General features: G+C 33.5%; 5 protein-coding genes across 6 annotated transcripts in view; 4 read left to right on the forward strand and 1 right to left on the reverse strand.

Annotated features, from left to right (window-relative positions):
• The window catches only part of LOC133191595 (glycogenin-1-like), a 29,178-nt gene extending 7,139 nt beyond the window's left edge, over positions 1–22,039 (forward strand). Inside the window, exons 3-8 of the mRNA XM_061327343.1 lie at positions 1–137; positions 3,064–3,226; positions 3,480–3,606; positions 5,065–5,245; positions 13,910–14,434; positions 17,794–22,039. The exon at positions 1–137 is cut by the window's left edge and continues 38 nt beyond it. Coding sequence (XP_061183327.1) covers positions 1–137; positions 3,064–3,226; positions 3,480–3,606; positions 5,065–5,245; positions 13,910–14,434; positions 17,794–18,066 — 1,406 coding nt within the window. The 3' untranslated portion in view covers positions 18,067–22,039. The remainder of the gene's footprint in view (positions 138–3,063; positions 3,227–3,479; positions 3,607–5,064; positions 5,246–13,909; positions 14,435–17,793) is intronic.
• A 7,620-nt stretch (positions 22,040–29,659) lies between these two features.
• Positions 29,660–32,384, forward strand: LOC133179423 (uncharacterized). The gene has a single exon (XM_061314186.1). It carries the CDS (start codon positions 29,666–29,668, stop codon positions 32,162–32,164), a length of 2,499 nt encoding a protein of 832 aa, XP_061170170.1. The 5' UTR covers positions 29,660–29,665; the 3' UTR covers positions 32,165–32,384.
• A 3,149-nt stretch (positions 32,385–35,533) lies between these two features.
• Positions 35,534–61,028, forward strand: LOC133191605 (transferrin 2-like). The gene is made up of 23 exons (XM_061327355.1): positions 35,534–35,642; positions 38,874–38,988; positions 39,172–39,246; positions 40,841–40,963; positions 41,728–41,812; positions 42,040–42,129; positions 42,318–42,462; positions 43,939–44,049; positions 44,214–44,346; positions 44,501–44,545; positions 48,873–49,003; positions 49,234–49,367; positions 49,477–49,575; positions 51,031–51,201; positions 51,449–51,633; positions 53,025–53,334; positions 53,882–54,128; positions 54,806–54,921; positions 55,065–55,181; positions 58,040–58,213; positions 58,519–58,713; positions 58,959–59,034; positions 59,733–61,028. Exons 1-23 carry the CDS (start codon positions 35,581–35,583, stop codon positions 59,983–59,985), a joined length of 3,192 nt encoding a protein of 1,063 aa, XP_061183339.1. The 5' UTR covers positions 35,534–35,580; the 3' UTR covers positions 59,986–61,028.
• A 2,340-nt stretch (positions 61,029–63,368) lies between these two features.
• LOC133191616 (uncharacterized protein C5orf34 homolog) lies at positions 63,369–72,138 on the reverse strand. The gene is made up of 12 exons (XM_061327366.1): positions 71,988–72,138; positions 70,347–70,486; positions 68,797–69,847; positions 68,271–68,499; positions 67,742–67,859; positions 67,481–67,578; positions 67,192–67,255; positions 66,785–66,988; positions 65,626–65,759; positions 65,158–65,259; positions 64,289–64,329; positions 63,369–64,097 (listed from the first exon to the last, which is right to left on the reverse strand). The coding sequence occupies exons 1-12, from the start codon at positions 72,130–72,132 to the stop codon at positions 63,724–63,726; spliced, it is 2,700 nt and encodes an 899-aa protein (XP_061183350.1). The 5' UTR covers positions 72,133–72,138; the 3' UTR covers positions 63,369–63,723.
• A 2,370-nt stretch (positions 72,139–74,508) lies between these two features.
• LOC133191627 (protein neuralized-like) lies at positions 74,509–105,360 on the forward strand. Of its 2 annotated transcripts, none has more exons than XM_061327381.1 (5): positions 74,509–74,593; positions 92,670–93,179; positions 98,409–98,957; positions 101,773–101,892; positions 102,254–105,360. In XM_061327381.1, exons 1-5 carry the CDS (start codon positions 74,563–74,565, stop codon positions 102,742–102,744), a joined length of 1,701 nt encoding a protein of 566 aa, XP_061183365.1. In that variant the 5' UTR covers positions 74,509–74,562; the 3' UTR covers positions 102,745–105,360. The 2 variants fall into 2 exon arrangements, with proteins under 2 accessions (XP_061183365.1, XP_061183359.1); XM_061327375.1 differs by lacking the exon at positions 74,509–74,593 and adding an exon at positions 85,279–85,677.
• Positions 105,361–108,386: the final 3,026 nt, after the last annotated feature.

Here is a 108,386-nt window from a genome sequence, read left to right on the forward strand (position 1 = left end):
TAAACCTCCTGGATAGTAGAGACTCTGCGAACCTTCAGTTACTAGGCCGACCTGACCTTAGCGTGACCTTCACAAAGCTTCACTGCTGGCGACTTACAATGTTTGAGAAAGCTGTATTTTTAGATGCAGACACACTGGTAATTATATGTCCCTGTCTATTATTTTTATTACACTATTTCTCATTTATAATGGTACACATCAAACAGTAACATGAATATACAGTCGTGCACACATTATCTTGAACATTGCTGTTAATTATCAGGGCCCCTCACAAGAACATAGCAGTTGGATATTTTAATTATACATATAATGTTATTATATTAAGAGAGTGGGGTAGCAATGTTTTGTAAGAGAAAGAGGAGAAAATAATTTGAGGCTCTGATAAATTATATTTTCCTGTAGTTATAGAAATAGTGTGGGATATTAGTTCCTCAGTCAAAACTTCTCATGCCCATGTGACTATGCATTTTCAAGAATTGTTATGGCATTTAAGATTTTAGAAGCAATCTCAGATTGATTTGAATTTTAAAGTTTGACTGTTTTGTAGGAATGTATATTTTAGAAAATTAATGTCTCCTATAGATATTAACTTTTGTAGTTAATGGAGGTGGGTACTTTTCACAAAATCACTTTTTCTTGCTTTCTTTGATATAAAAGATATTTTCTTGTGTTACCCAATACTTCCATCGGAAGGACAACTGGTACATGTTTTATAAAGTGAACTACCTTAAAATATATTCCCACCTCTCTTTCAGGAGGGAAGTATATAATATGATGATTTCTTGTTGCCAGTTTTGTGTCTCCTGCTCCATTGTTGTAACTGGTCATTTAATGACTTTCACACTAGCATTTGAAAATATTGTATATATACTAGTATTTGAAACATTTTGACAAGACATTGGTAATTGGCAAATTTACAGGTCACCTGAACTGTCTATTTTAAGTACCTGTTTGCTTTAAATTGAAGAAAAAAACTGTTGTGTTTGTATCAAACCAGTACATTCTTAACATGTAGACAAGTTTGAAGTTATTATTCTGTCTGATCAAATCATTCTTATTGGGAGACCTATTTTGCTTACATATGCCTAAGGTAGTGTAAGAGTGCAGGACAATGCACTCCTATGTCAGACATTTCTTGCATAGATGTGCTTAAGACAGTTTCAGAATGTAGGATAATGCCCCCTTTGTCATTCTATGTGATAAGTTGAGGTGTGGTGTACGTGTATGACATATCTGGTACAGTACAGTCAATGAAACATGTACTACACGAATAACTTGGTACCCTCTGTTTTACCAGTCATTTATTTGGCGCGCATAGCAAACCATGGATTTAGGGAGCAGAGATGTGTTCTATCATTTTGCTTATAGTTCCATTTCTCCTTTCTTATCTCCAAAACTCCAAAGTGTCAAGTTAAAAAATAAATTGCTCCAGCAGTTTGATATCAGGATTCTGTCTTTAATAGAGCTGTAGTTGTTATTGATTGTTCAGCTCTCAAGAGAGTCTGATTTACAACTCTTCAGCTGATTTAAAGTGCAGTACAGTAATGCATTTCATTATTCTTATTTCTAAGGCTTTTTTAACTGTCTGTCCTTGTGACAGAATTATTTTTGTCAAGAATCACAATATCGTTCTGGTGAGGTGCTTTATAATTACATCATTCTGTTATCTGGGGGAGTGCTGGATTGAATGGAATGAATTGCTTTAGTCTTGTGACATTGTCTTTTCTTTTCTTTTTTCATAATGCTATTCTTATATCATTAAAACAAGAGTTCACTACAAGTGCATCCATGTTATATAATTATTTAACTACTACTGGAATCATACATCATGTTTTGTTCAAGTTTGACACATTTCCGTCCTTGCTTCAGAAAATGTCTCTCTCATTGCTGGTTTATACTTTATCATTCACAAATAAGAGATTCCCTATAGAGCATTTTATTGGTCTGTGACCTTGACTTCTGTCTTCACTTATCCATTATTTTGCTCATAGTTCATCTTCAATAAGGACATAATAAAAAAAAAATTCTAGATTCTCATCCAAATTTTTTGAAGAATTGTAGTGGGTGTGCAGATTTTATTTTTATTTGTTTCATCATGCAGATATTTTTGTAGACCTCGTGAATCGATGTAGGTTTATCTATTATGCCTAAATAAAAGTCATTACAGAGTTCCATTTAAATATACATATTTCATCTCATACCATGTACTGTAGATTCCTAAATATACGCTAGGAATAAATTATCGCGTAATTACGCGAAAGCACAACTCGCGAAATAAAATTACTTGCTGTTATTTTTAAGGTGCTTTAATGTATGTAAAATCTCTAGATAAATCACCCATTCGCAAATTATTTTTCTCGCGATTTGACGCACATTAGCCATTTCGCGATATAAAGTACTCGGGTAAAATAAGGAATCTACAGTACCCTTAACAATTTTTCACAACTGGTGGTCTTGTATAAACGATATTATTATGCAAACTGTGAGTGAAACACCATCTTGTCAGCAGACAAAATCAAAGACATTCAGGGGTTTGAAACAAAAGTTGAATGGTAAGTTAAATGCTGATCCATCCTGATCAGAATTGAGACTAAGAGCTGTTAAAATTCCAGATATAACAGAAATTTGAAAAGAAAAAAAAATATAGGTGGGGGTGAAAATGCGGTGGGTTGGGATGAGAATCTAGGATTTTTTTTATTATGGCCTAAGTGATAACGGATTACTTCACACAACTCATTACACAGGTAATCTCTGCAAGGTCTTTCAGTCATTTTGAAATTTTGTGAATTCTGCAAAAAAAGAGGATAAATTTGAAACATTTAGACATTATCAGTTAGCTCCTCCACATAGATAAGATGAATGGCACTGACTACATACCGTGTTACAAAAGGCAAATATTTTACTAAAGGAATCACTTCTATTAATGAAAATTTGAAAATTATGTCATTTAAAAATCATTTGGGTTGAGACTCAGTCCCATTGATATACATTATATTCATCAAGGTTAACATTGTAATCTTTGCTTACTGATATGCATAACCAAATTATTGCACCATTTTTCAGATCTTGCAGAATGTGGATGAACTTTTTGACAGAGAGGAACTGTCCGCTGCTCCGGACGCTGGCTGGCCTGACTGCTTCAACTCCGGAGTTTTTGTCTTTCGTCCATCAGAAGAAACTTACAATTCACTCATTAAGTTTGCCATGTCCCAAGGAAGTTTTGATGGTATGGCTAATGAAATAATTGAGTTATGGTAATATTTCAAAGAAATGAAGTAAGGATATGTGCATGTAAAGTTTATTTTGAGAATTAATATCTCCTAATATTATTCCTTGAAGAATATATAGCTGATACAAGTTTTACAAGCTTGAGTTGAAAAAATTAAATTTTTTGAGAAGATAAAATTTAATTTCATTAAATATAATAAAATTGTTTTTCTGAGTACATATCAGTGTTAAATGTACTTTGTGTATTGTAGGTGGAGATCAAGGACTGCTGAACATGTACTTTAGAGATTGGGCAACAAAAGATATAGCTAGACATCTTCCATTTATCTACAATGTTGTATCTCAGGCATTTTACAGCTATCTTCCAGCTTTCACACAGTGAGTTATTTTCTGATGCATATGAATCTTTTTCCATTGTTTTATTAACTCACCTGAGCCAAAGGCTCAAATGAGCTTTTTTGATCAAAATTTGTTCGTTGTCTGTCTTAGGTGCTGTAATGGTAAACTTATCACATTTTGCTCTTCTACCCCAGAACCACTGGGCCATTTTCAACCAAACTAGCTACAAAGCATCCTTGGGGAAAGGGGATTTAATTTTGTTCAAATGAAAGGCCATGTTTTCTTTCAAGGGGAGATATTTAGAATTAGTGAAAATTTAATGGGTGTTTCAGAAATCTTCACAAAAACCTTGGAGCCAGAAAAAAATGAAACTTATTTAAAAGCTTCATTACATGCTGTGGAATCATCATTGTTTGTGGGGGACCAATGTACATTGATCATGTGGGTCACCCTTACCCAAGAATTTCCCCATTAATGTTTATTTTGTAAACATATTGATTCATTGAATCTACTGTATAAACGAGTTACCCAAGAAACTACATCCCCAGAAACAAGTAAAATTTTGTTTGCCCACGAACATTGACCCTCATTAATTAAAATGATTTTGCAGTAGTACAGATGCAAGTTTGCTCAAATCATGACCCCCAGGGGGGAATCTTGTCCAAATGACCCCAGGGTGTAAAGTGGGACAACAATGGATAATCAAAGTTTTGCATAGGAATACATAGGATTTAACAATATTTTAATCATAAATCTTCCTCTCAAGAACAGAAGGCATAAATAGTCATATTGATATAGAAGCATCCTAACGTAGTATAGATTCAAGTTTGTTCAAATCATGACCTCCAGAGGTAGGGTGGGGCCACAATGAATGATCAAAGTTTTACATAGGAATATATAGGAAAGAATCTTTAAAAATATTCTTCTCAAGAACAGCAAAGGCTGATAAGTCATAGTGATATGGAAACATCTTCAGGTAGTGTAGATTCAAGTTTTTTATTCAAACCATGATCCCTGGATGTAGAGTGGGGCCACAATAGGTGATCAAAGATTTATAGACGAAAATATAGGGAATAAATCTGCTGCTGAAGAACAGCAGGTCCATAATGACTCAGGTGAGCATTGTGGCCCATGGACCTCTTCTTCAGTCACAGATTTGTGGATTCTTTGTTAAGGTTCTGTGTAGAAGATGACTGTTTGATCTTATCTGAAGATTAGAAGTAGCTTTACATACCATGAGACATCTCAGAAGAATATTATTTTACTGTACGCCAAACAGGATTTATCAATATTGAGACATTATGTCATGAGGAATTCATAGTTTCTTATGATAAAATCTATACAAGATATTGTAGAATTCCTATTTGTTTACACAGAAGAAATATTATGTTAAGCACTTAAAAGAAAGTGCATATAAATATCTCTAAATTATTCTGATATGAATAAAAATCAACTGGTATTTGACCTATTGTTCAAAGTGACCTTGATCATTTTTAGGTTCAAGGACTCTGTAAAAATAGTTCATTTTATTGGTGCCACAAAGCCTTGGCATCACCCCTACAATACTGCCACAAAGGAGGTCACGCCCCTTCCAGAAACTGGACACAACAAAGACTATCTACAAATATGGTGGGATATCTTCATGACCTTTGTTCAGCCCACTTTAGACCCATCACTTGTAAGTAAATCTGCACCAGCTGAGTATCTTATCACATGACAAGGTTAACAGCCTATCATTTTTTGAGAATGATTTTTTTTTTTTTTTTGCTGTGTTCTGTCATTTGAGCATTATGTTTAAGTTTGCCTCAGTGTGCATGATTGTGAAGTATCATCTATTTAAAATAACACCAGGATTTTGTGATACATATATTTAGCTATCTTAGTACGCTGCATTTCTGTGCAAACTGTGCTTTTTAGAATAATGTATGCAGTTTGAAAAATGGCCATTTAAGTTCAGGTGCACAAGTCCTTGTAAATTTTAAAATTAACGAATTTCTTTATTAATAAGTATTCTTTGTTTTGATTTTTGCCTTTTCTTTTTAAAATTTGGTTACTATAAAATGAATTTATTAACCATCAAGAGTAATGAACTGAATGCTGTTTTACTTTTATCTGTAAAGAAGTATTCTTTGTTGATTCATTTCTAATAAATCTATCAACATGTATTCTAGGCATGCCTGTAAACTAACAATTATTTCTTTCTATTCCATGCCTTCTTTTTCTAAGGATGATAAAAATTCAGCGAGCTCTAATACAGAAAACAATTGTGTTTACATATCAACATATACCTTTAAATCTTTCAAAAGACGACACCGCTTGCTCAAATATTGGCCATTTGCTTGTTTTCCATGGCTCTTGAATTTTTTTCTGAAGGTATACAACTAAACAAGCTGTCATGGTTTATAGATCAACAAAACAAAGTTAACATAGTAAAGTTTAATTGAAGATATTTCACATCATGCACACTTATCTATTGTCTTTTTTTAGATTAAATATTGTCTTTTTCCGTATGTCGATCTATGAATAATTTGTAAAATGTAAAAGCTAAAACAATTTAAATTGAAATCTTATATTTTGATAGGTATACTAAAACATAACAATTGTGTATTTGTGCAGATTAGTTATACATGTATTGTGCATTTTGTATGATCATGGTTTAATTTTTTTTGCATTGCATGTCTTACAGAGAGATCAGATGGTAAGATTTTACAGACATTTTATTTCTGCTTCTTATTGCACTATGATATATCCAACAAGTAGTGGTTGTATTCATTATGAAGGTGTAGGTCTTGCATTTGACATAGATATTAATTGGATTATGAAGAACGTCGTTAAGTTTTGAATAAACCTGTTCAGGTAATTAAGTGACCAATTTTACATGATTATTGCGAAACAGTGGATTTTTTAATTGACACAACATCTTAAAATCATTTATAGATAAATGTCCATATCTTAAATTTTTTTTGTTAACAACATCTTGCAAACATTTGTAGATAACTGTCCATATCTTTTGACAATTGTTGAAAAGTTTTTCATTAACAAAGGGGATTTTGAATTGGTCCATTTCTGTTATTAAGCATGGCATTGTGACCTGTACTGTTTCAGAATTACTGCAATAATTGTTACATAGCAGTTGTGTGGGTTTTCTTCTTCGGTGTCTGCCAGATCTCCAGAACTTGAGGACAAAGGATATGTAAAAGGAAATTGAATGGGACTTGCTAGCAATCAAAACTGAAGATATTTGCTGCAATAAAATAAGTCCTTGCCAATTGACCATTGACATACCCTTTTGACCTCTAGGTTGAGTACATCAAAGAGTGAAACCCACCAGATTGTAGTGTCACAAATATAGCTGCATTCTGTGAAACGGAAAAGCATTCCATGCACCATGCTATTGAATTCTGAAGGAATAAAAACTTGAAAATATTAATGTCAGTCAAAAGTTACAAGAACTGCTTAGCTCATATGGTCTATGACTTAGATATTACAGTTTTATTAAGAGAGCTCTTTGCAGATGAACTGTGAAGTTAATTATCAGTGATAACTTGCTCACATATAAATAACATTCATAAAACATAATTTTCTATATGAATGTAAATGTAGTGTAAATGCTTCAAACACATTGCTTTTCTATTGGCCCTTGAAGTATATACGGGCAAAATGTGTAGGGATGTGAAGATGTGTCTACAGGTAAATGCTTCAAGCACAGGGCTTGCATATTAGCCCTACAAGTACACAAAAGCACGAGCACAGTACATGGCTCATTTCTGTAAGGAACTTATAAACGTAAAATGCTTTAATACCTGCCTACCTGGTATAAACTTATTAAATATAGAAACTCATACTGTCTCTTTAGCTTGCTGGAGCAGGCATGGCAATTAGAAATGCCCATTTTGTACACTAAATCCAGTGTTTTACATACCAGTCATTAAATTAAATAAGAGAGGATAGAGTGATAGACTTACAACAAGACTCGAGATCACTGAAAATGGACAGCTCGATTGTTATTTAAACCTTTAGCTAATTGTGCATGTATTAGTGCCCATTTGTTAGGAAATACAGCAATGAAGGTCATTTAGCTGTAAAATCACCCCACCCCTTCTAAAAAAAAAATAAATCTATATTCAAATTATCTTTACCTGAATATGGACATTCTACCCACATTTTCTGAAATATGAAAAAAAGAGAAAGATTTAAAATAAAATTGAATTATGAAACTAGTATAGATGACAGATTTTGTTTCCTTTTATTGATGGTAACTGGAAGAAAGAATCAATCTTTTGAATATTGTGTAATCTTGTCTGTTTCCTTTACTCATTCTTGAACATAATTCTGTTTTCCTATTCTACTTATGGCATGACTGGTTGGAGCTCTTCTTTAATGTGGTACCTATATGTCCTAACACTTACTAAAGTCTGTCCTATGGTAGCAAAAATGTTTAAAAGTTGAAAAATCATGTCACTGATTTGTCTCAATTGCATGTATCATGCAGTTTAATTAAAATGGTTAGGAAATGTTCTTTTGAGACAAGTCAAAATTTAGCTATCATCAAAAAGAGATGGAAGCATTCATATGGGATTGAATGACGTTTTCTCTTGAAAAGAAGATTGATATACTCTTAATTAGATCAATAACAATGTCAGAGGGGGTATTTTGTGTAGGATTTTGCTTGTAATTGGATGAAATGTAAACATCAAGTGACAAGATTCATTCTGTAGAATTCTGTGTAACACAGTGGAGAGTAACATGCAAGTGCATTTAAACATTTAGCTGTTCTTCACATCAAAGTAAATCTGCTTAACTCATGTATGAAAATTTAGTTGACTCATGTTGTATCCATATTAAGTGGGTTTCTTTAAGCCACAATCAGGTTAATATCACACTGAATCATCATGGCTTATGCAATAACAATATTTCAGTGTGGACATGACCTGAACTAAGTATCATAGGTAATAAAAATCTGTGTTAAATTGATACTGGGTAACTGAATCTAGTCATGGACCTGCCTTATTGAGAGTCACAGTGCTTTGTAAAGGATTTTTTTTTTTTGAAAAGTTTAAACATGATAACAAATTAAGTTACTAAAGAAAATTTTAGAACACTGTTTGGCTGTGTGACTTAAGTTATTGTTTGGCTAAATATGTATGCTGTTCTGCGGTCAATATTTTGATACCTGAATCAGCAGCTTCTAAGTTCTGGACTGGCCTATAAATATAACAAGCATGGGAGGCTTCTGTGGCAGCTTGTAGAACTACATATAACTGCATTATTATTACAAAAAAAACAATAAACAGAAAAGTGATTTTCTTGTCTTTATTAAATGTTTTTCTACACTGCAGAACATCTCTAATTTTCACAAAAGTTTTAGCTCAAGTCAGGCTTTTTTGATCAAAATTTGTGCCTGTCTCTTTGTTTGGCACATTTCTACTTTTTCAGTACAGCTGAACTTGATACGTGATTGTGGAATTGCAATATCAAAAGTATAAAAGTATTTTATTAGTCTATTATTAGTCTATTTATTAGTCTAAGAGTAGTTTTAATCTTTGCTCCCTCTTTTTATGAAGTGTACAATGTGAAACAACAAAAGTATATTAATATATTTAACAACTAAAATGTGACTGATATGGGATATTTAAGCAGCTAGGTTTTTATCTTGTGACATGAGCACCTCCCTCCAATTATGGGTTAAAAATTCCTTCATGGCAGTAGTGATTTTACCCTTTAAGTAATGTTAAAATAAATTCTCTTATTCAGGTGAGCATTGTGGCAAAATGGCCTTTTCTTTGTTGCAAAGGTTATTTTATTTAACTTGAAAACTGCCAGACTAACAATTTGAGCTAAATATGGATATGAGTAGCAGACATTTTGTGACTAACTCTCAGACTTCCAACCCTTTCTCTTCTTTTTTTCACTTGGTCATTTGAGTATGCTGGTTTAAAATTTGTTTATTTGATACTATTATTTGAATACTAATTTGTTTCATTCATGTTCCATGAAGCTATATGCATGTGTTAGTGTTGAGATGATCAAAGTGATGATTCTAACATATTTGTATGTTAAATGGAGTACATATACTACCAGAGAATATAAGATAAGTTGACAGGACTATACCATTGGTGGAAGGGATATCAAGTTTTGTTGCAGAATGTCTAGTTTTAAGTTGACAAAGTGTGAACTTAAGGTTTCTTAAATACAGTATGAACCAGTAATTGATGAAGTATTCCAGACTGGACAATTAGATTGTCATCTGTCTTCAATATTATAAAGGCAGAATTTTTTCCCTGTGAAGAACAGATTGTGATGGTTTGAGACTTACCAGTATGTGTTTGTCTGAAAATTCCTTGAATTAATCATGATCTTTTTATTCCAAGGTAAAGGATTTTAATTTTCATGTAAATACTCTTAGTAACAAATAATTTCTAATTACTTAGGTCTTTGATATCTGCTCAGTCAATTCGGTTTCCGTTACTAAATTAACTAGTCTATATACGTGTATACTGAACAATAGTAACCATTGATAACTATTAGTGTACCGGTGAACATAATACAGGTGACTCGATGGCTTGAACTCAGATCTCTCGAAGTTCTTGATCTCTCTAAATGAACCGCCTGTCCCGATTTTTTCTCTATATAACTAAGCAAATTTACTCCTGATCTCTCGGAAGTTCTCTATCTCTCGAACCAAGACCTGGGTCCCGTTACATACATTTCATTGTTTTTTACTCTCTATCTCTCGAAGTTTTGATTGCACATGTATACACGCCAATCAAGGGTAAAATTAATGCAGCTTGGACATACCTGGATAACGGTGAAGACCTGGGGCTGGTATGGACGCGTTAATTGGGTGTTTATACATAAATGATACTTCACCTGTGAGTCGTGTGAGTGTTGATACATTGTATAATTAATTGGTTAATTGGCAAATTAGAAAAAAATCGCTTCACAGCTTATTTTGACTAGACGAGCTAATATTTTGAGAAAATAATTGAAGGACGTGTCAATAATTTTCCATAGATTATGAACTTTAATGTTATTAGTCTACACAATCCCAGTTTGGCAAATCCTATCTCAAGAATTGAATACCGATTACGAGCAATCTGGTGAAGGACCGATCAAGTCCGGGGGATAACCAATCGACATTTGCTATTCAGGTTTCATGTAATCATTAAATGAGAACAAATAAATATTGAGCCTTAAAAAGTCATTTAATTTATTTAAAATATGATCATTGTTGTTGTAATCAAGTGAATTACCTGTAACATACGAATGAAACGTGTAATGACATGATCAACATATACTTCCGGTATTTATAATAGTAGAACAATGATGATCCAAACTGAAAATCCGGATTTTATTCACTTTCTATATCTCGAACCCCCCAATCTCTCGAACTTTTCTGACGGTCCCTTGAACTTTGAGAGATCGAGAGTCACCTGTATATAGAGTCCAGCAAGAATTACCAGCAACCCTCTAGTAATCTTTTAATCTTTTGAATGATAATTGTATAATTTTATTTCAGTAGGTTGTTGGACATATTTTGATATCAAGTTTGATTCTGTCTTGTGGATATAGGCAGGGTTGGTATATATTGAAAGAATGGACCAAGGGAGATAACTTGTAAAATATTTCCTTGATGCTTTAATGACCCTCCCTACTGAAAAGTTATTTTGTAACATTAAGATCGATTAACATCCCAATCAGTAAGTAATGTCTGTTTTGAGGTTGAAAAAGCTTAGTAGTTGTTTGCTTTCACTGAACCTGGCATCGTTATAATGCAAGCTTCAATTTGGCTGAGAAACACATTTAAATGAGATATAATTATGAAAAAAATTAGAAATTAGTTTTGATTAAATGTACAGAGTTCTTATTATGTGCTATGTATGTATAAAAACAATGAGCATTTTGATTCATTCTTAGAGAATGATTAATATAATATTTCAGGAAGATAAACAATTCTTTAATTTTATTGTCTGATTATCACTGGCACATCGCTCAACCCCACCCTTTTGCAATCAATTTGTAAACTCTAAACAGTAGAACTGTAGAGGCCCCTTCCATAGAACTCTGCCAAATTAAAGGCCACTTAAGCCATAGATTGGTCAAAACATTTTTAATTTCAAAGGATTATGTTGGTGGTGATGTGCTTATTTAACATTTTCGAAAGTTGTATGCATAATTTCCAAACGTGTTGGATTACTCTTTTGTTAATCTATGGTGTGTCTTGTTTTTGGTGTTTGCTTCGCAGTCCTGAGGTAGTGAAACATCTCTAGATGAAGATGGTCATTGTGGTTACTGTGAAATCACTAATTTTCATGGGGATTTAATTTTCGTTGTTTTTGTGATATGAATATTTACATCCACTGAATATTATTTCCTTTATTTCTTATAAAAATCATTGCCGTTAATCAGTCCATAAACAACACTAAGCAAGCCACCTGCATAGATTTATTAAGCAACGGCTGTTCCATCAATTATGCATACAATGACATACACATCTATAATACATTATTTAACATTTCTAATTTACTTTGAATATTTTATTTTAAAGATATAAATATAAATGATAAAATGTCTTTCTTTGTTTGTTAGTACGGAAATTAACGTCGTAGCTATTGCAGAAAAAAAATATACAGGTAAACTTCGGTATCTCGACATCGGATATGTCGACAACCTGGGATATGTCGACATCCTTCCGCGGTCCCGGCAGTATTTACTATATAAATGATTTGCAAAAACTCTGATATGTCGACCTCGGTAATGTCGACAACCTGGGTTATCTCGACGTATATTTACAGTCCCAGGAGCAAAATTTACCTGGTATATGTCGACATCGGCAATTTTCTGCTCTACTGAACCTAACTGTTTGTCAGATAGGGTCGCTCGTCACGCACGGACGACTCCGGGTATCTCGACGTCGTCAAAGTTTCACACCTTTCACACCCATGTTTTGACTGCACGCTGCTTAATTAATTTTATAGACTGTGTTTGTAGGTGAATCCCAAGTCCCTTCGGCGTCTTTGAGAAGTTGATTGAGCTTGGGTAATATCATTACTAAATCTACACGATTCTGCGTAAATGTACAGAATGTTATTTATATCGAAACGTAACATAACTTTTAAATTTGAAAAAGATAACTAAATAACAATGAATAAAAAAACACACTGAAAAATTCAAACTAAGGAATTAAAAAAATGTTTTAATGATATTTTGTAGTTAAAATGTATTCAACAGGAAACAATCCAATTAACGACACGATTGACCGAATCAGCCGTAATTCGTGCATCTGTAACATCACTACGTTAGTTTAGATACACAAATCTCTTTAAAAAAAATTAATTTTAATGTATATTCTTCCAGAATAAAATAAGAAAAAAATAATCCGCATTTATATTTTTCTTTTACCGTATATCGGATGTCGACTTTATACGGTTCGAAGTTTATAGAGCTCATTTCGTATCCTGTTCTGACGAAAAGGCAAGTTACACGCGAATGCAGCTCAATGCTGTAACTTTGTGCTGAAACTTTGTGAATTTAGAAATATTTCGATAAAGAACACGTTTCATAAACAAGATTTTTAAAATAACTTCTTAGATTTTTAATAAAAATAGAGAGATTCTGAAATATGTTGAGCTACAGTCTATATTAAAGTCATGTACATATAATAAGCTTGTCTGTTTTGCTGTGCAATGAAATCTTGGACGTCAAGTCTCAACTCTGATATCTCGACACCTCGGATATCTCGACATTTTACGATGGTCCCGTCGATGTCGAGATAACGAAGTTTACCTGTACATAACCCGCTTACACGGGTTATGTATTTTTTTCTGCAAAAGCTGCGACATTAATTCCCGTACTAACAACCAAAGAAAGCATTTTATTGTTTAAAGAGACCCACAAATTCATATCCCCCATGAAATTTGAAAACTGCACGTTGCAGTACCATGTTTCTTCTTGACCATGAAATCAAAACCCCCTGAACCAGTAATATTTCAAACCATGAAAATTTGACCCCACAAAAATAAGTGATTTTACAGTAATGAATTGGACTTCTTGTAGATCTGCATATTGCTAGGGAGAAAGTTTTCAAATATTTTAGAAAGGTTTTCTAGTTGCTGAATTTCCACATCACCAAAAGTAACACAGTGATGTCACAGTCAGGATGGTTTTCTGTTTTGTACTTGCATGAAATTTAAACCAGCATAACTTTTTTGATACAAATTCCCAATGATTCACCCTGTTTACCCAGAAACCTACACGTTCTGAAAGTCTGAGAGTTAGAGCAATCAGATAACCTTTGTAATCTGCATTTGAGATCCCACTTGCCAATGTGTTCTGATTCCAGACCTCTACCTTAATGTCAAGTCATATAGAAGCAAATCCACTGCAAGGCATTGAACCACCCAAAGCTACAGTCCCCATTATATATCCATATAAACCTCCAGATATTGAGGATGTTTCTTACCATTCCAAAGCACAAGACTCTTCCGCACCCTCTGAAAATCCCTCTGAAGTGAAAGAAATCCCCGTGATAACCCGAATTTACTCTAGTCTGGAGTCCCATTATGCAGAGGAACCAATTTCTGTGTACAATCAAGAAAATAGGGCAGCTGCTAAAGTTCTGGAGGTTCCTCAAGTTGTGAAAACATGGGCAGCAGTCAATGAAATAAAAAAGGAAATAAATAATCCTACAGTTAAATCTGAACCAGGTTGTGTTCATGAACAAGGAGTTCAAAATAGTGAACTGAACATTGGTGAAGTAAGCCCAGATATAACATCTGAAGAATCCAATTCTTCAGAAAAAGAAATCAACAAAGATAGTGGTGCTAGTGGTTATACTAAAAATATAGAGTCCACAGAGGAAGGTGAGGTGAGTTTACCTCTAGTGAGTGTATTCATCACAAATTGACAGGTGCTTCTTTTGGGCATCAATTCTATCTGAATCCCAGGCAATTTTGGTTCACCTTTTCAATTAGACAGTGTTCAATTAAAACCGAAGAACGTTTGGTTACAGGGGGTATTAAATTTCCCAAAACATTGTCATTGACACTGTATTTCCAAAACTACATTTTTTCTCACTTTTTTTTTTTATTTTTCAAAATCAGAAAGATTTTGACAATATTAAAATATAATACTGTAGATTCCTAAATATACCTGAGGAATTAATTACTGTACTGTGTAATTTTGCGAATAGCATTACGAACAAAATTACTCACTTTTATTTTTATGATGCTGAAATCCCTGTAAGATCTATTGATCAACTGCCCACTTTCAATTTAATGTTCTCACTATTTGACATTTAAGAATCATTTTCCAATATAAAGTAGTCGTGTTAAATTAGGAATCTACAGTTTGTCTTTTATGAGTATCAATAATTTTTGTAGAATATTTACTCTTTCTTTGATTTCAACAAAGAAAATGGCCAAAATTAAAAAAAAAAAAAAAAAAAAAACTTCTAGTAATACAAAAGTTCACAATCAATGACAGTATGCAAATTTGCTATTCGCTTTTGATCATCATAATCAACACCCCCCCCCCCTTTGTTTGTTTTTTTTTTTATTTGTAAGCTCCTTTTCTCAACTTATTACAGCAAAGCAGACATACCTTTTTCTGTGAGAAATGTAGCAAAGGTTGTTAAATAAGTACTGTATACAGCTCTGATTTCACTCACATATTTCTGGGGTTTCCAAACAAAATGCTTCAATTCTGATTAAATTTAATTAAATTCAATTAAATTTTTTATTTAATATTTTTCTTATCATGTGAAATTGGTTAAAATTTATCTGCAATAAATTAAAGCTGTGTACAGTAAAAAGTTTGAACATTGAGAGCTAAGATTTTTATTTAATAATGAATTTCTGAATGGTCTCTAAAATTATTCAAATTTACTGTGATTTCTAACTGCAGAACTGTAGCTCTCTTGTTGAGAAAATTCAGACAGAGAAATTAGAGAGCTACTGATCCAAGCAATGTAAAAAAAAAAACTTCAATTTACGGTGCCACTTTTTTGTCACATGCTTCGGGTATTGTTTCTTGTATTATATGTGTTATCCTACTAAAGAATGGTATATGTTAATTAACCATATATTTTACCCCTATATTGTTACTCTATTTACCTTTCAACAGTCCCAAAGAGCCCTAGCTATGTCAGTTTCAAAAAATCACAGCTGACATCTGTGTTGGGGTCATGCTACCAAGGATCATTGAAAGGTAGATAAAGTATCTACAGCTAATGAGTAAAATATAGGATGTACCATGTTTTTGGCTGGGGAATGCATTTTTAAATACAAGAAATAATACCTGAAGTGTTCCACGAAAAAGCAGTGATGTAAATCGAAGGTTTTTACAATGCTTGGATCTGTAACTCCCTGGTTTTTCATGAATTTTCTCAACCAGATAGCTATAGTTCTGAAGTTACTGTAATTACATAAGAATGGTAATCAATTTGATAAAATTTGTTAAAATGAACCTTTTGCTGTGAATAATTTTGTCAGGAATGATTCAATAAGTATGTTTGTCGGACAGCAAATTCAGCACTTGTTATAGGAATTAATGACCTTGTCATTTAAATTGCAGATAGATTATACACAGTAAGAAAAATGTCTATATTGTACACTTGTACTGGTATGGCCTTGCATACTATCATTCTGTTTAAAAAAAAGAACAAAATGCTACTGGACTGTGAGATTTAGGGAATTCAGTCAAGGTTAGAGTAACTGTTGAATGCAATTCATCATCTGTGGTTTGTATGAATGAGGTGACACTGTATGAATGAGGTGAAACTATTTAAATGGCTTGGGTCTGGGGTCAAATTAGGTTTATATTAAGGTATGTTTTTGTGCCTTAAACAACAACAGGTTATGTGTCAGGTTCATGTATTTGTTAAGTACATGATAAAATGATAAATGCATATGGTAAGCATTTTATACTGAATGGGGCACAAATGTGTTGTGCACCTTATATGTTATAGATCTTTGGAAGCAGTAATACAAATATTCACATAGAGTCTGAATTAGTATATTATTAAACTGAAGTAGGATGCAAACTTGTACTTAATTACAGTTGGCTTCTATAGTAATGGACTTTTCTTTGTAAGCAACAAAATGCTCTCTTTGTTTTATTATATGGAGTATATAGAAGGGCTGCAAGATTGAAAATGAGTGGGTGTTGGAAATTCCAACACTTGTTTTGGATCCATTGGTATATTGAAATTACTACTATTTAGGTTTTCCAGATATATAGAGGATATTCAATGTTTTGTAGATGAATATGGAATTTATTTCATGAGTGGGACAGGATTTTTTTATATTTTCACGAGTGCATAGCACGAGTGAAAATATAAAAAATCCTGTCTCAAGAGTGAAATAAATTCCATATTCATCTACAAAACATTGAATTTTCTGTTTATTACATTTTCTTTGATTTTCCCTTTGCCTCTGTCTTTTATTGTCATAGGCTTGACGTCATAGTTGAGCGGTTGAGACGTCATAGCTTAGCAGTTGTGTGATTGAAAACATTACATAGCATGGATTTTAACAATATACTTGGGAATAAATTTGCAGTTTTAGCTCTATCAAGATGCTTAGTTACTATCTCTATCTTATGACAGGCCAGAAATTATGTTTTACTTACTTTGATATCCTTTCACACTGTGAGAGAATATCATTTTGGTATCCTTTCACACTGTGAGAGAATATCACTTTTATTCAATAAATAAATCACAGTATTTCACTGTTGAAAATGTAATAAACATGTATATCTAAATTATTGAAGTATAGGAGATTCAGTATTTGTATCATATAAGGCTTATTGGGTTACTTGGTAAGTGCTTTATTATGTGAATTCAGGGGGATAAGAGAATACCCCTCCTGTGGGAGTGAAGGGGAGGGGCTACAACCTTTTGATATAAAAGATTTGGATGGGATGCTTCAGAAAGATGCTTTTATTGTTTGTTATTTGAAGCATGAACTTAATTTTGATTCATCAGAGAAGTAATTTAATATCAGTTGTTGCATGGGTCTGTCTTTTTCCTTGGAATAATATTCTGTTCTTGATCTGTTAATACTAACCTGGAGTCATTGTATCACAGTTTAATTTTATATAGATATACGTGTGCTTGAAACCTGCATCAACATATTATAATTTTTTTAATTCTTTACAAAGCAGAAATGAGAATTAAAGATTCCAAATTCGAAGAAAGGAGAAATAATTGTATGTCCTATTTTGTAGGGTGGGTTGATAGGTGAACTTGCCTCTCTGTCCATAGAGTCAAAAGGAACCTGTGGGGGCTCCCAGGCCCATCTGAGTGAACAGGAGCGAAAACTGAACTGGGAACGTGGCCAGGTGGATTATCTAGGTGCTGACAAGTTTGACAACATTGAAAAGAAGCTGAACCAGTCCATGGAAGGCCCTGCGGATGACAGCAAAGCCTTCACTAGTCCATTTAGCAGTATCTCAGTCACCAGCAAAGCTGTCAAGCCAAAAGAAGAACCTAAAGAATAGTTTTGTTCAAATGGAAGTGCTCTACAAGAAATTACAATTATAAATTGTTAAGTGAAGGCACATTTACATGTTATGTATGCTGATGAATGTGGAATGTATTTACATTGACAGTATTACAACATACAGTTAATTTCAACAAATTCAGTTAATAAAAGATGTAAAGTGGGAAAAAATATACTTCCCACCTTTCTATTCAAAAGAAATATAGTCCAGTCTTTAAATTAACTTCCACACCTTTTTCCCCCAAAAGCAATACAGTCAAATCTTGATATCTCAGATATTGGAGGGAGTGACAAATTTGAACTATATAAGAATTCAAACTGAAGAGGCTTTGTCATCAGTTCACTTTGACATATCCCTGGTATTCATCATATCAAAGTTTGAGGAACCAGAATTGAACTGTATGTTGAAATATTCACAAATGTAATTCATTTTATAATGAACAAAGAAATTTTAGATATTCCTGGAGGTACCATTTAAGCTTTACTTTAATTAATTGAAACATCTACCTCCATATATTGTCAGAGTTAATAGTACAGTAAAACTTGTCCAATCTGGACATTACTGCTTCTATAGAAATTTGCCAGATTAGACAATGTATTTTTTAAAAATTGAGTTAACTGAAAGGGACTTAAGTTTTAATCTTAATAGGCAAGATTTGGAATACACAATATCTGGATCAGACAAGTTTTACTGTATTCCTGGACAGTTATCTCTGTTCAAGTACTGACTCTGCTCAGAAATACCCTTTCAATAGTATATTTACATGAACATTACAGTTAGAATATTGTAATTCTGACATATATACATAGTAGATTATTAACTTCTAGATTTCTGGGATAAGGAAGAATACATGAGAATTACAAGTCAGATGATGCCTGAGTGGTCATATGATCTTTAGATGTTAGAGTGATCTTGTGACCTTCATTTCTTTAGTGGTCATGTGACATATGATGTGGGGTGTGTAGATGACCTCGAATGGCTTTGTTATTAAGATTTGTTATTACTGGAGTTGTTATTATTTAACAAATTATTGATGCATTGTTATTGAATGTCCTAAAGGCTTTAATGAATATCAGCATGATCTTTTTCTGTTACATGTATTTATGGGTGCTTGTTTGAATTGTTAAGATGAAAGCTGTTCCTTTATTGCTGATCAGAATGCAGCTCAGTTTGCCTTGTTTTTGAACTACAAAAGGGGATTTTATGGATTTTTGTAAAATTTATTTTAAGTCCAATATCAGGTTTTAAATTGTAGTTTGTACGATATTGCAAGAAATGCATGCAAGGGCTTATTTAGCAGTGGCAGTCAAGTTACAAACAGTTTACCAGTATTTAATAGCATTTCAAAAAATAATAGTAGTAATAACATGAATTTAACAGTATTCTTATTGCCACGTAAGGTTTAAATGTGTGATCCTCACAGCAGTTTCTGAAGTAAAGTACAAATTGCCAGCCATTTCAGTATAGATCACATTCCATCCAGAATTTGTGATAATTTTGTGCAATATGTTAAGGGGAAGTAATCCTACTTATCGTGGCTGTGCCACTGTCTGCTTGTTTCGCTGAACCTGTTATATAGTAGAAAAGACTAAAAACAGATAGGATTATCAAATAAACAACATAAATTTGGCAGCTTCAACTTTTCATATAGTGACTTTTTTTCCTGCCTCTGCTGCTTGTTGGTTGATTACTATTTTATTTAAGTATTGATGTATTTACTCTTTAAGTATATCTTAAAGTTTGTGAAAAAAAGCCAAAATTCTTGGAAGTTTCTCTCATTTTAAAATAAATCCATTCTAAATGGTGTTTAAATATTAATGGAATAAGTAAATAAGAAAATCTTATTATTAAAGTATATTTGCTTTATTACTTCCAGTAATTAGTAGTGGATGCTTTACAACACTTAATTAATCCTTTTATTATGATTTTTTGGGTTGATTACATTGTTAAGTATACTAGCTTCACATATCTGATAAAAAATATTTGTCCATGCTGATGCAATTCTATCACTGAAACTTCTTTCATTATGGAGGATAAAATGACAGTATAGGTTGATTACAAAAAAAAAACAAATATGGTAAACAAATAAAATGCATAAATTCCTCCTCATTTCGTCCTGAATGGTGATCAGTGTTTTTGGTTGTATCTATAATCCGTAAGAGGTTGATCAGTGTTGGACTCGATATCTCAGTTACGCCTATTTTCTATGCAAGTAGGACTTGATTATATTTTATAATGCCCTTCAGTTGTCTTCCTATCATTCAATAATTTTACCATGTAATAAAGCATCAGCATATTTCTTTTGAGACTGATGCAGAAAAATTAGTATTTTGACTAGTCAAATTCCACCTCAAAAATGTTGGCATTATAATTAAGTGTTCAGCATAAAATATACTATCTCGTGTGCTTCACTTTACCTCAGATTTATAAGCATATTGCAGCCCTGTACTCTTCAGTAAACAGTTTGCTTTAAGTGACATTATTTGTCGCCAGTCATTTCATAAAGAATTTTCATTTAGTGTTTTTTCTTTTGCAACATTAGTCTATTATTGCCACACATATCTACACCTTTTGTTTATAATAAGGAACATACACGGAACAGATCTCTGTGTGTCCTATCACCAATAGAAAGTTCCATTATGTTGATCTAAGAGTCATTTTGCTTGATATGCTGACCCCAAGTTATTTTGCCTAAAAATATATCAAGTGCTGGATTTTGTTGCCTTTCGTATATTGGTAGCTTGGTAGTGTGATATTGTTCAAAGCTTTCAGATTTTCATAGTTCTACAGGATTGAGATGTCGTATTTATTTAGTGATTGATGAAGTCAAGTTTTGTGCAGTAAAGAGGTTTTTTTCTTCAAGATAATGAAAAGAAAATTCACAAAGGTTGCAAGAAATGACTGTTGGAATAGTATTGTGTGTAATATGTATTTATGCACTGCAGTACTAAGTGGCTTTGAAATACTGGTATCAGTAGTGTTTATTGATTTGTTAATACTTAACTACATGTATGTTTAAGTTCTCTGAATATTTCCTCCTTTATTTCTTAGGAAATCTGATCACTGGGTTACATATTTTTTTTCTACAATGATGCACCATTAATACACTTACATGTATAAACAAATCAAGAAACAATTTTATAATTCTGTGTATTGGGCAGTGCAAGAAAACAAAATTAACACATCTACAGGTACAAATTTAGTAAGATTAATTTGATAAAGGGTGAAAGATCTCTTCCTGTCTTTGGAGCTTACATTTGTTTTGATTTTGCCACTTTGGGAATTAAATCGTACATTTGTGGATTTTGATTTTGATTTCCTAGCCCTATTCATGATACCTGTTTGAAGAGTTTAATGACAAGCATCAATTTAATCACATTAATATTAGCTGTTACAAGAATATAACTATTTATCCCAATATTATACACTATGAACATGTAGATTTTCTGATGTATAGCCATAATATATTTACCCTGTTTAATTATCTTGTGGAATGGCTTTGATAAAAGCACTCTGGGTTACTTTATAACAAAACACAAGGATTTTTTTTTTAATTTTCAAGTCCCTAATCCTTAGACTAGATAATCTTGATGTGCCATTTCAAATGTTTTATGTAACAAAGTAAGTGTAAGCTTTTGGTGCTATGGATCCCATTACCAAGATTACTGTATAAATCATGCAGGTTGATTGTGTACTTGTATTATTTTTAGAAGCATAATAAATACTGATATTAGTATATGCTGCTTGAAGATATTTTTTTCTCTCTCAGTTTTGGACAGAAAGTTAAACTTCAATTGTCTTGAAATCCTAAATATTTTATGATCATGTTGTTGTTTGTTTATTAACAAGTTATGTTAATTACTGAAAAAATCTACATTTACTTGTATATCAATTCAAAACAGTTGTTACCATGGGAATGTTTTGTTGAACAATTCAAAAAATAAAGAATCCACATGCTGAAAGCTTGAAATCTTTTGTCTTGTTGTGCTTTCATTCTCTGCATATGATAAATCACCGAGTTATTTGGTTATAGGAGCTAAGAAGAAGACGAGGAACTGGAGAAAATGACCAGAGGACGTATTAAGGTCAATCCCACAAAATGTACAAGTAGTTTGTTTATTATTATACGCTGTACAGGAGTTATTGTTCTTTTTGTGATTTTGAGGATTGTACACTCATTCATACGGGTTAAAAGCACTCAAAATTATTTTGGACATTCCTGCGTCACGGTAGCCAGTACATGCTGTAAAAGATTTCTTATTTAGAGTTGCTAAAAGAAAAAAAAAAAAAAACGAGAGGCCCAAGGGCCTTAGCGGTCACCTGAGTATAATACAACAATTTAGAGGATCCATAGAGTATAAAATGAAACTGATAGGTGAAGCTTTGTTGCCCAAAAGCAAGGGAAATAGGATGGTCAGAATCAATGAAATAATTAGTCTAGTATTCAGTAACAACTCGTACATTAAATTCTAATTTATCCCCCATTTAGAACTATCACCATGCAGACTATTAACAAACTATTACTTCCTCTGTACTACTGTTAACACCACATTGTGACCAGCTCTCACATTGGCCTCTCTTGGTCTTTGAAGAACATTTAATAAGTTATTTTTGTCTCATTTTTATTTATTTATTATTTACAAGTCTACCTGATCATTAAAACTATAAAAGTACTTTTTGTATTATTCAATAAAAATTTTTGCATAATTCTCTTATTCTATTGACTTTCAAATACTTTATTTACAGTGATTAATTATCAAAAGTGAATGGCAAAGGGGAATAACTTCTCTCAGTTGAATACAGAGCCCTGACTAGGACCAGAACACTTGACCAAATGGTCCTGATGTTCAAAAATCTGGTAAAAATATCCTTGCTTATTAAAACTTTAATTCTGTTTGCCTTCGATATGCCCATGAGCAGAGAAGATTTTCAAAGAAATAATGCATTTTCACGACAGATTCAACACACCCCTACCCTAACACTAAAACCCATGTCCCAGCGTCATGAAATTCATAAATTTGATAGAGGTACCCTCATCATCATAACTATGCACCTAGTTGAAGATTTTCAGAGAATTAACACATTTTCACTTTATTAATAAATATAGCCCCCCCCCCCCCTCCATTTGATAAACACCAAAACCTGGAGACCACAAGTTTTAAAACTTTTGTAAGAAGCACAATTGTTCATCATAATTATGCACTTTGTTTATCCTCAACAATAAGGGACAGACAGGATTATTTAACAGAAATAATGTATTTTCACTATACATGTATTATCAATTGAGTCCCACCTTTACACCAGAACATCTGACTTGGAGGCCATGATTCACGAAGAAGCACTCTTGTTCATCATAACTACACACTTAGTTTACTTTATAACCAGGAGCAGAAAAGAAGATTTTCAAAGAATTAATGCTTTTTCACTATATAATCAATAGAGCCTGGGGCCATGAATTTCACAATTTTGGAAAAAGCATCCTTGTGCATCATAACCATGCACTTAGTTTGTTTAAATAATACCCAGGAGCAGAGAAGAAGATTTTCAAAGAATTAATGCATTTTCACTATATAATCATTAGAGCCCCGCCCTAACACCAGAACCCCTGACCCTGGGGCCATGAATTTCACAATTTTGGAAAAAGCATCCTTGTGTACCATTACCATGCACTTAGTTTGTTTAAATAATACCCAGAAGCAGAGAAGAAGGTTTTCAAAGAATTAATGCATTTTCACCATATAATCAATAGAGCCCCGCCCTAACACCAGAACCCCTGACCCAGGGGCCATGAAATTCACAATTTCAGAAAAGGCATCAATGCTTATCATAACCATGCACTTAGTTTGTTTATATAATATCCAGGAGCAGAGAAGAAGATTTTCAAAGAATTAGTGCATTTTCACTATATAATCAATAGAGCCGCGCCCTAACACCAGTACCCCTGACCCAGGGGCCATGAATTTCACAATTTTGGAAAAGGCATCATTGCTTGTCATAATCAAGCACATAGTTTGTTTAAATACAATGTAATAGTTTAAATAATTGTTTAAATATAGAAGAGAAGAAGATTTTCAAAGAAATAATGCACTTTCACTGTATGATCTATATAGCCTCGCCCTAGCACCAGAAACCCTGACCCTGGGGCATGAATTCCACAATTTAGGTAGAGGGCCCAATGCTTATTACAATCATGCCAACAGTTTGACTGCTGGATGTCCAGGAGTAAAGAAGATCAATTTTGGTGGTTTTAGCCCCACCTCTGGGGCCCAAGGGGGGGGGGGGGGCAGGGACCATGAAATTCACAATTTTTGTTCTCCTTCACCAAAAATGCTGTATGCCAAAATTGGTTGAAATTGGTTGAGCGGTTCTAGAGAAGAAGTTGAAAACGCACGACGACAGACGAAAACGGATAGCAATAGGTCACCTGAGTCACTCAGGTGACCTAAAAAGGAAAAAAATAAACAGAATACATATGTTAACTCTGGGGTGGAGGGCAACTTTGATTATGTAAACCCCCCGAGGGACGAGATTTTGCCCGACGCAGAGCAAAAGCATGCGTGCATCTAGAGGGGGATCGGGGGGTCCGCCTCCCCCCCCCCCGGAATTTGCAGAGTTATCAAATGTACATACTGAAGCAAATAAAAAAAATGCCCCCCCCCCCAAAGAAAAGGTGAACCCCACCAACATCGCCACAAAATAGATTTTTTTCACGTTTAGGAATGGACATAACTTTTCTTTTCTTTTTTTTGCTTGTCGGGAATTTTTTTCTGGGTTTTTATACATTTGGAAAAGGAGTTTAGGGGGGGGGGGGGTTCTCGTTTTCGCTTGTTTGTTAGTTAGTTAGTTAGTTTTGTTTTGTTTTTATTTGTTTGTTTTGTTTTGTTTTGCTTGTCAAGAAATTTCTGGGTTGGAAATTTTTAATGGGGGTAGACCCCCCCTGGAAAAAATTCCTGGATCCGCGCCTGAAAAGGCAATATTTTCTTCTGAGGGGGCTAACATAATAGATGTTTTTTCCCTCAGTTCCATTCAGTACTTGCTTTGTTATGTGAAAATAAAACTAATCAAAAAATATTGTTTCTTCTTCAGCTTCGCGTAGAATTTCCTTAAAACAGCATTCATGCAATCTTTCAGCCCCCCCCCCCCCCATTCCATAATGCTGAGCGATCTGTCTTCTAGGTAATTCCGAATTTTTATCATTGTCATAATTTATTTCAGTTCTCTAACAATTATTGTTCGATAATGAAATGCAAGCGAATCGTCCCATTACGTTATTTTGACCGTGCAAGAATTACTTACACAGTTTCTAATGGAAAAAAAAAACACCACTTCGATATTCAAACAACTTAAGATCTTTTTTAAATGGAATTTTTGGAATTTTCTTTTTAAAGAAATGAAAAAAAAAAATATTGTTAAAAAATTCCCTCCAATGAGGTTTGTTTACCTACCATACCCCCCCTCTCTCTCTCTTTCAAAAACACATCTGTATACTTATTCATATTTACATGCGTATACTAGTATTTATTTTGTTATGCAATAATAAGTTTTGTTTGTAACTGAAAAGGGAGAATAATGCGACGGGTCAGACCAGGATCCGAACTCGGGCCCCAACTGAGCCAGATACATGTATCTGCACGCCCGGGCCACCGGCGTTCGAACCTGCCTGATTGCCACATTAATTCCTCCTTAAAAGTCTCCCCTACCCCCTTCTAAAAACGTTACTACCAAGAGAACACTGAAAGAGGCGAAGATAAATTGTAAACTGCTATAAAGCACGTTTATTATTATTTTTTTATGAAAAACTTTGCCTGTAACTCAGCTAAACAAACCCTCATGGTATGTGTGCATATCATATATCCTGTACTTTCTTTACAATTTTTTACATAAATTTGTTAAGTTGATTTTTTAATTCAATTTTCAATTTAATTTATTTATTGATTCACCAAACATGTTGGCATACAACCATGTTACATACAAAATGAAAAATACAGTGTGTTTTCAGATTACTAAAACACATACTAGAGTACATACATACATGCAAGTGTACAAATCAGTGAAGTCAACTACGTTTACAACTTGAAGTTATACATAATCATTATGCAAATAGTATAAACAGTATAATAGGGACAGAGATGAACTAATTAATGCATTAAATATATATTATTGCGCTCTATTTTTAGAACGCAATTCAAAACATTCATGTAAAAATTCGCATAGCCTTCTAGAATGAACTGCATTGTCAGGATTACAAAGTACTTTACAATGATTCTCCTTCAACATGTTATCATTTAAATTATAGATGTTCAAAGGATAATACTTTTTTCGCAAATCTTTATATATAGAACAGTCATATATGAAATGTATTTCATTTTCTACAACAGTTTTACAATAGTGACAAAACGAGATTCTTTTGGGATACAAGGCTTTGAATATCTGCCTATTTCAATTTCTAAAGGGTGTGCAGAAATTCTCAGTTTTGTTAATTTAGAACGTACAGATTTATTAATTGGAAATTTCAAGTAGTCTTGTAATTCATGGTTCTTTCTAATTTGACTGTAAAATAGTAATTTACCACATTTGGCGAATTCAATGTTTTGAAGTTGCAAATTAACATTTTTTATGTAGAAATTCTTCAAGCAGCTGCTAAATGTCTTATCAGTAATATCTAATGATGGAAGTTTAAGTTTCTTTTTTAATTTATCAATATGACTCTGCCAATTATCCTTTACACCATTATTATATAGATTGTCATCTTCTAAGAAAGTAGCAATAAGAATTTGATTTCTAATTCCATTTTTATTTTTATGGTTTTTTAGTCTCTTGTAATATTTAAGCTTTGCAACAAATAGGAAGTGTTCCTAGCTCATATTTAATGGCTAAATTTGAAGTTTTTCTCTGTACACCCAAGATGTCTTTAAATATTAAACGCTGTATCTTTTCAAAAGGTAGTTGATCACAATTGTTTATATTGATATTAAAGTCTGAAATCCATATCTCAGAACCATACAAATTAGTGCGTGTAATAACTTTTAACCCACTTTGGAATAGGTTTGTCGAATTTACAGAAGAAAAGGTGATTTTTGCTTGCATAGTTACTGGTATGGAGGCCCGTTATGACAAATGAAAATAAAGCTCAGCATAAGTTCACTTTAATGGAACCGATTTGTGTCGTCTAAACCGTAAGCAATATATGTCACTTTTACATGTAATCTTAGGTACATGTAAAATGTTTCCTTTCTTGATGATGAAACCATGAAATAAAATAGTCTTAGCAAGAAAAGGGGAAAAGTTGTGAAAATTACCTGTAGATGTGACGTCTTTTAAATTCTGCACAATTTATTGATTGTGTAAATTGCATAAAATTTTATATTTAACTACATGTACGTTATGCAACAAAAAAGAGACAATGAAATCCTAATTACCAGAAGTAGATTATTCTGGTATAAATGAACGAAATACAAGAAGAAACAGAAATATGAAGATAACGAAAAAGGCCATTTGAACAATAAAATTTTTCGAAAAGGTAGGATCAGGTGCTATGGAGGAGTCGGCATCCCCTGTCGATCATGGATTCTGCGAAATTCATTTGTTAATGGTTATCATGAATTAGTACATCGTTGTCTGCGCCACAGCCGCTAAAATATCAAGCCTGCTTTTTTAAGTACGCATAAGCCATTATTTACACATTGAATTGTCTACGGTTTTTTCACGATCATGACAAGGAGCACACGGCGGATTTGACCGGTTGGTAGGGGGTGCTCACTCCTCCATGGCACCTGATCCCACCTCTGATGTTTTTAGAGGTCCGTGTTTGCTCTGTTTAATTTTTTTGTTTCAATGGGCTTTTGAGATTGATTACTGTTTGTTATCTTCATATTTCATACAGTAGTTTAAGCAAATTGAAAAAGAAATTGAATCGATTTACTTTATTTTCTGTCTTAAATTGAACGTATTCAAGGAGTAAAAAATTGAGTGAATTACATCATATTTTTTCTTAAAATCTATTTATTTATTTTCTGTACAAAATTAAGTGAAATATATCATTGCATTTTCATCGATTTATTAAATGTATTTTCTGTCTTAAAGTGTATTGAATTGTAAAAAAAAAAAACATGTAAGTTGAGATGTAATTAACATAATTGTTATAAACACAAATGAACTTTCAACACAAAGCAAGAGCAGTGAGGATAGATTCTGCGATGTTTACGATACGCATCAAATTGAAGACGAATTTAATTTCATTCTTCAGTGCCATAGATATCTAAATTTAAGGAAAAAATACATAAATGAATATTATTACAAATCTCCAAGTACATTTAAATTACTTCATTTATTCGGTTCACATCGCATATGTACCCTAGTTGGCTTAGGGAAATTTATCCATCATGCTCTTACATTACGTTACGATGATCTGTCAGGTTGACCCAATGTCTATTTGTTCAAGGTTAATTTTCAAATCTTTATATATAATACAACAGCATTGCTACATATATTGTAAAACAATTTAATTGTTTTAAAGTATTCTTTCTTCTGCTTTATATTATAGCATATATTATAGTCTTCTATACAAGTGAATGGAACTGTGGGACTGAGGAACACTTGATCAGGGATCTCACCCCCCCCCCCCTTTTAGACTCTGTGAGAGTCTTACTTATTGTAAAATATGTATAGATTATAAATTATTTTTGTAACTGATGGGCTGTCTGCCCAAAATTATATTCTGAATAAACTATATCATTTTTGCAAGCGGAAATATGTGGACTTCTGATTTTTTTAAGTGGGAATAGATGGAAGACACCCTTAAAACCGAGGCCCTTTAAATTTGTTGTTCGTATTGTTAATTTTGTTTAACATTCTCAAAAAGAATGTCTAACAATGTGTTTGTAATTACCTGCAGAAATGACATCTTACATAATTGTTCACGATTTATTGCAATTAAACAATACAAATCGGTTTCATCAGAATAAAGTGAACATGTAATGAGCTTTTTTCGTTTGTCACAACGGGCCTCCATACCCGTTACCATGCAGGCAAAAATCATCTTTTCTTCTGTAAATTCGACAAACGTATTTCAACGTGGGTTCAAAGTTATTACAAGCACTAATTTGTACACACGTGTAAGAGATATGAAGAGTCAGTCTTTGTTCAATACACCGCAATCACTGGTTGCTATGTTAAAAATGTAACTTCCGCTTTAAAAAGTGTGTTCGTATTATTAAACGCATCGGCAGAAAATTAAATAAAATTCATAACATGCAAGGATTCAAATTATTGTCCATTTTTATACCCATCATAACTTGCGCTTTAATCAGCAAATATGTTATTTGATGAAATCGAGGGTAACTACGGCTGAAAATATAGCGGAATCTCACTATAATAGTGATATACCACTATTATAGCGGAATTTACGTTTCCCCCCAACCTGCTTATAATTACTTACTCTATCTGCCGAAGTCAAATCATGGCGAGATCGCCGATGAGGTTTGTCGATCGTACAAGACGTCATGTTTTTGGCAACAATGAATGACGTCACAATAGTCACTCAGGGAACCATGTAGAGAGTTTGTTTGAATCAAACGTCTAAAACGTTAAACTTAAGATGGCAGCGATGTCAGCAGAAAAGGTATATTGGCGCAAAAAATTGCCACGGGGATTTCAACTTTTCATGGAAAATTTAGCGAGAAGCATTATTCGCCAACAACCTGAAGATATATTGGAATATGCAGCAGTGTATTTCGAAAGAAAGATGGTTGAAAGAAATGCAGCATTGCGGCGTTTACCAGATGTATCTTATCTTGAGAAATTGAAATATAAGTTTAACAACAAACCTACAGCAGAAAGCGTGCTATCAACATCAAAAGAAAGGGCAGCAGTTGAGTCCATCCCAACAGAGGAAGAGAATAAAAAGGCAGAAAGTGCACATACTGTTCCAGGAAGAAAATCTTTGAAAGAACAAGGTGGTGTAAGGTCTGATGGTGCAGTCGCTCTGCGAGATGTTTCGAGTCCTGTACATCTTCAGAAAACCGCTGGTGATGACGGCGGCGGCAGAGATACTCCTACAGGAGTCTCAGAAGCCGTGGAAAGAACTCTGCAGGAAACTCGGGAAGACCTAGCATATGAAGCATCAAGACTATCAGCCACAGAACATTTAGATGAACAAGATGATGCTCATGCATCTCATGAAAAAACAATGTTGGTCGAATCAGAGGAACGCATAGAACTGAAACAGGATTTACTGAAAGAAATAAGAGAATCAAGTAGAAGTTTACACAAGACACAGACAACACAAGAAACACCAGAAAATATATCGGAATCCAAGGGGAAAATATCGGCAGAATCCGTAGATTCTACAGAGCACCGAGAATCAGAAAGAGAACTGGCTGAAAGTGTCGAACAAGTGGTTCACGCTAAGGAGCTTTCCAGGACCAGTATTGAAACAAAACGATATTCAGTCGCTGCTGTTCATAAAACAGAACCTGAACTTCCAAAGGATGTCCAACAGGTCGTAGAAACTTTTGATTCTACAACAGATAAAACAAATGAAAGTATGGGTAAATCAGGAAATGTTGAAAATATAGTTGAAGCTGGTCCCGTTGTACCAGTAGAAGCTGGTCCCGTTGTACCAGTGGTTGAAGCTGGTCCTTTTGTGCCAGTTGTTGAACCTGGTCCTGTTGTGCCAGTCGCCGAACCCGAACCTTTGCAATTAACTGATACAACTGGTACCGATTCCCTTTTTAACAAGACAGAAAGTACTAACATTGAGTCTCAGCAACAGACTGAAGAATCATCATCAAAGTACCAAAATTTGGCTGAAGAGCACGCACCCGATGTAGAAATGGAAACGGTGGAAGTCGGGGATGAAAACCAAGATGAGCATCTGGTGGAAACATGTGCCGTCACCTGTAGTGCCGAAGCTGTTGTAGATGAGAGGGATGAGGAAAACAGAGATAGTGAGTCGGAACCAACAAAGATAGAACACGACCGAGAAACAACAGAAGGACAATCTAAAGAAGTAATATCAAGTCAAGACGGAGAAGACCAGAAACAACATACTAAGGGTGCAGCTTCAGAAATTATGAAGGATATTGTAGATAATTCCCATGAGCAACACAAAGAAGAAGATTTAGGGAAAATTGAAAAATCAGAAGAGGGAACAGAGGTTCAAGTTGAGGAAACAAATGAACAAACAGATGGACTAACACAACATGCAGAGGGTACAGATGAACACACCGAAGAATCAGCAAAGCAAACAGAGGAAGATACACAGCAGGCAGAGGGTATCGATCAGCACTCCGGGGAACCAGCACAAACAGAGGAAGAAACACAGCAGGCAGAGGGTATCGACCAGCACTCCGGAGAACCAGCACAAACAGAGGAAGAAACACAGCAGGCAGAGGGTATCGACCAGCACTCCGGGAAACCAGCAAAAACAGAGGAAGAAACACAGCAGGCAGAGGGTACTGATCAACACCCAGAGGAATCAGCACAACAAACAGAGGAAGTAATGCAACAGGAAGAGGTTACAGAGGAACCAACACAAACGGAGAAAGTAATGCAACAGGAAGAGGTTACCGAGGAGCCAACACAAACGGAGGAAGTAACAGAGCAGGCAGAGGATAGAGATGAACGCACCGAGGAAACAGCACAACAAATAGAGGAAGTCACTCAACAGGAAGAGAACACCAACCAACACACCGTGGAACCAGGAGAGCAAGATGATACTGAGGAAAAGGACGCAATAAATCACAGTGACGCGTCAGAAGAAAACCCCTCAGAGTCACATGGAACTTCCGAATCCACGCAAAGAAAAGATTCAGAAATTGTGGAAGGGACAGAAGAAAAAGTTGAGCAGTCAGAGGAAGCTTCGGGAAATACTGGTTCCGCAGACGAGGTAGCTCAAGAAACAGTACCAGCAAATGAAGAAGAAAACACGGAGTCGGGGGAAACAGTCGATAGCCATAAAGAGAGGCCTCTTGATGCTGTGGGCGCGGATGAAAACGTGACACCGGGAAGTCCAGCAGAGGATAAGCAAGACGAATCGAAGCAGGAGGACATTCCAACAGGGGAAAACACTGCTGATGTTTCGGTCGCTGACTAAAATTCAGCGTTGCTACTCCCTTGAACTTTATTATTTTGTTTTCCGTTATATTTATTTTGCAACGTTTTGTGAATCTTTATAAAATCAGTCTTTAGGCAATCCACTAGAGGTCAATTGCTCTCTGAAAGAGACAGTTTTGGGTCTCTGGAAATCTGAATGACACTACTCAAATAATTCTTGGCGATTTTTAAAGAAAAAAATAATAAAAAGATATACTTACTGAAGACTCATCTTTAATCTGTATTACTTAAGGAATGTTTTTCAGTTTTGTGTGAGTTATTGGTGTGTAAATCACACAGACTTGTCACGTAGGCATATTTCATGAAGCGCGCTAGCGCTTCATGAAAAATATGCCTACGTGCAAGTCTGTGTGATTTACACACCAATAACTCACACAAAACTTAAAAACATTCCTTATATTTACATTTTACAAGTTCAAAAGCAGCAATATTATGCTCAATATTTGAATTTCTTGCTGCCCTATATCGTTACATTTTTATTAACGTCTCTGTAGCCTCATTGTGACGTCACTTTACCGCGAGTTTCACCGTGTATATTTCTACGCGTGAGTATACACAAAAATGAACTTCAAATCAATTGCACAGTTGGCTTAGTAGAAAAACATAGCAAATGTAAATATATGTATATGTTTCTCATTTAAAAGGACATACGCAAATGTACTCTACAATGTACCTTTTCCATTAATTTAAAAGTCATCGTATTTTCAGGTGTTCTTAGACAAAAAATCAGTATACATTACCAGGAATTGTTAACAAATATTAAATGATGAAAATCTTTGTGTTTTTTAACGAAAATTAAGAAAAATATAGTTTTAGTTGGTAAATCCTATAAATTTGATTCAGAGGTGTACAAAGCGTAAGCAGACATAAAATCGCACAAAAATCCTTCTATTATTGGAACTCTTAAATTATACGGTGAATAAGAAATTAAGGATCTTCTATACATGTACCAATGAAAAATATTTTTTGAGCTCTGAGAAAATTATATCTTAAGAAGATATAAATATGGAGTTTATTTATTTAATTTTCAACTTTGGGTACCCGCCATTTACCCTCAGGAAAATATTCAAAGACAATGAAGTGTTGGTGAACTGAAATCACTGTTGCTTATTTAAATGGGGAAAATGCATGCATAGAAACTATTAGAAAGTGTTCAATTACTTTGAACAACTAAGCCAAATGAAATGTTTAGACTGCTTGAATTGATTACAGTTTGAATAATAAATTTAATTTGCATGTATTTCATTTTAGATCTAAGTTTACTCTCACTGCATAAATTAAAAATGCCATGGAATTGGAACTCTTTAGTGTACAGTGTATAGAGGGTTCTACGTCGCGTATGTCCTTAATTCAGCCTCTATTTTCCAACTGGCGATCGTCCATTGTACAATTTTTTTAAAAATACATTTTTAGAAGTATGTTTTCAAAATATTGCATTTGGCAGATTTGTGCACCTCAAAAGAAAAAAGAATTTGAATCTTAAAAGAAATTCATAGTAAAAATTTCCGTCAGCAATTATAGTAGTGAGAAATAACCCCCATTGTTTGCGTAAATTGAAGAAAGGAGAAAATTACAAAATTAAGATTTTTTAATGAGGAGAAAGACCCCCCCCCCCGTATGAAACATACAGAAGGGACGGTACACATAGGCCTTTCCCGCCTAAATAAGTTGAATAATGATTTTAAAAAATGCATGTACATCTTTCCTAAAAATTCAGCTACACTTAAGATTTAAATTAGATATATCACAAATCTAAAAAAAAAAATACATTTATTAAAAATTCATTAATTTGAAGATAATGTTCTAATAACATTTGTTAAAGTATTAAAACACACACACACAATCACGTGAATAAACATATTAGAAACGATTTTAGATTGTTTTTCTTTTATAGACATTTTTTTCAACAATGTATTTTTGCTGGCTGGGTAAATCAACCAATTTTATGCAGTTTTGGACGAACTGGAAGCAGGTGAGTAGCAAAGTGCCTAAAAAACTTTGACAAGAAAAAAAAGAAGAGCAAAAACAAACACCAAAATTCAAAAACAAATTAAAGAGGGGGGGGGGGGTGGACAACAAGGAATACAAAACAAAAACACTCACACATACACACGAAATAAACTACACAAATCTATTTCGTGGAGCAGGGGGAGAGGGGTCCTCATGTACTCTTCGTCAAAAATGGGGATGCTTAAAAATTTCAACGCTTTTGGGACACAGGCTACAACAAAAAATAAACAGATGCCTGGATTGGTATATTTTGGTTGTAAATGGTGCATGCACTTACAGTGTATATAAAATCTCTTAAAATTAGAAATGATAGAGACTTTCTATGATATTGAAATTTCTTCCTTTTTGCCATCACATTTTTTATCACTTAATGGGACTATGAGAAATTTCAAAGAAAATGGAAACTTTATGGGGCTAAACATTCATTTTATGTAATTCTAGTTGAATAAATATATATATTTAGTTGCGTTCGCACATCTGTTCTTAACAGTAAGATTTTTCTTTGAGGGGAAAGTTAGGGGAGAGGAGTGTCCTTCCACATCAGACACATATTATCGTTTTTGAAAGTTGGACGGAAGCAAATTTACACCTGAAAAAACTTTGACAAGCAAAAAGAAAAAATAAATAAATAAAAAATAATAAGGGTGGGAGGAAATCATAAAAATCAAACTTAAGGAAGCTCTAAACACTGCATACTAAAGAGTTTGACTTGCAGGGTAATTTTATGCAGTAAGAGTGATCTGCCCTTATAATTAAGAAGGTTAGAAAAAATGGTTATTTACAGTTAATTAAACAATTTGTAATATGTTAAAATATTCTTAGCATTATATTAGATCACGGATAAGTAATTGATATTTCTATTTATTTTCCCAATGTAAGTAAACAACAGTGATTTCTGTTCAGAATAGTCCATTGTCTTTAAACATTTTACCAGTGGAAATAAGGCAGGCACTCTATGTTGAAAATGAACTAAATATTCTCAATATGCACATTTTTATATGATATATTTTTCTCCAAGTCCAAAAAGCACTGTTCGTTAGTGTTAAGAACTTCCTTTTAATATTACCATGATTAACTACCGCAAGAAAAAGAAGGGGTCAACCTGCCTTTCATTGAACATTTTCAAGACAACAGTGAAGTTATTATGTTTGGGGAAAAAAAGGGAGAGGGAACCCCCTCTCTCTATATTACATACCGGACATTCCACTGAACAAAATGTCAACGTTTTTCAACCGAGAAAGGTATTTCGGATTTTATTTCACCGTACTGATTTTTTTTTACTTTAGTGAGCGACTTCTATTTCTTATATTAATATCATCATCCACACAAGGCGACTAGCCTGACTGTTCTGACTTAAGACATCTTTCACGCTATTTAGCAAAGAACATGGGGGTTTTGAAAGTTGTTGATGAGTCCTCGCTTCAAAATGTGTTATCTTCATCAGTAAAGTAAGTGAAATCATCTTGAAAAGTACCCTCTGAATTCGAAAAAAGACATTGCAGATAGTTTTGCCAAAATTACAAGTTCTAAATATTCATCCCCCTGCCATAGACAAGGCCTTTGCTAATCTCAGCGAGATTCGTCGATACTAAAAATCTTGTACTGACGTCTCTCGCAGAGACATGCCTTTGCCATGGGCGGATACAGGATTTGTGATTGGGGGGGGGGGGGCGTGGATAACTTTGTTCAGGCAAGGGGTCTGGGGGCCGCCTTAAGGCCCCCAGTGGGTCCAGGGCGAAGCCCTGGTGGGGACCCAGGGGGCGAAGCCCCTGGAACCTCCTGGGTTTTCGTGAATTTTAAGAGTAAAACCAGGCACAAAAATAGTGGTATTGATTAGTTATGTACACTATGATATTTCACTTTTTAAAAAAAACACACACACATACAAACCCCAAAATACAACGAACAAACAAGATCAGATTTTAAAAATAGCATTTTCCTAGATGTACAAGAATTAGGCACAAAAATCAGAATGTTTTTCAAAGTGCATTGTCACTTAAGAGGGCTGGTGGTGAATACCTTTTATTGTTCAGATTACATTGTATTATATGTATTATTGGTCATGATATAAAATAAATGTGTTCGATTTACAAGATATGTGTGTTGGGTAACTTCTACCGCGCACACAGGGTATTTTTGATCGATGTGCAAATATAAACGAAATTATTCATGTCATCTCTAATTTAAAAATATATATATATTGATTTAAATTATTCTGTTGTAAAACATAAAAGATTGTGAAAAAATGCTGACAAAAAACAGTAATTTTCAAAATGTACCTAATTTGAAGACAATAAGTACACCAGGTGCCTAGAACTGATTTACCGATTTGTCAAGGCATGCCACAAATGAATACATATGCGCAGGCATCTAAACTGCATGTAAATAGAACAGATGATTTTTTCACTGTTAAAGAACTAGTTTCTACGAAGTATTCTTGTACATAATACTTATCCTAATAATTCTTTCATACGGACGGTGGTCATGATTTTTTTCTGGTAACAAATAGCAATGCGTCATTTTCATTGGTCGAACTGAGTTACCCGTTGACACCGTATTCATGCATGGGTTACTTCAGCCGATTTCTGTTCAACTGATTTGCATTTTATTTGTAAAAACTAAATACTATAAATTAAAAAGGTATGAATTTAAGTTGTAAAATTAAACATAGTTGATAAATTTCACGCCAGGAATATCCACTGTGTCTTTCTATATATACAAGATATTTTCAGAGGTGATAAACTGATAATTTCCCGCAATGGTTTAAAAATACTCATCTTTAATTTTTCGGGCGATAAGGTTTCTTCTTGGATGTAATTTTCTAGTGAAGAAATACATTTCGCCTATTATTATCGACATTGATTTGTATATGAAAAATGCATTTTCTTTCTGCATAAAATAGATGAGTGTACACTATAATGGGTTATAAACAAATTATTTTAAGGTGTTTATGAACGGTCGAAATTAACCAGGTGGTCGAAGTTACACCATCCTAACCTATATCCTGACGTTAAATTCCATTTATATGGAAAGAATATGAGACGTGTGTAATGAAAAAAAGTTTTGTATCTATGTAAGTAAATTACTGCATAGTTACACCATTTGATAAATAAATACATCAATCAGTGGACGGGTTTGTAACGTAGACCGTCTGATTTTAAATTCATTTATTTACCTTCGACCAGCCTTTATATATTCCAGTATTTTTCCTTGCATCATGATAGGAAATTGACAAGTGCAGTCTACCCTTCAATCGAAATCGGCTCGACGTTTTCCGGTTTGAATAATTATGAGATATCATAGCCTAGGGAATGCAAGGTTTTCAGACCGATACTTGGTCATGAAATAAAATTACCATTTTTTAATTGACCATTAATTATAAAACCAAAGTATGGCATTATTAATATTAGTCATGTCATACTTTGAAAATTTTAGGGGGGGCGTGCGCCCCCCACGCCCCCCCTTAAATCTGCCAGTGTTTGCATAAAGAGTTTTTTTTCTCAAATCTTTTCTTAAAAAAATTACACAATGTGTACACAAAATTTCACTTGGCTTAATAAAAAGTTTAAGGCTATGCTTCAATAAATTAACATACATGTAACAGAACTGAACACTCACAACCATCCTTAAAAAGTCATGGGTTCTGAGTCCACTCCTGGCTGTTTGACCCTTGACAAATTTCATTCAATATTTTATGGGCTGACTGAATGCAGCTGCGTCATTTGGAGAAATTACAAATCTTGATTCTTTTTCTTATCTCTCGACCAATCACATTCAATCAACCTGTAACACATGCATTGAAGTGTAAACTGCTTACTCTCTGTTTACGTTTTATGTAAACTTATAAAAGCCCAATCTGATTGGTGCTTCTCAGTGAGGGAAGCTTTAGCCGAAAAATATCAAATAAAATATATAAGGGATCCAATGGCCACAAGTGGACTCAGGAAACTTGATGTTGTCAGGATGACTCACAACTGAAGATTCTGATTATTTTTTAGCTTGAAATTGGAGATTTTTTTTATCGACTTATTTTTCAAAAATTCAAAGACCACTGTGCATCTTTTCTTAATATTTGCATATAATGAATTAAAATAGTAATGTACAGTATACACTAAATTGGATAACTAAATTGGATTTTTGGTACCCCCCCCTCCCCAAAAGTGAAATTATCCGCAGGTAAAGACTTTTGCATTTAAAGCATTTGAAAGTGCACATACTGTACATTTTCATGTTATAATTCCTAATTTAAAAGAAAAGTGATGTACCGGTACTTGTATTTCTAACTTGTAGTGCACATGTACATGTAGGTCAGGTAAACCTCTTTATCAATAAAATAAGACAGTACAGTGTACAATATGCTGATATAATATCTCTCTTAAGAGCACTGGAGGCTCAAGTGAGCTTTTTGGTCACATTTTGTCCAGTGTCCATCTGTCTGTACAACTGTAAACTTTTCACATGTTCAACTTCTCAAGAACCAATGGGACAGTTTCAAGCAAAATTCTTGGGTGTAGGTTGGTTGGGAGGGGGGATTTTCAATGATACCCTCAACTACAATATTTATATATAAATATGAAATATAATTAAACAATAAATGTCTGGTATATCATAAGAACTATATACATTGTACCTCAATTTATGTTTTATGAGACATATAATACAGATTTATCTGTTTGTAGCCAACTGGTAGTTTTACATTTCTCAGCAGCATGGGCCCCACAGTGTAAACAAATGAATGATGTTATGGAGGAACTGTCAAAGGATGCACAGTACACTAATGTTCACTTTGCACAGGTAAAAAATGAAGATTCAGGATTAGATGCAAATCAGATTTAAAAAGGCCTTAAAGTAAAAGTTTATCATTAGGTTATTTTTTTTATTGAAGTTAATGCTTTGAAAAATAGAACAGAACTTCATTTCAGGATTGGAAAGAAAAAAATTTTATTTTTTAATTTAAAGCAAATTTTGCATTTCTAGTTAGAAGCAGAAGACCTGCCAGACATCTCAGAAAAATATGAAATAACAGCAGTACCTACATTTATATTCATTAAGGTGAGAGGGTATTAATTTGATTTAAACAGTCAATATCTTAATCACAAAATGAATGGAGTTGAGCAGCAGGCAGTCTATTTTAGCCCTCTACCCACATCAAGGTCATGGTGAATAAACACATTAAGGTTTAATATGAAATAAACAAGGCAAGATGTAGAAAAAGAATACATGTACAAGAAAGATATAAAACATGTAGAAAAATACAGAGAGGTAACAGTCTGGGAAATACTAAGAATGAGGATGTATTTTTTGAGCTCTTATTAAAGTTGACATTTTTCTTTCAAATACAAAATTGTTCATCTAATTTACTGTTGTATCTACAATACAGCTAATACACGTATGCTTATTGACAAAATGAAGTCTTAATTTTAATTTTTATGAATGTTTTGAATGGTTAGTTATTACTTAATTAAGACAGAGACTTGCAAAAATAATCACCATAAGTAATTTGTTAATTAACTTAACATAAAATCTTTAACCTATCGACAAAACCAGGATCAACAGTGATCATTGTCACAATATTGTATGCAGAGGACAAAGTATCCCCCTTCAAAGACATTTTACTACTACATGTATTATAAGTATATATTGTATCCCCCAAAATGAGACCTTTTTAGGCCCCCACCATGAAATGGCAAGGGCATGTAGTGCTACTCCTTTCCATCTTTCATTTAGTTACTGTCATCTGTCATACTTAGTTTTCCAGACTTTTTTTTGGTATGCTTGTAGGTAATGAGCTGTTTTTTAGCTCTACTGGTCAGAGACCAAAAGAGCTTATGCGATAGTAAAGTGTCCGTCGTCCATCTGTCTAGCTGTCTATCTGTTTAGCTGTCCGTCTGTCTGCTGTAAACAATTTTTCAAAATGCTACTCCTCCTAGAGTTTTGGTCTGGTTTCAGTATAACTTGGGACACAAGTAGACTACACTTAGATACATAATTCAGTATATTGACACTTAGACTTCGAAAATTTCTGAAAATTCACAGTTTTCCTTACTTATTTTGTTGTGCTTGGTTTGTCTCTTTATATTGATAATTTACAGATCAAATTTTCAAGAAAGTTATAGTCCTTTCTCGTTATTTACTGTTTTCAGACTTTTTATTGATTTGTTTGTGAATAGTGATTACCATTTCACGCAGCTTAAGTATGCTTCAGTATAGATAACTGACTCCAGAAAAAAAAGCAGCAATACGACATTTTTTTTGGTGCCATTTCCACTCTTTTTTATTTCCACACTCTTGGACTTGCACATATATAAAACTTGCATGTCAGCTGGGGCATGTGTATCGCTGTCATATCTAGTTTTAGCAAGGATTTTTGAAGAAAGTGTCAGATTTTCAATTTTTGAAAAGATTTGGTAGGTTTAGGTATTGGTGACAATTTGTATGACATCTGTATGGTAACCTCTGTTCTGATGTTACTAATTGGTAATGTCAAGGCCAAATGCAGTTATTCTTCTTAAATATTGGCTATTGTTTTTGTTTTAAAGTACATTTCCATTTTCCAATGTAGAGAGTACATACAAATTTTAACTTTTCACATAATAGCATGTCATTGAATAAAACTGTGCTGAGTAATGTTATTTGTGTTTTGAAGAACAAGTCCCAGGTTGACAGAATTGATGGTGCTAAAGCTGCAGATCTTACAAAGAAAGTCAAACTTCTCTGTTCTGGACAAACAGGTGTGCCATTACCTGGAGATGACAAAAAACCCAGACAGGTAAGGATAATTACTTGTAGATAAGTGTATAGAGGAATAGAAAGTCAAGATTCTCTGGACAAACAAGTGTACCATTACCTGGAAATGACAAAAACATGCAAGGGTAAGAATAATAAAGTAAGCATGATAAGAGTTCAAGTAATTAAAGGAGTTTTGTTCTCTGGATAATGTTTTAAGTATGTTACAAGAGAAACAAAAATTCAAGAGAGAGGAGAAAATTGGGGGGGGGGGGGGGTAGATAAAATATTTTGCCTATGGCTTCCATTTATTAGATAAAGATTGGATTTTCACTTTTTTAAAATTCTATACCTGAGGAGTTCAAAGTCCTTCAAAAATGAATTAATGAATTCTGTGATGACCAAGATGGTCATATAAATTATGATATCCCAGAGTACATTGTGAAATTAATGATAATTTATTTGAGAAAGTCATTTCCTAAAGTAGTTGGACCATACTCTTAACTTACAGAACATAATAAAAAAAAAACAAACAAACAAACAAAAAAACCCAGCAAAATTGTACACTGTTTTACTTTTAAAACAAAAACATTTTATGTAAATTATGATGGAAGCAGTTTAAAGGTGGTTGGTACCATAATAATAGACCAGTATTTAAAACAGAAATCAAAATTGTTATATGTACTGTTGCAATGAAGTACTAAAATCTATGCACAATGGTAGTACTATGTCACATTTAGAATTAATAGTGCAAGTTCATTATGTAAAAGATATTTTGAATCATTGCATTGTTCTTTTTTTTTCTAGGACTTAAACACCAGATTAAAAAATTTGATCAATTCTGCTCCAGTCATGCTCTTTATGAAAGGAGACCCTGATACTCCAAGATGCGGTCAGTAATATTCAGATTTTATACCTGTTGTTCTGTTGACTGTTATCACCCCCCCCCACACACACACACACACAAACATTATATGTCAAATTAAGGTGATAACTTGATATACCAAGTAATGATGGTCATAGGTCTATCACAGCATTTCTTGAGATACTCCTCTAGCAATATATGTGTATGTGTAATTTAAAATTGCTTATGTAATGTTGTGTATTGTCTTACTAAAGGCTTCAGTCGACAAATAACACAACTTCTAAAGGAGAGGGGAATCAGGTTCAGCTCCTTTGACATTCTACAAGATGAAGAGGTCAGACAAGGTACAGATTCCAACTTTACCACACTTAATACCTATATACCCGGTATATCTCTTTATCAGGGAGTCTATAAAATTTCTAGAATTTTTCTAATGTATTTTTAACTATAAGCAATTGGTTTAATCCATATTGTCTGGGTAATTTTTTATTTCAATATATAAAAGGATAATTTTTTGTTGTGTAACTTTCAGGTTTGAAGACATATTCTAACTGGCCAACATATCCACAGCTCTATGCAAATGGTGAACTAGTCGGAGGTCTGGACATAGTGAAAGAACTGATAGAATCTGGAGAACTTGAGTCACAGCTTCCTAAACAGACAAGTCTAGAAGACAGGTGACATTATTTATATTACATTACACTGGGTATTTTAAGCAGAATTTTGGCATATAGCATCTATGGGTGAAGGGGAACAAAAATTTTGAATTTTATGGTCCCTGCCCCCCTGGGGCCTGTGGGGTGGTGCTAAAATTACCAAAGAAAGTAAAGGTCAACTCTTACATCAATCTTCATACAATGTCTTAGAATCAACTCATATATTAATCTTTGTACAATGTATTAGTACATGTATATGTATCAACTCCGAGCTATATGTATATTGATCTTTGTACAATGTCTTAGTCATACCGTATAACGGGTATTTTCTGCCGTTGTCCAATTTTTGCGGATAGGACAAATCCGCAAAAATTACAATCGCAAAATATTTTTCAATATTTATTCAGATATTTTATACATGCAATTATGATAAGTGGTGCGTTTGTCTGACAGGATTCTCATTAACGCAAGAACCTGTGTTCCGGACGCAGAAAAAAATATCTGGAACGCAAGGTTTTTAAAAAATTCGGGTGTCATCGAAATTAGATTTTAGATGTCGGGATTTCTTCAAAATATATTGAGTCGAAATCTTCCTGTAAATAATATCAACTAAATAAGTATCTTTTCTTGTACCTACACTGTATTTCGCAATTATTAATCCAAACTCCGATAGCTGTAAACAACACATGGTAGCTTTTTTAAAACACTTTTTTCAATCTTGTGTTTGATCTTGAGACAATAATAACCGCTTGTATACACAATGCGGCTTGATTGTCTCGTAAACTTCACCCAATGCAGACGACTGACAGGATTAGTTACGCCTCGATGCACATGGTACCTGTGATTGTTAACCGTCAACTTTAGGATACTAAATTATGCAACTGTTTGTTTTAGCTTAAAATACAAACACCAAATAAATTTTGATGGTAATTAACTAGAAGTGTTTTTTAGAATATGGCTTGGATGCATTTATTATCATTATCTATATATTTAGATATTTTAATAGATCGCATAAGACGTCTGTTAGAATAAAGATTTTTATTGTTGTTTGGGGGGGGGGGGACTGATACTGCATTTATTTATTTCAGTTGGGACTCGACATAGTTTTACAAAGACTAATTAAAAGATAGTAGTCTAATTAAGCTTAATACCAGTTCTCATGCTCCTTTGATCAATATGTCTTACAGGGTTCTGATAATTCATAAAGTTTACTGATCATACCCCGTAAATAAATTTTTGCGGTATAATGCAACCGCAGAAATTGAAAACGCAGAAATTAATTTGCTACCTTTTAGGGGTTAAATCGCACAAATTTCCAACCGCAGAAAATTCCCGTTATACGTTATGTCAAAACAGAAAAAAACTCGATGTGCAAGAATATCAATTTCCTTATAGGTTAAAAAACTTGTATTGATGTAGAACAACACTGCATGTCACTTTTCAATAAATAAATACACATTTCCTTGTTTTTATGCATGCTGTTTTCTCCCTCTTCAGATTGAAAGCACTCATCAACAAATCTGATGTGATGTTATTCATGAAGGGAGATCCTGATACCCCTCGTTGTGGTTTCAGTAAACAGATTACGAGTGTTTTATCTGAAACAGGGTAAGAATAAAGCATGGGTGAAAAAAAGAAAAATGCTATTGGGTAAAATTATCTAGCTCTCTTTGAAAAAAATTAATCCATGCATCAAAATAAAATAAATCATTTAATTTTGTAAAATGTTTATAGTTACAAGTATTCCTTGAATTATCCATAATAATTTTCAGACTGAAGTACGACACATTTGATATTCTGACTGATGAAGAAGTTAGACAAGGATTAAAGACCTATTCAAATTGGCCAACTTACCCACAGCTTTATGTTAAAGGGGAGCTGATTGGTGGATTAGATATTGTCAAGGTGAATATCGATCAGTTAGACATGTGTTCAAATGTTCATCAGAAGACATTGGACTGTTTTATGACTTTCAATGATTGGACACTATTTTTATTTGACTGTACATTACTAGTCTTTTTTATCCTAATTTAATTAGAGAATTCTTTTTTAAAACAAGGAACTAAAAGATTCTGGAGAGTTGGAATCAGTGCTTAAAGGAGAGTAGAGAAGAAACATCAGCTGATAGAAGTGATTTGCAAAGGGAGATAAATGTGACTGACCCATGTTCATTAGGACCTCTTTCAGCATTTCAAGATGATTTCTATGTTTCTGTTCTGTTGTGGATGTAGAATTTCAAGAATTATTTTGAAAAAATGACACAAAATGTACTTTTGAAGTTTGATAGTTAATGATTTAATTACACAATGTTCAGTTATGTCAAAAACACAGTAAAAAAAATTAAAAAACAATACAAACTGTATTACAATATTCAGCACATTTTGCCTATTATACTATAGGCATTAAATTTCATTTTCCCTCTTGTCATTTGAAATAAAAAGGCTATAGCTCATGAACAGAATCTGTTCTTTAAATTGGATATTTTTTTTCTTCAATGTTTAGGTATAGTATTTTGAAGTGAAATATGCTTTTACATTTATTTTAATTTTGGTCAAAAATTATTTCCATTCCTAACTATCTGTACATAGGTTAAAAAATTGAATTAGGTCTGGGAAACATAACTTTGATTTACCAGATCTTGACACATACTTTTTTCCGCATGGAATTTACGCTATGTATGGGGTCACAAATTCCGCTGAAATTTGTCGCAGCTTATTTAAAGTACATTTAAGAAATAGGTGGGCAGTCCAAGATACTGGTGCAATTTTTACCCAACAAGTGAACAAATATTGTAATTCTGCAGAATTAAGACTTTATATATAGTTTACAGTGTATGTCAAACATGTTTTAAGATTCAATGAATATTATAACCTTTTTGTTTTGTATTACTTGTGTATAAAAATTATCTTTTACACAGAAAGGATGGAATACATGATAGATTCATAAACAAAAATTTGCTTTGGGCATAATAATGTCCTTTTTTTTAATACCTAATAAACCTTTGAGTTGGTTTGATTTTGACTTCCTGAGATATGGAGGAAAACAAGGAGTTAATTCATGGGGGTCAATGTTCAAACGCAACAAATCTTTTCCCATTTCTTGGAAATGTAATTTCATAGTAAACTTATACATGTTATAATACAACAAATTTATTGAACCAATATACTTATGAAGTTAATTTTCATGGGGACGTAAATTTGTGGGTAAGGGGGAGACATGAAATACATGAATATTGGTCCCCATGAATAAGATTTACTGTAAATACTCATGCTGGTCAGTTTGGGCATAGGAGGCACCAGAGAAGAATGTGTTGTCCTGTCCTATATTCACTCATTTCCAATTCTATATTATTTCAGAGGTAAGAGTATTTTATTTTGATAACTATTTGAAAGTTAAATTTGAATCTTTTTATCGGTTCAGTTGCAAATTCTGCCCAGTTCCTTCATAAGCACATTGTTAAATTGTATGTTTAATGTACTCAAAGTATTCAAGTACATGTAGTTATAACGAAGCATTAGCATTGTGGTAAGTAAGTTTTTGTATGGTAGTAAGATAGAATATTTGTTAAATGAATTCTATGTATATGTAAATGGCCATGTCTAAAGTATGGATAGTAATTATGAAGTATAAGTAAAGTATGTATTGCAAAATATGCAAATTAAGTATATGAAACAAATTTGCATGTGCATAATTAACATGTGTATTTGAGAACATTCAGTACATGTAGATCCTAGAAGTGTGTAGACAAGTAGGGAGGACCAGAAGGGTCACTGGGAAAGCACTTGCACCATGCAACTATTCCCCATAATGCACCACAAGTGAACAGTCTATGACAGAGGGTTTAGAACCATTCTGAGCAAGAGTGCCATTCTGAACCAGAGAACCATTCTGAGTTAGATTGACATTCCAAGCAATAGTGATACTATGCAGAATTTAATTTATAAATTTTTGTTTTATCGAACAAGATTAATGAAAAAAAATTATTATCATCGAATGTAAAATCTTAATAAATTTAGTAAATATAACTATAGATAATCTTATTTCTGACAAGCACATCCAAACTGTGACGTAACTTTTCCACTAATAGTTGGATGGAAAGCCCCAAAATTTAACCCTACCTTTGGTGTTGTTTAATTGTCTTTTATAGTAAAATATTAATTCACACAGATTTTCAAATATTATTGAAATTTTAAAAAAAAATCTTCATTAAAATTGACTACAAATATAAATGTTGATTATATTTTCAAAATATAAATATAAATGTTGATTATATTTTAATTATTTTTCTTTCAGCTTATGAAATTTAAAAATTGGAATACCAATTAATGATTAATGTTTTAAGTTCTGAGGGGATGGAGGTCACTCCTCTCCCCCTTTTTATTTCCAAAATAAGGCCTTATTATTTTACAAAACAAAATAAATAAAAAAGTTTAAAACAGTAAAGTACAGGGTGTTTCATAATATATGTCACACATCTAGGAGAATATTGGATACTTTTGACTTAAAATTATAATTTTGAATATCTGCTGATTAAAAGGATATATTAAATGTATATGTAGCTTTTGTTGTAATTTTTCTTTCTGCCTTTAGATGTCTGACATATATTGTGAAACACCCTGTATAAACCCTTTGATTATTTTGTCAGTTTGGTGATTTTTTTTTTTAAACGAGGCACCTTTGAATCTGGTCAAACTTCAAATCTGGGCATGCTCTTTTATACAGTTTTGAGGTTAAAACAGGTTCTTGGGTTCATCATGTGCAAATATATTGGAATTAAGGGATATAATGTGTCAGAGGAATGCAAACCTCTAAGCGAGAATCTGTGATATACTAGACCTACTGAGCCTTTAACACCCTAGAGGTGAACATATTAATTACTAGTTCTTCTTATGTACAGTAACCTAGCTGATATTTATTAAGGTATTATAAATTTAAAGAATACTGTGCTTTTTTAAACTATTTATCAATTTTTATTATTTTGATATGTTCATTTAGTGTGAAATGAAGTTTTAATTTTTCGCGCTACTAGATTTAACTGTATATGACTCATCGAATGACAAATTCCTTGTATTCATACGTCATTGTTTTCGTTTAAAGAATTGTATTCCTTTTTTAATTATATTCATTAAACATACTGCGTGAATCTCATTTCAAATTAAATGAAAATAATTAAATAATAATAGGCATATTGCTGAGTATCATATTTAATTGACTAATACTTAATGAAATCGGGCACTATGTTTGTCGCAGAACAGGTGCGCGTACAGGTAACCGGAAGTGGACAAGTTTGGAATGGCGTAAGAAAAAGAAGAAGAATTCGAGAGATCAAAAACATGATGGACATTTCCATCTATTTATTTTTATTATATTTTCTAAGTTTTTTAACATTCAACGACGCCCAAACACAATGTAAGTTAATTTCGTTTATACTTTCCTATCGTAATACTAAATAATTACAGGTGTAAACTACGAATCCGGAAATGAATCATTTTAAATTAGAGTGGAGTTTGTGTTGGTCATCTTGATATATATATTATCAGATTGTCTTAATTATAGCGCTTTGCATATTTTTCTTTTTTTCTACATATATTAATCTTGAAATTCTCTTTTAACTACCTGCGGATTAGCGACAGGTGAGATTGTAGATTCTTGGTGTTCTTTCTTTTCTCTCCACAACCTTTCACCTGAGATTCAAATCCCATCTGTTGATGTTGTTGACTCATTTGAACATCGAAACGAGAAATATATACACATTGCCTGATTGAATAATGACATAATTCACCCTTATGAGGTTGTCTTCCATAATTTACAGCGTGTGCTGATATTGCAAATTTTAACATCTTGCAATTATTTTTCCCTTATGCCATTGAAAAGTTTTCCCCCTTAATTTTTTTTTTTTTTTTTTTGGAAAGGATTTTATTTTCACCATATATGAATCTGTATTGTGTTATTTTCCATGGGGATTTTTAAAAATACATTTTATATTTTGTTGTAGTAGATGATTGTTATTGGAATGTACAGTGAACAGGTGAAGCCTGGTTAATCTTCTGGATTGGGAACACAAGCACCTTGATTAATGAGGCTAAACTGTACTATGAATGCATGACTTTAATACTTCCCAAGTGTTTTGATAATTAAATGGATAGGAACATTTTTTAGCAATGTTTCCTAAAAATTCATGTTATCAGTAACAGGGTCCTATTAATAAAAAAAGAAATAAGCAATTAGCTTAAGTAATAAATAGAGTTTGAAGTAGTTTTATTCTATGAATTCAGATTCTAGCTTTGATCTAATGCATACAGCTATATGTATCCATAATTATATAATTTTGTTTGCACTTTTTTTTTGGGAAAAGGGCTGAGGGTATTATTATAGTTCTTTTATTATAATTTTTTTTAATATTGATAATATTCAATTAAATAGACTTGCGCTGGTGTACAATATCAAGGGGAGAACAAGAAAAATGTCAGAAACTGCAGAGAGTGGCTGCTGATTTGGTCAGAAGACAAGTGGAAAAGTTTAGAGTTATTCCCCTTGTAGAGTGCATCCAGGGAACAGATATGTAAATGTCATTTGAATTTGTGAATTATTGGTTTAAAAATTTATCAAGTATTGAAGTAAAATTGTCTTGATTCACTAAATAATTACTGTAAATGTTGAAAGTTCTAATCTGACCGTTACTGGTTCTCATTAATTTAAAAATAAAGTATTTTATGTTGCTTTGCCGACATATTCTTGAGTCCTCTAATTTTTTTTGTACTCTTAACTGAGATCTGTGTGGTATAATTGAAGGTATGATTGTATGAAGAACATTCAGGATGATAACGCAGACATCATGGCTTTAGACACAGGTCAGGCTTACTTTGGAGGTCGATACTACAACATGATGCCCATCTTAGCTGAAAAATATGACATCAGTGGGACAGGTAAAAACTGATGCAACTTAGATTTTAAAAGGACAAAAAGATTTGTATTTATGAAACTTCTTCTGTGTTTGCAGCTTTTTATTTTATTTATGATGTATGGTTTTTTCAGATGCTGATGGTGGAATGTATTACTACTCTGTGGCAGTCGCCAAGCGAGGATCACAGTTTAATGTGTTTCAACTTCGAGATAAAAGAGCCTGCTTTCCAGGTGTGTATCCTACATATATATCAGGGATAAATATGTGTAGGTTAATTATAACTTGTACATTCTTTCTAGCACAAAACAGTCATCAATTCAATATTCATCACGCAGTACAGTTAAGGTGCTAAATGGAAATATCGGCAAATTTTTTACTTAGAAAATACATTCTTAACAAGAATGGGCGATTCTTTTTAGGACTTTACTATTATTGGACAAATGTGATGTGGTTGAAAACTACATGTTGAGGACAATTAGATTTCTTATTTAGACTTGTGACGTAATGTGGCAGTCACATGATTTTAGGAAATATACCTGCAGTATTGAGGTCATCTATAAATTCCAATATTGCAAGGGCATAACCAAGTTAAAAATCTAAGTTTAATTTATAATTATTTTCAACACTCTGTAGTTTGTGAAAAGTGATGTGAACCTATATAAATTCTACTATCTTATTGCTAAAATTACATTTGTTAGACCGTATGTCGAATATTTTGCTGGTCAAGTACATTAAATAAAGATATAATTAATTCATTTGCAAGATTTCATCAGGTTCGCAGCACTTTTCAAATATCTTCATACCTCTTGAGTCCATGTGTGAAAGCTTGTCATAATTCATTGAGGGTATGCCCTTGCAATATATCGATTTATTACGACCCTTCTATTACCCTTCAATGAATCTACATACAAATATACGTCAGTATTGCTTGTCTAGGGAATGTACAGGAAGTATATATGAATACAGTCATAAAATAGATATCGCATCCAAGTAAATGGCCTCTTATATATCTGCAAATAATATTTTATTTAATTACAAAATACATTTTTCATTGTATAAAATAGAACTTGATCCTCCTCTCACTGCACACAAACTGCGTCAAATTTTACGATATGACGTCACATTGATAAGTGAATTGCGATCAGTGAATTGTTTTTATATTGCTGTGTGGGATTTAACCAACGACAAAAATACATGCAATAGTTAGTGTTGATGTAGTTTTAAAAGCTACCCAACAGTTTAAAATAGCAGATCATTTCATTTTGTGGTAATTTGAAGAACATATATTTTTGTGTGATGTCATAGTAAGCATTTCCCGTAAAAATTAGGCCCTGCCTCCTTATTGTAGCCTTAACTGTGCTGCGCAATATATCTGTGGAAAAAAAATGATATAGTATAGCTTAGTAATTTCTAATTCTAAAAGAGAATTTTGCATACTGTAAACAAAGTTTTATTCATGTACGAGAAATATCTGTGAGTTTTACCACCCTCTTCTGCTCATAAATATATCTGTCTGCAAACCATTACTTAATGTGTAATTATGTTATAGAATGTTTCCCTCATCCTTCAAAGTTAATAGTCGTGGATGGACTAAGATAGATGAATCACAAATAAAAGATGTCACAAATAAAAGTTGGTTTACAGTATTATAATATTGAAGTGTAAATTTTTGTTGAATTTTGTAGGAGTTGGAACAGCTGCAGGATGGCTCTATCCAATCGGAACATTTGTGAAGAAAAATGGAAACACTAACATAATGCAGGTTACTGAATGTAATGCCATCGTCAAAACTGCAACTGACTTTTTCATGTCCATGTGTTTGCCAGGAGCTTTAACATCATTCTACAATCCATTCGGTGAGTATAGTTAAGAGGAGACAGGAGGCACCTGCTGAATTTTAAAGAAAGTTGTGTTTTTTTTAAAAAGGTATTTGAAAATCCAAAGTTTCATAATTTATGACAATGTATTACATTAACGTTATTATTTATAGTTATATAAGAATTTTAAAATGATTTAATTACAAAAAGTTTTGAAGATGTAATTTTAGGACAAAAAGGGATATCGATAAATTGATAAAATTATTATATTTAATTTTTGAAAAAGGAAATAACCCAGCCCGCATTTGTGAGTTATGTCGAGGGAATTTGGAGAAGAAATGTACGACAGATGATCCTTACGCTGGATATGATGGAGCCTTTAATTGTATGTCATCTGATGCTGGGGACGTAGCCTTCCTACGCCATGACACAGTCCAACAGATGTCCCTTAACTCCACCAACAGACCAGAGGTGAGCATTTTGATGTGCAAGGACCAACCTAGGGGGCGACTGAGGCGAAATAGTCGCTTTTGAGCTCCAAACTTCGCCGTAATTTATCACGAAAGAGAAGTTTAAGTCGCCTTAACATTTGCAACCCCTTTATTGAAAATCATAAAAAATCTATTAAGAAACGTGGTAGTATCATTACTAATTTAATTAATCTGGTTTATTACTGCTGAAATAAGGGAAACAGCAGGACACTTCCACCTGCTTTGCTACTAATGACCAATGCATCGAATACTCTGTCGGAACTCCTCTAGATTTTATGCTTCCGTGTATGAAAAAGTCCATTGTTACAAGATATACACAACAAGACGCAAAACAGCTGGACAGCTATCAATGTCATGCCAAAGATGTTTGAGATGATTTTAGATCTTTTATTGTCAAATAATTAATACATGCTGTGAATACAGACATATTTTTACTGTTAAATTGTGGAGTTATTAAGTGTCTAAGAAATTACACGTCTGATAAACAGAAGTAGTTCAATCGGCATGCAGTTGTGCATAAAAACTGTTTTTTTTTGGAAAAAGAATTTAATATTGAAAACGAATTTTCAAGAGAAAATAACAAAATTATGACTATGCCAAGAGCCTGAAAATCTAACCCTGAGTGGAGAGAAAAACGTATGAATCACTTAAAAGTTTTGTGCATACTATGCAAGAAATGAAAAAAAAGTTTGATAAACAAGTTTATCAATTAGAAACTTTTACATTGTCATTGTTTTATATATTTTGCTAGATATTTATATTCCTTGTAATTGGAAAAATATAAAAGTTTTTTTTTTAAGAATCTTTTTTCTCTTTTTTAATTATTTTTATTAGGATGTTTAAATAATACAGAAAAAAATTATTGACATGTATTTAAGTAACAAACAATGAAATTTTTTCTTTAAAAAAAAAGTTTAATAATGATCAATGTGCGCCACGCGCGCCAAGAAGTCTCCCTAGAATTCAAAACTTCTCCCTACATTTCTCTGAGGGAGAAGTGGAGTCTCCCTAAATTTTGGATCTAGGTTGGTCCCTGGATGTGCTAATTAGAAATCATTCAACGATTTTAAACTTATGTATTTTTCTTGAAACTCCCACTTTCTACATATACTCTCTTGACTCTTTGTGCCAATATTCCTACCAATGAGAGATATTTACAAAGATTGGAAAACTTGCTTATAAATCATCATGACATTGAAGAAAAAAAATCAAGAAGGTGAAATAACTTGTTTAAAGACACATGCTCATCATCTGTAATGCTGTGTGCATATATGTCACTTTGATAATGTGCTTTTGATGTTGAACATCATGCTATGTTCTTTGACATAAATTTCTTCAATGATATAGATTTTATACTTGTTAATATTTCAGAATTATGAATTGCTATGTCCGAATGGTATGAGAATGCCTGTGACAGAGTATTTGAACTGTAACTATGGAAAAATTGTTTCCAACACTCTGATGACATCATCCCTGAAATCAAAAAAAGAGGTGGAGGTTTATAAAACCTTCCTGGTTCAGGCTGCTAAGTGGTTTGGCCCAACCGGAATTTACAGTGGCGAATTTAAAATGTTTGATTCCCAGGACTGGGCGTATTTACAGAGGAGAAATCTCCTCTTCACAGACAGTACTCAGGCTTTGGTTGATGTAGAAGATAAAAACACTTACTATAGCTGGGTTGGTGAGTACAGCAGCAAAGCTGATTAAACTTTATTGTTTGAATATATTTAAAGTACTCTTTGTATACTTATTTCATAAGAAGGGATTCATGCTATAGTAACTAAGCACAACCATATGTGTACCTATGAATATAGCTTAACTATAATTTCATGTAAAAATATAACATCAAAATAGTCAGAACTCTAATTTATTATGCCTCAGATAGTTTCTGACCTGGGTTTATGTTAAGTATTGTGTGCACTAATATTATGCACATGTAAAATTACTATAAATATCTGTTACATTTATGTCAGAAAAATGCTTATATACGTAAATGATAAGAGCTGGTCTTTTTTAAAAACATACTGACTTTAGATACAGCTTATCTAATCTTTATATAAAGGGTGGGGAGTATAAATATCTTAACAATTTATACTGCATGAATATAAACGTTTTTAGTGGATCTAAGATCTATTGTATATCTATTAGATGCTTTTTATTGTATGCTTTAATCTTATAAGAATGAGAAATCTTAATTTCTTATCCTGCGTCTTTTCATTTTTGCGTAGATACTGGGTTTTATGACATTATGGAGAACCTGAACACCTGCCCTCTACTGGCTGCCAGACTGTGTGTAATCTCTAAACAAGAGAAGGCTAAGTGTGAGACCATGATGATGGCCTTTAATGCTAAGGATTTACGACCCAGCTTGGACTGTATCAAGGGTTCGGGGACTGACCATTGTATGAGGCTTATTTCCAGAGGTGATGCCGACATGATGGTGCTGGATCCTGGGGATGTGTACTTGGCTGGAAAGTAAGTTCAAAATGGACTCTCTCAAGGCTTGATATAATTCATATTCAAAATTATGTGCAAAAAAAAGTCAATTGCTAAATCTTTGTGACACTTGAAGAAACAAATTAGTAGACAAAGATTTAAAAATTAGAAGCAACACAAAGCTATTGCTTTATTAAAAAGCCAGTGGTCAGATTATGTTCTTGTTCAGTTTATCTAACTGTCTTTCTGTAATGAGAATAACTTGAAAGAGATAACAAAAAATTAATTTTTGATATCTGACTGGTAACATAGGATAGGTCCGGGGGCCCCTTTTACAAAAGAACTTAAGACTAAGACCAAAAAATGTAGCTGATTGTAAAATCTTGTAAAATGAATGATTCTGTTGAAAAATTGCTTTATAAAATTATCTTTCAAAATTCTTTTTAAAAAGATAAAAACTATTTCCAATTAAATGTAAATTATAAGTTATTTGCAATATTACATTTTGGACTTAGTCGTAAGTTCTTTTGTAAAACAGGACCCAGATCTGGATTTGAATCCTTTTAAATAGAGGGCGGAGTTGGGGGGGGGGGTGAGGGGGGGTGGATTGGTTAATCTTAAAGGAAGTAGAGTGCCTTTGTTTGAAAACAATGTTAGAAAATCAAAGGATTTTTTAATAAACATTGATTATCACAGTTCAATCTTGGTTTGTATAGGAAATATGGTTTGGAACCATTTATTGTGGAAGATTACGGTAACATGAATGCCTCTGTCCATGTGGTTGCTGTTGCCAGAAAGAGAGACCATTATATGACATTGTTTAATCTCAAAAGTAAGTTAATGGCTGCTTCTCAAAGAATCTTAATGGTAAAATTGGTATCAGTGTAGCACTCATTTTCTTAATTTTGAATTCTTCTTACTTTAACTTATTAAAAGTTTGAGCTAATTGTGAATGTGATAAACTTTTTTTTTCAGAAAAGAGAGCTTGTCTGCCAGGGATTGGACGAGGAGATGGCTGGATCATCCCAATGAATATATTTATAGAAACAGAACAGTTCATCCCCCAACATTGCACACTTTTTGAAAATATGGGTAATTGTGAAATTTTGATCTTACATTTTATGATTAAAAGTTCTTAGAAGTCTTACAATATTTTGAAATGATTCTTTATGAAAAATAATGAGGAGAAAGGGTGGGTCATTGAAAGGATTTTCCTCAGGATCTTTTGACCCTGAAATGTGAATCTTCCATAAAAGTCTAATATGGGTTCCATTATATTTTTAGGTCACCTGAGTCACTCAGGTGACCTATTGCTATCTGTTTTTGTCCGGCGTCGTCCGTCGTGTGTTAACATTTGAACATTTTCAGCTTCTTCTCTGAAACCGCTGAACCAATTTCAGCCAATTTTTGGATATGGCATCTATGTATGAAGGGGAACAAAATTTGTGAATTTCATGGTCCCTGCCCCCCTGGGGCCTGAGGGGTGGGGCTAAAACCATCAAAATTAATGCAATCTTTAAAAATCTTCTTCTTTACTCCTGGACATCAAGCAGTCAAACTGTTGACATGATTGTAATAAGCATTGAGCCCTCTACCAAAATTGCGAAATTCATGGCCCCAGGGTCAGGGGTTCTGGTGCTAGGGCGGGGCTATATAGATCATATAGTGAAAGTGCATTATTTCTTTGAAAATCTTCTTCTCTACTCCTGGGTATTATTGAAACAAATTGAATACATAGTTATGATAAGCAAGGGTGACTCTACCAAAATTGTGAAATTCATGGCCCCAGGGTCAGGGGTTCTGCTGCTAGGGTGGGGCTATATAGATCGTATAGTGAAAGTGCATTATTTCTTTGAAAATCTTCTTCTCTACTCCTGGGTATTATTTAAACAAACTAGATACAGAGTTATGATCAGCAAGGGTGACTCTACCAAAATTGTGAAATTCATGGCCCCAGGGTCAGAGGTTCTGGTGCTGGGGGGGGGGGGGTATATAGATCATATAGTGAAAGTGCATTATTTCTTTAGAAATCTTCTTCTCTACTCCTTGGTATTATTGAAACAAATGAAATACATAGTTATGATAAGCAAGAGTGACTCTACCAAAATTGTGAAATTCATAGCCCCAGGGTAAGGGGTTCTGGTGCTGAAGGGGGGGGGGGGCTATATAGATCATATAGTGAAAGTGCATTATTTCTTTGAAAATCTTCTTCTCTACTCCTGGGTATTATTTAAACAAATGAAATACATAGTTATGATAAGCAAGAGTGACTCTACCAAAATTGTGAATTTCATGGCCCCTGGGTCAGGGGTTCTGATGTAAGGGCGGGGCTCTATTTATTATATAGTGAAAATGCATTAATGCTTTAAAAATCTTCTTCTCTGCTTCTGGGTATTATTTAAACAAACTAAGTACATTGTTATGATAAGCAAGGACACCTCTTCCAAAATTGTGAAATTCATGGCCCCAGGGACAGGGGTTCTGGTGCTAGGGTGGGGCTATATAGCTCCTACAGTGAAGGTGAATTATTTCTTTGAAAATCTTCTTCTCTGCCCCTGGGTACTATTTAAACAAACTAAGTACATTGTTATGATACGCAAGGATGCCTCTTCTAAAATTGTGAATTTCATGGCCCCAGGGTCAAGGGTTCTGGTCAAAAGGTGGGGGGGGGGGGGGGGCTCTATTGATTATATAGTGAAAAATCAAAATTTCTTTGAAAATATTCTTTTCTGCTTCTGGTTAAAAAGCAAAGAAGCTAAGTATATAGTTATGATGAGCAAGAGTGCTTCTTCCAGAGTAATGAATTGCATGACCCCTGGGTCAGATGTGCTGGTATAAGGGTGGGGCTGTTGATAATGTAGTGAAAATGCATTAATTCTATTAAATAATCCTGTCTGCTCCTTAATGTTAAGCAGTTAAACAAAGTGATTACTTATGGTGAGCAAACTTGAAACTTCTGGTCCCAGGGTGAGAGGCTCTGGTGTTTCTCGGTGGTGAAGGGGAGGGGGGGGGAGGGAAGGGCTCTATTGATAATATAGTGAATCTGTAGTGAAAATGCATTATTTCTTTAAAAATCTTCTCTGCACTTGGGCATATCAGAGGCAAAAAGTGTAAAAGTTGTAATAAGGAAGGGTATTTTTACCAGATTTTTGAACATCTTGATCATTTGGTCAAGTGTTCTGGTCCTAGCCAGGGCTCAATTAATTTGCATTCTACTGAGAGGAGTTATTCCCCTTTGCCGTTTACTTTTGATAATTAATCACTGTAAATAATGTACTTGAAAAATTAATAGAATAAGAGAATTATGCAAGAATTTTTATTGTATAATACAAAAAGTATTTTCTTAGTTTTAATGATCATGTGGACTTGTAAGTAATAGATAAATAAAAATGAGACAAAAATAACTTAAATGTTCATCAAAGACCAAGAGAGGCCAATGTAAGAGATAACAACAAGGAATTAAAATAGTACAAAAGTACTGATATTTTGTTAATATGCTGTATGGTGATAGTGATAAATGGGGAACAGATTAGAACCTAATTTATGAACTGTTAATGAATAGTAGACTAATTATTTTGTTGATCCTGATCACCCTATTTTTCTTGCTTTTGGGCAACAAAGCTTCACCTTTCATTTCATATTAATACTCTATGGATCCTCTAAATTGTTGTATTGTACTCAGGTGACCGTTAAGGCCCTTGGGCCTCTTGTGTAAAATTCTTATGGCTTAGATGTTGCAGAGAGAACCAGTAAGGACATAAATAAAAGGCACTAAAATTTGTATTAGGTGCATTAAATTGAATGGTAGATATGCAGTGAAATCCAAAGTACTACTTATATCTTTATGTACCTTTTTTTCAAACTTGAACAATAATTAGTGTATATTTACAGGTCACTAATTATTGTACACAGCTTTTAACTACTGTAACGATTACTGTTACTACTTCCAGGCCAGCTATTTATTCGGTCCTGTATTCCTGGATCGATGGACAAAGACTACAATCCTAACCAGAAGCCAGTCAGTCTGTGTGAGGGGTGCGCTGCGGGAGGTTTCAGGAAGTGTCAGAGAACCAGCGAGGACCAGTACTACGGAGCCAGTGGGTCATTCCGATGTCTGGTAGAAAGTGAGTTATTGAGGGTCATTGTGTTGCTCATTTTAAATTAACTTGAACCACCAACATAGAGTAACACATAATAATTTTTTTGATGAGTTGACATTTTTATAAATTTACCATTGAATCACACATGACCTAACATCAGATTAATTTATCCAAGAATTGACAAATGGTTTTTATTTATTTACTGAATCAATCTAATGTATAAACTAAATTTTACTCCTAAAAGTCTTTTTCAAAAATGTGTTTATGATATATCTCTGTGATATATATATTAAATCAATTCATTAACTCATTGAGACTGATTTTGATAGAGGGTGGAGACATTGCGTTTGTGAGGCATCTGACAGTTCGAGACAACACTGATGGTAGGAGACAGGCGATTTGGGCGAGGAATAGAAGATCAGATGACTACGAATTAATGTGTAAAGATGGCCGCAGAACCAACATTGATGATTGGGAAAATTGTCATCTAGGCCAGATCCCTGCTAATGCTATCGTCACAGCCAGTAAGCTTTACCAATGACTGACAATTTCATGAAATGAATTTAGTAGATCTTGCATGTAGTCAATTTTAATAAAAATATTTATCATCTTTCTTGTTTTCCATGGAGAGATGATTATATATTTCATAAGATGTTGTTCATTGCAACATTCTATAGCAAATAGATACATGCACATCATATTTGTTTGAAATTTAATCTTTTTCAGATCTATGAAGATAATATTAATCAAGAATTTGTTTGATTTTCAGAGTACAAGAGTGAACAGGACAGAACCATATTTTGGAATCTACTGAATTATGGTCAACAGTTCTTCTCCTCAGACATGTAAGTTAATATACTATACAATCGATATTATTGTGATGGCTCTTCAAATTGACATTAATTTTTGTTCTTTTAACTCAAACATACCATACATTGTTTGATTTTAACTATTAATTTGTTTTACAGTGAGGGAGATTTCCACTTGTTTGATTCTGGTACCTGGTACAATGATTTAATATTTAATACATGATGCCATCTTTGTTTTACAGTGAGGGAGATTTCTACTTGTTTGATTCTGGTACCTGATACAATAATTTAATATTTACTGATGATGCCATCTTTGTTTTACAGTGAGGGAGATTTCCACTTGTTTGATTCTGGTACCTGGTACAATGATTTAATATTTACTGATGATGCCATCTTTGTTTTACAGTGAGGGAGATTTCCACTTGTTTGATTCTGGTACCTGGTACAATGATTTAATATTTACTGATGATGCCATCTTTGTTTTACAGTGAGGGAGATTTCCACTTGTTTGATTCTGGTACCTGGTACAGAGATTTAATATTTACTGATGATGCCATCTTTGATTTACAATGAGGGAGATTTCCACTTGTTTGATTCTGGTACCTGGTACAATGATTTAATATTTACTGATGATGCCATCTTTGTTTTACAGTGAGGGAGATTTCCACTTGTTTGATTCTGGTACCTGGTACAATAATTTGATATTTACTGATGATGCCATCTTTGTTTTACAGTGAGGGAGATTTCCACTTGTTTGATTCTGGTACCTGGTACAATGATTTAATATTTACTGATGATGCCGTCCGGTTAATGAAACTGGAAAAGAATATGCAGAATTACAGGAATTATTTGGGTCAGTCCTTCATCAACAAGATTGAGAATCTCCATCAGTATACATGTGTCCCTGTAAAACCTAGTTCTTCATCATCCTTCTCCCTCTCCTCCATCTTAATGGCAGCCATTGTTATCTCTAAGCTGGTTTTATAACACACCAGACAACAAAAGTGATCATTCGTCATCCTATGGTTGAATGTTATGTGTGTGTGTCTTTCAGATTATTTCGTGTAAATCTTCCATTCTGTGTGAATGAAAATTAGAGGCATTTCTTTTTGTATTAATCAGTGAGAAAATATGTGTAATTGGCAGTATGTATATGCATGTAGCTTTGTACAAATACATATCACTTTATAAACTTTGTAATATAAAACTCTGTAGTCTTTGTATATCTTTTTTATGGAGTTGAAGAATGCAGAAGTAAGTCCCTTTCATGTTGGCAAATTCTTCCTCCAAAACACCTCATTCAGGGAAAGGTTGTGCATTTTATTCCGTAAATCACCGTATTATACACATGTAATTACACAATGAATTTCACTTAGTTGTAGCTTTAGCAACCAAAGTAGAAGTAAGCAATAAAAGAAAAAAACTTAAATAATCCACAATTTAATGATGTATAGGCTTAACCCATTGATTTGATATGGACTCTTTAGCAACAATTCCATGTGATGATTAATTTGTAACGTTTATTTGTAAATATTACACATAATTTTATTGGGTGCCATTTTGTATGGAATCGACTACATTCCGTGGTTTGGAAGTAAATATATTCTACACAAGAGTATGTAATATCACTGAGTGAATGAGAGAGTGCTTTTTGTAAATATATATTTTTTATATAAATCATTTTTTATATTAGTATGGAATTATTATGTATGCTCAGATTTGGATAATCAACTTACAAGATAGTCAGTAGATATTCAGTAGCAGAATTACTCATTTATTTTCATCTTTACCAAATATCACAGAACATGAGAAACTTTTTTTAAGTGTGCACTATTTTTTTAAGCTTGAACAATTATTCAAAATTCAGTACAACAAAATATAGATATTTCTATCAAATTGTGATTGTTAAAAAAGAATTTCTTTGCAGTTAAAACTTTTTGAACATTTTTTTTGTTACAAAATGGCGTCAATTTATATTAAGATATACTGGTTGATTCATCTGGACACAAATAAAGAAATAAAAAACTTAATTTTTGTCTTCTTTCCTTGTATTATTTTGTTGATTATGGGAAGTATAGTAACTATGGTACCATAGACTTGATGTGTCTAGCTAACTGTGAGCTCAGTGTAAGCTGTAGATTAGTGTTTACCGGTACTTTCTTTTCCAAACCAATTTAAATAGTTACTATAAACTAGAAATATATATAGGACATTATTGTACTACTCAAAGTACGTTAATTGTATCACAACATAAAAAGAAATGAACCATCCTTCTTTCTTTGGACAGCAGTAATGGAGTTTTAGAATATAAATGAAAAAACACAATTATGAATAAATTAAACATACAGATAGGTAAGTTAATAACTCACCAAATATAAATGAGTCGCTAGGTGAGGTCAAGGTCATTGAAAAAGTCAAAATAAGAAAAAAAAATGCTCTACCAATATCTAGGTTTATGGTTTAATAAAAAGTTTTCAAAAGTAAAGGTCAAGGGAAGGACAAAGTTGTAAAGGAAGTCAAAGGTAGAGCTAGACTGCTCTTACCAATGCGTAACTTTGTAAAAAGTTTCATTAAGTGTGAAGTCAAGGTCAGAAATTTATGAAACGGTTGATTAGCTACCACTAATTTGTAGTCGTGTTTGAAATTTGATGATCAGTTTCTTCTGAACCGTGCTGAATGCAAGACAATTAATAATGAGGCCATATGGAAAGAAGGAAAGAAAGCTTTGAGACCACAAATTTGTATCTATGAGGTTTGAAAAAAAATATCTCAAAGAATTTCTTTGAAACATACATGCAAAGGTCATAGGGAAGGTCAAGGTCAGAAAATTATGACTCAGTTGAATAACTCCCACTAATATGTACCAGTGTAAGAGTTTTGATAAAAATATATTAAGTAAGTGCTTTTAAACTGAGCTAAATACAGAAAAGGGATAGTGAGGTTAAGGTAACAGGGAGGTCAAGGTTAAAAAATATAAACATTTGAAATAGCTCTCATTAATTTGCATCTTTATATACAGTTTGATGATTACCGGTAATAGTGTGAACTATTTGTTTGAAAATAATTAAATGCAAAATAAGGAATAATGGGGTCAGTCAGGGAATGTCAAGGTCAAAAAATTATGAAACAGTTTAATTGTTCCCACAAATATGTATCAATGTAAGAGTTTTGATACAAATATTTACATTTCCAAGTATTTTTCCTTAAGATTCTTTGCAAATAAGACGACTGTTCAACCATGGATGAGCATGAATATCTCCATTGTTACGTCATAATACCGTACTTGACGTAAAAACTATAGTGCAAACTGTTTTGCTTTAAAAATGACATTTGAATTGCATAATTTGTGGCAACTCATCAGAAAAATAATGTAAATATAAGAAATGAATTTAATTTTTGAAGATTCGTGAGGTACATGAACTACAACGCTTCACGCCGGCATATTTATCATGAAGCGCTAACGTGCTTCATGAAATAAGCCGGCGTGAAGCGTCGTAGTTCATGTCCTCATGAATCTTTAAAAATTAAATTCATTTCTTAAATATCTTCAATAGTTATGTTGACACTGCTAACACAAAATAAGGAATAGTGAGGTCAAGGACACAGGAAAGGTCATGATCAGAAAATAATGCCACAATTGAATACCTCTCACCATTATGTATCAGTTTATGAATTTTGATTAAGATGTTTCTGTGAAACTGAGCTAAATGCTGGACAGAAGGATGTATGATGGACATGACAAATATTACATGCCCTGACCATTTTCATGGCATACAGACTTAAGGAGGGCACATTGTTTGATTTTCAGTCAATAACCTTATCAAACTCTTGAGTTTGCAATGTCAAGAGCCTTCATTGCCTGAATCAGCAATAAGTATCTAATTAGTGTAGCATATTTATAGTGAATATAGAAGGAAACGCCCTTAAGAATGAAAAAAGACAATGGACTGGGATAGGGATTGCAGAATTACTAATTATATTAGAGAATAGTAAATGTTCTCCATGGACCTTTAAAAGGCTAACTATAAATGCAATGAATGGGTCACAATTTTGTATAAACCACAAAGCATAGGTAATCTAAGACTATACAGCTCATCTCCATCAATTTTCACTTCCTTTGAACTGACGTGTTTGAAAATCTTCAATATAGTCATTAATCTGGAATATATTATCGTTTGGTAGAATACCTCATCCCTTCCCAGTGCTGTGTTGGTTAATTTTGATCTTGACTAAATTTTCCCATTTGCATACAAAGATTCTCAATATATCTTGATGATTTTTTCATCTGACAAATTTGGTACTAGGAAATCTAATTCTTTAACATAAAGCAGAAAAGAGCAGGTTGAATGTTAAATGTTTATTTTGGCACTTTTCACACTTCATCATATACATGTACAAATATATAAATTTATATTATTTATTATCAATTACATAATTACATATTTAGTTATTTACATAGTGGACGGATGAAAATAGCTACCCAGTATTTCTTCATAACATTCAATGCTTGATCACCTAAAAAAAGTTTGGTTAAAAGATAAATAAAAAACTTTTTTGAATTCATGATATAGATTGCTTTGCGTAGATTATGGGGATTGTATGAACATAATACCATACATCAGATCTCTTATTCTGTTGTAGTTTTCACATAATACTTTGCTTCTGTTTTGTTTAAGAAATTGCTGCATATTTCTGATGATTTTGGTTGAACTGTCAAAAAGATTGTCACTTTTTTCTTTTCTCCAAAATGTCATCAATATCATGAATGGCTTTAGAAGTCCTCAATAATGCCTCCCTCACAGAATCAAAGCCACGCATCATTTCTAAACTGCTCGGAAGCAACACAGACTGGTTGTTGTCATGACTTTTTGTTGACATGTGACTATTTTCCTGAGTTCTGATTGGATAATTTGAAGCACTAGGAGGAGAGAAATGGACATTGTAACGAGTTCTCGGCTTTGTGTGTTTTACAGGACAAGACTCTGTAGGAAGATAACTAGCACTTTGATGTCCTTGACCTTTTATCTGATGAAACCCGTCTATAAAGTCATCATTAGCTACCCCTCCTTTACCATGAGTAGCTGTGTGGTCTGTAATATCTATGTGGTATTTCAGGAAAAGACAACTTTATCATGGGATAATTCATTACTTTTTGTTTTGCATGTATGGTGTAATTATGATGAGAAAGAGGCAATAAATTTACAGGTACACACAAATCATTAGAAATGTACATTCATTTATTGACACATGTATAAAATATTCAATTTTAATACTTGTTTGTTAAGGATACAGTTAAAACATTTGATCTTCTGGAGTTCCTTCTGTACCATACTGTCAACAAAAGCAAAATATTAGCAATAACATTGTGTACAGTTTTCTAAATATTTGTACCCTTTTTTAGGTAACTATTTCTAAAACACACATGTTTTATGTTCACAGCTTCATAAACACAATACATGTAAATCTCATTCATTTATGTTTATAAGGTGAATAACTGATTGTTGTGGAAGGATATTCATTTTCAAGGAAAAGCAAATTTTACCCCAGGATTCTGACACATAATAGTCATTTTTTGGTGTCCTACCTGGTGGTAATAAGCATATTTTTCTATACTGGTAAATGTAGTACAATGTACATTGTGTGAGAGGTACTCACATTTCCTTGGTCTGCTATTGTTGTGTGTGAGGTACATGTACTCACATTTCCTTGGTCTGCTATTGTTGTGTGTGAGGTACATGTACTCACATTTCCTTGGTCTTCTATTGTTGTGTGTGAGGTACATGTACTCACATTTCCTCAATGTGCTATTGTTGTTGTGTAGTGAGATACTTACATTTCCTCTGTCTTCTGTTGTTGTTGTCTGTGGAGTACTTCCAGTTCCTCTGTCTGCTATTGTGTGTGAGGTACTTACAGTTCTTTGGTCTGCTGTTGTGTGTGAGGTACTTACAGTTCCTCTGTCTGTTGTTCTGTGAGGTACTTACAATTCCTTGGTCTGCTGCAGTTGTTGCGGGGTTCTTACAGTTCCTTGGTCTGCTATTGTTGTTATGTACTTACAGTTTCTCAGTCTGCATTTGTTGTTGTGAGAAAGGTATTTGCAGTTTCAATCTACTATAGTTGTGTTGTATGTGAGGTAGATATAGTTCCTCAGTGGGTACTTACAGTTCCTCGGACTGCTGTTGTTGCCATCTGGAATAGAACTCCTTTCTTTGTGATGGAAGACTGTTTACCCATGATCCCCATTCAATGGCTGCATCTGTGTACCTGAGATAATTATAGATTCTGTCAGATAAAATCTTCTTCCTGTGTTATGTAACTTTACAATATACATCCCCATCCCCCCTTCGACAGAAATTATGTTGTCTACCAAGTTACTGAATACAAAAAAAATTCTGCTCTCATGGACAGTTAAGGCATAATTTTTTTAGCAATAGTATGTATTTTAAAAACAATGAAGCATTTATTACAGAAAATTATTGATATCGGTAAATCATGAGAATATTGTCATGAACATAACTGAAGCTGTACACTGTAACACCAAAGTACATGTATATGTAAAATCTGACATTTTATCAAACAGAAATTTCTCAGTACATGAGTATCTACTAAAGCAAATGTTGGATTCCTTACTTTCTGTATAACCCTGGTTTTTTGACATCCACCACTTGATACTGTCCATTAGGAAGCAACAGCTTACAGAAGCCTTCATGGAACTCTGGGTTAACCTTCAGAGCTGTGGGCATGCTTCCTTCTCCATTCTGACACTGAAACGAAATCACAGATACTTGACACTCGTGCTACCACTATTTTTCCAAGCATTTTTAAATAGCATAAATTTAATTTTATAAATTTACAAGAAGAAAAATCATCCCATTAGATTATTTTTCAAATATTAGAAGAAAAAATATCAACCAAATGAAGTTATTAATGATACATAATACACGGGCTGGCGCAATAGTCTTTTTTCCATTGTAAAATATGTGAATCTTCATTGTTTTAATTTTTTTAATTTATATATTGAACCCTTGAAATTATAATTCACAGATGAAATCAAAACAAGAGGCCCATGGAAAAATGAATAGGTAGATGTAGATAAATAAGGCCTGCTATTGTTGTCTCCAAAATGAAAGACTGCGATTTCAACAATTTTAATTTAGATTACTGTACATGTACATAAACTGACATATTCAAAATTTAGCACAATCACTGGGTATAGAGTGGATGGTGTAATCATGAATTGGAGCTACACCCGTCTGCGCCCGTATATTGTGTTTATCAATGATTTATTAACAGTATTCATGAACTGGCGCATTACTGTCTGTGCCAAAGCCGCCAAAATATGAAGCATGCTTTTTAAAGTACACATACAGTATACCAATACACAGGCTTGATGTTAACATATTGAAACCTTCCTATTTAAGGGGCAATAATGTGAGCAAATCTGAATCTACCTTACAGGAAGCTGCTTTACTATTTATCTGACTGTTTATGGCCCTGCTTTCTTTAAAAGATTTTTAGATTTTCCCCCTTTACATTCCCATGTTGAAGTCTGACCCCTCCCAAAAGAGACCTTATCCTATCCCCAGGGGTCATGATTGGGGAAGGTGGGTTCTATCTAAATGGAGATATGTATGGATGTGACCAATGAACTTCAATTTACTCTTATCAAAGAAATTTCCATATACATGTACATGCATGTTTTCTCTTCTCTGACAAAGATGTTTAAACAGCTCCATGGAAATATATAGGAAAAATCTTTCTGAAAGTATACATGTACATTATTTCATACCATTTGTGTGTTGTGTATTCCATCACTGTGTTGTATACAGCATTCTACTCGCTTGGAAAAGTCACACCACATGTCTAATGAGGTACGATCATTAAACACGATTCGGACATGCCCACTAGAAAAGGCAGTAAAACGACCATACCCAGGGACTGTGCACTCCTCCAAGACACTGGTGGGGAGGGGCTCAATCACCAAGGACTGTTGCTAAAATGTAAAGGAAGTGGTTGTCTCCAATAAATTACTGTCATTCCCATAAAAACATTTCATGTGAAAACTGAATCTGTGTTTCTCTTTCTTCATACTTCATCTATTGAAGCATTCAAATATTACAGCACTAAAGAGCAAGAGATTTATTGTTTGACATACTCTAATTACTATATAATTATCATATTCCAGTCATTCTTTACCTTCCAGCAACAGACGTCTGCTTTTGTTAGAACTTTGTCTTCTTGGTCTGCCTGATTTAGAAACCTATCAAACAGAAAATGTTTTGTGTCATTAATCAAAAATGTGAGTAATAGGGAGCAAAGCAAAAAAAAAACACATCACTGACAAAAAGCATACCAGTAATGCTTTAAATGTTAAAAAAGTGTCCTTATGTTGATGACCGACAAAATAGTACAGGGCAAAATTGAAAGTCTTGAATTCTGACTTTGTGTCATAACAAGGTGTAAATGATAAAATGTAATATATAACCTGCTCGCTCTCTTTATCAGCTTCTCCACTGAGTATGCTGCACTGGGGGTGTGAGGGGGTAAAGATTTAATGGAGTAACTTCTCTCTTCTACCTCACCCTGCATTATGGAAACTTGTTTATCACAAATAAAAATCTCTAAGCCTAGATCTACAATCATTCTTAACAAATAGGAGATATGAAGCCCATATCCAATACAATACAATCTTTGAAAATAAATAAATGTTAAGTTTGTTAAAGATGGAAATGACATCAATATATACCCTGTCCCCATATGGAATGCTGTGCTTGTAATAGTGACCTTTGACTCCCTGTGACACAATTACACTTCCATCTCCTGGAAAAATCTCTAGGACTTTGGTAGAAGACAGTCTCAGTATTCTACAGATAACAGAGATTGCTTTAGTTTAAAGAACATATATCAGGATATACAGTATGTTAGAAAATTTAATGAAAACAACGAAAATAAAGTTACAGCAACACATCACTGAAGTTCTCTATTGTTTCAGTTTTCCTGAAATTAATTTAATATGTAATACAATGAAGAATTACTTTCCTTCGGAGGGGGATGGGGGAATCAATCTTTGAGGACTGCGAGTTAAGGGACATAATTTTGTGGGCAAACATTATTACAAAAGATATTACGTACATTTCATTAATAGTATTCATTGAGATTGTAAATTTGTGGGTAAGGGTACCTAAGAAATCCACAAAAATTGAATCCTCATTAATTTCATTCCAAAGTTAATAAGACAGATATATTTAAGCTGGTTAGCATCATCACAGTCTTACCGAAATATGACACCTTCCACCATTAACACTTTCAGCCGTCCCTGTTTAAATGTGGTCAAGTTGTCTAGACTGTTTTTATCATCATCATAGATGTAGTTTGTCTGTAACCTGTGGAGGTGCTGGGCGGGACAGGTCAGGGGAGTGGGGGTGGGGAATGGACACATACAGAACTTATCTTTACAGTACTGCTGGTTGACAGGTGCTTTCTGCCTCTTTACACCTTCTTCTACTGTATGGAGACAAATTGTTATACAATTACAAGCATAATTCATAATTCTACTTGAAGATCACTGATGTCAAATAAAAGGTTATTTTGAACTCAATCAAATAAAGTAATTTCAACTCAGGTGAAGTGCTGTCTAATTTGTGCACCTTGCAAAATCAATACAAGTGCATAGTTTCTGTCTTGAAATGCATGATCCGATTATACATGTATCATATATATTTTCACAGCATTACTAAGAGTTCATTTTTTTTTTTAATCTACCAATGCTCTAACAATGTAAGTTTTATAAGTAATACATACACATTTTCTTTTCATAATCTTCTCTCTTTTCTATTATTGACCTTGCCATATTGAGTGGATGTCTCCAGGCCACAGGGCACTCTTCACAGGAGAAATGCCTGGTCACCCAGGTATACAAGCACCTAGCTGATGTCTCATCCAAAGAGTCTTGTTCAGACTGGGAACTAAATGAACTGTGGGTAGATTCCTTTGAAGGACTCAGAGGTGGTGTTTTGAATGAAAACTCTTGCAGTTTTCCTGAACTCTGTGCTGCATGTTTGTGAAAACTTTTTGATTCTGATTGAGATTCCTTTCCAGACGATGCAGATCTTTCTTGTTGGCCTGAATTACTTTGTGGTTTAATGCTTGACTGTAAATTTAGAGGTTTACTATTTTCAGACTTTTTTTGAGATTCGATAACTTCCAGGAATGATCCATCTGTCCCATTGTCTTGCTGATGTCTATAATGTCTGAATGCTGATTTTTTGCCCCCTATTTCTATTTCGTCTCCCTTCTCCTGGTCAGTGATATGATTTGTGGGTGTCGAGTAACGGTGAAATTTATTTTTCTCCTCTTGGCCTTCTGGAGATGTATGTGGACTTCTCATACTGCTAGCCATGCTAATGGGTGAGATATTGAGTTCATTTTGAGTCTGTTTACTCACGGATTGATCAAGTCGAGGACTCTCATGTCCATTATTAATTCCCTGCTCAATATGACCGACAGAGTGTAATGATGTGCTGAGATTTAATCCTGCCTCCTGCCTTAAGGGTACTTTATCTATGTTATCTCTTAATGTAGAGTCTAAGTTTTCATTGCTATGTTTAGCTGAGTTGTTTGTAGAAGATGACTTGTGACTTTGCATCTTGTGGTGGTGTCTCTTTGGTTTTCTAGGTTCAGTGCTGATCTGGGACAGGTAACACACAGTGAAATCCTGTTTGTGAGGGGAGAGAACTAGACTAGCGTATTCATCCGTTGACAATAAACGGACACTTCCATCAGGTAAATAGTCCATCTCACAGTCATCTACAGATTTAGGCCAAGCTGCTTCCTTGATGCTTGCATACAGAGGCTATCAAAAAAGTAAATTTAAGTTATTATAAGTAATATGTGAGATATTTGATTACATAGAGGTGAATTAATAAGTGTCTAATACAAGAGTAAAATTTATATTTTTATCAAGTTTATGCACCAAACAAATTTTCTTACTGAGAGTCAAAATACTGTAAACCAACCACATATATTATTTGCAACAACTTTTATTTATGATATGTCAGTTTATAATCAATCCAAGAATACAGTACACATTTATCAAACTTGTGACTGAAAAATTTATTTAGTACTGGGCTGGTTTGCGGCAAAAAATATTCATAATAAAAAAAGAATGTTGGGGAATTTTTTGCACATGAATAAAAGTTGCTTTAAAATACATTCAGCCTACATACACTAGATCATTCTAATGAAATGGGAACAAAAAAAATGTTGTGAACAACGTTCTTTGGTACTTCCCCCTTTTTCTCAAGTTGCAGTGGACATGATACATGCTGGGAATTTCATGTAAAAATACTTACAACTATTTGATCAGGCATGGTTAGATCTTTGCAGATGTAAGGCTTTTCTGCAAACCTATTCCTGAAATCTAGTGCCTGAATTAGTTTGTATTTGTAGTCACTTGTCACAAATTCACTTCTTTGACTTATTGATTTCATTCCTACAAAATAATGACATTGAATCAAATGTACATGTATATTAAAAGTTTAATGTTGGAATTTGATTTTTTAAAAAAAATCTTTGAATACATTCTTACTTCATAAATACTTCAAACCTCTTTTATTATTCTTCTTAATCTTTGAAATTAAAAAGTTGAAGACAGTTGTGCTAGCATAAATGGATGGTAACAATGTATAGCAATAAAATAAATTTCAAATGACCCTAACAGTACAAACAAGGTTACAATGCTTATAATGAATTCACACTTAGAGCAAAGTGATTTTCATTCCCTGTAGTTTTAAAAAAGTATTAGGAACTTATTGGATAGAACAAATTATGATATTAAGGAATCAAAGTTGTTCATCCCTGGCACTTCACTTTAAGCATGTTTTAACTGTATTGGGAGCATGTTCAGTAAGACTTGTCTTATCCAGATATTATGTATTCTGAAATCTTGCCTATTATGATCAATATGATGTAAACTTTCAGTCCCTTTAAGTAAATTCAATTGTTTAAAATGTTGTCTTATCCAGAATGTTGACTAATCCAGCAATTTTCTATGGATCCAGTTGTGTCTGTATTAGACAAGTCTTACTGTATCACACTAAAGAATCCATACATAAATAATATCTGACAGCTTGGTTTGGACACTCTCTATGACATCATAGGAGCCAAATGCCAAGTTTAAATTTGCTTTTTTAGAAAAATGGACTGAAAGTGGGAAACAGAGATTCCAGTCTAATTATCTCCAGCAACTCTGTTGCTGAAGGAATTAAAAAAAAAGATCATGTACGTGTATTTTAGCAGGATTTCTTTTGTGTATATAATGTTACTATCAAGAAATAAAATAAGAATAAAAAATGATCATATAGTATCATATCATATACATGTAATATAATATTATTTTCACATGTTGTAACGAGTTTTCTCATTGGTTCTTTGATATCATGTGTCAAAGTAAATAAATGGGATAGCCCTTGTCTTTCTAAATATAAACATAAAAACTTGGATAGACCTGTACTTTCCAATAATAGATTAGGGAAGTTTTGCTATGTGTAAAAATGAACATGATTTGCAGGCGTATGTCAATCAAACTAGTCAAAATTCTTTTCGTTATTGTGGTTAATCAGAGAATACTCGGATTGATGGTACTTTCTAAAAAAAGATTTTTTCCTTACATTTTGATAATCTTCCTTTGAAAAATAATGTAATGAATGTATCCATTGTAGAAAATAATATAACAAATATAGCCCTTTCATGAGGTTGATCCAAAGATATATCAATTTCACAAAAAAGCATATCGACAGAGCATGAAGTGCGAGGTCGAAATGCTTTTCTGTGAAGTCGATATATCTATGGATCAACTTCATGAAAGGGCTATATTTGTATAGTATCATACATAGTTTGAGCTTCCCAGAATTTAGACATGATTTCTTGCTTTCTGGAAAGGATATAAATATTACTGGTATTTTCAAGAAATTGAATTGACTCCATTCATATACCATGAGCAGGATGTAGGATTTCTTTAGGACTTTCATGGTGGACAAATGTTGAACCACATGGAGCCACCTGAAGACAGGACTGGTCAGAGTAACGGACTTCTACTGCATCATTAGAATACAGCACCATTAATGCTGGAGTGGCCATATCACTCTACAGAATTCAGCTCTACAGAGATAAAGAATATTGAGGTGTGATGCATATATACAAAGATCTATCCATGAAAGACAAGCATAATGTCTCTGACTTTCTTGTGTGAAACTAAAAATTAGCTTTGAAAAAATTTTACTTCTAAAAATAAAAGACCTTTTTTGAATCATTCATAAGTATTGTTTTAAAGACAATTGTTATGGTATTCAATACATTCCAAAATTTCCAGAAAAATGGGATACAACCTAGTTTTTGATAATTCAAATCCCATTTATGGCTTGAGTAAAAATTAAGAAAGTGCTTCAAGCTAAGTAGCTAGGCATAGACTTTACATTTAGGATCTTAATTTTATTTATTAATTTTAGTTATTTAATAGAGACTAAATAATAGAGATTCATAACTGTTCCAAATCTTGCAATGTCTTGAGTTCTCTCATTTACTTTTTCCAAATCTTGCACTGTTTAAATTGCATAAATCTTTAAAATCATTAAGGATAATGAAGTAAAACCTTTTAATTCATATCAACAAATAAATAAGAATGTTAGATTTTCATAAGTTTCTTTTTTCAACACAAAAAGGATCGAGGAATTTGAAAAAGCAAGAGCTGGTCATTGGTCAACCATATCTACAAGTTTTCACTATCTTTTGATCACTCACCTCTTTAATTTGCCTAGTTTGCTTTTGTTAATCAATGCATAATTTTAAAACACTACAAACCATACATCCTTAAATTATAGATGGTTTTCCTATGACATATTTTTTTTTAGTTATTCCCCTTGGCTGTGATCTATGAGGTGAATTTTCCTCTATGAGCAACCAGTTTTAAACATGTGTGACTGAAACATATGGGAAAAAAACTGAACAATATTTAAATTATGAGTTAAAAGATTCTTTCACAAATGTATACTCATCACAACACCAAACAGTGTTATTTACATATCAATGTTCAGTATAACAAGTTAAACTTGGTTGAATATAAATGAAGGAATCTAGGCATGTTGACCTACAATATGGCAGCTAACAGGAAATAACTCGATCTTGCTCTATCGCATCTATCGAAAAATATCTATAGAATTAATACTGCTAACCTATTTATTTTAACAGTGATGATATTTCAGTGCCTTTTGCACTGCTTCTTGTCTGCTAATTCTAGTACACGCTAATGCATGATGAAAACAAGTAAAACAGAGGCTAGGCAATCAATGAGAGCTTATTTATGATTATGCTAATCAGTTGATAAGGAAGACTGTGCTTATAATTTTGAGTGCCCTAATTTATGTATGCTTACAGTATTAATTTAATTTAACTCTTGATGGAAGAATAACAATTAAAGAAATAATTTTTAAGAATAATGCCTGGTCCAGTGCTTACTTTTGCAGATAAACCTGCAAGTACTTAGTGGCTTTCTGAATCTGATCTTATCAAGTCTCTGGTATATACTGTAGAAACACAAATTTTCATGGGGATAAAATTTCGTTGATTTGTCATCTAAAATAGTTTCATGGGCATTTAATTTTGTTGTTTTGAAAGTAACCCATTCAATATATTGTCATATAAAAAATTCATGTGGGACATATTTTGGTTGATAAATTTATTTTGTTAACAACGAAATTTAATCCCCCACTAATAATTTTCTGCTTTTACAGTATAATTTGTTGACCCCCTTCTCTGCCTAGAACTCTGACAATCAAGCTATTTTATAAAGGGTTAACACATTAGCCCAAACTTCAAGGATACATTCTTTAGATAGAATGTTCTATTGTTAAAATGATAAATGTCCTACAGGCCCCATTTAACGAAAGGATTTGTTTCATGTGTTGTCAATGTTGCAAAATAAACAGGTGTAGATAACTCTAATCTACATACTTACTACGAATAATCCCGACAGTTCCCAATCACAGGTGCTTGGGGACGGACCTTTTGGTTGACCCCGCACTTTTCCAAAGTGTGGATTGGACTATTTGTTACATTGCAACTAAATGGAACGCATTTAACTGTGGTGAAGACTTGTCTAACTAGGATGTCTTCCATTTCACACCACCATATTGTACTATAATTGTGTAAAAAGAAAACGTCAAGAAGCCTTCTTAAATACACATGGTATAAAGATATCAAACCTGTTTAAAACAAACTAGCAACAATAACTTTTCTTTCATTTTGTTTACATCACCCCCTATAACAATGACAAAAAAAGTCGTTTTCCCTCATTTTATCTCCTGAAGAAGAAATGAGAAAAAAAACAAAATTACTATTCTATTCCTTGTATTAAAATGCAAATATGTTTCATAATAAATCAGTGATTATGATATCTTTTTCGAATAAATTCTTATTGATGTAAGCGATTATAGAACTCAACTTCCGGTTAATTTGGACTCGGTAATGTTGAAATAGTCATGTGTTTACAGGAAAATATTTAATACAGAGGACATGGGTAACCAGAGTTCAGGACACGGAAAAGGTAAATAATGCATTCTGCTTTCGCCGAAAATTGTATGGTTTCAAAGAATGTTCATTGATATTCATAATATGCAGGCGTGTCTTGCAGATTTTTTTTTTATTATGACACATATCTATTTTAAAGGTACACATTGAGTTTACGTCCGTCAAAAAAATTCTTGCGGGTACCACTAAACAGGGAACTCTTGAGTATGCTAGACCTCTTTAGAGTATGCTTGTAATATTTCTTCATTTTACGTATGACTGTATAATTTGTTATTTTAGAAAAAAATATATATCCATTTGTTCCTACTCTTTTATAAGCACCCACATATTAGTAAACATGGGAAATACTAATATTTTTATCAATTATGAATATAACAAGCTTATTATAACTTACGCAAGAGTTGTCTGTTTAGTAGAATGGGGTTGTGCTCCTGTTAAGTGTTTTGTGTTTTTGTAAAAAGAACCCTTTCAGCATTGTCGCGAGTCAGAAGTTTTTGTGTCCATACTGTTGGTGGAAATAGAATTAACACAAAAATCCCTGATTTGTGAGGATGACCTCTCAGTTTCATCTCTTTGTGGTAATATTGACAATTACATGGAAATGAGCAAAATACATAATTGTAAAATTATTCATTTGCTAAATCCTTCCCCACATAGCATTCAGTTGCCTTTTCAACTGTTGGAGACTTTAGCAATCTTTGTAATGTGTTCTCTAGTCAACAAAATTATTTTTAATTATTTTGTTTGAAATCTTGGGTAAAATGTTTTATAGTGCGATTGTTTGGGTGTCAGAGCGCAGTTGTTTATTTATTCCAGGATACCATCAAAAACCTTTACATAGATTACACTTTTAACTTTAATCTGCCTCTTCAAATCACATGATTGAGACATTTTGAAGGTCTAGACTGTAACGTCACATGACATGGTTTGTTAGTTGCACTTCGGTAACAGATTCTAAGTAGTGCAGTTTTTTTTTAACGAAAAGCAATGTATAGTAGATGCAATGCCGAACAGTATTCAAGCTCAAAAATCCATTCAAACAATACAGATCAGGAGCAGAGCAAACACTAACCTCTAAAACATTAGAGGTGGGATCAGGTGCCATGGAGGAGTGAGCATCCCCTGCCAACCTGTCACACCCTCCATGTTCTCCTTGTCATGATTTGGAAAAACAGAAAAATCTGTGGACAGTTTGTAAATAGTGGCCTAACAATTAGTATGAAAAATGTCAGTCAGCATTTGACTTAATGATAGATTGTATTTGCTGACAAGGTCCATTGTATCAACCATAGAACTTGTGAAATGATGACTTTAAATGAGACTGTTGATATTCTTGGTCCATCAACTTGTTTTTTCAATAGCTTGTCTCTTATAGAAATTGTTCATACGTTGAGCAATTTTTGTTTCCTTTAACCTCTCTATAGGAACTAAACCTTCATGGTAAATGCAGTACTGCAATGCCATTTGCCATTATCACATGGAATTTTGGTAGGAAAAGTACTCTGGGAAGGTTTCATACAAAAATTTAAAGCAGACTGAGCTTGCGAGGACAGCATCTGCACAAAGACTAAGGGCGGTCATATTTCCTGATATTCAGTCAGTAACCTTTTTATTACATATTTTAATGCAACACATTTTTTCTTACTCATATGAATAGATTTTCAGTGTATTTCTGGTCATAAGCATCCTCACAGCATTAGTAATGGATACTTGTGACATCAAATATACATGTATGTAATATTATTAAGAATGGAGAGACAGGAAAATATATCGTGACGTTACAGTAACAAACGCAAAAGTAGTCCTCAGGTATTCAGTGCATGTGCAGGTTGATATGACTCTTTTAAAGCCTGGTTCCTGTCTATATAATTTATTGAGAAACATATCAAAATATGTGATAAAATGTTTTATTAGTTTTAAAATGTTCTCTGTTGCTTTTTAGTCTGAATACAATGGCTATTCTTCAAAATACATGGAAATTTATGTGATATTATATCATTTCACATGTAGAAATGTGTGTTAAACACATATTGACCTTTTACTTATGTAATGAGGACACTTGTAGGCATGTAGCCTGATGGCAAATCCTATTCTCATTAATTTGAAAAGAAATAAGCATTGAATGATAAATTTTAAAAAGGATAACTCCTGAAACTGGGAAAATCTCCTTTGATCACATTTTTGAGAGAAATTTTACTGGTAAATGGAAAGGGGCTGGATATGATAACCCATACCAATGTTATAAAAGCTGTGTCCATAAATATAGATCTAGGAGAATGAGATGGATTTAATCATGAAAAAATAAATATGCTTAATCTGTTGATATATGATTACCCATACCAATGTTATAAAAGCTGTGTCCAAGAAATCTCTAGCAGATTGAGATGGGTTTAATAATGTAAAATTAGGTGTAATGTATATACTTAATCTGTTGATGTGTTGTTTGGAAGTTAGTTTGGAAATAACTGCTTTCTCAAATTTGCCAGTGAGTAATCATATGTTCCTGCAAAGCAATGGGATTTCCTGTTCAAGACTTGGTCAACCATGTACAGACCAATGTACATGTGCATGTACATGTCTTATTTTAGCCATCAAAACGTAGTGCAAATATAGATCAAGAGATGAGCCGGTACAAGCATGAATTAATATCATCAGTATTTCATCGTAACATGTTTATATTAAATTGTACTTTTGCTGGCAGTGTGAATTAGTGCACAAAGGATTGCAAAGAATGTCCCAACAAGGATGTCAGGTCATGAATCCCATCACTACAAGTATACCACAGTATTAAATTTAGTCAGAGAAATCTTGTAACTTTGTTTTAATTCTGTCCATGGTGACATGGTCATGAATTTTATAACTACTTTTTAGAGTGCATTATGGTATGCCTTTCAATTTGCTTGTACGTGAGAAGTTGAAATGTGTCAAAAGGGACTAATACTATTGTGGTTTTTGAAAGGATCAGAGTATTTGGTTTTGAAAAATTGATGTTAATCATGGGCAAGCATTAATTACATTTTTAGTTTGTTGATCACCTAATTTCATGGTCAGACTCAACTACAGAAACGGTAAAATCTATGAAACGGTAACATTTACATGATATGTGAAACACTACTTAAAATAAAGCTAAATGTTACTTGAACATTATAATGTCTGCAGTAATTTATCTCTTCAAAAGATACAAATATAAATGTTTTACTAACAAGCAGTTAAATAGTAAAACACAGTTACCATGGTAACAGTAAACACACTTATAATGAATTCATGCTTACAGCAATTTTCATTTGATGGCGCCTGTACTTTTCAAATGTATTACAAATTTATCAGATACATTCTTAATGAATCAAAATTGTTTGTCACTGGTACTTTGCTATTTTTAAGCATGTTTTACTGTATGAGTATTTTCTAAGTCTATTTCTTTTCTCAGAGAACCATCAATTTAGGAACCACAAACTTTTCTTTCATTATCATGTTTGTTTTAATTTTTCTGTTTTGATTATAAAAGAAAGAAAGAAAGCACTTATTGCTTGAAATTAAATTGTCGTAGTGTACATAAATTATTTGGTATGTTAGATTACATACAACTTCCAATTACAGCATTTTTCCCCGTTATTAACTGGTACCGATAAACGATACCATTCCCAAAGCCAAAAAAAGTTGATTTTTCTTAATCTACTTAGTATGAAATGTAGGAAAAAAATGACTTATTTTTTCACTTCCTCTTGAATTGAAAATCTTAAAAATGAAAGTATGTTAGACATGGAGAGACACATGTTCTAGACGTTGTAGATCATAGTGGAATGTAATAAGTGCCTGATATATATATTACTGACGTCTTTAAAAACATGAAACAAGAGATATTAAGCATTTAATTTCCTTTCAAGCATTTAATTTCATCAAGCAGACCACTAAATATTTCTTGTCTGATTTCATTCTTTGGTAAACATTTGAGAAAATTTCAGTTTTCATATATATATAATATTGCCAGTGCACTTCCTTGATAATCATGGAAGTTTACTGGCAATGTACAGTTATATACATGAAAACTATTAACTCATAGATCTTGCTAACTTTCATATGGTATGAACCTTTCCCTCATAGATTACAGTTGTCAAGGCAAGCTTCATATAATCCTTAATGTCCTCATGTTTTAATTTGGGATGGGGTTGGGGTACCCCTTGGGTCAATTACATCCCATTAGTAACATTGAAAAATTGTAATGATTACAATGCATTACCATTACACATTACCATTACCCCAGGTCTGGTGGGGGATAAAAGACTGGAAAGTGGGAATAATTTTTCCCAACTTTATAAATGGAGAAAGAGTGGAACAATTTTAGTGTCTGAGTGTACAGTTTAAATTCTTCTTGATTTTTGGTGATGTTTCAGTACATATTGATTGCTGAAAAAGATTTTATTAGTTTATCTTGTTTTAAAATCTGTTTGTTCACAATGAGTTAGCTGTAATCCAACAAAGAGTTATTTCCCTTCACAGAGTATCGTTCAGTATGAAGTAAGGTGTAGTCAGTTCGATCTTTATGTTTATCAGATTAAGGTTAACTTAATCCTTGTTTTGGACAAGAATTAACATGTTTTGATTGCATAAATCTTGAAATTAATGTGCCAGTTGAACGTTTTAAGTGCAGGTTGATGTGAGTGATATTGGTGCATTTATTTTTTTACCATCAGAAATGCTTAGCATTAAATTGTTATTGTAATTTATTGAAATTATATTTTCTAAGAAAACCTGGCAGACACAACAGAGTTTTCCCTGCCTGTTGCAACATCGTGCTGTGCAGAAGTCGAACACAGAAATTGGCAGATACTCAAATCACTTGTCAGTGTGGGCTCTGTTATTTCATTTTCATAAAGATTACGGTGCAGTCACAAAAAAAAGAACCAAGATTTCCTCCCTGAAAAAATCGGCTCCCTGTTTTTCTGGGAGATGTTCTGATTTACATAGTGTTACTGAGTATGAAGAAACAACTTAAAAAATAAAAAACTTAAGTGGAGAAATTTCATTTACTCCCCGTTTAAGATCAATCAGCTTTGCATGTCTTTGTTGTTAGATAATGAGTTATTTTTAAATGCTTTTGATTTTTAAAAGTTGAGGGTGAGATTTTCCACACAAGCTAATGAATAGCTCCACGGAATTTAAGTTCTCATTACTGAAGTGAAATAGGTATTCTGTTAATTATAAACCAAAAGACTCCTGCTATTCCTTAAATAATATTAAATAGAATAATCCATCCATACATAATTAATATCACATCAAATAACACAGCTAGTGTAATACTTTTGAAAGTGTTATAATTTGTTAACTTGTATATAATAATTACATAACAGAATAATGTATATTATAATGTTTTAAGGGATATAAGTACATGTATACAAATACTTATTCTAGTACTTGGAATGGTTAACTAGAGACCTGTCTTTGAGAGTAAGTATATTTTGTCTTTGTGGTGTGTTGCCTTACTTTATGAGGTTCTTTGATATGTGTGGCCTTGGCTTTTCGATGGCTACTTCGTGAGTTTATCTGGCCTGACTTTGGAAGCTTATTGGAGCCAGTGAAGGTGTGGATTGACTCACTGCACCAGTGATTCAGTCATTATTAACATACTCATCAATTGTTTGTTTACACTGTGATCTTGTAGGTATCAATTTATCTGGACATCTGCAGAGCTTTGTAACATTAACCATGTACTACTGTGACTGTAACATAACGGTTACAGCTGGTTTTAACATAGACAGAGTGCCATCACTGACACTGTGGGGGTGTGGATAATGGCTAACATAAATAATTTGTCAAAATTAATAAAGTTCTCAATTGATCTTTGTACATGACCTAAACCTAAAAAAAAACGAGATGAAAAATTTAATTTGTTTAAAATGGTTACTTCATAAAAAGCTGTATTATGCTTTAGAAACATGTAATGTATGTATAACACTGGAAAAAGGGTACACTGGGTGGGGGGAGGGGGGGGGGGCTTGATACAAGGTTAATAATTAGTTTGTTTTAAATCAAAAGCTGTACAGATTCATGTATAACATTGAATTTCACTGCTATAGGTCTTTGAGAAGACTTTGGTTTATATCATATAATTGGAGTGGATGTTACAGAAGACAAAGTAAAATTTCATAGTTACGTAAGTTTTAGTCAAAATACTATAACCGGTAATTTTATAAGTGCAGGGTAATATTTGATTGACAATGTAGTTTGAAAATTTAAGTATTAAGTAAGTGTATAATTTTACACTCTTCTACCAAACTGATTTAAGAATTATTGTAGTACATGTATCATATGTTTTGAAATTGTGAAATATGGAACGCCATAGCTGTCTTAAGGTATGATACATCATATTACATGGTGTGTTCTATATAATAAAGGGTTGAATCAATATATTAAATGGTCATCACTCCTTGTTAAAGGGTGAGGAGCACATAATACATGGTGCGTTCAGTATAATAAATGGTCGGTTTATTATGTTAAATGGTCATCACTCCTTGTTAAAGGGTGAAGGGCACATAATACATAGTGCGTTCTATATAATAAGGGGTCGGTTCAGTATGTTAAATGGTCACCACTACTTGTTATAGGGTGAAGGGCACATAATACATGGTGCGTTCTATATAATAAGGGGTCGGTTCAGTATGTTAAATGGTCACCACTACTTGTTAAAGGGTGAAGGGCACATAATACATGGTGCGTTCTATATAATAAGGGGTCGGTTCAGTATGTTAAATGGTCACCACTACTTGTTATAGGGTGAAGGGCACATAATACATGGTGCGTTCAATAAAATAAATGGTAGGTTTATTATGTTAAATGGTCATCACTCCTTGTTAAAGGGTTAAGAGCACATAATACATGGTGCGTTCAATATAATAAAGGGTCGGGTCATTATGTTTAATGGTCACCACTACTTATTATAGGGTGAAACGTAAATAATAAATGGTGTGTTCAATATAATAAAGGGTCGGTTTATTATGGTAAATGGTTACTGCCACTCGTCATAGAGTGAAACGTACATAATACATGGTGCATGCAATAAAATAAAGGGTCGGTTCGTTGTGTTAAATGGTCACCACTACTTATTATAGGGTAAAACGTACATAATACATGGTGCATTCAATATAATAAAGGGTCGGTTCATTGTGTTAAATGGTCACCACTACTTATTATAGGGTGAAACGTACATAATAATTGGTGCGTTCAATATAATAAAGGGTCGGTTCATTGTGTTAAATGGTCACCACTTCTTATTATAGGGTGAAAGTACATAATAAATGGCGTTTTCAATATAATAAAGGGTCGGTTTATTCTGTTAAATGGTCACCGCTACTTGTTATAGGGTGGAACAAAATAAATGGTTAGTATTGCATTACAAAAGATACGTCAAGTACATTACTTGGTGTGCAGCTAACAATATGATGGCTTAAATGGTGTCTTTGGAAAGTTTAAAATGCCACACTCTTCTTTTGATATTCTTATTTTAATTTTGTGTGTCAGTATGTGTGTGTGTGTAAGGGGGGGGGGGGGGTACCCAAACTTAAAGAATAAGGGGGGATACGCAAACTTGAAAAATCTAGTTTAGTAAGGGGGTTAGGTACGGTCTAGGTCAGATTATTTATTTTCGCCCAAGTGGGAGACAGATTGTTTATTTTCAACAATTTCATGGACAGATTATTTATTTCCAAAATCTTCCAGGCCTCCCCTACCTCAGAATCAGTCAAGTTTATCTGACACAATAAAATAAAATATCAATTAAGTATCGACGTAGGCCTGTGGTTCGAGGGGGAAGGGTGCACCGATTTGATATGAAAATTTTCATTCAAAGGCTGCTTGCCGCCCTCCCCCCCCCATATTTTTGTAGCAGCATGGTTGAAATGTGTCCCACTTTAATGCATTGATTTAAGAAAATGTCGAAAAGTTATAGAAAGATACTACAACCCCCCCCCCCCCCCCCCCAGTAGGTTTTTTTTAATTCTTGTCAATTTTTTTTATCCCCCGTTTAAAAATGTTGCTATGGGCCTATGTGGCAAATTAAAAGCGTTGTATACTGTATAGACACGACCCCTCCTCCAATTTCCACACATAATGCAAATGACAAAAAAAAGGGGGGGGGGGATAATTTTTACGAAAGGATTGAGAGAGGTGTGGTCTTTCTATAAACAATTTTTTTTAACATAGAAAAATGATATTTTTACAGAGGAGGAAATATTATGTAATAAGTGACTGTGATGTTCCTTAGAAGATTACACATTACGTACGGCAAAAAGAAGATGACACTAAACTCTCCCTCCCCTTCCATCAGCCCTTCTTTTTTATCAATCGTACTTGATAACGATATACATTTAAAGATACGTGACATTTGTGTACTAAAGGCAAGTACCAAAAACGAGTACTGGTTCACATCACATTTCTTATAGAATTAAACGGAAACACAGAAGAATATTATGGAAAGTAATTTATTATGTGTTGTTGGGGCTGGGAGATTCTAGATATAAATTATACTAGTATTCCCCCACTGCGAAGAAAAATAAATAAATGGACCTTGTTAGGTGGTACCACCCTGAAAATATAGAGTTTGGGTACCTCCCCGCAATAAAATAGAGGAAAATTAAATCTGACCCAGATCACCTTTAAAATAAATTATCCGTCCTATACCGACATAAAAATAAATAATCTGACACTGAAAAATTTGCCAACGCCCCCCTTTCAGAATGAAATGGCCGATTCCTAAAACGTTCCGGGAAATATAGTTTTACGGTACGTTTCTTTGATAGCTCGCATAAGACCTCAATGTATATTCAAATTTGGATAAGAGGTCGCAGCGCCCCCTTTCGTCCTAATTTGCTTAGAAAATTTGACCCGGATTACTCATTCTAACTTTCTTATTTTAACATTTTTACTATTACTTACTCTTAATTTCTAACTCCGCCTTTACACATTTTTTTTTTACTGAAATAAAGGAAGGTGTATATACTGAAATAAAATTTTGAAAGTTTCTTAAAGAATCAAGTGTCTTTGGAATATAATCTTTCAATTTCAGCCTCATAAAGTAAAAAATAAAAGCTGTACGGTTCTTTCGGTGACCAAGTAAATATTCAAATTTAGAAAGTCTGTAAAAAGGTCAAAATGAAATGAAAAATTGAATTGGAAAAACAAGATGTTAGAACTAAGATAATAAATAACTGAAATATTAAAATAAAATTGGAAAATCAATAAATTAAAGTAAGAATATTAAATGAGAACTGTGCCACGGAAATCTCTCCATAAACACCAGTTAATTAAATCAACATAGCTAACTTTTAATGTGTGTTTTTTGAAACCATGTGAAATTAGCTGCACACTGATTATATGTACTTAACGCATTTTTTAAAACGTGTTAATTTCTATTTATTATGTCCCTTTCACCCTATAACGAGTAGCGGTGACCTTTTAATACAGTAAACCGACCCTTTATTATACTGAACACATCATTTATGTACCTTTCACTCTATAACAAAGAGTGGTGACCATTTAACATACTAAACCGACCCGTTGTTATGTAGAATACACTATTTCTTATACACCCTTACAGCATGTAAAGGATGGTGATCATATAACATAATGAACCGACCCTTTATTATATTGAACGCACCATCTATTATGTACGTTTCACCCTATAACAGGTAGCGGTGACCATTTAACATAATGAATTGACCCTTTAGTATATTGAACGCACCATTTATTATGTACGTTTCACCCTTTAACAAGTAGCGGTGACCATTTAACATAATAAACCGACCCTTTATTATATTGAATGCACCAATTATTATGTACGTTTCACCCTATAATAAGTAGTGTTGACCATTTAACACAACGAACCGACCCTTTATTTTATTGAATGCACCATGTATTATGTACGTTTCACCCTATAATAAGTAGTGTTGACCATTTAACACAACGAACCGACCCTTTATTTTATTGAATGCACCATGTATTATGTACGTTTCACCCTATAATAAGTAGTGTTGACCATTTAACATAATGAACCGACCCTTTATTGAATTGAATGCACCATGTATTACGTACGTTTCACTCTATAACAAGTGGCGGTGACCATTTAACATGGTTAAATGATCCTTTATTATATTGAACGCACCATTTATACACCTTTCACACTATAACAAGGGGTGATGACCATTTAACATACTAAACTGACCCTTTATTATATTGAACACACCATATATAATGTATTTTTCACCGTACAACAAGTAGTGATGACCATTTAACATAATGAACCGACCATTTATTATATTGAATGCACCATGTATTATGTGCTCTTAACCCTTTAACAAGGAGTGGTGACCATTTAATTTACTGATTCAACCCTTTATTATATAGAACACACCATGTAATATTATGTACCATACCTTAAGACAGCTATGGCGTTCCATAGTGAAATATTGTAACTTATAACCTTATCATCAAATGTTTAAAATTTGTAATGGAGTACTAAAGGATTGCTCGTTGGAGTATATAAGTTGGGCATTAGACCCCGACCTCCATCTAATCCCTTTTTATCACAACACAGTATTGGCACACTCCCTTCTTTCATCATCAAACAGACTCCAATCATTATTTTGACATTTGCCTCATTTTTTACCCCTCTCTGCTATCTGACTGTACAGCTGAGTTTTGAATTACTGTTTGCCTCTGTGATACTGCTGCTGATCATGGGCATCTCAGAAGGGCCCCTCTAGAAGATAAGAGCACAAGCTACAGTAGAGGAGGCTGATGTAGAAATGGATTTCAAAACATCGTCTGCCACAAGCCCTAAAAGATGTTGTGAGTAGCTTGTTAAGCCGCCAAAAATAAACAGAGATGAGATGGGAGTTTTGACCATGGAGACTATATCTTTTGATTCTTCCACCACGGTTAATACCAATGTGAACACCACCAATGTGAATTCCACTGCCAGGAGATTTTTTGCCGCTAAGAGATCAGCTTCGCACCACTTGGACTTTCATGGAACCGATCTGCACATGTTGCAGCAGGCAGGATGGATGGGACGGATGCACCGAGGGCTTTACAGAGGGACACAGTTCAGTAGGTGTCAGCCATCTTTGATTTAAGCTCAAAATTGCCATTTGTTTTAGCCCTGTGTTCAAACTTGGTTTGGCCAAGAATTATTGCATATTTTCATCACTGCAGTTGTCAGATTGATAAAAAGAAAACTGGCTCATTTTGTATATGAAATGATAACAATTTCACATTCTTTTCATTCTTGGTTGGCGATTTCTTATTCATTTGTATACATGCATGTAGGTATATATGTTGATATTTATATAATAGACAGGCTGTTTCTTCACATTCCAGCATCGTCTTTGTTTATCAGAATTTTGTAAAGAGTTCAAGCTAATGCTGCCACTGAACATGCAATCTGTTCATCATTTAATGAAGAACCTTTGATCTTTTGCACATGTTCTTTGAAGTTGAGAATGGTTGATTAAAGTGCATGCTCTCTCTAAAGCTTCTAAATTTAGTTCCTGTTTTCTGAGTTTATCTCAATGAACACCGATGATTGAACAACATGATTGTCTATTTGCTGTAACGATTTCATGATCCTGCATCCTTTTCTTAACACATGCACACTGAAATTCAATGAAAACAACATGTCTTAAGAATGCCCAAATATAATGAGAATTTTGCTTCAAACTTCTGGATAATTTTGCACCAGGTCTGGACTGAACATTAATTGCTTCATACTAGAAAATCTGATGCTGCATAAAATACCAGCAGTTTACATGTTTAATTTTATCTAGAGGTAAATTTCAACAAATTTTTATGTACTCAGAATTCCTCTTTGGCAGATCAAGTTAGTGTGAATATGGAGGTAGGGGTAATGTTAGGATGTGGACCCAAGGGAGTCTCAAGAACAGGGGACCAAATTCAAGTTTTTGAATTTTTCAAGTAAAAAAATGGTATGCTTTGGAAATATTTACAATGTACATCTTTGTAGCAAGTTCTCGACAGACTCTAGATATTAAGAAGAGAAATATTATTGTATTTTATCTGTGTAGAGAATGATGGGTTTAAACAGATATAGTAGTAATTGTAAGAACATGTCTAATGTGTCAGCAAAGTCTGGGCTGGTATGAGTTATAGAGGACATTTAAAGCAAGGCCTCATCTGCAGGTTTAGAAGGTCAAATTTTGATGTATGATTGCTAATGGGGACTTTCAGGTAAATTGTTCTTATTACATATAATGCCTCTAACATGTGATACATGTTCAAGCATGTTTTACCAATAGGGTCTCATCTTCTACCTTTCGTGACTTCAAGTGAGGGGTCGCCCATGTGGTGCAGTGGTTAGAGCATTTGCTCTAGAGTCATGATGTAAGGAGTTGATCTTTACGTCGCTGGTTTGAATCCCACTGTGGGACATGGAGACCGGTCCTCAGATGAAACTATATAAACTGAGGTCCTGTGTCGCAGTAGGTGCTGGCATGAAAAAGATATCTCACGGCTCAATGGATCTGAGTGCCGAGTATACTGGGTAGGTCAAAATTTGCAGCTCTCCACTGGCAAGTGGTGGTGTCTCCATATGAGTGAAAAATTCTTGAGAGGGACATTAAACAATAAACAAACAAAATCAAGTGGGGGTGGGGGGGGGGTGTTAAGGATTGAGAGATTGTGAGGGAGCTGGGGAGAATTTGAAGGTAAAACCAATTTCACCCATTCACCCTCCCCATTGATCCTTCATTCTGTTGCACACACTCCCTCTTGTTGTCTCCTTTCCATATCACCGACATTCTCCCCATCTCCCTGAATCGTTAATCTAAAATTTTGGTCACGATTATTATGAATTCTTTGATTGAACTATGATGTTTCTTTCTATTCAACAGTGAAAAATTGACCATCTAAATCATGAATACAATTCAATACTAAGCCAAAAATTTGATGATTTTTTAAAATTGTTCAGAGATTTTTTGTCAAACACTCATATATTTGCATAAATATAAGCAATTGCAGTTAGTGTCCAACAGAGTAAAGTGACTACTTTTGAAGGAGAATTTTTACACATGTACAGTAAAACATAATGAAAACTAACAAAGTAAATGCAAACCAACAAAATATTACAAGTAGTAAAATACTCTCAGTTGACTACCAAAGCTAGGTCACTGAACTTGATGTAAGCTTTTAAAACAAGATTGTAAATTGCAGAGGCAGAATTTGATAGAAGTCTCTCCTCTTTGTACAAGTTCTTTTTATCTAAGCAAGCAACATAAGGTTTTAAGCAATAAACTTGTACATAACATGGTGTTCATAGCCCCTGACTGCTTGTTTTTTATCAAGATTCTGTGGTCTGGTACCATTTTCCCAGCTCTTCCTATCACATTTACACATGTAAATGATCTGGAGGTATTTTTCTGACAATTTTTTTAAGTACCAATAATGACTACTGTTTTTTTTTTTTTTTGCCAGGAACATTGAGTCTTTCTTTCCTTACATCGTCTTTTTAAGCCACTTGGCATGACTGCAGTATGTTGTTATTTTTATACATGTAGTGCTGCAACTTTTTTTGACAAGTTGTACAAATTGATCAGGTTATGCAGTAGGTAAACAAAATCCACATTGAAATGTGTTGTTTTTGGCAGATAATGAACTCCATGTGTTTTTCAGGGATTTATTAATTGTACTGGTTTTAATGTTATGATGAAGATGCCGGCTTATTGTGCCTGGCACTTTGTCCTTACAGTAAAAGGGAACAGAATATGATAATGTCCCATTGATATTTTTTACAGAAAGAGAAATGTAGACTTTTTGGATCTCTTCCTGCTGTGCATAATGTCACAGAGAATTCTTGTTAGATTCCTTCAGAATGCAACCAATTTTTCTCTTAGTGCAGAAGATGAATAGAATGGGTCAATTAAGCAGGCAGACACATTGATGTATTTGCAGCAATATTATTACACAAAAGGAGAAGGCACTTTGGAGTTGGAGGATTACTTGTAATACATAATAACATTTGCAAGAATATAGTAACTTCTTGATAAAGGATTTATATTTTCTGGTTGTCCAGACATGACCTTTGTACATGTATTATTGCTTTCCCCATTTTTCCAGATGGGTTGCATTTGTTGATAAAAGTGAGACTCTGTCATTTAGTGTTGGTACAAATCTCTGTGTTATCTTTTTTTTCATGTTATTACACAGTGTGCAGCCTGAATATTCTGTTAGGGTATATCAGATTGTCTGTTATTGCACATCTGTTGGTTAGATCTGAGAGTTACTACCAGGAGTGCAGACAATCTTAACATAATGTTTTCCTCTCGGTTTCCCCTCCCCACCCCTATGGCTTGTTGATAAGTCTAACTGTTGCACCTGCTTCTTGGTCTAATTGTTTTGACTGATTTGCAACAATATCTGTGCTAATTAGGTTTAGCTGCAAACGAAAAGTTCAAATTTTATCTATCAAGGCTTTAATGTTATTTAGTGGGAGATTTCAAAAAGAGCTAAAGGTTTTTTTCAGATTTTTTTGGCAATATAATGTTAAAATATTCATTGAATTCCAAGGAAGAAAATTGCAGAAAGACGCAAAGAGATTATCATCACTTTGGCATATACTGGTATCTGTTTGTTACATTTTCAACAGTGAAGTACTGTAATTTATTTATTGAATATAAGTGATATTTTGTCACAGTGTGAAAGAATATCAAAGTGATATTCTGTCACAGTGTGATAGAATATCAGAAGTGTTGCAAAACTAGAGATTTCTCTTCCCTTGAAGAAGAGTGTTGTAAAAAATACTCCCTGGCCTGTTATAAGCTATGGTAAATAGACCATTCTGACAGAGATTAAAAGTGTAAAAGTTTCTCAAAATATGCTGTTGAAATCTATGTTTACAAAAAAAATGCTGTCCCCACTCATTAAATGAATTCCATATATCTAACTTCAAAACAATGAATATCCTCCATAAATTCCAAAGTAGCAATATTCAAACATCACCTGCATATGGTGTTTATGTCTCCAAACTGATTTGATACACAAGAGCATGTTTTCAATATGGTCAATTTTTAAATTGAGGCAAGCTACTAACAAATAAGTTGATGTTACAAGGATTTCAACAACTCTGTTTAAATCAGCTTTTTGCTAATTCTAAGGTAGTTATAATAATGCCATTTTTGTTTATTTTGTCTGACATGTTTCATACCATTTGTTAGGTCATTGCTTTTTAGTCCCCTACCAGTGAAACCAGAGGGGATTATAGGTTTCCTCTGAGTCTATCCGTCCTTCTGTCTGTGTAGCTGTCTGTCCCTCTGTCTAGTTGTCCCACTTGGTTTTCCACACTTTTTTCCTAAACGCTTGCAGATATTGAGCTGATTTTTGGTATTTGAGTGTATCTTGATGAGTTACAGATCAAGTTTGCATTTCGTTTGGCTTCATTGATTTTTGACGGAATTGTGACCTTTTCAATTTTTAAGGGTTTTCCACAATTTTCTTCTCAACGCTTTCAGATATTGAGCTGATTTTTGGTGGTATGTGACTTTACCTTGATTAGTTATAGATCAAGTTTGCATTTCGTTCCACTTCATTGATTTTTGACGGAATCATGACATTTTCAATTCTTAGCGGGAACCAGATTACACTTGCTGGTAGGGGACTAGTATTGCTAATCAGAATGCTTGTTACACTTAATTTGACTATACAGAGTACTCTGTCTACCTGATCAATACTTGGGACTCACGGTGGTGTGATTGGTTGACGGGGGATGCTTACTCCTTTAAGGCACCTGATCCCACCTCTAGTGTTTCCAGGGGTTGGTGTTTTTGCCAAGCCTTTCAAAATCTGCTGGTACCTGGTACTTTTACCTGGCTAAAATCATGATTGTACCAGCCAAAATATTTGATGGAGAAAAATTATTATTTAATTAAAATTGCTTTCACAGGGTACCTCCTATTTTTGTAAAAGTACTGCCTGTTTCTAATCTTATTGAAAACCCTGTTTTGTCCTGTTCACAATTTGTTTTGTTTACATGGTTTATGAGATTGATCACTGTTCATTTTCTTAACCTTTTACATTAATTGTCCTACTTTGACACTTGTAAGATTACCACAGAGTTTTAGAAGGGAGACATCACAAATTATCAGGTCTCAGTACTGTCATCACCCGAGGGCGCTTGTGCCAGACAGTCCATAATAGTTTTATTATCTTGAAGAATCTAAATTTAATAAAATAGAGTAGAAAATTTCAGTCAAACATCTTGTGTTTTCCTACCCACTGCTCTGATTCTATACTTTCAAAATATGTCAACAGACTACTTTGACATCTCCATTATAATTTATTGATTACCGATCCCACATTAATAGCTTATATCAAATATATATATGAATTATCTCACTTAAAATGTTTCATTTTCATCCAAAAGAAGACAACACAGTTGTCTCCCTGCATGTTCACTTGGGTTATTTCATTGTCATCTGAAGGGAGACAACAAACTTGTCACCCTGCACATGAGGGAGACCTCAAGAATGATCTCCCTGCATGTGACATGCTCTTAACCAATAAGATTGACTGAATTATTCTGAAGGATGATAATATATATTTTTTTTTTGGTCAAGGAAGGGAGCAGTGGGTGGCCACTAGGGTGGTAGACAGATAAGGTGTTGGGTCAGATTCCCCCCCCCCCCCCCCCCCCCCCCCCCCCCGACCAGGATTAGATTTATCCTATCTTAACATCAGCCTCCAATAGCCCTCCATAGTAGTGTCCAAAGTATCTTATCTTCATCACCAGGAAACTGGCAGCTGATATGATTAAATGAGGAAATGTCAGTTTTGTTTTGTTAGAGATGATATAATACACAGACATGTTCATATTTTGAATATATGTATATATATATATATATATATATATATATATATATATATATATATATATATATATATATATATATATGTACTCTAATTCTGAGAGATGAGTTAACATTACCACTAGCCAAGACAGTTAACATTAGGAATTAACAGAAAAAAAGCAAAATTTTGATTGGTGTCGGAGTGAATGCCTTTAGTTAGATTGATTCCTAGTCTGTTAGATTAAAGAAATTTGTTGATTTTCATCAGTGTAACTAGAATTCCCGATAAGCTGAATTCTTGTAGCTTGCTTACATTCCTAAGGGAAGGAAACTGATAATTCTTTCACAAAAGTAAAATACTGTGTAGAAAAGATAACTGACGTTCTCATGACATCAGCAGTTTGGGGAAAATCTTATCAATCTTTCATTGGTTTGCATTCTACACCCACACACAGAAAAGAAATATCGGCTAAACTTAAAAATAGGTGTTGTGCATATATTTCACCCATCTTATATGAGAAACATGCTCATACAAAAACATCACTGGCATTTTATGCAAGATAATTGTGAAATTTGAATTGATCACTCTGCAAATATCATTTTAAATATATCATAGCATGTGTCATATTCAAGAAAAATGGATGATCCACACAAAATGAGACCTTTTATGGGGTTAAGAAATATGTGTTAGAGTTGACAAGACTACCAATGTACATGTATTCATGTATTATCATTTTCATCATTATCCAATGTATGTTGGGCTTCTTATCCTGTTTGAATTTAGAAGGAGTTCTATTGTAGAAGCAGACATATATTTCAAATATTAAATTTTGTTTATTTTGTGGGTAAGATTATTCACTGAATTAAAATCTGGTGCAGTTGAATTCAGTTAAGATTAAGAATAACTGTGAATATCAACACCAAGGGATTTTCACTTTTTCATGTAAATCCACAAATTTTCAACCCAAGGACAATGTCTTCTTTTACAATATTACACTTTGTCACAAACACTTTGGTATCTCAAACATTGATATCAAATACAGTACTATGGATATGTTAAGGTAAGGTGGAAGTCCCAACTACATTTTCTTTTATGTACATGTATTTTAACCTCAATATCTCAAACTATTGGATATCTCAGAGTTTTTTTTCTCCTCAGCCCAATTGAGTTGGAGATAATGAGGTTTGACTGTAGGTACTTTAATACAGTATTTGTTTCCTTAAAACATTTGTTCTACTTTTTAGGACACAGTACTGGAGACCTGGGCTCTATAAATGTAAGCTGGCCTGTCAAATTCCACGAGGTCCATGGTGACAATGTGATCCTGTTAAATGACAATACACTAGCCAAGCGAGGAGACAGTTTCTGCAAAGCCATTTGTTTCAGTAGCCGTCCAATTGCCATTAATGAAAAAGTCTACATCCGCTTCGCGGAGACCTCCAGTAGCTGGAGTGGTGTTTTGCGATTTGGATTTACAAATATTGACCCCGCCACAGTGCGGGGATCTGACCTTCCTCGATATGCATGTCCCGATATGACCAACAAGCAGGGCTGCTGGGCCAAGGCTCTGGGGGAACGATATGCAGCCCATAATAACATTCTTCATTTCTATGTTACGCGTACAGGGGATGTGATGTATGGCATTAATGGGGAGGATATTGGACTGTTTTTCTCCGGTGTTTCCACTCTCTCCCCACTGTGGACTCTACTGGATATTTATGGCAATACCATTGGCATTGAATTTGTTACCCATGGTAAGAATTTTAGAAGTAGTTGGGTGTTGTAATTTCAGGTTATATTTAATACTTTACAGATACAAAATATCCCATTTCATATATCAGTGTATAGTGTACATAGTATCAATACTTATAAATTAATAAATTTTGCAAATAAACTCCGAAAGGGGTGCACTAGAGTTCTTACTAACTCCTCTATGAATACACTAGATGCAAGATGATGTCCGTAAACTATATTCAGATTTCACTCGCACAGTAAGTATCGTACATTAAATTATAAGTCTCCTTTCATTTTCTATAAACAGCCATGAAATAGCAAAAACGTGAGTACGGTGGGGTTTCCAGTTGGCGGATCTAAGTTACTGGCAATTTTTAATGAAACTGACAACTAGCAGTCGTTTATTTATTTTTAAAAAATGTCATCACTGAATTATTCAATCAAAATTGATTTAAATGATATAAAAGAAATAAGTTGTGATAACTGATTAAAAAAGGGAAATGTGCAAATTATTTTTGTCATTCACCGATCTTAATATTGATGGAAACTTCTAGAACATCATACAGCAACGAGCCCGATGTTAAAAAGAAAAGACCCATGGGCCACATCTCTCACATGAGCACTTTGCTAGGAAAATGCAGAAATCAGTTCAGTATTAAAAAGTTTAACTATTTAAAGTGGTTCGGAGGGGTGGGGGGTATGATTTGAACAAACATGGCTAATAATATCTTTGCTGTTCTTAAGAAAAATTTTTTATTGATTTATCCTTTATATTCCTTTGCATAATTATTATTCCCTGTTGTGGCCCCTCTTTACTCCTGGGGGTCATGATTTGGTAATTTGAATCTACATTACCTGCAGAAGATGCTTTTATTTTATTATGATAAATCACGGTTTTGCTGTTCTGAAAATGAGAATTTTTACGATTTCCATATGTATTCCTATGCAAAACTTTGATCATCCATTGTTGCCCACCCTACCCCCGGGGGTCATGATTTGAACAAACTTGAATCTACACTACCTGAGGATGCTTCCATATAAATATGACCAATCATGGCTTTCCTGTTCTTGAGAAGAAGATTTTTGAAGTTTTCCCTGTGTATTCCTATGTAAAACTTTGATCGCCCACTTTAGCCCCACCCTACCCCCGGGGATCATGATTTGAACAAACTTGCATCTACATTACCTGAGAATGCTTCCATATAAATATGATCAATCAAGGCTTTGCTGATCTTGAGAAGAAGATTTTTTAAGATGTTCCCTATGTATTCCTATGTAAAACTTTGATAGCCCACTGTGGCAATTTCACAATATAAATGTAAATTAATGAAATTGTTATTTTTTCAAGTTTTTACAAAGGGGGGGGGGGGGTACATCCAAAGCTAAATGCGGAATTATGAACAAAGTATTTCTTCCTTCTATAAGCCTGTAGGCTGTAGTAGAAACTAAAATATAAATTATTGAAATTTTTCTGTCGGTAGGGGTATAAATTCAATTCCCCGTGCTTGCGCGGGATTTCATCTAGTATACTGTATCATTGATTCTAAAATTGTCTTTTATGGTACCTTGCATTATGTACTGTAAGTCAAACAAGAGACTTCCTAGGATAAACAGTATGTGAAGTTAGCAGTATTCATTTATGTATCATGGACATATATAACAATACTCATATCTCCAAGAGAAGTACTTGCTGAATTTGTGACTGAATAATCATGTCAACAGTTTTAACAAAAATTAAGTTTTCTAATAAAAGAGTTTTGTTTTTTAAACACCTTAACAACATAAATTACATGTAAGTGTACACAGATAACATCATATATTGAGATTGGTCTTTCAGGTCACATGAGTGGGAATTAGACCTGCAGTATAGTACAGTGTATACTTTGAATAATTTACAACAGGTGCTTGATATGTATGCATTGTCAGGGAGAGGAAGTGCTGAATGAACTTAGTACACTTGTAATATATGTATGTCTAGGATTGCGACAAGTAATTTCACTCAAGGTTATCAGGTACAGGAATTATTTTAGAGGGGGGAGGGGGGGGGGCAGAATCCCAGTATACCAGTAGTGCATGTTGACTGAATTTGGTCAGTAATGTAGTTTACACATGTAAAAAGAACTCACTGCATGCACAGCACAGATTGTGAAGTAATTATGGTCATTCAAACCTGGTAACGGTTCAAGGGGGTGGAGAGGGGGGATGGGGTCCAAATCCCCCAGGATTTTCAGAGTTATGAAATAACCAAAAAATGACCTTGGATCCTTCATAGGAAACAAAAATCCAAGAATCCCATTTTATTTTGGAGTTGGAATCCCCCCCCTTCCTTTTTTTTCATGATTTCAAAGTGAATTCCATGAAAATGCTTCACTCTCTGCAAAATTCATTTAAGCCATAAAGTATGGGGAAAAAATATTAATTATGACATCATTATGGATCTAGCTCCAAATAGACAGTCTAAATTCATTTACAAGATTTTAAAAGGAAATAAGATTACTTGTACTTTCTGAACAAAGACCCTGTGAGGATATTCCCTCATTGCCTTATCAGAAGCTATGTCACTGTTCATAGTTCCTTTAAAGCTATTTTTAGATGTGTCAAAGTGATACTCTTTTTTTTTTTTTAAAAACTTAATTTTCAGTCAGAATGCTTGTTGACATAATAATTCATACAAATTCGGCAAGAATTTTCTTGGTGGCATGATCGAGTAGTGTTATTGTTATACATGTATATGATAAACACAGAGAATATTCCTAACATCATGCATATATATACCAGCTACTCTGCATCTTTAACATACAGTCAAACCTTGTTATCTCGAACTCGATGGGACCAAAAAAAAAATATTCGAGATTTCCGAGAATTCAAGATATTGAAGGTTAAATAATAAGTGGTTGGGACTCCCAAATTATGGTATTCAAGATCTCGGTGTTTCAGATATCGAAGTTCAACTGTATATCAGATACAGTGGATGGTTTTGCTATATCATAGCACTCCACAATGCAAGACAATTTCAGAATTCATGTCGCAAACACAGATACACTTGTAAACATTTATCAAAATACATAAATTACCTCTAAAATTATTATGAAAGTTGTACACTCACACAAGGGCATGAAAAGATTTATGCATTAGAGCATGAACTAGGTACACCCTAGCATTATCTTCTCTTTTGCACATATGATATAAACATTACCACTGTGTTTATAAGGTGCTCCACATTTCACAAGATTTCAGACTTTTCTGGAGATAAGCTCTAGAAACATCAGAAGGCATTTTGCCAATAATAAAAAAAAAAACTGAACTCTGGTACAGATGTAGTAATAGGCCTTAGGGGGGTTATAGGGGAAACATTTCTGATACATCTCTGGATTGAATGTTTTGAAATGTACGTCTTCATACAGTCATGCTGTCAATAATTTCATTTGTTCTAGGTTATAATTATGATAAAATGTTTATATTACATGATCTTAATTATCTTTATTAGGAAAAAAAACAACAGGTACAAGTATTACAGACATCATTTTAATTAAAAAAAAAGAAGATCTAATACATTATGGTGTGTATGTACATGTATGCTGTTCAGGTTGTTTTTCAACTGGAAAAAAAATTTATCCCAAATAAGCTAGCTTCCTTAATTTATATAAACAAGTCACCAAATTTCAGATTTTTTTGTTTACATGATAAGAGTACTCGGAAATAAAAAAAAAAATTGTGTCAGGTCTAAATATATCCTGCGTCACCAGACTATGTCAATCGAACAGTTAAAAGTCCAGGTAGATTTCCTGACATAAACAAACATATATAGCCATTAAATATCCGTTCAACAGTGTCTTTATTTATCTTTTCATAACCATATCGTCAGCTTTCGTAAGTTCACAACACCCTTTAGGCAAATTGGGCCAAGAAAAAAATGAAGTGTTGCGAAACTTAGAGTGAGGAGACAGTTTTCTGTTGTATGTAAGGACAGTTTTAGTAGAGGAGTTCCTGTCCCACTCAAGTCTGAGTTTTTATATCCTGAGTCGGGAAATATGGTGTGCATGCCAACTCTATCACTGAAATCACGTCTGACAAATTAACAGACCAAGACTTTCTATGGAGATCTATTGGGTTGTATTCAGATATGGGTAAAAATCAAAGTAGTAAGTATATATTCTATATCTAGTTCTGTTAGTTTATAGGGTTTTATTTAATAAGGGCACTAACATTTTAAAGTGGAAGTAAAACATAAAAAGCTTGGTATCTGTTTTAAGTCAAACAGGAAGAAAATGTAACAGAGATGGCCCAGAATTTGTTGTAATTGGCTTATGGCTGTGATAAATTGATCTTGTTTTGCGTCTCTTCTTCTTTTTTATAACTTTCAGTTTGTAAAGTTCATTTGTAGACAAAAAAATTCATGGTTACATTGATAAAACCATCTGTAGGCGTCAGCTGCAGTTTCTATTAGCAGTTTGTTAACTGGACTGTATGTCATTTCAGTAGTTATTTTGATATTTATTGATTTATTATGTATATTTTAAAAACTTGTACGGATCAATTCAACCTGGCTTGTGCACATTTATCACTAAAACAAAAAGAGTTATTATTAATGAATACAAAGTATTCATTATGATAAACCGGAAAAAATGTTATTGTCTCATTTAATTTTTTTTAAGTAGAAGAACCAAGAATTTAGAGTAAACCTTGATATAGAAAGTTCCATGGTATGTTATGAAAGCTAAAGGGCCCTTTTTTGTACTACTTTCCTGTATTTTCTGCTTGTCATTTTCAAATAAAATATGGTTTAAACTAAAGGGCCTCATTTTCAGCACTTATTTTGATGTCCTTTTGGTTTACTGACACTGACCTGGGATGTCTACCACTATGTCCATCTATCCTTGCTCTTTGTTTGTTCTTCTGTCCTCTTAAGTTATATGACCTGCTAGAATTTCAATTTCCTAAGAGAATTCAAACAAGATAACAATTTAATATGTGGTGGATCCATGGGGAGTGGGTTTATGAGTGTAATTTGCAGAAGGATTAGAGATTAAATGCATTATATGTTGCACTTTCTGTGGTAATTATCACCTGTCTTTAGTAAAGAGTGACTGATCAAGCCTTAGCATGCTCAGTACTTAGTCCAATATAAGCACAGTACGTAATCATCACTTGTCATCTATCCTCTTTATGCCAGCTCGCACATTAAGTCATGTAATATTAATATATATACAGTAATTGTAATATTTCAAAAGTTGTTATTTTCATTACAGAGAGATTGAACAATAGTCCTTTTGGATCTCTTGGGGCTTTACACAATGCACTCCCTCCACCCATACCTCAGAGGGAGACTGTATCCTCAGGGCCAAGAACTCACTTCTCCACGTCTAGTCTATCGAGTCTACACAGTGAGCCCATATCAGCTCCAGCAGCACCTTTAATTCCAGTACGCTATTACACAAACATTAACTTTAGACCTATGAGTTGGCATGAACTGACAGGCAAAAACATACGAGTGGTTGATGCCAATCGGACTATTGCTGTGAGGGCCGATGATGAATATTGTAATGCTTATGTGTTTTCATCCCGCCCCCTAAAATGTGGTGAAAAAATTGTGATACAGGTACTGGGAATAGAGAGGACGTTTATTGGTGGACTAGCGGTGGGATTTACAGCATGTGATCCTAGAGAAGTAAATCCACATGATCTTCCCGATGATTCTGACATGTTGTTGGATCGGAAAGAATACTGGGTGGTTAATAAGGATGTCTGCCGGACACCGGAAGTCGGGGACGAATTGTGCTTTCATTTAACTTTAAATGGTAGGTAAATGAACATTTTCAGTCCAGGAGTGCAACTATGTCTTTTATTTTTATTCCCATTCATGATTGGAACTGTTTTCAACATAAATACACAATCATTTCCATAGGATTCAATACATAACTGGGTCAGTATGTAGGACTCTGTGGTGTGCTGATAGGACCTCTCATTCTCTTTCACTGTAAAGGGAATTAAGTGATGGAGCAAGCTGCTTTATTAGTGCACCTTGAGTTTTACAATCAGTTTATAAAAGCTCATATTTTAAATCAGAATTGTACATGGCATGATGATGAGTCTATAATTTTTATTTTTTTTTATTTGAAGTCCTTTCACAGTTTTAATGGCACAAGCAGCAGCAAACTTCCTCCCGTAACTCTTTATGATGTTAAATCAATTATTTTGAACTTAAAACATCTCAATATCAATTTACCATGACTTATAACAATTCATAAAATCTTCAGATGCCTGCTGTATTCCATGAATTACATACATGTCACAAATAACTCCCATCATAAAAAACGGGTGAAGAATTTCTACACCTTTTTCAATTATGTTTCACTAAAACAAATTTGAAATGTTACAACTTTAAAGGAGCCATTAGACAGTTCATTATTTACCCATTTAACTTGAATAAGAATAACTGTGTGGTGTCTATTCATTTGAGAAGCGTAAAATTGCACTGTTTTAAGAGAGATGTTCTGGTAGAGTTCAGATTTGGCAAGCAGCAAGATGTTTAACTAAAATAAAAAAGGGAGTAATACAAGATCATCATTTTCACTGTATTTCATGTTGAAGATAGGCTGGTTGTATATAAATTCAGTATAGCTGGAAGAGAGCTAGCAATAAAACACTTGATTACACCTTATGAGTTCAACATGGTGAATTAACGACCCTCCACCTGGCCCACTCACTGACCTGACCTGATCTCTGCCTTGGTCAGGTCAAGTCACCTTATGGGCCAGGTCTCGGGTCCTTATTTAACCAAGTTGACTTCATAAGGGGTGTTAATTGTATAATATACAAATTTTTACCAAGAATAACAAGGGGGTTATTAATGTTTACCATGTTTACTATGGCATGTCAATCATTGCAACATTCTATCTTTTCCATTTGTATTGTATAAATTTCCATTTGTATTGTATAATTTTCCATTTGTATAATTTTCCAGATAGAAAAAATACAATACAAATGGAAAATATACGATACAAATAGAAAAATTGTACAATACAAATGGAAAAATATACAGTGCAAATGGAAAATTATACAGTGCAATTAGAAAATTATTTGCATTTGCGAATGGGAAATTATACAGTCAATACAAAATGGAAAAGAACGAATATTGCAATATTTGACATGCCATAGTTTACAACAGATAGGGTTTTATCTGTAGTATAATAAATGTGTGCAATTATTTAACAACTCAAAAGAATTATATTTTGAATAGACAGAAATAAGGAAGTGATTTTAATGCAATGTATTTATTATTTAATTTCTTGTTATGAAGTAAGTGTAGTTTATTTTGCAAATTAATAATGTACCGTCTAACAGGTATAATACTTGCATTTGGCTAATTTTGGTGAGGTTTTGCAATTTAAAAAAAATGCATAGAAAAGCTATGTAAAATAATTCAACCTAAGGTTTTATTTCTTACTGCTGATGGAGAGGAATGGCAAACATTCCAAACAGCAGAAATTGCTAGATATATACAGACTATTTACATTATAACTAATCAAAACCCCCCTTACAATGTGCAAGGATGGACAAAAATATCTGAGTGAACATCTTGCATCTATGACAGAGGTAGATAGAGACATTATCATTATTTCTGAAGTATTTTGGAATTTTGGTAAAATTTCATTACATGAGATTTCAAAGCACTCTGTTTTAACTGACTTAAATCTGGGAAAGGCTTACATTGTTTCTGCTGGGAGTTTTATTTGGACTTCTTTACCAACAGAAGAGAGAGTTGCTACCAGTTCTGCTTCAGATAATGTTAGTGACCTATATTTTACAGATGACTGACCAGGTTAATGATTTTAAAGGCAGGTTATTTCCCATAGATCTACCACAAATTCTGAAATGATCTCTTCCAGAGAATGCAACAATTCTGCCCTGTTTGTGAACTATATTTTAGTTTGAGAATGAAAGACCACTTTGTTCTTTTTTGCATAAATGATCCATGGTGGATGCATTCTTTAGATATGTATTCTTTGAATAGAGGGGCTGTATTGGCTATACCACTGATCCTGTTAAGTATATAGCTGTAACCTTAGTTGTTGCCTGTGATTCAATGCCATTTTATAAACATATACTGGTCAGTGTCTTGGTCAATGTCTTGTAAATATAATTCAGTATTTTGTATATTCCTCTAGCTTTGGAGAGCTATGGTAGGGTTAAATAAGGATATGATCATTTAAATAGATGAGTGTAACTGGAAATTAATTAACCATTGCATATCCAGAATGTTTATATTGATATAGACATTTTTTAATATGTTACAAGAGTATCTTTTACTTATATAATCAGAGTCATTTAATGTAAAAATATAGCTGTGATGCCTTGAACATTCTCTCTTGTCTAATGATTTGATAAATTTTTATCACTAACATGTCTTTTACCTAGAAATGGAAATTTGACACTCATGTAAAAAATTTATCACTAATGCACCTCTTACCTAGAAATGGAAACTTGACACTAATGAATTGTCTATGTTTAAATGTTATTTGGGAAAAATGTTTAACTTGATTATGTGCCTGGTACTTTTTTTGCTTGTTCATTTACATTCAAAATCTCAAGTATTTATAAACTAAATTTCAGGTGAAGTTCGTTACTCAAAGAACAACACAAAGGTCGCTACCCTGATGCATGTAGACAAGACTCTTCCCCTCTGGTTGTTTTTCGATGTTTATGGAAACATTCAAAAGATCCGGAGCATTGGTAAAAAAAAATTGTTTGGTTATGCAGTTGACATTCTTTGTTCAGTCATGCAGTAGAATTTTATTATTAAAACTTTAAAAACTATATGAATACTTTTGAATATTTAGAATTTAAAGTGTTGAGGTTCTTGATCATTTTATTGCCTTCAAGTATTGAATCTGAAATTTCAAGGACTAAAGTTTGTTTTAAAAAGCAAGAGAAATAAATAATGCTTGGCACAGTAGCAGAAGGAAGAACTTTATTTACCAGGTTCTAATATTTAGTATCTTTAAATATACTTGTACAAGGGAAAATACTGCTCAACAGTTACATTTTCATAATGTGTGTTGGATTGCATTCTACATGTCTTTTTCTCTTGTAGGGGTGACAACACATGTACCCCCAATCCCGCCTCGACCGAGGTCCACTCCATTTATGACCCAGACCAGCATGCCACAACTGACGGTGACTCTCCCTCCCCGAGATCCCAACACCACACAGGTACCAGTCAGTACCACCACCCCAGCATCTTCTGGATCCATCCCTCATCATTCAGGTCCACCTAGTCACAGTATGATGAGAAGCTACAGTGTTCCAAGTGGTGTCACATCTGAACCAATGTCACCACAACAAAAAATAGGTCACATCAAGTCACTTCCCACCTCACCAGAGACAACTATGGACTCTTGTGCTGAAACAGAGGCTAGCGAGTGTACTGTTTGCTATGAGCGGGCTGTTAATGCAGTGCTGTATACTTGTGGACACATGTGCATGTGCTTCGAGTGTGCAATAGTTGTGAAAAACCATAAAAGTGCACTGTGTCCTATATGTAGACAAGAAATTAAAGATGTTATTAGAATTTACAAAACATGAGACTTGTCACGCATCACATAGATTTTTACGGTATTGCTGAATATATGCTGTATTTTTAGAAGTTAAAATATAAAAGATTATATATTTTGTCTCAATGGAGAAATATGCATATTAATTACAGTTCATCAGCTGTTTCTCTTTGACAGTGGTGCTTCTTGCAGAGCAAGATTATGCCCTCTCAGGCCAATACTTGACCAGGATTTGGTACAAAGCATTCTAGTGCTAACTACATACATTTGATTACTTCTGTTATGTTTTAGGGTGTTTTAATTAACTGTGCAATAACCAGGGTGAATTTGATTGGTTAAGGTTCAGTGTTGTGCTATATTTTATATGGCCTCGGCTCTGTTAATATTTGAGGTTTGAGAATTATACTACTTGTGTTTAATTTGACTTGATGAGATGCAGCCATTTTTCATTGTTGATTTGTAACAGTTTTCACAGTTATAAGCATATCTATCATGTAGAAGAATGTCTGAAAAATTGTTACAAGTTTTTATGTTTAGCATTAGATTGAATTTTATTTCTTCGATTTTCACTTTGTAGTACCCAAAACTATTACCCGGTACATATGGCACATAGATAGAACTGATAATTACCTCAAGCAACATCATACAAAATGTGACTGGTAGTATACATGTTCTTGTAAAATGAGTAAAATCATTCATACATTATTTATTTCAAAGAATAAAGCTTATTGTGATATTGTTCTATTCTGGAATTTGATTGTTTTAGTTCAAGGGTTTTGATAACATAGAGTGACAGTCTGGAAGGAAAATCATGCACTTGTGTATTCATTTATTTTTCTCGAACACAGTACATCTTTACTCTGAAGCTAATTCTTTATTCCCAATTTTACTCAAGCTTTTGTTAAACTGTACATTATGATTTCACAATCATTGAAGCCACCGACTGTAGTTCAGTCACACGTGAAAGTCATTTCTGATCATATTTTCCCATTACTGCGAAGAATATGATAGAAAGCTGCTCAAACTGTTGATTTTTTATTGTTAAATGAACTAGTAGTGCTAAAATAATCTAAGATGGGATGAACCTCTGCTAACTCAACCAGAATTTTTATGTAATTTCACAATTTTTAACACAAGATGGAGATTAAAATGAAATTGAAGCAAATCTGATAGAATTTTGACGTAGAGTAAAACTTACAAAGGAAATGTTTTTGAGTTATCTCTCTTTGTAAAGATTATCCTCTCTTAAGGTCATGAAAAGTACATGCGCAGCATTGCTATGTCCTAAACTTAGTGTTTATTAAAGTAAAATTAATGTGTTCTCAGGTAGCGATGAGTGTAACAAAAATTGATTGAACAACTTGAATGAATCTTCTTTAATCAATGTGCATTGCAGAATCTTTTCAACAAATTTAACATTTTGAAAAAGGCAACCTCGCTTGTTTCATTTAATTTTTTTTTTTATTTGAGGTTGTCTCCCTTTGACTGTGATATGATTTAGTGAGAAAGCAATTTTCTGATGTACAATCTCACACAGTATAGATCTAATTTCAGTCCACTCTGTTACTTGTTTTTTAATACTGTCACTAAATCATGGTATCTGGAAGCTAGATTTTGCACCCATTCCCATGTTTTTTAACTGTTGCAATATTTTATTAATTCATCCTGTACTTTCTTGATGATAAACTTTTGATATCACGAGACTGATACAACAGTGCTGATTTTATTGTACATTTATTCATTTTATCATAATCTTTCAGATAATTTTTTAAAATTCTTTTTTGTATTATTATTATTTTTTGTTTTTGGAAAAAAGATAGAAAAATGCATTATACATGTATTTTATAAATATTTTTGTTTTATAGAGTCAGGCTGTCCAGTAGCCCTAAAATTCTGAAATTAAAAAAAAAAAGGAAACCTAGTATTTTTTAGTTTTGCTCAAATTTCTTTAAAAAAATGTTGAAATCAAGGGGAAATCCTTAAAAGGCTCTAATTTTTCCTGTCACCTCTTTTTTAAAAAAGTATATTTCTATGCTTGCAATTTTGAAAACACATTTATTCATAATGTGTCCTAATGTAGTTTGCAGTTCTTTTTCAGATTATTCAGTAAAAGACATTTGACTAATGTCAAGACACCCTTCCTGTACTTTAAAAAAATTGTGAGTTTACTTATGGTCAAATTTGTGAAGGTAAATGCATTTCAATGTTTAAAACCGCACTTAAATTCCTAATGTTAGCCCTAAATTAACCCTAAAATTTCTATTAAAAAAAAAAAAAATGGAAATTCGCCCAAATTTTTTGTCAAAGAGTGCTGGACAGCCTGTAGTGATTTATAAAAGTTAAAACAACTTCCAGTCCATTATTTCATATTTTAGAACTGCTTTCTTTTCATTGATTCATTATGTATGGGATTGTGTTCAGGTTAGTTGTAAGTGTACAGTGATTACACAAACCATAGCATTTTACGTATTGATTTAAATATTGAATGTTTGAAGCATTGTTTTAATTCACTTGATTTCCATTTGTGTTGCCATAGAAACATGTAAATATATTTTATAGAGTGCTGTTACCCATTTGTCAGTAAATCTAAGGTAGTGGTTTTTCACCTGACTCAATGTACCAAAATAAACATGGTTACTCCTTAGAACTTTTTGTAATCTTATCAATCACTGACACAGATGATAACATCTAGCTGTCATTCAATCCAAAACAAATTAGAAATGTGTTATTTGTCTGTCTGTTGGTGCAAATTTTGCATTAACCTTAATTTTATAATAGAAAAAACTTTTGAGGCTTATTCTTAATGTTTTCGTGACAAATAGTTTAATCATGACTGACCAATTGATTTGACAAAATCAGTGTACATGTACTTAACTAGACAAGAGGCCCAAGTTCCTTAACAGTTACCTGATTTTGATACAACACTGTAAAGAATCCAGTTAAAAGAATATTAATAAATAAACTGATAGATGAAGCAATGCTGCTCAAGGGAAAGAAGATGATCAGGGAAAAAATGCTCAGTTTAATACTCAGTAACAAATCTTAAAGTAGATCTTTCTACTTGCCTGTACTTACACCCATTTGTTACTATCATCATGTGAACTAAACTGTTATTGAAACCATCTCATTCCCTCTCACAATGGCTTCTCTTGGTCTTTGAAGAGCATTTAATACATCCTAACATCAGAGCCAATGACCCAGGGGCTGAGAAACTTATAAATTTTGGAAGAAGCACCCTTGCATATGAAAACTATGCATTTAATATGTTTCCTAGCCCCAATTCCATAAACTGAGAATAGACTTAAGTCAAAATTTTGATTTTTAATATCTTAAGTTTTATTTAATGTATTTGCTTAAAATTTTGCAATTTTATATAACATTTAATTCAAATATATGATGAAAATTTTGGTTCAATATCAAAAATTATTTCAAAAGTTATATTGGTTTGAAATTTTGACTTAAGTCTGTTCTCAGTTTATGGTCTTGGGGCCTAAATACTCAGAGGTAGGAAGATTTTCAAAAAAATAATGATTTTCACTATAGTCCATATACTCAACAGAGTCCAGCCTTAACACCAAAACCCCCAACCCAGGGGCTCTGAATTTCATAATTTTGGAAGAGTCATCTTTGCTCATCATAACCCCGAAATTAGTTTGTCTGCTAAATACCAAAGAGCAGAGAAGAAGAATTTATGCATATCACCATCTGTTCTATAGAGCCCCACCCTAATAATACAACCATTTACCCAGGGGCCATGAATTTTTATAATTTTGGAGGCACACTTGCTCATCATAATCATGCATTTAATTTATCTACTAAATACCCCAAAAAGCAGAGGAGAAGATTTAAAAGAATAAATGCATTTTTAGCTCTTCTGACCCAAAGGCTCAAAGAGCTAATGCTATGGCCATTTGTGCGGTCTGCGTAAACCTTTCAGAATATGGACCATAACTCAAGAACCCCTTGGCCAATTATTGTCAAATTTGTCACAGGGTATCCTTGGCCCAAGGGCTCCCTTTTATACTAAAACTAGGGTTGTGACCCTTAAACAAGGGGAGATAATTAGGAAAATGGAAACAAAAGTACTGGTTGCCGTGACCTACTTTTCAATTCATATGACTATAATTTCACAATTTTTGAAGAGGTGTTCATTATTAATATCCACTTGGTTTATCTACTAAATACCCAAGAAGGATGAAGATTTTCAATGAATTAATGCAATTTCACTATATAATCATCAGATGCCCGCCCTCATACCAGAACTCCCTACCCAGGGACCGTGAAATTCATAATTTTGGAAGAGACACCCTTGCTCATCATAAATATGTACTTTGTTTACTTAATGCCAGGAGCAGAGAAGATTTTCAAAGAAATAATGCATTTTTACTATATTATAAATAGATTCCGCCCTAACACCAGAATCTCTGACCATGAGGTCATAATATTTACAATTTTGGAAGAGGCACCCTTGCTCATTAGTATTTCCCCCCAAAAAAAAACCAGGAGAAGAGAAGATTTTCAAAGAAATAATACAATTTTACCATATAATAGAGCCCCCCCCCCCCCCCGCACACACACAATAACTAGAGACCCTGACCCTAGGGTCACAAAATTTTCATAACTTTGGAAAATGCACCATTGCCCATCATAACCATGCACCTAGTTTATCTGCGAAACATGCAGGGGTAGAGAAGATTTTTGAAGAATATATGCATTTTCACTATATGATCATCAGAGCCCCGTCCTAACTCCAGAAACCCTGAACTTGGTGCCATGAATTTCACAATTTTGGTAGAGGGCTCAATGCTCTTTACAACCATGGCAACAGTTCAACTGCTTGATGTCCAGGAGTGAAGAAGATTTTTTGAAGATTGTGTTAATTTTGATATTTTTAGCCAACCCCTCAAGCCCCAGAGGGACAGGGACCATGAAATTCACAAATTTTGTTCCATATCACTCATAAATACTATATGCCAAAATTGGTTGAAATTCAGTGATTTCAGAGAAAAGCTGAAAATGTTTAAATGAAAATGTTAAAATGTTTATGCACGACGGACGACGCACACCCGCACGACGACTAACAAAAACAGATAGCGATAGGTCACCTGAGTGACCCAGGTGACTTAAAAAGTGTGTTTATGTCCACTGAAATGAACATTTTGTAATGGGACAATCTCAGATGTAAACGTGAAAGAATGTTATGTCCCATTGTTCAATGCCAACTAGACAAGGTCAGAAAAGTGACATCGTAATATTTGGTCATTTTGCTACTTGAAGCAGATGAAATTCACCGAACTGAAACAGGGGATGATGTATATATCTATTGATCTTTTAAAATACTTTATTATGATTGCATTATGAAATATGAACATATTATTTGGTCATTTTCTCCAATTCGCAACCATCAATTTTGAAATCGAGATTATGATATTGTGACGTCAAAATTAAAGTCCATCAAAAATCAGGAGTAATGATGATATCACAATTACTTGTTTATGTTTTTTAGCTCACCCAATCCAAAGGCTCAAGTAAGCTTTTTTGGTCGAAGTTTGTCATCCATCCAACCATCTGCTTAACTTTCACATTTTCGACTTCCTTTTCAGAACTACTTGGCAAATTTCAACCAAACTTATTACAAAGTATTTGTAGATGAAAGGAATTCATTTTTTCCAA

The sequence above is a fragment of the Saccostrea echinata genome, unplaced genomic scaffold (genome assembly GCF_033153115.1).
Source record: "Saccostrea echinata isolate AGI-Se365-2 ecotype Australia unplaced genomic scaffold, CSIRO_AGI_Sech_v1 ptg000001l, whole genome shotgun sequence".
Lineage (NCBI taxonomy): Eukaryota > Metazoa > Mollusca > Bivalvia > Ostreida > Ostreidae > Saccostrea > Saccostrea echinata.

Bases quoted from the DNA above. Each gene is read 5' to 3' on its own strand.
- LOC133191616 (XM_061327366.1), bottom strand. From the start codon at position 72,132: ATGGCCACTCCAGCATTAATGGTGCTGTATTCTAATGATGCAGTAGAA. The intron at 69,848-70,346 runs GTAAGTATTTTT...CTTTTTTGATAG, and splicing joins CCATGCCTGATCAAATAGTT to CCTCTGTATGCAAGCATCAA. The intron at 67,860-68,270 runs GTAAGACTGTGA...TGTTATCTGTAG, and splicing joins GTGGAAGGTGTCATATTTCG to AATACTGAGACTGTCTTCTA.
- LOC133179423 (XM_061314186.1), top strand. From the start codon at position 29,666: ATGGCAGCGATGTCAGCAGAAAAGGTATATTGGCGCAAAAAATTGCCA.
- LOC133191605 (XM_061327355.1), top strand. From the start codon at position 35,581: ATGGGGGTTTTGAAAGTTGTTGATGAGTCCTCGCTTCAAAATGTGTTA. The intron at 44,050-44,213 runs GTAAGAATAAAG...AATAATTTTCAG, and splicing joins AGTGTTTTATCTGAAACAGG to ACTGAAGTACGACACATTTG. The intron at 54,922-55,064 runs GTAAGTTAATGG...TTTTTTTTTCAG, and splicing joins GACATTGTTTAATCTCAAAA to AAAAGAGAGCTTGTCTGCCA.
- LOC133191627 (XM_061327375.1), top strand. From the start codon at position 85,458: ATGGGAGTTTTGACCATGGAGACTATATCTTTTGATTCTTCCACCACG. The intron at 85,678-92,669 runs GTAGGTGTCAGC...TCTACTTTTTAG, and splicing joins TTACAGAGGGACACAGTTCA to GACACAGTACTGGAGACCTG. The intron at 101,893-102,253 runs GTAAAAAAAAAT...TTTCTCTTGTAG, and splicing joins TCAAAAGATCCGGAGCATTG to GGGTGACAACACATGTACCC.